The 133,928-nt window shown below is 55.2% G+C and overlaps 10 protein-coding genes across 19 annotated transcripts; 3 read left to right on the plus strand and 7 right to left on the minus strand.

Moving 5' to 3' along the window:
* Positions 1–272: 272 nt before the first annotated feature.
* On the minus strand, positions 273–6,401 carry TRAPPC3 (trafficking protein particle complex 3). The gene is made up of 5 exons (XM_030964444.1): positions 6,286–6,401; positions 3,615–3,712; positions 2,755–2,854; positions 2,313–2,495; positions 273–1,848 (listed from the first exon to the last, which is right to left on the minus strand). The coding sequence occupies exons 1-5, from the start codon at positions 6,325–6,327 to the stop codon at positions 1,729–1,731; spliced, it is 543 nt and encodes a 180-aa protein (XP_030820304.1). The 5' UTR covers positions 6,328–6,401; the 3' UTR covers positions 273–1,728.
* A 2,285-nt stretch (positions 6,402–8,686) lies between these two features.
* LOC115912725 (probable beta-D-xylosidase 2) lies at positions 8,687–12,913 on the plus strand. 2 transcript variants are annotated; one of them, XM_030964404.1, is made up of 15 exons: positions 8,688–8,839; positions 8,906–9,132; positions 9,200–9,360; positions 9,457–9,616; positions 9,759–9,929; positions 10,009–10,100; positions 10,192–10,349; positions 10,434–10,537; positions 10,632–10,856; positions 10,965–11,050; positions 11,238–11,374; positions 11,536–11,625; positions 11,739–11,947; positions 12,067–12,273; positions 12,381–12,913. In XM_030964404.1, exons 1-15 carry the CDS (start codon positions 8,782–8,784, stop codon positions 12,666–12,668), a joined length of 2,373 nt encoding a protein of 790 aa, XP_030820264.1. In that variant the 5' UTR covers positions 8,688–8,781; the 3' UTR covers positions 12,669–12,913. The 2 variants fall into 2 exon arrangements, with proteins under 2 accessions (XP_030820263.1, XP_030820264.1); XM_030964403.1 differs by having other exon boundaries at positions 8,687–9,132.
* A 3,036-nt stretch (positions 12,914–15,949) lies between these two features.
* Positions 15,950–30,481, plus strand: MAP7D1 (MAP7 domain containing 1). 2 transcript variants are annotated; one of them, XM_030964397.1, is made up of 18 exons: positions 15,950–16,047; positions 21,735–22,394; positions 22,499–22,567; positions 23,324–23,487; positions 23,831–23,945; positions 25,672–25,782; positions 27,162–27,284; positions 27,410–27,552; positions 27,664–27,797; positions 27,893–28,242; positions 28,319–28,493; positions 28,559–28,718; positions 28,977–29,081; positions 29,205–29,258; positions 29,360–29,417; positions 29,499–29,616; positions 29,696–29,886; positions 29,960–30,481. In XM_030964397.1, exons 1-18 carry the CDS (start codon positions 15,990–15,992, stop codon positions 29,968–29,970), a joined length of 2,799 nt encoding a protein of 932 aa, XP_030820257.1. In that variant the 5' UTR covers positions 15,950–15,989; the 3' UTR covers positions 29,971–30,481. The 2 variants fall into 2 exon arrangements, with proteins under 2 accessions (XP_030820257.1, XP_030820258.1); XM_030964398.1 differs by lacking the exon at positions 25,672–25,782.
* A 567-nt stretch (positions 30,482–31,048) lies between these two features.
* THRAP3 (thyroid hormone receptor associated protein 3) lies at positions 31,049–57,620 on the plus strand. 2 transcript variants are annotated; one of them, XM_030964394.1, is made up of 13 exons: positions 31,049–31,121; positions 36,104–36,162; positions 40,178–40,260; positions 43,754–43,914; positions 47,207–48,112; positions 49,512–50,252; positions 50,796–50,968; positions 51,415–51,526; positions 51,772–51,856; positions 54,144–54,328; positions 54,923–55,115; positions 55,722–55,871; positions 56,139–57,620. In XM_030964394.1, the coding sequence occupies exons 4-13, from the start codon at positions 43,778–43,780 to the stop codon at positions 56,358–56,360; spliced, it is 2,904 nt and encodes a 967-aa protein (XP_030820254.1). In that variant the 5' UTR covers positions 31,049–31,121; positions 36,104–36,162; positions 40,178–40,260; positions 43,754–43,777; the 3' UTR covers positions 56,361–57,620. The 2 variants fall into 2 exon arrangements, with proteins under 2 accessions (XP_030820254.1, XP_030820255.1); XM_030964395.1 differs by having other exon boundaries at positions 55,725–55,871; positions 56,139–56,360.
* Positions 57,621–60,996: 3,376 nt separating this feature from the next.
* On the minus strand, positions 60,997–63,956 carry EVA1B (eva-1 homolog B). 2 transcript variants are annotated; one of them, XR_004061347.1, is made up of 4 exons: positions 63,822–63,956; positions 62,491–62,607; positions 61,218–62,408; positions 60,998–61,181 (listed from the first exon to the last, which is right to left on the minus strand). XR_004061347.1 is itself a non-coding variant. In XM_030964445.1 (3 exons), the coding sequence occupies exons 2-3, from the start codon at positions 62,555–62,557 to the stop codon at positions 61,996–61,998; spliced, it is 480 nt and encodes a 159-aa protein (XP_030820305.1). In that variant the 5' UTR covers positions 62,558–62,607; positions 63,822–63,956; the 3' UTR covers positions 60,997–61,995. The 2 variants fall into 2 exon arrangements, 1 of the variants encoding a protein (XP_030820305.1); XM_030964445.1 differs by having other exon boundaries at positions 60,997–62,408.
* Positions 63,957–64,538: 582 nt separating this feature from the next.
* STK40 (serine/threonine kinase 40) lies at positions 64,539–85,992 on the minus strand. 2 transcript variants are annotated; one of them, XM_030964420.1, is made up of 12 exons: positions 85,920–85,992; positions 79,834–79,946; positions 77,810–77,929; positions 76,768–76,853; positions 76,157–76,300; positions 75,209–75,436; positions 74,351–74,403; positions 71,395–71,510; positions 68,161–68,305; positions 67,751–67,870; positions 67,394–67,478; positions 64,539–66,732 (listed from the first exon to the last, which is right to left on the minus strand). In XM_030964420.1, exons 3-12 carry the CDS (start codon positions 77,919–77,921, stop codon positions 66,559–66,561), a joined length of 1,263 nt encoding a protein of 420 aa, XP_030820280.1. In that variant the 5' UTR covers positions 77,922–77,929; positions 79,834–79,946; positions 85,920–85,992; the 3' UTR covers positions 64,539–66,558. The 2 variants fall into 2 exon arrangements, with proteins under 2 accessions (XP_030820280.1, XP_030820281.1); XM_030964421.1 differs by having other exon boundaries at positions 79,822–79,946.
* A 1,000-nt stretch (positions 85,993–86,992) lies between these two features.
* Positions 86,993–88,401, minus strand: LSM10 (LSM10, U7 small nuclear RNA associated). Of its 3 annotated transcripts, none has more exons than XM_030964443.1 (2): positions 88,354–88,401; positions 86,993–87,564 (listed from the first exon to the last, which is right to left on the minus strand). In XM_030964443.1, the coding sequence occupies exon 2, from the start codon at positions 87,557–87,559 to the stop codon at positions 87,188–87,190; it is 372 nt and encodes a 123-aa protein (XP_030820303.1). In that variant the 5' UTR covers positions 87,560–87,564; positions 88,354–88,401; the 3' UTR covers positions 86,993–87,187. The 3 variants fall into 3 exon arrangements, with proteins under 3 accessions (XP_030820303.1, XP_030820301.1, XP_030820302.1); XM_030964441.1 differs by having other exon boundaries at positions 86,993–87,651; positions 88,354–88,395; XM_030964442.1 differs by having other exon boundaries at positions 86,993–87,639; positions 88,354–88,386.
* Positions 88,402–88,468: 67 nt separating this feature from the next.
* Positions 88,469–100,335, minus strand: OSCP1 (organic solute carrier partner 1). The gene is made up of 10 exons (XM_030964422.1): positions 100,170–100,335; positions 94,062–94,216; positions 93,209–93,376; positions 92,766–92,846; positions 92,108–92,211; positions 91,107–91,235; positions 90,546–90,615; positions 89,850–89,989; positions 89,229–89,292; positions 88,469–88,952 (listed from the first exon to the last, which is right to left on the minus strand). Exons 1-10 carry the CDS (start codon positions 100,279–100,281, stop codon positions 88,836–88,838), a joined length of 1,140 nt encoding a protein of 379 aa, XP_030820282.1. The 5' UTR covers positions 100,282–100,335; the 3' UTR covers positions 88,469–88,835.
* Positions 100,336–101,322: 987 nt separating this feature from the next.
* Positions 101,323–107,334, minus strand: MRPS15 (mitochondrial ribosomal protein S15). The gene is made up of 8 exons (XM_030964439.1): positions 107,193–107,334; positions 106,268–106,330; positions 105,612–105,687; positions 104,842–104,890; positions 104,253–104,337; positions 102,999–103,057; positions 101,875–102,066; positions 101,323–101,521 (listed from the first exon to the last, which is right to left on the minus strand). The coding sequence occupies exons 1-8, from the start codon at positions 107,266–107,268 to the stop codon at positions 101,381–101,383; spliced, it is 741 nt and encodes a 246-aa protein (XP_030820299.1). The 5' UTR covers positions 107,269–107,334; the 3' UTR covers positions 101,323–101,380.
* A 446-nt stretch (positions 107,335–107,780) lies between these two features.
* CSF3R (colony stimulating factor 3 receptor) lies at positions 107,781–114,481 on the minus strand. 3 transcript variants are annotated; one of them, XM_030964405.1, is made up of 16 exons: positions 114,323–114,481; positions 113,435–113,530; positions 112,869–113,168; positions 112,670–112,793; positions 112,426–112,595; positions 111,589–111,743; positions 111,252–111,411; positions 111,001–111,077; positions 110,685–110,898; positions 110,325–110,513; positions 110,028–110,129; positions 109,613–109,759; positions 109,303–109,443; positions 109,091–109,181; positions 108,876–108,957; positions 107,781–108,334 (listed from the first exon to the last, which is right to left on the minus strand). In XM_030964405.1, the coding sequence occupies exons 2-16, from the start codon at positions 113,502–113,504 to the stop codon at positions 107,945–107,947; spliced, it is 2,412 nt and encodes an 803-aa protein (XP_030820265.1). In that variant the 5' UTR covers positions 113,505–113,530; positions 114,323–114,481; the 3' UTR covers positions 107,781–107,944. The 3 variants fall into 3 exon arrangements, with proteins under 3 accessions (XP_030820265.1, XP_030820266.1, XP_030820267.1); XM_030964406.1 differs by having other exon boundaries at positions 113,435–113,622; XM_030964407.1 differs by lacking the exon at positions 107,781–108,334 and having other exon boundaries at positions 108,903–108,995.
* Positions 114,482–133,928: the final 19,447 nt, after the last annotated feature.

A 133,928-nucleotide genomic window follows, 5' to 3' on the forward strand; every position in this document is an offset into this window, starting at 1 on the left:
CTGCAGCAGCTGCCTCAGGCTGGTGGCAGTCCCAGGCACTGAGCACACAGTGGATTCACAGACCCCAAACCAGCCACACTGAGTGTCTGCCCCCAGTCCCTCCGTGTGTGCAATGCTGGGCAGGTTCCTTTAGGCAGCAGCTTCCAGGCCCACCAGCAGCCAGGAATTCTTGGGGCTGTGCTGCTGTCACCCTGCCAGCCCTGGGCACCCTGTCACCACTGTCACCCTGCCAGCACCCACCACCAGAACACAGGCAAGAGGAGACCAAAGAATTGACACCGCCATTCTTTTAATGCAATTGCTCCTAAAATGCAGCTTTAAAGTGACTTGGAATGGTCAACAATGAGAAATAAGGGATGGTTTGGAGCTCTGCAATGTGACCATGTGGCACCTCTGCCACCAACACCCACCTGGCACCACTGGGCCACTGCCATGCCTCTGACTGCTCTTACAGCCACTCACTGTTCCTTCACAGGGCACACGTCACACAGGGCATCCAAAGGAACTCTTTGAGGCCAAAAAAGGGACAGGGCCAGCCATCCAGTGCCAGATGACCCTACATTCCCCCAGAAAAGCCAAAAAAGAGCAGCACAAGCAGTGGGTTGTTCCCTTTCACCTCACATTCAGGCATCAACCAACACAAATTCTGGAACTCACAAAGACCTCGAGGGGCTGTGCCTTCATGCTATGTAAAGTGATTTGGGAACCCAATGCTTGACTGTGTTCTCTAGCTCGGGGTGGCAGAGGAAGCTGATGTTCCAATCTCATGCTTTTTGTTATCTAATACTTCTTTATGTATTCATTTCTGAGAGCAGCAAGTGCCACAGGTCAAGTAATTGGGAAATTCTACTGAACACAAGTGAGAGAGAACAAACCCTGGCACTGCCTTCACACCTTGCAGCCTTTACATCCTCCAACATCAGAACAGAGCCTGAAATGTTTTTAACACCTCCCAGGCCCCAGCCTGAGTTTGGTCCTCACTCCATGACTCCCCATGCAGTCCCAGGCTGTGCCCACTGTGGAGCAGCCATACCATTTTAGCCACTCTTTCTCCATGTAAAATAGTTCCTACTGCTCCACTGGAGTTTGACCTCCTCCCCTCCCAAGGTGAGGCTTCTGGAGGAGGGACAATGGAAAGGCCATGGGACTCAGATTTCTGAGGTGCCACAGCCCCCTGAGCAGAGCAGCCCCTGCCCTGGTGCCAGCAGCTCTCCCCAGCCACCCCTTTGGACCAAGCTTGCAAGAATCAAGTGCAAGAAGCCAGTTTGATCTACAGAAACACTACACACATCTCCAAATGGATTTTAAACACCTCATTTAAGGAAGGACAGGGTTTAGCAGGGAATCAGTGGGCTCTTGTAGCTTGGGGTCCAATTCTGGCCCTCCAACACCGATGCAGATGCGAAGAGACCGGAGCTCTCCTGGAGTCTGAGCAGTTGTTCTCACACAGCCCAGGTCACAACTGGAAACTGAGCTTAGGAAGCCCCCAGGGGGAGGGAAAAGGACATCACCTGATGAAAAAGCTTCAGAATGAACCTGGGAAATAAACAGCAACCAGACAATCATCTTCTACAGAGGATGGAAGTGAGAGTAGAAGAAAACAATATCTGAGACAGTCAGTGAGTCAGTCTGAGTGTGCAGGGGCAGGAGATCCCTATGGATCTGTGAGGAAAGCTAATGGCCAAACCCAGCTGGTCCCTCCAGTCCCCAGGGAGATGGGGCTGTGGTTCACTCTTCCCCAGCTGGAAGGTTGTCTTCAATCCTCCTGATAAATTTCATCCTTATTTCTGTGACACTGTCGCCCTTCAGGGTGTCCTGGACAAACTTCACATCGACAGCCATCTGCACCTAAGAGAGGGAAGAGCAGAGAGGAGCTGGTAACTCCCTGTTCACAGCAGCTTCTCCAGGGACTGAATGATCCTGGAGCACCAGCTTAAGGGCTCTAAGGGCATGACATGACATACAGGGCTCTACAAAGTTCTAAATTTGAGACACAGCTGCTCTCCTGTCCCAACCAATTCCCAGCTAGGGCTCACAGCAGTTGCAGAGTGAGGATTTTGGAGCTTCATACAAACTCAGGGAGATACAAGTGCTTGAAGTTGGGTTGTGTGCTGAAAGGGCTCAGGCATCACCTCTGGGCCTCAGCTGCCACACATAACATCAGCCAAGTGCTCCTGCAGCTCTGCCCTTCTCCTGGGAATGCGTTCCAAACCCAAAGCAAACCCAGAAATCACAAACAGACCAGAACTCAAGTATCTGCTGACACCTGGCTCTCCATACACTCATCCCAAGGGAAGGGAGATGTGGCTCACCATTTCCAGGGCACCTCGCAGCACCCCACAGAGCAGGTTGGAGTAGATGAGGGTTGAGTGGTTGTCAGGGAGCTCCACAAAGTCCACCAAGGGGTTGTTTTCCAAGATCAGGGAGAACTCGTCCCCCCCAGGACTCCAGTTGGTGATGCTCGGAGTGATGCCCAGGTACATTTTAAATGCAATCTGTTGTGGCAAGCAGGAAGAACAAGAACAGGTGAGGCAACAGCACTGCTTTGATCTCTAAAATTACTGAAAGGGTTTGCAAACATCTCTCCTTTCCTCCAGTTCCCACCAGCCAGCAGTACTTGGGCTAAAGCTTTTTTTTTCCCCTCTCCAAAATCTTCATTAAACTCTCGGAACAGTCCTGTGAGAAGCAAATATTCCATCCTCACACTCAAAACCCAAAAAAAAAAACCTGACAAAGCAGTGCTTGGACATTTACCTTTGCTATAACATCTGCAGTTTCACGGAAATCGTGGCACCTCCCAACATTGGAGCGGGCCAGGAAATCCTCGATGAGCCGGACACCGATGTTGTAACCCCTGTGAAGGGACCAGAGCAACGGCTTCAGAAAGACAACAAATATTTATAAAAGAGGAGAGTGAAGAAGCAAAGTCTAATCTGAGAAATGTCGGTGTTAAATAACTTCAGCCTGCCAGGGTTTTGCTCCTGGAGCAGCACACAGGGATGTGGCTGTGATCCTGATGCCTGGTGAAGGCTGAGCTAGAACAGAGGCTGGACAGAGTTAAAGAATAAAGCAGGGATTTATTAAAAGGCCTCAGTGGATCCACCTTGGGCAGCACAAGAGCCCAGCCAGGGCTACACCCAAGATGAACCAAAATGGTCACAAAAAAATGGACGACTGGTCACAAGGTCTCTCACTTTTATAATTTCTGGTCCATTTGCATCTTGGAGTTAATTGTCCAATTACAGCTTTAGCCCATGAAGTCCCATCCTGCTTGTTTTTCTCTCTTCAGTCCATGCTGTTTATGCTCTTGGGCCTGCAATTTGGATTATCTGTCCTTGGTCCCCAGCTAGAGGAGGAATTGTTTTGTCTCCCTCCTCTGTGGAGAGGGTGTACTATTCCCTAATATGAAGCTCAGAATTACACAGCAGAATACAGCACAGAATCTGAAAATACAGAATTACACAGCCGAAAAGCAGCACAGAATCTGAAAAATATAAAAGCTAAAACCTGAGGCACCAATCCCTGCTGTGATCCCTGCTGTGATCCCAGCTGTGATCCCAGCTCCCACACAGCTCCAGCAGGGCAGATCCACTCCCACCTGTGCATGCACTCACATTTTGTCCAGCTGCTTGTTGACATCATCATCATTCTCGTAGTCCTTGCAGAGCTGGGTCACCAGGGCACCGTAGGTCAGCGTGAACAGCTCCGAGTTCTGTGCACAGGAAAAGAAAATTCACCCAACAGAACCCGCCCGGGCTCCGCTGCCTCCGAGTCCAGCGCCGCCACCTCGGCACGGAGAGGGGAACAGGGACCTGCTGTCTCAAAGGAACCTGTGCTTAACAAGGAGAGATCCCAGCTCCAGTTTCACAAGGAGAGATCCCAGCTCCAGTTTAATAAGGAGAGATCCCAGCTCTAGTTTAATAAAGAGAGATCCCAGCTCCAGTTTAAGAAAGAGAGATCCCAGCTCCAGTTTAATAAGAGATCCCAGCTCCAGTTCTGGAAACAACTTCATTCTCCTTGGAATGAAGCTTGGAGGAACCTGGTCTACTAGAAGGTGCCCCTGCCCTTGGAAGGGGATTGGAACTGGTTGAGTTTTAAGATCCCTTTCAACCCAAACCACTCTGGGATTTTGGGAAAGACACCAAAACCTCCTGGATAGCTGGAGGAGCCATGCCAGGGCCCTGAATTTACCTCAAGCACTGGCCTAGAGCTGAGATCTGACTCAAATTCTTCCCTCTGTTTCATGAACATGTTACAAGTGGACAGTGCCTATTAGGCTCCAGCTCTGGTCCTTTCAACAGGCCCAAAATGCTCCTCCACTCAAGGATTTATGAAATTCTGTACCAAGAAAAAGGACTCATCTGGCCCTAGAAAGTTGTCCAGACACAGAATTTGCTTCACAGATCCAGAACAGGCTCAGGGAGGCCAAGCCCAGGCCAGCTCAGCTCTCAGGTGCTGTGCACATCCTGGGACTGGCCAGGACCAAAGCCACTCATGTTTTCTTTGCACAATTGTCAGACTTGCAGAAAAAATGCAAAAAAAGGGGGAAATTCTCCTCTCCCAGCCACCACCTTCAATCCTCACCCTCAAATGATGTCAAAGAGCATTTTTTGGGAGCCAGTGATTAACGAGGTCATTAGAGGCTTCAGAGCAAAACTCTGCAAAAGGAAGTGTTTTGGGGAACAAACAAACCCCCAGCACTGGTTTCTGCTGTCAGTTTTGGCATGCAGAGGGATCACAGGGGCTGACCTGGGATCTGTCACCTACCATGAGCTGCAGAGAGGCAGAAGGTGAAATGAATGGCAAATACCAATACTAGAGAATGAAAGCAGCAGCAGGCAGGGAGGGAAAAGAGACAAGATCAGAGTTAAGTGACAACACAGATCACCATAAGTTCACACAAAGCCACAACAAACACACAGAGGAAACACCCCCAAACAAACAGAAATTGGGTTTGTAGAGGACACAAGGGAATTCCACCTTGTCTTGTTCCTGGATTAGGAAAAAATTCCTCTCTGGCAGGGTGGGCAGGCCCTGGCACAGGGTGCCCAGAGAAGCTGTGGCTGCCCCTGGATCCCTGGAAATGTCCAAGGCCAGGCTGGATGGGGCTTGGAGCACCCTGGGACAGTGGAAGGTGTCCCTGCCCATGGCAGGGGTGGAATGGGATGAATTTTAAGGCCCCTTCCAACCGAAACCAGTCTGGGATTCTGGGATTGCCATTCCCAAGGACAAAAGGCTTCAGGTATGAAAACAACCAGAGGGGCTGCTTGGAGCTGTTGCCCCACTTTGGATCTAAAGAACTGACATGTTCTTTGGGGGTTTTGCTTAAAAATTTTGCTTTCCTCTCAGAAAACATAAGGTTGGGCAGTTCACATCACTGGAAGGACAAGGGGGAAGTTCCTTTGGCTCAGCTGGAATCAGAGACTTGGCAGAGAATTTAACAGACATGCACAACATGTAGTGCTGGTTTTAAGGGTTTCAGTTGTTTTAGTAAAGACAGAGGTGGAGAGGGGATGGGGATGGATGGAGGGAATCCAGCTGTCCCCAGCCTGAGGTGCTGCCACCATGTGAGGCCATGGCGGTGTCACCTGCCACCAGCAGCCCCAGCACTCCCAGAGCCGATCTCACTTATTGCTGAGATGCTGTTATTACAGGCAACTTCAGCTGTTACAATACGACAGATGTGGACAACAATTTTTTCGTTTTCAGCCCATTGGATGAAATTGAAGGGCCCAAAGCTTTCCCAATTATTTTTATTATTTGACACTCTCCACACAATGCATCTGTTCTATGGCTACGGAAGTGTCAGAACTCCAGTGAATTAACACAATTTTTTACATAATCGTTGTATTTAAGGAGCTGAATCTCTAGAAAAGAATCCCCTGGGGTGTGGAGAGGCAGGAGGGGGCAGCTAAGCCCCTCCACCCAGCCAAAGAGGGAGAAGACCCCAGGTTTTATTTTTTTATTACTTATTTTGCATTAAAAATTAATGAATTCGACCTGGTTTGACCCAGAATCGGAGCTCAGCTCTGGAGCTTTGGGCTCCATCTCTCAGTTCCTGACTCAGCCGGGCTGATAACGCGGAATGAGCTGGAGAGGGGAAGCGAGACACGCCAGGGAAGGGTTTTGGGTGCGAACTTCCCATAAACGGGAGCGCCCGGTGCCGCTGCTGGCTGCCCGGCCCCGCCGCACCGGGCGCTGCGGCCCGGGCCCGGTCGCCCCCGCCGCGGGCCGGTTCCCCGGGTGCCCCACGCCATGCGCTCGCCACGCCGGCCCCGCCGTTACCATTTTCTTGCTCTCGGTGCCGCGCCCGCCCTGCCGCGACATCGTGTCCGCCCGGCCCGGCCCGGCCCGGCCCGGCCGCTCCGTCCGCCGCGGGCACCAAGGGATCCCCAGGCCACCGCGGGGCACCACGGGACACGCAGTCCCCGCCGCGCCGCCGTCCGCGCCCCGCCCGCCCGGCTGGACTACAAATCCCAGAGTGCATCGCGCGCCAACACGACAGTGAGGCACCGCCCAATCCCGGCGGGAGGTGACGGCCGCGGTCGCCGCCAGGGGGCGCTACCGCCCGCCTCAACTGTGGTGCCGCCGCCATGGGGGCCGTGCTGGGCCCGGCCCGGCCCCGCCGCCCCCGCTGTCCCCAAGCGCCAGTCTGCGGCCCTGCCCGGCCAGTGACGCAATGGTGGCCCCGGTGCTGCTCCCTCCGTGCTCCCTGCAGGCCTCCCCGCGGCCCCCCAGCCCCATGGGAAAGGGGCCTCGGCTGCGCCTCTGCTCCCACCTTAGTCCCACGCTGCCACCTTGGAATCGGAGTAGAATCGTGGAATATCCCCAGCTGGGAGGGACCCACAAGGATCGAGGCCAACTCCTGGCCCTGCACAGGACACCCCAACAATCCCACCGTGCTCCTGAGAGCATTGTGTGAACGTTCCTTGAGCTCTGCCAGGGCCAGGCCCTGTTCCTGTGCCTTCCTTGCCCGGCTCCAGGGGCTCGGCAGGGGCTGATTCCTGGGGAAAGGGCAGCTGGGTCAAGCAAGCCCTGTGCTGGCAGGATTGGGCAAGCTGGGATCCTTAGGCTGCAGCTCAATGTGGAACACAAGCAGGTTTCCGCCCTGTGAGGCCCACAAATGGCCCCGCAAGAGCAGGGCAAAGGACAGAGTGTCACAGGAACCAGCCTGGCTTGGGGCTGCAGGAACTGCAGGGAATATTCCCTGAACAACCCAGCTTCCCCTGACCCTCCCCAAGCCAGCACAGCCCTCGGTGCACCAGGTTCTGCTCCCAGACAGAGTGTGCCTGGCGTTGTTTACTTATTTCTTTAATCTCCTGTTGTTTATTTATTTATTTACCCCATTATGTTCCCGTCCCAGACCTGTCACTGAGTGAGTGCTGGGGTGGTGTGCTGGGGGAAGGATATGCTCTGGGCACAGGGGGACCGCCCTACTCCTGCTGGCTGCTCAGGAATCCAGCAGCTGGGAGCTGGCTCGCTGTCACCGCCAAGCAGGAGCGTGGGGACCGGCCAGGCTGCGGTGACCTGCTGGCATTGCCTTACATGGCTGCATCCCCAGGACACGGCCAGCTGCGGGGCACCGGGTTGGCACTGGGATGTGCTGTGGTTGTCCCGGGCTGGGGGGCGGCCAGCAGCACCTCCATTGTGCCAGGGAGCTGATGGCATGGCTGTGCTCCCTGTGTCCAGCTCTGCAGTGCCGGGTCCCCTCCTGCTCCCAGTCCCAAATGCCACCTTGTGCTCTCCCACCACTGTGCTGGTGGCTGATGGAGATCGTTGAATCCTAAAAAACTGAGTTGGAACAAACCCACCAGGACTATGGAATCCAGTTCCTGGCCCTACCCAGACACCCCAGCAATCCCATCCTGTGCCTGGGGGCATTATCCAAACGCTCCCGGAGCTCTGGCAGCCTTGGGGCCGTGCCCATTCCCCGGGGAAACTGGGCAGTGCCCAGCACCCTCTGGGGGAAGAACATTTTCCTAATATCCAGCGTTAGAAGGCACCGTGTCCCTGATCACCGTAGAGGTCGCTGGCAGTGTCCCTCCGTGCTGAGCTGGGGGGCATGAGGGGCACACACCCCTTGCTGAGCTGGGGGGCATGGGGGGCACACACCCCTTGCTGGGGGCATGAGGGGCACACACCCCTTGCTGAGCTGGGGGGCATGGGGGGCACACACCCCTTGCTGAGCTGGGCGCATGAGGGGCACACACCCCTTGCTGAGCTGGGGGGCATGGGGGGCACACACCCCTTGCTGAGCTGGGGGGCATGGGGGGCACACAGGGCATCTCAGTCCGTGTCGTGCCCCAACGCCCAGCGAGCACAGGAGATCCCTCCCAGGCGGAGCCGTTACTGCTCCCCGGCCCCGGGCAGGGGCCGAGCCAGCCCCGCTGCAGCCGAGGGCACCGAGAGCCGGTCTGACGGCGCCGGGCGGCTCTGCCGGTTCCCGCCTGCACACGGGAGATGCTCCGGGACACGGGCGGAACCGAAACGCCGCCACTTGTCCCCGCGGCGGGGCCGGGCTGTGCTGGGCTCGGGGCTCGCCGCCCCTCGCAGACAAACCCCGCTGCACGGGGTGAATCTCGCACACCGGCCCGGGGGGCAGCCGGGACCTGGCAAAGCCTCGGGACCCCCTGACCAACCCCGTCCGACCGCGCTCCGCCCCGTCCGGTGGGCGCAGGACCGCCCGCAGCGCGCTCCGCCCCGCCGCGCCCATCGCGGGGGCTTGGTGCACCGGGGCCGGGCCGAACCGTGCCGTGCAAATCCCGGGAGCCAGGCCGAGCCATGCCGTGCAAATCCCGGGAACCGAGCCGGGCCATGCCGTGCAGATCCCGGGAGCCAGGCCGAGCCATGCCGTGCAAATCCCGGGAACCGAGCCGGGCCATGCCGTGCAGATCCCGGGAGCCAGGCCGTGGCGTGCCGTGCGGATCGCGGGGCCCGAGCCGTGCCGTGCCGTGCGGGGCTCTCCCAGCAGCGGCGCTGGGGCTGCGGGTGCTGGTGCTGAGCGCGGCGCTGGGCGCGGGGCCGGTCCGGGCTCAGCCGCCCCCCTTCCCTTTCTGGGACCCCTCGCTGTCCTGGCAGCGCCGCCTCGACGACCTGCTGGGCCGGCTGAGCCCCGCCGAGCTGGTGCTGCAGGTGAGGGGGCGGCGGGACCCCCCCGGGGCCCCCGCGGGACTCCCTGCTCAGCGGCGCTGCCCCGCAGGTGGCGAGGGGGGGAGCGATGGGGAACGGCCCCGCGCCCCCCATCCCGCGGCTGGGCATCGGGCCCTACAACTGGAACACCGAGTGTCTGCGGGGCGACGGCGAGGCACCTGGATGGGCCACGGCTTTCCCGCAGGCGTTGGGGCTTGCTGCCGCCTTCAGGTACCCGCACCGGGGACCAGGGGTGTGGGATGGGACCTGGTGAGACAGGTCGCCCCTTGCCTACGTCACCCTGACACCCCTGTGCTGTCCCCCCAGCCCAGAACTCATCTACCGTGTGGCCAACGCCACGGCCACCGAGGTGAGAGCCAAACACAACAGCTTTGCTGCTGCTGGACGCTACACTGACCACACTGGGCTCAGCTGCTTCAGCCCTGTCCTGAACATCATGAGGCACCCACTGTGGGGGAGGAACCAGGTGCCAGCTTGGGCGGGTGATCCCTGGCTGGGATCAGACCACAAGGGACTGTGGCTGACCAGCTGGATGTGGCCATGGCTTGCCAGGCTGTGGGGATATGGGAATGGGGCTCCCAGAGGTGACACACCTGTGCCTCGGACAGGAGACCTATGGGGAGGACCCGTTCCTGAGTGGGGAGCTGGCCCGCAGCTTTGTGCAGGGGCTGCAGGGCCAGCACCCCCGTTACGTTAAGGCCAGCGCTGGCTGCAAACACTTCAGCGTGCACGGAGGCCCTGAGAACATCCCTGTCTCCAGGCTAAGCTTCGATGCCAAGGTGAGCACAGCGGGGCAGGGGTATTAATAGGGCAGGAGACACTCCAGGTGCTGACCCCACTCTGCCATGGTACTTGCAGGTGCTGGAGCGGGACTGGCGCATGACCTTCCTGCCCCAGTTCCAGGCATGTGTGCAGGCTGGCTCCTACAGCTTCATGTGCAGCTACAACAGGTGTGGAGCGTGGCAGGGGCCATATGGGCTGGGCTGCCCTTGGCATGGCTTGTGCCCCACTCTCCTGGCTGCCCCATCCCCTCTCCAACAGGATCAATGGTGTCCCCGCTTGTGCCAACAAGAAGCTGCTGACGGACATCCTGCGTGGCGAGTGGGGCTTTGATGGCTACGTGGTGAGCGACGAGGGGGCTGTGGAGCTCATCATGCTAGGGCACCACTACACACAGAGCTTCCTGGAGACAGCAGTTGGTGAGCTCAGGGGCTGGGCATGGGGTCAGTCCTCAGGCATGACACAGCCATGATGGGAGTTCTCCCTTCTCCCTGGCATGGCAGCCTCAGTGAATGCTGGCTGCAACTTGGAGCTCTCCTATGGCATGAGGAACAACGTCTTCATGCGCATCCCTCAGGCTCTGGCCATGGGCAACATCACACTGCAGGTGAGCCAACGGGAGCAGGACCAGGGCTGTGGGCAGAGAGCCTGGGCTGTCCTTGCCAAGCACAACTGAGCTGTTGGGGTTGGGCTCTCCACAGATGCTGCGTGACCGAGTCCGGCCCCTCTTCTACACACGGATGCGGCTGGGGGAGTTTGACCCCCCAGCCATGAACCCCTACAGCTCCCTAGACCTGAGTGTGGTGCAGAGCCCCGAGCACCGCAACCTTTCGCTGGAAGCTGCTATCAAGAGCTTTGTGCTGCTGAAGAATGTGAGGGGAACACTGCCCCTGCGGGCCCAGGACCTGTCCAGCCAGCACTTCGCGGTGAGCCCCTGCAAGGGGGTGGGCAGGGGGACATGCTGGGTCCACACCCAGGCCACACAGGTGTCACAGGGCTGCTGGTGCCCACCCTCACCCCTCTGCCCTCTGCAGGTTGTGGGTCCCTTTGCTGACAATCCCCGGGTACTGTTTGGGGACTATGCACCAGTGCCAGAGCCTCAGTACATCTACACTCCCCGGTGAGACAGCGTGGTCCCACCTCATGTCCCCCTCTCCTGGTCACTATTCCCCTCTTCTGGGCACTGTCCAGGGCTACTGCTGGAGCTGCTTGGCCCTTGGCTGGTGGCCAGGCAAGGGGGCTGTCCCCATTGTGCCCTGACCCTGGGGCACAGCTGCCCCTGTGTCCTCTGCTCTTCCCTGGTGCAGGAGGGGGCTGGAGATGCTGGGGGCCAATGTCAGCTTCGCAGCGGGCTGCAGCGAGCCATGGTGCAAGTGGTACTCACGGGCAGAGCTGGTGAGGGTGGTGGGGGCAGCTGACGTGGTGCTGGTCTGCCTGGGCACAGGTAGGTGGGAGTGGAAGGGTACTGGGTGGGCACTGCCAGAGGCAGGGGAGTGCTCTGGGAGAGAGGGGCTGCCCATGAGCCACCTCTGAGGTGTTCGGTGTCCCTCTGCCCTGTGTGCCCACAGGGGTGTAAGGGGCTCTCTCTTGGCTGTCCCCACCCAGGGGTAGATGTGGAGACGGAGGCGAAAGACCGGAGTGACCTGTCCCTGCCGGGGCACCAGCTGGAGCTGCTGCAGGATGCTGTGCAGGCAGGTAGGGGCTCTGTGGGACCTCAACCCACACAGGTGTTCCCCATCCATGGCACACCCTGGGGCCATCCCAGCAGTGCCACTACCGGCCTCTCAGTGACAGCCACCTCCCTGCAGCCGCTGGGCGCCCCGTCATTCTGCTGCTGTTCAACGCGGGACCCCTGGATGTGAGCTGGGCTCAGGCACATGACGGCGTGGGGGCCATCCTGGCCTGCTTCTTCCCTGCCCAGGCCACGGGTTTGGCCATTGCCAGGGTCCTGCTGGGCGAGGCAGGGGCCAGCCCAGCTGGTCGGCTGCCGGCCACTTGGCCTGCAGGCATGCACCAGGTAAGGCCAGGGCTGCGGGTGGCACCCTTAGCCTTTCCCTGCCTTGGTGGCTGGAGCAGCTGCAGGATGCAGGGCTGTGGTTCTTGCTTGTGCCCACCCAGCCCTGCCCTGTCCCACAGGTGCCACCGATGGAGAACTACACCATGGAGGGGCGGACATACCGCTACTATGGGCAGGAGGCCCCGCTCTACCCTTTTGGGTACGGGCTGTCCTACACCACCTTCCGCTATCGGGACCTGGTGCTGAGCCCCCCAGTGCTGCCCGTCTGTGCCAACCTCTCTGTGTCTGTGGTGCTGGAGAACACAGGACTGCGGGACAGTGAGGAGGTGGGCACAGCTGCTCTGCACTGATCTGGCTGTGCAGGGCACAGATGTGCCCAAGCTCCCCCTGCAAGGGGGAGTCCCACTGTGCTGAGCCCCATCCCTCCGTGCAGGTGGTGCAGCTGTACCTGCGCTGGGAGCAGTCATCCGTGCCGGTGCCCCGCTGGCAGCTGGTGGCTTTCCGCCGTGTGGCCGTGCTGGCCGGCCGGGAGGTGAAGCTGTTCTTCCAGGTGCTGGCCGAGCAGCGCGCTGTCTGGGCACAGGACTGGCGCCTGGAGCCCGGCACCTTCACCCTGTTCGCTGGAGGGCAGCAGCCGGGCCAGAAGACACGGGCGCCCTCGGAGGTGCTGAGCGCACGGTTCAGTGTCACCGGCACGGCACGGCCCTTACGCACGTGTTAGCGGCGGGGGTGGGCACAGGGTGCTGGCCGAGGAAGGGATGGAAGGTACCCGGTGTGCCGCGGGCACTGTGGTGCTTCTCTGCCCTGCAATAAAGTGCTGGTGCTCCGTGGCAGCTGTGTGCGGCTTCCCCTCCATCCTTCCCGGCGCAGCGCTGGCATCTCCCTGGAGCAAGACCGCACTGTCCTGCTCGGTGCTTTCACCCTCCTGCCGTGGCTGTCCCACCCCGAGGCGCTGCTGCAGCCCCACACCCTGCCTGTGCCCCACACCGGACCCGTGTGTGCTGCGGCCACACGCGCCTGCTCCTCCCGCTCTATTTATAACCGCAGGGCTGCTCCAGCGCATTCCCTGCGCCGAGGGAGCGGTGACTGGCAGCCCTGCGAGGCTCGGGAGGGCAGGGGCTGGCCCTTCTCCTTCCCAGGCCAGGATGCTGCAGAGAAGGGGGCAGTGTCTGGAGGGACCGAGCCCTGCGCTGGCCCGAGGGACAGATCCAGCCCTGCAGCAGCTCGGGGGCTGTTGAACAGCGCTGGGATGTGATTCCGGCAGCAATGCTGGCGGGGAGCCGGAGCTGGGCAGGAACTCCTCCGGATGGTGTTGGAAGACTGTGATCTCCTCCAGCCCCAAGGCCGGAGGCCAAGGTGGGGGCGGCGGGGAGCGCGTGGGGCTGCCCAGGCCTGACCCCATGACATCAGGACACTAATTACAGATGCGGCTTGGGATAATTACAGAGCAGGCGCGAGCTGCGGCAGGGCAGGGCAGGGCGCAGCCCGCTGTGGCTCAGCCCATTGCTGGCCCATTTGTCACTGGCAGCCACAGGGGATTGTCCTGCAGCAGCTGAGATTTGCCATGGGCCGTGGTGTAGCCCCACGGCAGCATGCTGGGCGTCTGGTTGTTGCCCTACATGCTGCTGGAGATGGGTTCCTATTGCATCCATCCACCCCAGGACAGGACACAGGGACAGACACTCGTTCCCAGGGTCCTGTTGGGTCGCTGCCCTATGGCTAGAGGGAATCAGCTGGAGTGCTTTGGGGACAGGGATTCAGAGCAACCCTTGTGGGCACCGTGTCAGAGCAGCGGGGTGGGAGAGCCTGGGGCCAGGGCAAAGTCCTGGGGCTGAGGAGAGAGGTGGGAGCAGAGGGATAGGGAGCAGGTGGAAATGGGTGGGATGGGATATCCCACACAGTACTTTGCTCAGAGGTGCTGGCGGGGTTTGTTTGCCATCCTTATCCCTGTTTGCTCCCAGACTTGCACAGTGTCAGCTCCTGCTGGCAGGGCCGAGCTGCGGCTGGAGTTATCCTTTGACTTTGGGGTGCTGCTCCCTTTGGGTCCCTACAGTCGGTGTCAGGGCCAGGTGTTGGGCCTGAGGGTGCAGCCCCCTGCCCAGACTGGCCCGACAGAGCCATGGCAGTGTTGCACCCCACGCTGCAGGGCTGAGGAGCACAGGGAGTGCTGGGGCATGCTGCAGCCAGGGCTGGGCGCTGTGCTCATCATGAGCTCATCGGATTTTCCATCAGCTTGGGGGGGGCAGCTGTTCCCAGCACCACAGGAACGGCGGGGCAGGACCCAGGAACCCCAACACAGCAGGGCTGTGCCTGCAGCAGAGTCATTGATCAATCCCTGCTTGTATAAGCCCATCGACTTGGGCTGGCCTGGCATTCACAGGCCCTCTCATGTTGCAGTGTTGGAGCACAGCCACAGGCCCTGTACACCCATGGTTGCCCCTTCCTCACCTCAGTCAGCTCCAGACTGACCCCACTGTGGGGAGAAGGACCATAGACATGGCTGGATCCAGTGCCAGGCTGTCCCAGAGCCCTGAGATGCTCATCTGCTCCAGTAGATGCTGTGGGACCCAAGGCAAAGAGGCACCCTTGGAGCATGTCATGGAGCGGCTCCAGTCCCCTTCTGCCAGATGCCTTGTGTGCCATGGAAATACAGAGCTGTGGGGCTGCTGCAGCCCCTTGGAGGCTCAGCCCTGCAACAATGTGAGTGGGGCTGTTCCCCTTTCCTGTCCCAGGGCATATCCTGTCTTTGTGAGTTTGTTGGGACATTGCTCTCCCTGCCATCCTCCTGGGGTGCCCAGTCCCAGAGCTGAGGTTTGACCATGCAGCATTCCCTGCTGGGGAGTCAGCTGGCAGGCGAGGCTCTGGGACTTTCAGGAAGCCTCTGCTCTGTCTGAGCCAGGTGAGAGGGTGCAGGGCTACAGGCTGTAGGCGGGTGATGACTTTAGGGTGATTCGGGGTGTAGGGCTACCCCTGCAGCATCACAGAGTGGGGCCACCCCGTCTGCTGAGGAGCTCCTCATCCCTGACTCAGGGGAATGCACTTCCAAGGAAAAGGGCTGGGATTTCGGTAAACCTGTTTGCCTGGTAGGTGAGGGAGGATGAGTGGCAGGGGATCTCCTGGCCTGCGGTGACATCATCCCCAAAACAGGCATCTCTGATGGGTGCTGCCCGCAGAAAGCTAACTTTGCTCATCCACACACCCAGAGCCGGGCACTCTGCGGGATGCCTGGAGCAGGCTGGCCACGAGGTGGACAAGGACGCGTCCCTGCCTCCTGGTGCCCCTGTAGCGCCTGGAGCAGTGCTCCATCCACTGCTGGTGCTGCCCACTCGTCCCTACCCGGGCCGTGCTGCTGCATTCCTGTCCAAGCAGGGCCCAAAGGGGTTTCAGCGCTGAGCGGGGGCCGCTGCTCCGGGCCGGGCAGCAGGAGAGGCCTCTGTTGTCTGCCGGTTACCGGGGCAGGGTGGGATGCGGGCGGGGGGAAGCCCCGCCAGCGGAGGCGGTTGCTGGCGGTGACTAAGGCTCACGTGTGACGGGGAGCGGGGGAGCAGCAGCTCCAAGGCCTCTCCAACAGCTGAGGTGGGGCTCGGAAACGGGAAATCGGTGTCTTTTTGGGGTGCCTGAGGCTGGGGCAGCCGGTCCGGGCGGTGCTGGCTGTGCATCGCGGTGCTGCTCGGGGCGGGGCGTGTTTGCTGCGGGGTCAGCGCTTCGCGCGTGGCCGGAGCATCGTAAAATGTGTATGCGAGCCCCAAAATCTGAGAGAGCAGGGGCTGGAGGCGGGCGAGTGGGCGAGCGAAGCTGGGGGATGCTGAGCGCTGCGGGGACAGGCCCGAGGCGGGAGTGACGGGTGCGGGGTCCCAGCCGCGGCTGCGGGAGGAGCGGCGCCGGCTCGGGGCTGCGGGGCCGCGTCTGGAGCCGGGGCGAGGCGGAGCATCCCCCGGCCGCTCCCCCCGGCCGGGGCCGCGGGGCCGGGGCGGGGAGCGCCGAGCGTCCTCCCCGCGGGCCGGGGGAGCGGGGCTGGGCCAGCCCCTGCGCCTGCCGCGCCATGGAGCGGAGCTGCGCCGGGCGGGAGCCGCAGCCCCGGCCCCAGCCCCAGCCCCTCGGTAAGGATCCGCGGCGGCAGCGGCGCCGGTACCGGCTCCGGGGGTGCCCGGGGCCCCCTCCCGCACCGCGGGGCGGCAGGGAGTGGGGGTGCGGGATGCGGCCCGAGGCTGCGGGATGCGGCCCAGGGCTGCGGGGTCTGCCGGGGGTGCGGGATGCGGCCCGCCGTCCCTGCGGAGATGCGGCGGCCGGGGCCGCGGAATGCGGCGGAGCGGGAGGGCCGGCGGCCCGGGGAGGCGGTGGAGGAGCCGAGGGGGGCGGGGGGGGACGCACTGCCGGGGCCGGGGCGGCTTCCCGGGAGGGACAAAGCCCGGGCACGGCCCTTCCATCTTGGGGAGGGCCGGAGCGGCCCCGGCCCCGCCGCCGGGGGGGTGCAGCGGGGCTGCCCTTGGGAAGCCCCGGGGGTGGCGGCGCCGGCGCCGCCCCGGCTCGTACCCGCCGGCCGGTGGGCGATGCCCCCGATGGGAGGCACCCGCTGCCCCCCGCCCGCCGGGGCCACCCCTCCCCGCCGCGTGGGCTCGCGGCTGGTCCCGGCAGGGCCGGTCCCGCTGCCCCGGGATGAACCGGGGAGGGCGGCGGCGGCGGCGGGGCCGCGCTCGGGGCCGGGGTTGGCGCTGCCTCTCGGGGCTCCGGCTCAGCGCTCGCTGTGACTAAGCAGAGCTCCGCGGAGCCGCTTCCCACCGCGGGAGGAAGAGGAGAGGCGGCTCCCCTCCCCCTCGGCCCCTGCGCTCCATCGCCCGGGCCCGCGGACAGGGAGGGATGGCTGCGGCTCCCGGCGATGCTGAAAACCGGCGGCTGCCGCACCAGCCGGCCGCGGGTCCTGCCATCGCTGCCCGAAGGACGCGTCCTGCGCCGGACATGTTGTCTGAGTCCCGCTGTCGCCCCCGCTGCCTTCCCGCCCGCCGTGGCCTGCCCGCTCGATGCTGTCGCGGCCCGGGGACCAGGCTGCTCCCGGGCACCCTGTGTGTCACTGGCTGCTCTCCTGTGAGCACAGAATGGTGCTGAAGGAGCACGAGCGGTTTTGCACCATGTCCTCCTTCGGGGACCATCCCTGCCCTGTCCCGTGTGGGTGACCTGCATGACTGGGCAGCCCGGGCTGCTTCCTGTCCTGCTGCCTAGAGCGGCTCGGAGCCACCAGCAGGGATGGGATTTTCACTCAAGGGGTCGAGACCCACCATGTGTGGGGCAACCAGTGGCACTGGAGGCCAGAAACACCTGAAGGGCAGCCAGGGCGGGGTGTGACCTGCGGAGCTGCCCAGGTGGGCAGAGAGGGATGCGGTGTACAGAGGGACGAGGACCAAGGCAGGGAGCAGGCAGAGGTTTGTCCTTATCCAGGTTTCCCCCAGCTTCTCCAGCCCTTCTCCCTTGGCACAGAGGAGAGGGAGGGCGAGCTGGTTGCCCACCAGTGCCTGTGTTTGGGAGCAGCAGCTCGGGAGTTCTCCCAGCGCGGGAGCCGCTGCTGCGAAACCGTCAGAGCAACGTGATGCGACGTGCAGAGTGGTGATGTGACAGTCCCGTGGTGCCATGTCCAAAATAGTTAGCACAGCTCTCGCTCCTTGGAGGGCTCAGAGCAGGGTCGGGCAGCCCCACAGGCAGCCTGCTGGGAACAGAGCTGGATCCTGCACGGCCCCAGCCCTGGTAGGTGCCACATCCGTGTTGTGAGGCACAGGACCTGTTTTTTGGGGGTACTGACCTGCTCCCCAAGGGGCTGGATGCTGGCAGGCTCGGAGCCCCATGCCCTGCCTTCCAGCCAGGTTTCTGTTTCCCAGCATGATGCTAGTAGACAGGTTTTCGGGAGCGCGCCTGGGCTGGCTGCCCTGGGCACTGGTGGCGCCGCACGGGTCGCCCCAAGGACGAGGGCACCTCCTGTCACCACTGCCAGCGTGCCAGATGGATGGTGGGCAGGTGTTCCTGCCCCTGCCCTCAGGCTGGTTGGGCTTGCACTGTGACCACAGCCATGGTTTGCTGTGGGGGTGCTGGGGCAGCAGCAGCAGCTCCAGCTCTTTCCTTCGTGTGTGTTTTAAACCCTGGAAACCCCCTGGCTCTGGCCTTGCTCTCACCACGAGATCCCAAGTTCCCCTTGCTGCTCTCCAGCTCGTCATGTCACTGCTGGCTCCAGGAGCTCAGTGACCCCTGCCCTGGCCCAGGGGCTGGTGCAGTTCCCCCATGGCTGCCCCCATACCCCTATCCCAGAGCCTTGGCAGCACACGAGCCCTGGGAAGGGAGGCTGGATATGCCTCTTTTTCCTGCCTGGCACCTGGTTGTGCCCTGGCAGGGGCCCTGCTGCCTGTCCCCTCCTGCCCTGCTCCAGCCTGTCCCCCAGAGCGGGGCTCTGGGCAGTGGTGGGGCACTGTGGCTGAAGCCCAGCCAGCTGCCAGCTGTGTCTCACTGGCTCCAAGGTGGCGGGGAGAGGAGCCAGCCCTGGGTGACAGTGCCCATGTGCCTGGGGACAGGCTGCAGGTGGCTGTCCCCGTTGAGGACAGGGTGTCATTGCTGATGGTGGCTGCCAGGGTGGCACTGGCCGCCCCTAAGGCGGGGGCTGCTGGCTTTGCCCATATCTCCCTGCCCAGGCATGTGAGGGTGCGTGTCAGTGCTGTGCCTGCAGGCAGGACATAGTGGGGACGTGTTGGGAATGTGCTGTGGACGTTCCAGGGATGTGTCAGGAGCACTTGCTCACTGTCCCTGTCATCCAGGTGTGAGGGTTGCTGCAGCACACGGGAATCACAGGAGCTGGGTGGGACAAGGCAGGGCTCAGCCCCAAGGCACGTCTGAGTGTGGAGCTGAGGGTGGGAACAGGGGCAGCACTGGGGTTTGGAGCACCCCCAGGGCTTGGAGCATCCTGGTGCATGCCACGGTGCTCTGGTGGCCTCAGACAGAGTGGATACCACCACCCACAGAGCCATCCCTGCTCTGTGGCCACGGCTGCCTTCCTGCTCTGCACCAGGACCTGCTGGCAAGGAGAGACCCAGGGACTCATCCCCATGGGGCTGCTATCAAGGCAGGGGAGGCAGCTGGGAACAGCTGCACTAGAGAGGGCCTGAGGGTGTATTGCACACATGGATGTCCCCAGGGCTGTGGGGAGCAGCCCTGCAGGGCCAGCAGTGGCTCTTTGAGCTGGCCCCAGGGTCTTGTCCTTGGCACAGCAGGCACTGCTGCAATGGTCAGGCTGGCTGGGCACTGTGACACCAGCACCTCTGGGTGGCTTTCCACTGCTCAGCAATGACCTCCAGTGCACCATCAGCCCTGCTGATGCCCCCTGCCCCGCTGGGCACGTGGAGCTGCCTGTGGCTGCCCTGGCTGTGCTTCAGAGCGGGAACACAAGGATACGGAGCTGAGGGGAGCTGAGGTGACATCGGGCGGGTGCCCCCCCGTCCTTTTGGGCAGTGCCCTGCAGGGACAGTTAACGAGGGCTGCTGGTCCGAGCAGCGCCCGCGGGCCTCGATGTGCTCTCGCTTCACGGCACCGGGATCTGCCTGCGCCTGGCTGAGCATCCCTGGCCATGTGCCGGCCAAGGAACCGCGCTGCACCGGGCACTGCCGGGCTGGAGGTGCCGCTGGCGCTCGGTGGCACGGGCACCAGTGCCGAAGGAACCCATGGGAGCAGCAGGACGGGCTGGGTGTGCGGCATCGAGGGCAGCACCCAACCCTGTGCTGGGCATGGCGCCGTCCCGGTGGCAGCACCATGGGGCTGGGTGCTGCAGGGCAGCCGTGCCTGCGTGTCTGGGGGGACGGGAGCTAATCCGTGTGGAATGCCCCGGCCGGGGGAGAGGGGACGCCCGCGCCGCCTGGGCGCAGGCAGCGTTGGGTTTCAGGGCAGCTGCCGTGCTGGAGCAGCGACAGGGACAGATGGCGGCAGGGCCGGCCCTGCCCCACCTTGGGGGGCTTGGCTGGGCCTGGAGGTCTTGGCCGTGCCCACAGCCCTGCCCTGGCCACAGGTGCTGTTGTCTCTCTGGCCATGGGGCAGGGCAGATCCTGCTCAGGGCTCTGTGCCTGGCTGTGTGGAGTGGCAGGAGGCACCCACTGTCCCCTGCCAGTGCTCCCCACATGCCCAGGGCTCTCTGAGGTATTTCCATCTGCTCAGGGGATCAGCCTGGCCTTGATGCTTTCACACCCTGTGGGCAGCACTTGGCTGTGCCGCCACAGTGGTCACCCCTCCCAGCTGGTTCACACGCAGTGACACTGCAGGTGCCATGCCGGGATCTGGCACCTGGGGGCTGCCAAGCCCTGCTGCTTGGGGTTGCCTATCTGGGGCAGCCATGGGGGGACAGAGCAGGGCACCCCCCAGTCCCAGCCCCTCATCAGACCGATGGCTGCCTCGCAGGGCGCAGCTCTGGGGACGTGGGATGTGCAGGATCGGGGCCAGGGGATGGGCTGGCTTCCTGCAGCACAAAATACCCGGAAAGTCTGCGGGGGGGCCGGGGCTGCCTGTGTCCCCACGGAGTCCAGGGTGGGGGAACCCTGTTGGCACAGCCCTGGCCTGGGGGGCTGCAGCAGCACCCCCAGCCCTTCTCTGGGGACCAGGGGACCTGGGGCGTGCCCATGCTGTCAGTGCAGGAGGCTGGCAGTGCCCAGTGCCTGTTTGGGCAGCCTGGGCTGACCCTGGCTTGGAGCACTCCAGCATGGGGTGGGTGAGGAGCTGTAGGGTGGGTGAGGAGCCGTGGGGTGGGTGAGGAGCGGCGCCGGCTGTGTTTGCAGAGCCCACACTTTGCCCCTCGCTGAGGGCTGTGGAGAGCTCTGCAAACACGGCTGAGCTGTGTGTGACATCAGCTGGTGGTGGCTGCTGGTCACCGAGGTTCTGCCATCCCCCCCTGGAGCCAGGGGCTCACAGCAGTGGTGTCCATGGGGCTGGAACTGTGTGTCCTGGGGTGGGTCTGGCATCATTCTGGCCACAAGTGACAGTGCTGCCACTGCATAGGGGTTGGAGTTGGGATCCTGGCAAATACTGAAGGGTTTGTTTGCAGAGGGCTGATAATGGGGGCCGGGGGAGTCACCACCACTGTTGTCCCTGTGGACACTTCCAACACCATTTCTACAGAAAGCACATGGCATGGCATTGCCAGACGCTGGCACCGCTTTGGGCTGTGCTCAGGGTGCCCAGGGGTCACCCAGAATGGGGGACATCCCCCAGGCTGCCCCAGGGCTGGCCCCACGCGGGGAGGGGGCTCTGTCTGGCAGCCTGGTGTGCATTCCTGGGCCATGAGTTCATGGCTGCGGGTCCGTGGGGGCCACGGGCTGTCACGGTGACGTCAGGCCAGGCCCGCGCCCATCCTGCCTCCGGCTGCGCCGCGGAAGTGCTCGACGTCCTCGTCCCCTGGGGACAGTGGCAGGGGAGTGTGTGGGTCCCTGTGCCCCTGGGGGTCTCTGGCCCTGTGTCCCCCCATGGCAGGGCCGAGTGGCAGCTGCCAGGGCATGAAGGGCAGCTTTGTGGTGGCAGTGCCTGGTGGAGCCCGGCTGTCCCTCTGTGCATTGTGTGCACCAGCGCCTGGCACCCGCTGCGGGTGCCCCCCAGGACTGGGGCAGCAGCAGCAGCAGCAGGGCTGAGGTGGGGTCCCACTGCCCTCCTTGGGGTCCTGAGGGTTGTGTTTGAGGGGACAGGGCTGTGTCCCCTGAGGGCTGTGTTTGGAGAAGATGGGTCTTCCACAGGCTTCCCCAGCTGAGTGACCTTGTGTTCTGCTCTGTGCCTCTTGCAGGGAAGCCACCATCGCCGATGGGAGACAGCGTCCCCCCGCCCTCCGTGCCACCCCCTACGCCTGGGGGTGCCCTGCAGGGAGAGCGCAGCTTCCCCCAGCATGACCGACCCGGCCCCCCGCATGTCATCCCCTCGGAGAAGACTGTCCCACCCGTCCCTGCAGCCATCAGCCCCTCTGAGAAGATCGTCTCGCCCATCCCTGCAGCCGTGCCCCCCTCCCATCAGCCCGTGTGCCCCCCAGCCGTGCTGCCCCCCTCTGAGAGCAGCCCCCCGCAGCGTGACCGACCCGGCCCTGCAGCCGTAGCACTGCCAGGACAGCCCGTGTCCCCCAGCCCTGCCACTGTGGTCCCCTCAGCACAGAGTGTTCCCCCCCGGGGTGACCAGTCCACCCCTGGACCCCCCAAGCTGCCTGGGATGGAGCACCCCAAAGAAGAGGCCCTGTCCCACCCCCCTGGCCAGCCTGTCCCCGTCCACGCTGCCGCCCCGTGCTCCGTGGAGACGCTGCCCCACGGGAGCCAGCCCCCAGCCCCAGCTGCCACCGAGGGGGCCCCTCCTGATGCCAAGAGCTCCCTGGGTGCCACAGCCGGGCCCTCAAAGGACGTGAGCCCCCGGAGCAGCCGCCCCTCACCATCTCCTGCTGCCAGCCCCCGGCCCAAGCAAGGTGGGTGCCCGGAGGTTGTGGTGCTTCAGTGATGCTGCACCCCGTGGGCACAATCGATGCCCGGTGGGGCTGGGCACTACCCTGGTGCTGTTTCCCCTCTGCAGATGCCCAGAAAGCCCAGGCAAGGCACAAGCAGGCAAAGGAGCGGCGCGAGGAACGAGCCAAGTACCTGGGTATGGAGCTGGGAGGGAAAGTGGATGGGAGGGAGGCAGGGGCTAAGGAGCTTTGCTGGGTCATGGGCAATCCCATTAGCCGTGGTGAGCTGAGCCTGGGTGCGAACTGCAGTGCTGGCAGCTCTGCCCACCAGGCACATCACTGATCCCCTGGCACACTGCTGATCCCCAGGCACACCGCTGACCCCCAGGCACATTGCTGACCCCCAGACATGCTGCTGAGCCCCAGGCACATGGCTGATCCCCGGGCACACCACTGACCCCCAGGCACATTGCTGACCCCCAGACATGCTGCTGACCCCTAGGCACACTGCTGACCCCCAGGCACACGGCTGACCCTCAGGCATGCTGCTGACCCCCCAGCACACACTGTTGCTCCCTGCTCTGGGTACTCCCCGTGCCACCAGCCCTCGTACCCAGCTCTGCCATGTGCAGGCAGCCCCAGCAGCCCCACAGTGGCTCGGGGCAGCAGGCGAGCAGGGCCCCTGCGCTGAGCATGGGGCCTCCTTGTCCCCGCGCTCTTTCCACCCTCATTCCCCCATTGTTCACCGCGCGGCTCGGCGGGCTCCCGGCGGGCTCCCGGCCTTCCTTTTGTCCTGGCCCAAACCCCTCCCTCGCCGGCCGGCCCTGATGCTGCCTGCCCTGCCTGCCCCGGCCGCAGCCGGCCCGTGGCCCCACGCCACCGGCATGGGCACGCGGTCCCAGCACGGCGCTGCCCCAGGCTGTGCCTCCGGTGCCACCCCGCTGCCCCCACAGCTGCCAAGCGGGTGCTGTGGCTGGAGAAGGAGGAGAAGGCGCGGCTGCTGCGGGAGAAGCAGCTGGAGGAGCGGCGCAAGCGGCTGGAGGAGCAGCGGCTGCGGGCGGAGAAGCGCCGGGCGGTCCTGGAGGAGCGGCAGAGGCAGAAGCTGGAGAAGAATAAGGTGGGCATGGGGATGGGTATCGTGGGTGCAGTGGGCAGGGGGACTGGGGTGGCACGTGGGATGCAATCCCTGAGGGGTTCTCGTGGCTCCAGCACTCTTCAGGAGATGCTTCATGAACCCTTGAGGAGATGCCCACTGTATGCATCCTCTGCTGCCCCTCCTTCCTGGTGCAGAGCCTGCGCTGTGCTGCTCAGCACGTGTGCCCTGGCCAGGGCAGGCATCACTGTCCTGTCCCTCTCTAAGCACCCCAATCTCTGCCATGGCCTCATGCTGGGAGGCTCTGGCTGGCCCCAGCCCTGCTCCCCCAGCTGCTGGGCTCAGCCTGTCCCTCTCCCTCGGGCAGGAGCGCTATGAGGCAGCAATCCAGCGGTCGGTCAAGAAGACTTGGGCAGAGATCCGGCAGCAGCGGTGGTCCTGGGCTGGGGCCCTGCACCACGGCTCCCCTGCACACAAGGATGGTGAGTGCTGGGCTGGGCACAGGCACCTGGGCACCCTGTGGCTCTGACAGCTGTGGGGGCAGCTGGGCATCTCTCTGCCAGCCCTCAAACCCAGCTCAGCCCCACTTGGTGGGGCATGCTGCCATCACTCTGGGCTCTGCTGGGGACTGATGGGGTCCCGTGGCTGTTCCCTGCTCCTGTGGGGCTGGGTGTAAGCTGGAGGCTGTGTGTCACAGTCCCTGTTCCACGCAGAGACCTGCCTGGGGGCAGCCCTGGCTGCCTCAGCATGCCATGGCCACGCTGCCAGGTGTCCAGCAGCTGTGAAGAGCCCCTGGCCCCAGGGGCTGTGGGGCTGCACGAGGCCTCTGCAGGCTCTGGCTGGGGTCTGTGCTGCGGCGTGTCCCCTTGTCCCCCAGCTGGGTGGGGGCAGTGCTTGGCCCCTCCAGGTCCAGTATGGAGGTGACCATGGCTGTATGTGTGGCTGCAGAAGCTGGTCCTGCTCCGTGGGAGCTTCTTGGGGACACCCTGCACAATTCAGCACTTGGACAAGTGGAGGTGTCCACTGTCCCCTGATGGCTGTGCTGTGCTGGCAGGTGCCAGCACTGTCTGGCATGGATGGTGCCATAGAGGAGAGCGCTGAGAGGAACTGTCTGGCCTTCATGTGCCATGGGGCATCTGTGGTGGCCCTGGCTGTACCTGGCCAGACTGTGTACAGGTGTTGTGTTCCTGGCTGTACCTGGCCGGGCTGTGTACAGGTGTTGTGTGCCAGGCTGTGTGTACTGGCACCATGTGCCCAGTGCTGTGTGTTCAGGTGTTGCGTGCCCAGCTGTACCTGGCTGGGCTGTGTGTACAGGCTCCACGTTCTGGGCACGCCTGTCTTGGTGGCATGGGTGCCACTGTGGCTCGTGGCACACTCGGGGTGTCTGTGGTGCAGCACCTGGCAGGGTCAGGCAAGGGGACACCTTCCCCTGCCACCTCCCATCGGGATGAGCTGCTGGAGCTGCTGCCAGCTGTCACTCACCAATCTCCCGCCTCCACCAGCCCTGAGCTTCCCTGGCTGTTTGTCCAGAGGAGCCAGGCAGGGTGGGGAGATCCCAGCTACCTGTGGAGGTGCTGCCAGCCACCAGCACTGTCCTGGCAGTGCCATAGTGACCCAGCACCGGTGTGATGTTGTCTCGTGTCTGTCTGGACCTGCTGCCCTCACCCTGCTCCCCCAGGGTGGATGCTCGCCTGGTGCTGCCGAGGTCCCCGGTCACCCGCTCCTGATTCCCAGGACTGTGTTTGGGAAAATTGTTGTAGTGGGGCCTGGGAGCCTCCCTGGCTCTCTGAGGATGAGATTCCTGCATGATCCCAGCATGACCCTGCAGGGTTCAGACACTGCCATACTGAATGCCAGTGCTGTGTGTCGTGTCCCCAGACACCAGTGTCTCCTCTGGCCCCACTCTGTGCCGTGTCACTGGATTCCAGCATCTCCTGTCCCACTCTGTGCCGTGTCCCCAGACTCCAGCACCTCCTGTCACATTCTGTGTTGTGTCCCTGGATTCCAGCATCTCCTGCCCCACTCTGTACCTTGTCCCTGGATTCCAGCATCTCCTGCCCCATTCTGTGCTGTGTCCCTGGACTCCAGCATCTCCCCTGGTCGTTCCACTTCTGCCCCAGTGCCCTGGCACGTCCGTGCATGCTGCATGTGGGGGGCCTGGCCCCGGCCCCGGGACCTTAATGCCCTTGTGTCTTTTCCCTCCTCCAGGTGCGAGCCGGTGCTCGGTGTCCGCTGTAAACCTCCCCAAACACGTCGACTCTATAATCAACAAGCGGCTCTCCAAATCCTCCGCCACCCTCTGGAACTCTCCCAGTAGAAGTAAGAGCCCTTTGCGTTTGCCCCAGCGCAGGGGGCACAGCCAGGCCCCTGCCCAGTGCTGGGGACCCCTGATGCCAGGGTCCCCCATCCCCAGGTGCCCGCGGAGAGAGGAGAAGCCGTTTGCTGTTTGGGGGAGGAGGCTGGAACCGGCCGGTGGCTCCTTGAGGCTGTGTGGGCTGGGAGGAGAAGGAAAAGGAGGAGGAGGAATGGCTATGTGGTGGCAGCCCCATGGGGCGCCAGGATGAGGATGGGAGCTTGGCTCCCTGCCCCAGGGCATCTCTGGTGGGTTCTGGAGCAGCCACAGAGGGGCTGCCTGTCACCTGCCCTCCTGGGGCTGGGCACGGTGCCAGTGCCCCCACAGGCTCCTGAGTGCCACAGAGCTCTGTGGCCATGGTGGTGCTGCAAGGTCATCCTGGCCCTGGGAGCGCTGCCCAGTGCTGCAGCCATGCCAGAGGGATGTGTCCAACAGAGGGATGTGTCCAGTGCTGTTGTGTTTCGGGGTTGCCTGGCGATGGGCGCCTTCCCGGATGGGTATAAATAGCCAGAGCAGCTGACGCCGGTGGCTGTGGTGACGCAGGCAGCTCCCACCGCCCTGTGCTGAGGCTCAGCCCAGGGACAGGCACCTGGGGGCTGTCAGCACTGCCCCAATGGGAGCAGCATCTCCCTGGGCCCGTGCCAGACCTGCCACCCTGTCCCCCTGCAGCATCCATGGCTCTGTGCTCTCCCCTCCCAGCAGCTGGTGCTGCCCCTGGCCTGATGCCCAGTGGAGAGGGGCAGAGGGGCCCTGTCTCCATGGGTGGTTCCCATGCGCCGCAGGGTGTTTGGTGACATGTGCTGCAGGGCAGCCAGTGGCAGCTTGGTGCCCAGCTGAGCCAGCTGTGTGGCCAGGCATCGCCGTTCCGTGGGTGCTGTAATCCTGGCCTGGTGATTTAGCACAGCTCCCGTGGGATGAGGGCACACTGTGGTGTCCCCCGGGCAGCTGGTATGTGCCAGGGCCTCGCTCACACAGGGCAGGGGCACAGAAGGGTGCCATTGCTGGGCACAAGGAGAAGGCAGAGCAGGGGGGCTGCTGTCACCAGGGTGAGACCCAGCACCACTGGTACATGGTGACTGCAGTGTCCAGAGGACACAAGGGCACCACTGTCGTCATGCCACAGCGCCGTCCACAGGCACCCACACCCACCCACGGGCACAGCCCTTCATCCTGCTCAGCTCTGTGGGGCCGTGGGGACCCCTCCCCAAGCTCTGGACATCCTGGAACTGTGCATGCGCCGTGGTATTGCTGCAGACACGCGGCTGCTCCCTCCCAGCGGCGGCTGTGAGAGCAGGACTGGAGTCTGGAGCTTTGTGGTGCACTAATGGCCCCTCTCCCTCCCCAGACCGGAGCTTGCAGCTGAGCCCATGGGAGAGCAGCATCGTGGACCGGCTGATGACGCCCACCCTGTCCTTCCTAGCCCGCAGCCGGAGCGCCGTGACGCTGGCGGGGAATGGCAAGGAGCAGGGTGAGCCCCCAGGGGACAGGGACACGCGGCTCCTGGCACAGCCAACCGGGATAAGAGAGCCTGGAGTCAGTGGGCAGCTGACATTAGTGCCAGCTCCATCCTGACCCTGCTCACTCCTCCCCCAGTGCCCGTGTGCCCCCGCTCAGCCTCCGCCAGCCCCCTCAGCCCCTGCCACAACCACCGCCTGCCCCACCGCTGCTGGGAGCGCCGGAAGGCGGCCGCCGCCAGCCCTGACGTGACGCCGCGCCGCAGGACCGAGCCCTCACCCGTGAGTGCCACCTCCCAGGGGTGCCAGGGCAGCTGTGGGGCATGGCGTGGCTCCCAGCCAAGCCCAGCACCCAGCGCTGACGCCATCTCTGTCTGTCCTTGGCCGGAGCAGAAGAAGAAGGAGAAGAAGGAGAAGGATCGGGAGAATGCCAAGGAGCGCAGCGCCCTGTCCCGCGAGCGCAGCCTCAGGAAGCGGCAGTCACTGCCGGCGGCACAGCCCCGGCTCCTGCCTGCGGCTGACAGCAGGTTGGGACCCCCACCCACCCTGGGGCTTCCCAGCCCCTGACCCCACCCGAGGGCTGCCCCAGCCCCACTAACACTGTCTCTTGCTCTGTTTGCAGCCCCGGCCCCAAGAACCGTCCCTCATCCCCTGCTGCCCCCAAGAACCGTCCTTCATCCCCTGCCACCCCCAAGAACCGTCCCTCATCCCCTGCCACTCCCAAGAACCGTCCCTCGTCCCCTGCCACCCCCAAGGCCCGCCCGGCGTCCCCCAGCCCGGCCCTCAGCTCTCCCCACAAGCCACCCTTGCCTCGAAGCGTCCATTCCTCCCCCAAGGTGCGGGCCAGGGCTCGGGAGGAGCGGGGGGAGCAGGAGGGCCAGGCAAAGACACGGGAGAAGAAGGAGGAGGAGCGGGGTCCGGCACCCCCAGCCCTTCCTGAGCCCCCCAAAGTGCCCGCAGAACCGACAGCAGGTGGGTACAGTGTCACTGGGGAAGCTGCAGGGCTGGGAGAAGCCAGAGCAGCCCTGACACTGCCTGCTTCCCCCAGGCCCCCCAGTCCCTGCAGCCCCCGGCCCTGTGGCAGCCAGCCCCCCAGCCAGACCCCCTGCCGGCACCACGGACCGGGAGGAGGCTGCCCGGCTGTTGGCGGAGAAACGACGCCAGGCCCGGGAGCAGCGGGAGCGGGAGGAGCGGGAGCGCCGGGAGCAGGAGGAGCAGGAGAGGTGGGTGTTGTCCCCTTGGCCCCCAGCCCCGGGCTCCTGCCGTGCTCAGGGCTCCGTCCCCGCAGGCGGGCGCAGGAGGAGCGGGCACAGCGGGCGGCCGAGGAGCAGAGCCGGAGGGAGGCCCTGGCACGGCAGCGGGAGGAGGAGCGGCGGCTGCAGGAGGAACGAGAGGCCCAGGAGAGAGCCCGGGCTGAGCGAGAGGAAGTGGAGCGGCTGCAGAGACAGGTGGGGGTGACAGAGTGTGGGGGAAAGGGGCTGCAGGAGGTGGGGGGCAAAGGCAGGGATGGAGGAGGAAGGCGGGGATGTTCTCCTGTGATTCACTCTCCATGGGGTTGAAGGGGTGAAGTCCCTCAAGACCCAGAGTTGCAGGAGGGAACTGGAGCAGGGCTGTGCTGAGCTGTCCAGGCAGCACATCCCCACAGTCCCTGCCCCATCCCTTTCCCCCTATCACAAGTAATCCCTTCCTGCCCTGCTGTGGCACAGAAGGAAGAGGCCGAGGTGCGGGCGCGCGAAGAGGCTGAGCGGCAGCGCCTGGAGCGGGAGAAGCACTTCCAGCGTGAGGAGCAGGAGCGGCTGGAGAGGAAGAAGGTGAGGCTGGGGGGCATCTCCAGGCATGCGGCACGGCAGGTTTTTCCCTGGAAGGGATCCTGCCTGGCACCAGGGGCAGGTCTGGGTGGTCAGGGCTGTGTGTGAGTCCCTGTGTGACTGCAGCGCCTGGAGGAGATCATGAAGAGGACACGCAAGTCGGACGCAGCAGACACCAAGGTGGGAGCCTGTCCTCTGTCCTGGGGCACTGGGGACTTGGGCACTCGACAGAGCCCTCCTGCCCCTGCCTGCAGCCCCTCACAGCTCTCCTGTCCCTGCAGAAGAAGGACGACAAGAAGGTGGTGAACGGGAAAGCAGCCGAGCAAGAAGATGTCCCAGGTGTGTGGGCACCCCGGGCTGCTCCCCCCAGCCCTGCTCTGGCCCAGGCCACGGCTGAGCCAGGTTCTGCCATGTCCTCAGGCCGCGAGAAGCACCTGGGGCCAATCCCCAAGGCAGAGGAGCTCCCGGAGACAGAGACCCCAAGCGCAGGGACGCCAGGGGGAACGAAGGGCTTGGTGGGCGAGGGGCTGCAGCCAAGGTGAGACACCGCGGGGACACCGGGGGGGGAGCCAGGGGGCGGCAGGGCCGGGGCTGAGCCCAGCCCTCCCATCCCACAGCTCCAAGGAGGCGGCAGCCCTGGTGAACGGCGTGCAGCCCGGCAAGCACGAGAACGGCTTCTCGGGCAGCGAGGGCTCCAAGGAGCTGCGGGATCTCTCCCACCATGGTGGCAGCCCCGGCAGCATCATCCCCTTCGGCGACAAGGAGCCCTTCCTCAAGCAGGCTGTGGTGAAGCCGCCGCAGGTGACAGGTGAGAAGCAGGAGGGCTGTGGGGGGACGCTGCTGTGAGCATCCCAAGCTCACACCGCTCTCCCCACCCACAGAGGTGCTGTGAGGGCCTGGCTGATGTCCCCAGGGCCAGTGCCTGCGCCCTGACCCCGGTGGCCCACGCAGACCTGTAGCAGTCGTCACAACACGACCCTCGCTGCTCCTCCCGGGTGCCTGGGGGCTGCAGGGCCCCGGCGAGGACGCCTGGCTCCTCTCTTTGTTCTCGTTTTTATTTCGTTTTGTTGGGTTTTTTTTATTTTAAATATGCACCTTATCAGACTGACAGCCCACCCTCGCAGCCCGCCGGAGCCGCCCCAGACGTGTGGTGTAATGATGTAGTTATTTAACTCGCTGGGTACAACGTCTGTGAATACTGTAAATAGAGCCGGCCGGGCGTGGGGATGCTCTGGGGGGCTCGGGGCGGGGGGAAGCCGTGTCACAGCTCCCGGTGCCCACGTTCCCCCGCATGTCCGTGTGTCCAGTGTCCCCGGGCCCGGCCGGCACCACGCTGCTCTGTGCCCTTGTGACAGTGTTATGCATCCAGACAACCTTTGACAACAATTAAAAGTGGACAATGCCCTCGGCGTGCCTCTCTGTGTCCGGGAAGGGGACTGGGCAGGGCAGGGCTGGGCTGGGCAGGGCGCTCTCCCGGCCGCCACAGCAGCGGGGCAAGTTTGCCTCCGTGCCCGGGCTTGCCCCCAGCGCTGCCGCTCCATCGCTTCTCTCCCGGCAACGGGTCTCATCGCGGCGGCCCCACCCGCAAGCAGGGCCCTGTCCCATGGCTGCCTCTTCCCTCCCGGGCTCTCAGGAGCCGCACGTGGGACAGACCGGGAGAGTTACAATAGAGCTGGACGGAAGAGGGCCCGCAAGGTCCCTTTGGCGAGGGCCGCGCCCCGCCCTGGCCGCCCGCACAGCGGAGGAGGCCGCGCCCCGTCACCGCCCTCGCCGCCATTTCCCGCCCGCGGTGCCGCTCCCCGCCGGAAGGGCTGCGCGCACTGCCGCGCCACGGGCGGAGGAGGAAGTGGCGGAATGGCGCGCGCGACGCCCGCCGGGAGCTGTAGTGCGGCGTAGCCGCCGGGTTGGGGGCGCGCTGTGCAGGCCGGACTACGGCTCCCGGCGGTCCCCGCGGGCGGGCAGAGCGCGCGCGCGGGCCGGAAGTGCGTGAGGCGGAGGCGGAGGGGGCGCCTGGTGCGGAGGGGCCGCGGCGAAGCGGCGCCGGTGAGTGCAGGGGCACCAGGGGTCCGCGGGGTTCGGCTCCGCCCCGCCCGCCGCCACCGGGAGCTCCCCTTACTCCTCCCTTCTCCCCGCGCCCTCCGCAGCCGCCTCGCCCCGGCTCTGCCCACTCCCCCCTCCTGCCCCTGCTGGGCCTCACCGCGGCGCTGCTCCCCCCCATTCCCGGTGTCCTGGCCCCGCATGTCCCCGGGCGAGGCTCGTTCGCGGCTCTCGGGACCGCTCTGGCCCGGCCTCAGCGGCGCCTCGTGGTAGGCCTGGGCCCGGGCAGGCCTTGGCGCCTCCTCGCGGCCCCGGGGCTGGTTGGGCCTGCTCGGCCCTTTCCCGGAGCCGCTCGTGGTCCGCTGTGGTTTTCGCAGCCTGTTCCGCTGTCCCATTCCCGGAGATCCCCGTCCTCCGCCCGCGCCTCTGGGCCGCGCCCTTGAGGTTCCCCCCTCCCTCGGTCTGTCCCGGAGGTCCCATCCCGGTGTCCGGGGCTCCGCGGGCTGCCGCGGCGCGGGAGGCGCTGCCGGGGCCCGGCACCTGGAGGGAGCCGCGGCCACCGCCCCGCGTGCCAACCCCCGCGGGTTTGCGGCTCCCGCCGCGGCGCTCGGCACCGCCCGGTTCCCGGTGCGGCGGGAAGATCAGGATCGGCGCTCTCTCGCTGCCTGCTTTGCGTCCTGCTTGCTCGGGAAGTTTGGCTGAACTTCAGGCGATGTGGCAGAAGAGGCGTTGCAGTGGCTCAGACACACGTGTTGAAGCCCGAGTCTTCGTTTTCCGTGCACTGATAAAGGGTTTTTCTGCTAGTTTGTGTTGTTTTGGGGAAATGAATGTGGCTGAGGTTTCTAAAAATGCATTTCAAAGCCTGGCCAAGGGGATTGTCACTGTATTTTTCTCCTGGACGGGGTTCAGGGTTTTTGTGTGGAAAGTGACATGGCAAGTCTGGAGTCAGCAGTGCTCCATAGAATCACCAAATCATGGCGTGGTTTGGGTTGGAATGGGCCATAAAGCTCATCCCATCCCACCCCCTGCCATGTGCAGGGACACCTTCCCCTATCCCAGCCTGGACACTTCCAGGGATCCTGGGTGACCTGTGCCAGAGCCTCACCACGCTCACAGGGAGGAATTTCTCTCTACTCTTCAATCCAAACCCACTTTCAGTGTGAAGCCATTCCCTGTGCCCTGCCTTGGGAGGAGCAGGTGAACTCGTGTGTGTGTGGTGTATGTAACACCATCCTCTCAAACCTGTCAGAGGTGGGGGACTCCTTGATTTTTGTGTGTACAGTGATGTGCTAGGTGCTGTGGCACAAGAACAGATTTGCTGCTTGAAATGAACAGTGTGAAACCATTTGGAAGGTGGTCTGGGTTGTCTTGTAGCTGGTGGTGGAAGAGAAGAGCCTTTATTGCTGCAGCAACAGGGTCACATCAGCAAATGGACGTTTTCAGGCTGCTTTTCCTGACAGCACAATTAAATCATCCAGTTCTTCTCTGGAAGGACTCCTGGGAATTCCCTCTCATGGGGAGTGAGGGCAGATGCTGTGTCAGTGCTGATGGTGTGTGACATTCTGGGTGGGCTTTCCTGTGCCCTTGGTGGGTGCTGGGCTGGGAGAGCAGCTCGCAGGGATTGGGTGTCACAGCCTTGGCTCTGCTCATTCAAAAGGTGTTTCAAAGCTTTTCCTCCTAGGTTCCTGAAAGAGTCAGTGTAGGCACAGGAAAGCAAGTGCTAGGATACAGCAGTGTCTTCTCCTGGAGTTTTCTGTGGTTGCTCTGTGTCCTGCTCTGGAAGTTCAGCGGGGAGTGAGGAAATGGCTGGCTTTGTGACCTTTCTGATGGGTTGCACAATCTCACAGCAGATGAAAGGACAAAACAGGACAGTTAGTGTAGAGAGCTTTTGCAAATGTACATTTTTGTGTCATAGGATCCCCTGGAGGGTCTAGGGCCTTGTGATTTTTGTCTAACATTTCTTTGGGTGCTGCTACATATTTTTGAATTGCATCCTTCCTTCTAGGAATTATTGTCCCTACTTCAGCAGGAACAGGGAGGGCAAGTAAGAACTTGATTTGAACCCTTTCCTCCAATGTCCTTAGGCAGCTGAAAGCTGGGAATGCTGCTCCTGAGGCAGTGCTCCAGTGGATGGGCCTTGGTGTCTGCTCCACATGAGTGATTTGGAAATGATGCTGTCTGGTCACAGGGGGTTACAGAGTTCTGGGGTTTGAACCCTTCCCCTCCCCATGGGGTCCTGTCTGTGGGATGAGGGAGGTGCAGGGCAGCCGAGGCCTTGCTGCCCCTTACCTCATTTTCACATCCTTTTTGTCCAGAGATCCAGAAAGGAAATCTTTTACCTATCAGGTTACTGCAAAGGGTGGTCAGGCATTGGGAGGGAGGGGCTGCCCAGGGATGTTTGGATTCCCCATCCCTGAAAGTGTCCATGGAAACCTGGATGTGGCGCTCAGTGCTCTGGGCTGGGTGACAAGTCACAGGCTGGACTTGATGATCTTGGAGGTCTTTGCCAACTAAAATGAATTTGTGAAGAGATGACCTGGCCCTGGGAAGGAGGTGCCTTCCCAAGGTGCTGTAAGGAGCAGTGGTGCTCTGGCTGCAGCCATGTGTTCACCCAGACTTGTTGGCAGCAGCAGGTGGAGCAGCCATGGATCCCTGCCCCTGTTCTTTGTCTGCCCGTGTCTCTGCTGAGTTATACCCTGCTGACTTCCTGCTGTTTTCCATCCTTCCTAATTCCCTGCCTCTCTGTGAGTTGTGTGTCTCTGGAAGACAGTTCTGCTGTCAGTGCCTCAACAATGCTGTCTGGGAAGAGGCTTCCCTGGACACTGGGGCTTGGACCAGCCATGTGCCCTGACCTTCACTTCCATTTCTTTTTCATGGAAGTAAAGCTTTGTCGTGTGTATTGTAAATAAAATGGATATTCTGCTGATGGGGTTATGATAATATAATTTAGCTGTCTGCTGCTTTCTCCAGCTCATTTAAGTCAGGAAGTGTGTAAAGTATTAAAGAAAATAGTTATTTGGGGCAGGCCAGGCATGTGGGCTCACAGTGAGGTGCAGGAAAGCTGGTGAACACTTTCTGGCATTGCTATTAGAAGACAAAAATGTTATGGTTATAAAACACCAACACATAGAGTAAGTAACAATCCATGCACATCAGCAGGTCTAAATTTAGTTTACCTGTTCCCACTTTCTCTGTTGTCAAAGAAATGCTCCTTTGGGAGGCCTAGGGAGTGCTGAGCTGGGCTGGATAAGCCTGAGGATGCTTTTCATTGTAAGGCCATGATGTTCCCTAGTTGTATCCCTGGAGGAATGGAGCGGTTTTGCAGAAGTTTGAGTATTTTTCAGCTCACTTGGCTTTGTCTTTGTGAAAGGACAGTGTGTCGTGTTGGAACTCCTTAATTGTTTGAGCAGCCACAGAGCCCTTGAACTTTTTCTCCATTTCTGGAAAAGTTTACAGTATCCTGAGCTGTGTTTAATGGCTGCACGTGCCAGGGCAGGGATGTGGGGTTTGGGTTGTGTGGTTTCCTCAGAATTATGACGGTACAGGGAGTTCTTTGGTGAGGCAGGAGTTTCAGGATATTTTAGCCACATAGTTCAGGCCATGGACATTGGAAGAGAAAGGAGTGGTGGTGGCAGTTACAGAAGCTGTTCTGGCTCCCTGGGGAGCTTGATGGTGCCAGGCTGTGTGACAGCTGGGCTGTGCCAGTGCCCCTTGAGCTGCCCCTGTTCCTGGACACAGTGGTGCCCATACTGGACAGGCCTGGGAACAAGGCTGAAACTGCTCTGTGGGATTCTATAGTGAGTCCCAAGATGAGGAAGTTGTTAAATTTGGCCCCAGCAGCTCATCAGGTCTTTGTTCCTGCTGGTGCCAGGACAGATCGTGCCTGGGAAGGAGCTGGTGCCATTTTGTTTCCAGATGACAAGCTGGGTGTGTGGGTCTGGAGTCTCCTACCCTAAAGGAAACATCCTTCCCCTCCTCACAGAGAAACTGTGTTAGGAGAGCCTGAGCATTGAGGGAGTCACTGCTGGGAGCTTGGAGAAGTGAAGAGTTCCTGCTTAATTTAGCTTTATCATGTCAGAGCTATGAATAGTGAAATCACGGGATCACATTTCATGCCAGCTGGGAATGGTGTTTGCGCTGCCTCACTCCATGGTAACCGGAAGCTGCCGGGCCTTAAAAAAAAAAAGTGAAGCTAATGGCACACAGAGATGGCAGCTGGCTGCTCTGGGGGTTGTTTCCCACCCAAGGAGGGGTTTTCTGTCCGTGCCCTTGCTCTGGTCATGCCTGAGCACAGCTTGTGCCTCTCTGGTGTGCGAGAGTGTGGCCTGTGCACAGCCCTGCTCACAGCTCCAGTGATCCCAGAGCAAGTGCCCTGCTCACAATTTCACCTCCACAGTCGTCACCCGGCCATTTTTAGCCTGCCATGATTTACAGGGTAAGGTGGGTGTGCAAACCCCAGAGAGCCCCTGCTGGGACCGCAGGGTGAGGAAGCTGGCTGGGCTGGGCACTGCTCCTGCTGCTGCCTGGGGTCACTCCTGCCTTTGGCTGAGTGAAAGCAGCAGAGGAAAGCGGGGCAAGGAGCCCCCCAGGAGTGGCTGCTCTGGGAGCACTGAAGGTGATGGGGCTGTGGGGTGTCAGGCTGGAATTCAGTCCTCCAGGGACTGAGGCTCATCATTAATGATGTTAACTAACCTGTGCCTTAACACGGGGCTGGACATGTGATACCAGGTGGCATGGTGTACATTGTAATTTACACCTGAAATAATTACAGTAATTGGTCCTGTGGGGCTGTGGGTGAGGTTGGTTTCCCGAGTTAAGACCTGTGTATGCACTGTCTGATCAGATGAGGTTATTTTGGTGGCCTTTTTTTACTGGGAAACGATGCTGGGATGAATGGCTGCAATCAGAATCCTTTCCTGTGCTGCTAAAATAAAAGGATTTGCCAGTGTCTGGTTTGGCTTAAATTTGATTTTCCTTTTTTTACTCAGGTCAATCGCTTCTAAAGAAGCAGTGTTTAGAAGCAGATTTGATGGGAGACTTATACAAGGTACGTGAACACAGCATGGAAAATTGTTCAAATAAGTATTCACATCATTGTTCAAATAAATTTATTCCTTATGTACAGGATTCCTGTGGACAGGCATTTCTCTCTGTTTTGAAGTCTGTCAGAGTGTAGGGATGGCCTGGTCTGGTGCATTGTCCTTACAATAATGCCACAATTAAAAAAAAATAAATAAAGAACTTTAAATGTTATACCAGGTCATGGAAATCCCTGAGGTGGTGGGATTCCCATTAAGGTAGAGATAAATGAAGTGCTGGCTTGAGAATATATGAGTAGTTTTGCTCTTTTCAGCTTATAAATGACATTTTCTGGAGTTTGTATTTTCATAGGTTAAATGTGTGGAGAGTTGTAACTCCTCAGGAGATTTTTTGGCTGTAACTATACTGTGTGTTGCAGAAGAAATTCCAAAGAGCCCCCAATCAAACAGTTTTGCTGTTACTTGCTGTTTATTTGGAAGCAGAACTTCCACGTTTTTAAGCGTGCGTGGCGCCTGCTGGGCTCCAGCTGGCAGACACCTGAGAGGATGGAAATGTCCTGGAGGGTGCAGTTCATCCTCCTTTTGATGAGAACTCACACACGAGTTTGAATTCTTTCAGTTAACTAATTTGTGAATAGTTTTCTTAAGGGGAGTAAATTGAATCATTTCTTGCTTCTTGTGAGGGTTGCAGAACTCCAGACATGGATTTCCAGTCCCCCAGCATCCAAGGCTGCTCAGAACAGCAGGGCTGTGCTGTGAGGAAGCCATCAATTTGGGGAAAGACTTGATCTTTCTGCTCTTCCCAAGCTGTGTAAATTTGGAGGGAAAAAGCTGGTGAAATAGGTTTTTCCCTTTTTTAAAAAATTATGGATGTTTTCTTCTGTGCTTAACAGAAATTCCAGCCGCCCAACTTCTGTAACAAAAGCACTCAGATTTCTAATCAGCTTTTTCTTGGATTGTTTCCTTGAGCTCCCTGTCACTAAACTGTCTGAATAACAACACATGACTTTTTAAGCTCAAACATTTGTAAAATAGTGTCTCTCAAATAGCCAGTTTCAGAAAGTCACTGATCGGGGTTTGTAGCTGGTCAAATTAATTGGAAAGGGATTGTTCAGCACTACAGTCTGCAGAATCAGTTCTTTCCACAAGAACCTGTAAATACTCTTCCAACCATTCCATAGAAACTGCTTCTAATTATCTGAACCCAGGGCTGGAGCTCAGGGTTAAACTTCTTTAGGGATTTGTTTAATGGTGTGAAAACCCAAATGTGCTTGAAGGAAGATCTCAATTTTGAAAGCACATAGACTAGAGAGAAATTGAAACTGCTGCTGACAAATTTGTGTTTCTCTTGCTGTGGCAGAATAATTTTGGATGTTTAGCTCATGTTAGAGTAGAACACTGTTTTGTGGTTAGGTTTTTGGTAAATTTTTTTTAGCAGTGTTGTCTGGGACATTTTTTTGCTGAGGAGGTTGGTAGATGTAGTTGTAGCTTTGGTTAATGTGTGTCATAAATCTTCTGAAAACATACTGGTATTGGATCTGGGAAGAGAAATCATTCTGCTTTTTGTTCCCTCAATGAAATTTGATTAGAATTAACATTTTAATTTGCTCCTCCCTGGCTGGCTGTAGGAACTGTGCAGGTGGTTCTATCCTTCCCCTCAAGGTTTCCATTGATATCAAGAACATACTTAAGGCATCTTGCACCAAAAATTAGCTTGAAAAGGAAGAATCCAGTAGAAAGTGAGGTCTTAAGAGTTGGGTTCTGAGCTAACAAAGATGAGCCTGCTCTCTGCACTTGCTGCTGCACTTCAGGGACATGGAGAGAGCTGCAACTCTTTATAAGCTTATTTTTGCAGTGATTGTTGTTGCCTCATTATACAGAGCGCACTTTGTAAGGTATTTTGTGGGATTATTAGTTTTTTCAGAATGAACTAATCTTGTTTGGGTTTTGGGGCTTGGGATTAGGAATTGTAGAGCTGGCAGAAGGAGAATTACTTTTTTTTTTCTTTCCTGATAATGAGGGGTGTTGAGCAAATGAAGGAGCAGTTCAGCTGTTCCTCCTGAGCTGAATGTCTGTGCTGGTGACACCAAATGGATGCCAAGAGGCTCGGGCAGAAATGTGCTCTCTAATGAGGTGCCACCTCATTTGCTTTGGGCCTCACAGCAAAATAAATCACAACAGCTTCACTCAAATGCTGGCCAGTAAAAAGCAAATTTTTGTTTTCCTACAGCACTTCCAGAGAGCTTGTTGCAAATGCTTTTACAAAACATTTAATATTTATGAGCTGAGTGTTTGCAAACACCGTGTGATAAACGGAAACCACTGTAATGAATTTCACCACACTGTGCTTGTGTCTGAGGCATGTGCACGAGCCATGTCACTTGTTTCCAGGTGTTTTGGGGTTTATGCTCAGATATGAACACAAACAGCTGCCTTGGCCGGGAGGTGCATGCTGCATTTCCCTCTCCAAGCTGGCCAGCTGTGGTGCAGCATCCTTGCTGACACCTGGGGATGGAGTGGGCTCAGCTGGAATGTGCCAGCTGACTGCTCTGGGCAGGGCTGCTCTGCAGCAGCTGGGGAAGGGCTGAAATCCCAACTCCTGCTGCCTGAAAGACCTCGAACAAAGGAGTGGAGGATGGAAAGAGTCACAAAGTAACGCAGGCCAGTTGGAAGCAGGGAACAGATTCCTGGAAAAAGGCTTTTTGACAACCAGCAATGTTTTTAATTTGACCCATGACTTGGCACATGGAAATGTTCTTTACAGTGTTCTGGAATAAGAAACTCCTGGACTATGATTTCCACTTCAGCAGAGAGCGTTGAGCACGTTTCTCAATTTCCTTTCACTATCTGGAAGAAAGGTTTGCTACTCCTGCCTGTTGTGTCTTGACTTGGTCACTTTTTCTGTAGTAGTGTTCTAAACACAAGAATAGTATTTTTCTCCAAAGGAGAATCCAGGTTTTGCTCTGGATGACACCTCTGTATGTGGGATTGTGGTGGTAACAGTGATGTTTGGGAAATAGGCAAAAAACCCCCAGAGCCCAAGGGTCACAAAGCAAGAAATAATGAGTATGGCAAACTCTTTCTGCCACTGAGAAAGGCTGGAAGTCAAAGATGTTTGTATGATATAAGCTGGGATTTCTTTTTGTGGACATTTAGACTAATGGACAAGACAACAGTAAAAATAATAAAAAGGTCTCTGGTGTGTTGTTCTTTGTGGTTTTTTCCCAAGATTGGTAAGCAGGATTTAAAACTCACTAAACTTTGTAACACCTCCTTTCCTCTTGGGTGAGAACAGGACTTAATCACCAGTTCAGAGAAAGGTTTCAAGGCTACTTGAAAACTGTGCTTTTTCAGTGAAGTAAGGACAAGAAATTAATACCTTTAAACAAGTCTATTTTATGGCTGAACACAAAGTGACATTCTTGCTGTTAGCTCAGAGGTTTAATAACATGGAGTAATTTCTGAGGTTGTGTTTACTGTTGTTTTCTCTTCTAAAACCTCCACCCCTCCAGCAGTGCATGGAAGGATTCTGAAATGTAACTGTAGACCTGTCAGAAAAGCTCCCAGTGGACTGGTGGCTCCCTTGGATGACGACGATATGCTGATGGATGAATTGTCAGGAAAAGAATTGGTTCTGTTGGCTTGTGGATTCCTTTAACAATATGGGAAAATCCTTAGTCCTGAGCCCAGTAAGACCATTCAAATGGGCTGAGAGAAATGACTCCAGCACGGCTGTACAGGTGCACTGACAGATGTGTGTCACAGCAGGTGGGATGGGACAGGGGAGGTGGAGCAAGGAAGGAAGAAGACTTAAAATTTTGAAAGCATGAACGATCATTTTGAAACCTACATTTTCCATAAAAGTCCATGAAAAAATTCCTGGTCAGCTGTGGTGTGTGTGTTCCCTGAAACACTGGGGATCTGATGGACCTTTTGGGTGCAGCAGGAGCTTAGGGCAGCCAGTTCACCTCTGGTGGCAGCACAGCAATGCATGTACAAAGGTGTACTTTCTTCTCATTTCAGGTTTTCTTCCTGATTTCATAATTGACAAAGCTGAGACGGTGAAATCTGACAGAAGGGTGCAAGGTGTGAGCCTGCTCAAGCAGGTAGGCACAGCAAATAAAAATTTTCACAAGAGGTAAAACTGCCTGTCTTGGGATTTGTAATAGACTTCTTATATCTCTTCTCTTCTGGGCATGCTACAATTTAGACTGATGGTAAAATTCTGCTTTCATTGTTGTTGTGCAAAAAATATGGAGCAGGTTTAGAAGAAAAAAATCAGCCTTGTGTCTTGGAATGTTTGGACTTGTCTTCCCAAGCAACTGCAAAATATAAGGGTAAAGTAGAACAATTTGGTGAAAACATCCTGGATGTCCTGGAAGAAGTAGTACCTATTTTTGGTTTTTTAATGCTATATTGATTCATCTTTGGATTTACACCCTGGTGATTTTTGGGAGAAGAGCACCGCTTCCCCCATATACCATAACTGGCCAGATTATTAAATGTCCCACTGATCTAAGTGTTTAATCCCATATTGTGCCATGTGCCCTCCTCCAGCTTTGTTCTTTGCTTGAGCATTGCAGTGATTTCAGTCAGTGGCCTTAAAAGTTTTCCTTAACTATTGTGAACATTTAAATTCCAAAGCTGTGGAAGCTCATGGAAGAGCCCAGCTGTGAGAGACTCTCAGTGGTGATCTTTTTTCATTGCTGGAGAGTGGAGCAGAGTTGTGCCTCTCTTTTGGGCTCTGTCAGGAGGTAAAACATTAACTTTCCTGCCACTGTTTCCTGACAATAGTTTGCCTTCTGGGCAAAGTCCATCGTGGTGCTTTAGTGGGAGCATTTGCTCCTCTATTGTTTCCATCAATGGTCTGCTGGATTGCCCTGAGGGTTTGGGAATGGAGAAAGCAAAGTTTGCTCTGTGCAGTGTGGTTTTATGACAGATGAACAAGCTGTCAGGTTCTGTTTCCCAGGGGGTGGTGCCTTACCACGGCTGCTAAACTCAGCACACAGATGACATCCAAAACCAGGATGTTTTTGGATGGGAGACTACACTCCTTGGGAGGATCTGCTGGACAGCTTAGAACTGGGCCTGCAGAGGAAACAAACCAAAAGCTGAAAATCCCTGGCAGTGCTTCCAGCAGGACATGCCTTCCAGATGAGTGTAGCCACGCTTGCCTGCTGGGAGAGGAGATCTGCAGCAGGCAGCAGCATCAGCCTTGTCCCTTCCCAGGTGCAGGGGGAGCTGCTGTTGGGGGGTTCTGTAGCTGTAGGAAGGAGGTGGGACTCTGGCAGGGCAGATTAAGGATGAGTCCCCATAGCACTGTGCAAATGCTTTTGCTTGCAGTCCCTGCTCAGGGCCAGACACAGCATCTCCAGGAGCTCTGTGGGCAGGGGAAAAATAGGAATGGGAGGTCAGCAGCCACTGCTGTTCTCAGAGTTTGTCTTTGCTTCACTTACAGGCACCTCTTTATTTAAAAAATATAAAATCTTTTTTATAAGAACAGATGCTTTCAGAGCAGGGTATTTTGCTGAACATATTTTATCTGAGTCAGTCATTCTTAAAACGAAATGTGTATCACAGTAAGTTTACAACTGTAGTTAGCTCAGGGGAGCTGAGTGACTCTTTGTTTAACCTTTTAAGTGCTGATGGAGCATAGCAACTCTGTTTCTATCCTAGTAGAAGTTACTTCATATGTTAGGAATGAATCAACTTTAAAATGTTGGCAGAGATAAAGAATCCAGGACGTGAGCGTTTGGCACACGTTGCACACACCAGGGTGGTTTGGCTGGGAAGTGCTGTAGATCATAGTGGAAGGCAAAAACTATTAAGCAGATCAAAGTGGTAACTTAAAAATCTATTTTGGGGTCTTCTTGGGATTTCCTGAGAGTTGGTGCCACATCTTCTGTATCTTGCAGTAGTTCCTGTTACCATTTCTTTCTTCTCTTCCATGTTTTGGTTTCCAATGCTCAGCGTTGGAATGTTGTGAGCAACAGAGTAGGAAGTGTTGCAGGAAGTGGTTCAACAGACATATTCAGTGAATTAAAAGGAAATACTTAGCATGTGTGAAAGGATAATTTTTTTCTCTGAAAAATCACCAAGCACAAGAACAAACTCTGGTTCTCAGTGGCAGTATCTTTTGATTTTCATCCCTGGGGCAACAAGGAATAAAACAACATCTATTGTTTCCTAACAGAACAGGAACATCAATTTTATGATTTTTCCTGCATGCTTTCTGATGTGGCATATATTCAGATACTTCAGTTAAATTGATCTAACGTCTTTAGTATAGTTAAAGGGAAGAACAGGAGCTTGTAACATGATTTTTTAAAATAAAAGCCAACTTCCCATTTCTAGAAAGTCCCAGCTCTGGTGATGAACCACCATCCACTCTCCCAGCAGCTGCTCCTGTCCCAGGCATGGTGTTTTTTCTAGAAGTGCCCTGGCAGAAGTTGAAGCCTTTAGTAACCATATATGTAATTTTGGATAGCCTCTGGAAGTGGAGGCATTGCAAGTCAGTCCTCTGGAATTTCCTTAAAATGGGTATAACAGCAGCAGCCACACTTGATCAGTTGTGTTTATGTACCTGAATGTCTCTATTTTTAAACAGTGGGTAAAAAAAAAGATGAAGTTTGTGCTAACATAGGTCCTTTTTATTTCTGGCTCTTTTTCATTAGTCATTTTAGGTGGAAAGTTTGTTGATAACTTATTGAATATGCAATCAATGCAAATTTTGCTCGTTGGTAAAGGAGAACAGATCAGGGAGGGTGTAACTGAAAGATTTGTGTGGTCAGACTATTCCCTGAATCATCTTCTAAGGGACTTTCTAACCTTTACCTGGATGCATGCCTGAAAATAGCCCAGGTGATTCATAATTCCAGCTATTTTGAGTCATTTAGTGCTACAGTGTAATCTCTTCTGTCTCTGAATATTTGGAAGGACATCTGATTTATTTTGGCTGCAGCAGAACTCCTGGCTGGGTGATCCACACTGGTGACTGATCACAGCAACTGCAGGAACTGCACAAGCAGAGAGGACAGGACTGAGCCTGAGCAGAGCTGTGCAAATAGGGTCACATTCCTGTGTCTTGGAGTATCAACTCTTTTTTGATTGCCTCTGAAAGTTTAGATAAAAGTTTACGGGGTGGGTTTTTTGATGGTAAGCTTTTTATTTCTTCCCTGTCCTTTAAAGCAGTGGCAGCTGGCTGCACAGACAGGGATGTGGCTGCAATTACATGGAATTTTCACTTCCATGGGCTAGTTTGCCTCTAGAGGTGTCCTTACCTCAGCCAGCACCGTGGCCCTTCCTCTTCCCAGGTTTGCATTAACTTGGTGCTTTCAACTATCACACTCTCATTTGTGATTACTCTGGGTTTAGAGCCTTTTATTCTTTTTGCAGTTTTCCTCTTTAGACTGAAATAAACCTTCTATTCTGAGCCCAGCACCATTCATCTGTTCCTAGCAGGCACTTCAAACATTCCTATTTCCAGCCTTATCAAGCTCCACGTCCCTGGAGTCTGTCAGCCTGCCAGGTGCTGCCTGTCCTCTCCTATCAACCACATGCTTCATTTCTCAAATACTTGTATGTCCCTGTTTCCCTCAGGTGCACTGACAGGTGCCTGCAGAGATGTCTAAAACGAACAAATCCAAGTCTGGCTCGCGTTCCTCCCGCTCGAGGTCTGGCTCGAGGTCGCTCTCCCGTTCCTTCTCCAAATCCCGCTCCCGGTCCCGCTCCATCTCACGCTCCAGGAAACGCAGACTGAGGTGAGTGTGCAGCCAGAGGGTGGGACAGGGCTTTTCCTCCCTTGCAAGTGGTTTGTCACTTAGCTCCTTTCCAGAGAAAGACTTTGATTAGATCCCAGGACAGATAATGTCCCGTGTGTTAGGCTGCTTCCTGCCAACTTGTGCTGTTTGGGTGTTTCAGTCACTTAGGAGAATAAATTGTGAATAAATAAATAAATTAGGAGAGTAAGATGCTCGTCAGCACTGTCAAGATCTTTCTTTTGAGACTTTAGTTTTTTTCAGGAGGCTTTAATGTAACCCCAGACTTGAGGGGTTTTTGTAGATGTCATTGTGTGCTTTTCCCCTCCTGAGAAGGGAATTAAAGCAATTTTAGTATCCATTTTAGACACTGCTGTGAAAGATGGGGACAATTCTTGATATATTCCTGATAATATTCTTCCTCTTCCTTCCAATTCTTCCCTTGCTCCTCCCCTTAGCATGCAGGAGCCAGGTAACTGGGAAGATCCTCCTGGAGGGATAAAGTGAATAAAAAATAATTTTTGCTGCATTTAATTTTAAGAAATGATTAATATGTGTAATAGTTGTTCCTGTCTCCCTGAATTGCTTCTGAGCAGGCCAGTTACAGCCTTGTGTCTTCCCTGGATGTTGTTTTTTTCCTTTTCTTTTGGCTAAGCATTCTGCATCTGGCAAAGCCATTCCAGTTGGAGGGGGTGTAATGGTGTTCTCCTGCCTTTTCACTCATATGAATAACACGTATTCTGAAAATCCTCTGGGCTGTGAACACATGCAAGTGTTACCAGTTAGAGATTTTAAAAGTACAGAAGCTCTGATGAATGTACAGTTGGAGAAAGAAGGACATGACAAAACTAAATTAGAGGCGGAGACTGGAGTCTAACCGAGCCCTTTGCAGAAGGAAGCTGGAATGCTGGAAGATCCTTGCTCATTTGGGAATATCTCCTAGCTGTGAAGGAGCTTTGGCAGTTGAGAAAAAGGCACCCTGTGCAGGCATGATTGTTTCCTCTGTGCTGCTGCTGAAGCTACTTCTGCTTTATAAATAATTCCTTTTTTAAAAAAAAAAAAAAAGGAGTCTGAATGGAGGGGGTCAGCCCAGCCCAGCCCCTCTGCCTGGCCTTGGGATGTGCTCCAAGGTAGGTCTGGTGGGATCTCAGCATAAAAGGCCATTGCTGTGTACTTGAGGATGCACCACAAATTGTTTTATTCTTCTTTTGGTAGGTTTACTGTTTCTCCTAAGTTACACTGCTGGGTTGGAGTCTGCCTAATATCTTCTGCTTTCTTTATGACTTTATTTCTCACTTCTTGTAAATGCTGGGGTTTTAGCCCTGGAGCAGTGCAGTGCCTACAGTTCTGGGTGCTGGCAGAGTTGGGGGAATTATCACTTCTGGTGTTTCTTTACTGCATAACTTTTACTGTATTTTTCCAAAAAGATTTCTGGTAAATAGTCTGCAACTTTTGGAGTGAAATCTTCCTGCTGCAGCCTCTCTAAATCACTAGAGCAGATTTTGGAAGCGTCGTGCGACAGGTCCTTGTTGATAATTGATCACAGATGCAGCAGTTGTCTGAAAATTGAGCGTCTCTGTTCCTCATGCCTTGGACTAGAGCTTCTTATAACTGGTCCTTGCCTCCTGCCTCTGCTTTTCCTTCTGGCTTCTGTTGTTTGAATGAAGAAGTGCCTCAGATAAGTTTTTTGCTTGTTTGAAGGATGGAAAAATCTGTCCAAATGGTCATTAAGCTGTTTGTTAGCAGTGATTGGAGTATGAATAAGAGTTTCCTGCTAAACTGTGACCTGTTTGGTAGGAGGAAGAAATGAAAATAGAACTAAAGTTCATCTCTGACTGCACACGTATGCTAACTGTGTAGGAATTCCAACAGCAGGTTTTTCTCCCTTGGTTCTGGGGGTTTGGGATGTGAGAGGTGAGGAGCAGCCCTGAGATCTGTGTGAGGAAGTTCATGTCCATTGGAGTATGACCAACATGTCTGTCAGAGCCAGAACGGGCTGTGGAGTGCAAGAAAGGGCTGTGGAAACTGTTCCAATGAATGTTATTTACTAAAATTCCATTTGGAAAAAATCTTTTTTCTATTTCAACTTCCTAGTTTGGCCAGTCCTTCCTGTAGCTCTGGCATCTGAGCTACAACGGGACCTTTAAACAGTTACACAACCACAGCAATTTAATGGGAGAAGCTGCTGGGACAGTTAGTCACTGGAATCTGCATTTTTCCAGGATTCGGGTTCTGTGGATGCAGGCAGGGACGTCCACAGCGGCACCTGGTGGCGCCTGGCAGAGGTGTCCCAGAGCTGTCCCTGCCCAGGAACTCCATGAGATGGAGCCACGGGATTGAGCCATGGGATGGGGCCATGGGATGGAGCCATGGTGCCATGGGATGGTGCTATGGGATGGAACCACAGGATGGTGCCATGGGATGGTGCCATGGTATGGAACCACAGGATGTTGCCATGGGATTGTGCCATGGTGCCATGGGATGGTGCCACGGGATGGAGCCATGGTGCCATGGGATGGTGCCATAGTATGGAACCACAGGATGGTGCCACGGGATGGTGCCATGCTGCCATGGGATGCTGCCATGGTGCCATAGTATGGAACCACAGGATGGTGCCATGGGATGGTGCCACGCTGCCATGGGATGGAGCAGTGGAGTCACAGGATGGTGCAGTAGGATGCACCTTTGGGAGCTTAAACCTACAGGGCAGCGTGCCCTTTGCCCCACTGCTGCCCCGCTGCTGTTGGGGTGTAGCCATTTATTGAATTTGCCTGAAAAAGAAGTGAGGTTTCATCTGGATTATCAAAATTTTAAAGTGTGTCTGAAGCTGGGACAAGAGAGGGAGATTTGGGGTCTGTTGCAATAACAGTAGCATGATTTGTGTAAAATATACTTCTTTGTGGGTGAGGTATAACCATGACCTTGAGCTGTTAAGGGCTGGATGCTTGAGATCTGTCACTTTTTTTGAAGCTGGATAGCAGCCGTTTTCATCCCAGCAAAATAGAGAGCAAAGTGTGCTTATCATGGTGTCTGCAATGATCCTGAGATCAAATACTTGACAGTATCACAGGTACAAGTTATTTCCACTGCAATTTGTTCACGGCAAAGTGTAATACCTCAATCTGATAAGGGTAAACCAAAGGATTTTCTTTTAAAAGCTTAGAAATGAGTTTTTCAAAGTCTTTTAAAAATATGTCTTCAAATAAAAAGTTGTGGCAGGAGAATAAACTCCAAAAATAAATTATGAAAAGAAACTATAACATAAAAATATTTGTGTAATTCTTTTTTTTATCAGTTCTAGGTCTCGTTCAAGATCCTATTCTCCATCTCACAACAGAGAAAGGAACCACCCACGAGTGTATCAGAACCGTGATTTCAGAGGCCATAACAGAGGATACCGGAGACCGTATTATTTCCGTGGCCGAAACCGAGGGTTTTATCCCTGGGGCCAGTACAACCGAGGAGGATACGGGAATTACAGATCCAACTGGCAAAACTACCGCCAGGCCTACAGCCCTCGCAGGGGGAGGTCGCGCTCCCGCTCGCCCAAGAGGAGATCTCCTTCCCCAAGGTCCAGGAGCCATTCCAGGAATTCTGATAAATCATCTTCCGACCGCTCAAGGAGGTCTTCCTCTTCCCGCTCGTCCTCGAATCATAGTCGGGTTGAGTCTTCCAAGCGTAAATCTGGAAAGGAGAAGAAATCATCCTCCAAGGATGCCCGGGCATCCCAGGCTGCGGGAGATAACCAAGGAGACGAGTCTAAGGAGCAGCAGTTTTCAGGAGCTGGGGCTCAAGATGCCAAGGCATCCGAGGGATCAAAAGCGTGGCAAGATGTCAGCAGCTATGGCACGGGCTCCACGTCCAGAGGGTCGGTGTCGGAGCTGAGCCCCCGGGAGCGCAGCCCTGCCCTCAAGAGCCCGCTGCAGTCGGTCGTGGTGCGGCGGCGCTCACCCCGGCCCAGCCCCGTGCAGAAGCCGAGCCCGCCGCGCTCCAGCCCGTCCCCGATGGGCTCTGCCGCCCAGAGCGGCTCCACCTCCTTCCAGGGGGCCTCCCACCAGAGCCCCTTCGAGCACGGCTCGGCAGGAATGAGCCCCACCAGAAAGAGCCCGGTGTGCAAAAGCCCCACACCTGTCAGTTCGCTGTATGGTGCCGCTCCAAAGGAGGAGGGCACGGCTCCCGGAGGAGGAGCCTTCTCCAAGAGGCAAGTGATGTGTTTTGTGGTGCTGGGTTATTTTTTTGGGTTGCTTTTGAGGAGCCAGCTGCACATGTGGATGTCCATGAGCAGGGCAGGGGGCTGGGACAGGCTCCAGCTACAAGCTATGCCAGCATAATGCCAGCTCTGGGCCTGGTCCTTTCTGAATTATGGAAAAAAACCAGACAGCCTAGAGTTGTAGGAAGTTGGAATTGGTTTTCCAACTTGAATAGTTCTGAAGATTGTATATATTCCCTGCAAAAATGTTCATAGCCCTTGAACATTTGAAGTGGAGATTGCCCAAGGAGGTTTCTTGGCAGCTGGAAGCTCACATTTCCCGGTTACATATGTGTTGGTTACAGACATTTTTAGTGTTGCCTTCTGGAATTGTTAGGTACTGTAAATTAGAAGAAATTAATTAAATCCTACTGCATATCCTGCTGCAAGCAGCCTGGGGCAGGTGCAGCTGCAGTGCTCGTGCCTGTGTCTGTGGGTAGGATGAGAAACTAAAGCACCAAATACATCTCTAAAATGAAGACAGCCTTCCATGCAGAAGGCATCTGCTTCCATCATTCTCTAGATTAATCCACTGCAGATTGTGCCCAAAGGTGTCGCTTTGTTTTAAAAAATACAGCACCATTCACAAGTGCTTTCAAGTCTTTATTACAGTTTTTAAAGATGGTTTGATCTGATTCTATATTAAGGATATCTGAAATTTAAAAAGGGAAAAAACTCCTGTGACTCTTTATTTGGGCTTTCCAAAGCATGGAGCTGGTGTTTTTGAGCTTTCTTGCTGTCCCACAGAGCCAGGGTTTTGATTTGTGAATGCTTTAAAACTGTTCAGATGCTATAAACCAGCTGAATTGTTCTCAACAGAAGTGTTTTATCTCTCCCAGCAGCATATTCTCCTCTGTTAACCTGTTTGCTTTTATTTGTGTTTGCAGTCTGTCATGAAATATTTAGCTTACCTATGAAACTTGCATCCCAAATTTGAAGTAGCTTTTGAGGCTTTTATTTCCAGTGTGTTGTTAAAAGCAGAACAGTCCAATTTGAAAGGTTTGATGTGTTGTTCTCCTGAACCAGGTTTGTAAGTAAATAAACAGAGTGGGTAAGATGTTCCTCTTTTCCTTCCAATGCATCTGTGGGTCAGCTGGGTTTGATTTGTCCTTGAGCCTCATTCCATCAGTTCTGCATATCCATCTCCTTGTACATTTGCTGAATTTAGTGAGAACAAAAGTCTGAATTCAGGCTGAGTAATCTGCTTGACATTTTAATTATTTTAGGGCCTAGAGGCAGCTTTCAGTACATGCATAGCTTGGTGTTCTCTGAAGTTTTGACTCTTTGAACTCAAGAATTGACCTTACTGAGCTCTAATAAGAAACCTCCTGTAATATCTCTTTATGATCAGGTATCTGGAAGAGCAGAAGACTGAGAACGGGAAAGACAAAGACCAGAAAGTAACAAATGCTGAGAAAGAAAAAAGTAAAGAAAAAGGGAATTTCTCTGAGTTGGGATCAACAGATGGAAAGGCAAAATCTGACTCGTATGGATCGAAAGCTGACTCGGAGAAGGGATACCGCGGTAGCCAATCACCCAAGCGCTACAAGTTCAGGGATGACTTTGACAAGCTCAAGGTCCCAGAGTTCCACAAGGAAGGTCATTATGGGAAAGATGAAACAGATGAGCAGGACAAGAAAGACAAGGCAAAGGGCCGGAAAGATTCGGAATTTGATGATGAGCCCAAATTTATGTCTAAAGTCGTAGCGACTTCAAGTAAAAGTCAAGAAGAAGATAGGTCAGGAAAATGGGAAGGTGTGGTGTTCCTGCCACCTGGAAAAGAGAAGCAAAGGAAGCCTGATGAAATGGAGGAGGAAAGCTATTCTGAAAGATCCAAAAAAGAGGAGAGATCAGGATCCAAGAGAAATGAACCTGGTCACAGAGGTTTTGTACCTGAAAAGAATTTTAGAGTGACCACTTACAAGTCAAGCCAGGAAAAAAGCTCTTCCCCTCCACCAAGGAAGGCTTCTGAGGTGAAGGAGAAACCAGGCACCAAAGTAGAGGGGCTAACTCCTGGCAAATCCTCCTTTTCCATTACTCGTGAGGCCCAGGTCAATATTCGAATGGATTCCTTCGATGAGGATCTTGCACGGTAAGGATCTGCCAGCTTTTGAGCAGTCTCAGTAGTGATGTTTTTTCCTGTTTTTCATCCTGAGATCCCCATGTGCTTGCCAAGTGTGAGGAAGGCTAAGCAATATTGCATCACAATTTGTGGCTTTGGGAGCTAGAGATTAACTTTTTCCTAACCTTTGCTGTGTAAGATTAGTTTAGGATGCACCAGGCTCTGGGAAGAGCCCCAGATGGAGTCAGGTACTCAGTGGCTTCTGGCTGAGGGAAGCTGAGTTGTACAGGGGAGCTACTGTGCTGCTTAAATCCATTTGATTCTCTGCCATGTGTTTTACTACTCTTATTCTCCATGCAGCATTAGAATAGTGACCTGAATTATCACAGTAACCTGGAGCAGTGTGTTTGGGGATGTTTAAAGGAGCTCCTTGCTCACACTTTTGAGTACTCGTGGGTGCCTCCCTAATAACAACATAAACCATCAGTGAGCTCCCAGCTCCTGCAGAATTAAACACCTTAAATTGCTCTCCTTCACCCCATTCTTCTGTTTCATGGGCTTTTCTTTTTCCAGTCCCAGTGGCATATTGGCTCAGGAGAGGAAGCTGTGCCGGGATCTCGTGCACAGCAACAAGAAAGAGCAGGAATTCCGCTCCATTTTCCATCATATCCAGTCGGCTCAGTCGCAGCGCAGCCCTTCTGAACTGTTTGCTCAGCACATAGTGACTATAGTCCATCATGTAAGAGGTGGGTCAGGAGTCCATGTGTCCTCGGGGGAGGTTCAGTCCTGCCTTGCTCAGATCAGTGGGATTTGTGCACTCAAAATGCCTGGAGTTGTTTTCCAGCAGATATTCCAGAGATGAGAGCAGCAGCATGATCACAATCATCTTTATTTACATAAATACTCCTCTGCACAGGCAGAAGCTGTTCTTGTTATTACCTGAGAAATATTCAGAGTCTGAGACTTAGAATTTTGTGTTCTGATGAGTTTGTGACTCGCTTGAAGAAAATTGTGTTCATTTCACTGAAACACCAAAAATTGAAAGTGCAGTTTGTCAGCAGCACTAGAGCTCATCCCCATGGTGCTTCACTGACCTGCACCTGGGTTTTAACGGGCTGTGGGATGGGTGGGCTTTGTTCTTTTACAAAACTGGCACTAATATTTTGGGTATTTTTTTTCAAACCCCTGACAGAGCATCACTTTGGGTCTTCAGCTATGACGCTGAACGAACGCTTTACCAAATATCTAAAGAAAGGAATGGAACAAGATGCAGCTAAAAACAAAAAGAGCCCTGAAATCCACAGGTTGGTGCCATTAGACACTGTCTTAACATTGCAGAAGTATTCCAGATTTCATTTCTTAAACCCTGGAATAATTCCAGAATAATTAAAGTGTATAACTAGCTTCACCCAAAAAAACACAAAAAGGAAAAATATGGGGAGTTTTAAATACCATTGGAAATACTGGTCTGCTTTAAAGAACATTTGATATAAAATCTTCAGGTTCTTCTTATGAGCAAGGTTATATCTATGTATTTTTTTTCCTTTAGGAGGATAGATATATCTCCCAGTACTTTTAGAAAACATGGATTCTCTCAAGAGGAATCGAAAAGCTCCAGAGATCCTGGCTTCAAGGTGAACTGTTACTCTGATTAGTTTAATTCAACAAAATGAGTGCATTGGGCATGAACTTAACAGTGATGTTTTTGTTTAAATTACTCTCTACTTAAGTTTGTGTTTTTCTTTTAAGGATGGGCATAATTCTAAAAATGAACTACAAAGGGTTAATTTTTATTAAAAATGTATCAACAACCTTTGTGAAGTGGTTAGACTATGGTAAATGACCCCAAAGTCAATTGAGGTGAGCTTGAGAAAAAAGAGAGGATTTTTGGAACAAGTGCCCATGATGAGAGAAGAGACTTTTTGTGATATTTTTCTGCTTGTAAGTATGATTAACTCCATTGTTACGTGCAATTTTGCCAACCATGTTTTCAAAGACATGCATGTCAAAAAGAGGAAAGTAAAACTAAATGCTGAGCTAAAGCAGATACACTATTAAGCAGTTGATAAATTTTGTTCTAACAACTGACTGTGCCATTTCTGTTGATTGCTGTTACTTTAACATTCAGCACTTGTCTTAGATCCAGAGCATTTAGGATTGAGTGTTTTAGCTTTGCTGAGTAGATGAATGTTAAGCCATTGCACTCACTGTAAACAATCATAAAAAAGGCTTAACGTAAAATGTTTGAGATTTTAACCTTTGTTTATTCACCTTCATACATATTTACATTGAAGAGATTTTAACCAGTCCTGCTGAAACCTTACTTGTTTCATATTTGTTTTCGATTTTTTCCAAACACACTTGTGGCTTGACATGGACGATGGTGAGATGGATTTGATGGGCCTGAACTCTGAGCATCAGCTTGGCAGAGTGTGTTATAAACGTGGTTTCCAAACAGCTCGCCAGCCTTCCGTGAAACAGACGTGCCCTCCCAAACCCAAATAGGTGTTTGCTGTGCCACATAAGGGAGCTGCTGCTGATTTTGTCACTTATCTGTCATCCATCGTGTTGGGAGCAGTTTTATTCTCAGAGTAGAAATTAAAGCTCTTTGCCTGGGGAAAGTAGAAGAGCAAAATACCAAAACAAAATGCCTGCTTTCACTCCTGCGTTATTTGACATATTTATTTAAACAAAAAAGTGGTTAGAAACTCATGTAAGTAAAAATTTAACAGCTAGAGAATTACTAATCCTTTTGTATTTAATTGAAGGCGATTAATTTGATGTATGTTGCATATCAAGTTGTACAGTTCCCAGGATGAGTGTTGTGTAAATGCAGTAGCAATGGCTGAGGCTGGGTGTTGATACCAACATGGTGTAAGGCTTCCTGCTGCCCAGTTACCTGTTTGTCAAACCACAGCCACTGTCACTTAGGGCAGGCAGCAGAATCTCACCCAGGTGCCACAGGGCTCAAAGGAGGAGCAGGGACAACAACTGCTCCTTTCCCAAAGAAACTCCTAATCCCTTCTTGAAGTACCAATTTAAATACAGCTCAAAGCAAGCATTGCCAGGTGTCTTTTATGTTTGTTTTGAATTAGCAATGTAAATTTAGTTTTAATTTTTCATGCAGCTGGTGGGTTTTTGCTCTGAGAGACACCAGCTTGCTTTAGCAGACTTGGCAGGACTGTGGGAAACACACACAGTGTGTCTGTGGGGCTTTGTGGCACCTGTCACACGGTGCCCTCCAGCCCAGGGGAAGGAGCTGTAGGTGGCATCTGCACCCAGTAAATCTTCCTGACAGACATAGTAATGCCTCCCTATCCATGGGATGTTGGCCTTCTCCCAGACCCCTTGGATGCTGCCTTTCACTGGCTTCCTCCTGCCCCTTGGATCACTAATCTTGGGTAGCTCCAAGCAGCAACGAGCTTTTGCTTCTCCCAGAGTGTCACTTTTAGACCTGGGATTAAAATCCCTCTGGCCCCTGCCCAGGTGACACTGTCAGCAGGACCTCAGGTGCACCCATGGGCCATCAGAGAGCGCTGCCACACTGTCCTTGTGGTCCATAAACAGCTGGATGGGATCCCCAGGTTGTTCACATCCTTGCTGGCTGTGGTGTACAATAAATGTCAGCTTCCATGTCTCCCTCCCCTCTACCAGACTGTTTATTTTAATACTGCTTAAAGAGGAGATTAAAAGTTTAAAAATCAGTGATTTTAAGTGTAGGAAAATTGAATTCTGACAAAGGCAGACTTACTGAAATATAGTGCATTATTTGACATCTTAAAGTGGAATATTCATTAGTGGTCAGTTAAACTCCAGTTCTCCAGAAGTCTGTGCAGTCAGTAAAGCAAAGTAAATGGTGCTGAGCTGGGGCACTGCAGACCTTGTGTTCAACTCTGCCCTCCCTCTCCTCTGCATTTGTAGGCTGAAGGGAAATATAAGGACGACCCTGTTGATCTGCGCCTTGATATTGAACGCCGTAAAAAACATAAGGAAAGAGATCTTAAACGCGATAAATCCAGGGAGTCGGTGGACTCGAGAGATTCAAGTCACTCAAGGGAAAGATCAACTGAGAAAACGGAGAAAAGTCACAAAGGCTCAAAGAAAAAGTATGTAGGAAACCCAGTAGCCATTTCCTTGTGCCTCTCGTGTCTCTGCTGCTCAGGTTGGAGACGACACCGTGCACAACAGTTGTGCGCACAGTTGTGCACCTGTGACATAACTCCTCCAGTGGCCTGAGCTACCCCTCTGCGTGTCGTCTCGCTATCATTGTATCTCTCAGAAACACTAAATAATTGTAAAAGGTAGATGGGAAAGCTCCATGTGTCAGGATGGGTGAGTCACTTTTCCTTCTTGTTCCTGTTGTGTCAAGAGAGAAACAGCCATGTTAAAATGACTTGGCTTTGATGTTCATTTAATCCTTTTCTATGAGCTTCATTTTCCATTTGACTAAAACTCCATGGATGCATGCTAAGCTGAGAGCAGATGGTGTAAACACCTTAGGAAGGAGCAACAAGTTCCTTCAGGAGAGGTCTTGGGCCCTGTGTTAAAGCTCTTGCTATGGCTTTTCCTCTTGTAGTAGGAAAAGGAGAGCATGGCATTGATAAGACGGTGATAAAAAAGTGGTTTTGTATCTGATGGGTCACAGCTGAGTGCCTAATGCTGTTGTGTCCCACTCCCCTCCGTTCCCACCACTGGAACAGGAAACACCGACGGGTGCGTGAGAGGTCCAGGTCCAGCTCCTCATCGTCGTGGTCCTCTCACTCAGTCAAAGCAGAGGAGTATCCCGAGGAGACTGAGGAGAGGGAGGAGAGCTCCACAGGCTTTGACAAGTCCCGCCTTGGGACTAAGGAATTCTCTGGTCCAAATGAGAGAGGAAGAGCGAGAGGAACCTTTGTAAGTGTTCTCCATCCCTGCTCCAAGTGTTCTCCACCTGTGCCCTGAGGGTTGGTTCCCAAAGTGGGCAGGAAGTGGCTGTTGTGTGTTGCTTTGTCAGTTAAAGCTGCCCTGGAGGAGAAGCCCTCAGGGTGGTGAATCCCAGTGGAATCATTCAAGGTTTAGAGCATCAGCCAGGCTGCTGGGCTGTGCTGTGGGCAGCAAACTCCAGCAGAACAAAGCCTGGAAGCTTCTGTGCATTAGTGATGCTGAGCAGCCCAATGGGCACACGCTGTGCTTCCACTGGGGTTTGGCCATGCTTATGTGTGCAGTCCATGTACAGAGGGGTCTCACCTGCTTGGGGTTGCCCTGGAAATGCCTCTGCGTGATTTTCATCAGCTTTACAGGGGCTGTGATGTGCTGTGTGATCCGGTGAACTAAAAATCCAAAACCATGAGTGCAGGAGGTGGTGTGGCCACACTAAAGCTGTCCTCTTACTTTAGTGATAGGTTTTAGAGGTGTTTTGGATGGGATGTTGGGTATCTTGGGAGCCCTGGAAGCTGGCTGGGGTGGGAGGATTCTGCCTCTGCAGCTGCTCTATTTTTCTCCTCTGTGTTGCTTTTGCAGCAGTTCAGAGCTCGAGGGAGAGGATGGGGCAGAGGCAACTTTTCAGGCAACAACAACAGCAACAGTGGCGGCAACAACGACTTCCAGAAGCGCAGCAGAGAGGAGGAGTGGGACCCTGAGTACACACCTAAGAGCAAGAAATACTACTTGGTACGTACCTGGGTGCTGAGACACCCGTGTGCTCCAGGTGTGTCTGGTCTCAGGTGCTTTAGAGGCGAAAGCACCCGCTGTCACTGACACACCAGGTAAGGCTTTGGGTGACACTTCCCGGGCGGCTGCTGGCTCCTGCCTAAAGAGAGCTTGTTCCTGCTCCCTGTAGAGTGGTTCCCACTAAGTGGATCCCCAAGGGCGGTCGCAGAGGCGCGGTGCAGGGCGGTGCCAGCCTGTCTCACCTGCTGTCCTTGGCTTCCCGTGCAGCACGACGACCGCGAGGGCGAGGGCACGGACAAGTGGGTGAACAGGGGCCGCGGCCGTGGCGCCTTCCCCCGGGGAAGAGGCCGCTTCATGTTCCGCAAGTCCAGCACCAGCCCCAAGTGGGCTCATGACAAGTTCAGTGGGGAAGAGGGAGAAATCGAAGACGACGAAAGCGGAACGGAAAACCGGGAGGAAAAGGACGCCCTGCAGACGACGGCCGAGTAGCCGCGGGGTCCGCGCGGTGCTGGGAGCCCTGGCAGGAGGGGAGGGGTCAGGCTGGTGCTGGGGTGTCAGGGTGATCCCCACGTGCTGAGCAGAGCCCTGGAGAGCAGCTCGGAAACCATCCCAACGTTGTTTAACTGCATTTCCAGAGTTCAGCCTCCCCAAGCACGAACTGGGACTGATCCATCATTTACGCTCGGATCCACTCCTGGAGTTTCTCTTCCCAAAGACTTCTCTTCCCTTCTGGACTGGATATGGTCAAGCACTGGGTGAGACCCCAGATTTTCCCTTCTCTGTGACCTTATGGATGGTCGGTTATTTTTTGGTAACAGGCTTTGAGGACAATGTGGTTTTAGTTTGTGCCCACCTGACCTCACCTGTCCTGACATTTTGTTTCTCTTTTATAATTTGACCCAGTGATAGTCGGGGTTCACTCGCCCGCTCAAATTTTCCTCCCCTATTGTGTATTCAATTTTCTAAATTCTGCTTATTTTAGGCCTTTACATACGTAGTAGCATCAATTCAGAGATAATTTTGGAAACTATTTTTGGTTCTTATAAATAAGAAAATAATGAAGCATGTGAGTAAACATCTAAATGTTCATTTGTTGGGACCAAACTGCTATGACCTTTTTTTTTTTTTTTAACTTTTTTTTAATGTAACAGTTGAGTTTAGGGCCTTTTAAAAATTATGTTTTCCTTTTATGTTGGAAGTTAACAAAATTAGCATGGTTTAAAAGAGAAAAAAAATTACACCCTACTTCTGGCCACTGTTTGTGTTCACTATTAGGCCTGGTGTGTGCTGGACCCCAAACTGCTTGTAGCATTTGTGTCTCCTCCCTGCAGCTGGTTGTGACCCGAGTGCCCTTTCCAAGGTGACACAGTTTTCTAAGGAACTTCCGAATTCTTCTTGGGGAAAAATATAAATGGGAGATGAGAATTTTTCAATATTTTTTATTAATCTTTTTATAAAACCAAAAAGCAGATTCCTCCTGAGCTGGTTGAGGACGGCCCTTAGGATGCATTTCTTTTTATCTTCTACTTTATTCTGGAGCAGTTTGTGAGGGTTCCCGGCCAGGTCTGCGCCTGGGCGGGGAGGCACAGCCGTGCCCATGCTCCCCCTGTCCCTCTCCCCAGGATTGCTGTGCTGTTCCCCACACACCAGCTAGAGTTTGGTTTGTTTTGACTTGAACAGTTCCTGTTTAGCAAAGCCCCGAAGTTTGTTTATGCAAATAAAATACAATAAAATAAGTCGTAGGTGTAACTCTGCTTGGTTTGTGTCCTGAGTTGCTGGGTGGGAGCCTGAAAGGACCAAGGAGCAACAGGGGAGCAACTCCCTGTTGAGTTTTATGCACTAATAGATAATTCAGCCTCTCTTTTGGCAGTAATTGCCTGGGGACAGTGGTGACACAGCCACAGGCCCTGCCTGCTGCCAGCAGGGATTGTACCCATGCACAGGAGCAGCTCCATCCTTCCCACCAGGAGCGCACAGGGGCTGGTCCTGGTGCTGGGCAGCTGCAGCCCCGTGTGCTGCCCTGCCTGGAGCCCAGCAGCAGCTGCTTCTCCATCGCTGCCATCCCAAGGGAGGCTGGCAGGGGGGCTGCTGGCTGTGCAGCCTCTGCAGGAGTTCAGCTTTCCCGGCTGCTGTGGGTAACAGCGTTGGCCAAGAGCTGTTGGGGCAGCGCTGGGTTAACGGCTTGTGCTTCCCTTCTCACTCAGCCTTGAGCCAGCCTGAGGAAATGGGTGCCCAGTGTTCCCAGCTCCTTGGCCTGAGTGGCCACACCTGGGGAGTGCAATGGAACCTCTGTTCTGCCATCCTTCTCTGCCCTATGGTTGATTCCCAGCCCCCTCCCTGCCCCCATCTCGCTATTGCTGGGCTGGATGCGTTTGGCCAAAAGGAATATCCAGGCTGTCTCCTGGAGCAGGCAGTGGCCATGACCAGCCAGGATCCCTGGTGTCACACTGACCCTTCAGGCCCTGCGGAGGGACGGCTGCAGTGTGACCACCCCCTGCACTCACACGCTGTGGGTTTCGGCCCCTCTGCGGTTTGGGTTTCACTTCCCCTCCAGCCGAGGGTGTCAGAACCGCTGTGAGACCCGGCTGCGTGTGAGCCGGCACCCCGGGCCGGCTGCGGTCCTGGCTCCCCCCGCAGCCATGGCTCCGTCACACAGGGAAGGAGCCCCAGTGCCAGCACCGAGCCCCCGGCGGTGGCACAGATGGCCCAGCCCTGCCCGGGGCCGGAGAATGTGCGTGGGGGCTCCAGGCTGGGGGTGCCCAGGGGAGACACGGCTCTGGGGGGCTCTGCTGTGCCAGCACCCAGCGCCCTCCAGTCCCACCCTCATCCAAAGCCTCCCCCACAGCCCAAACCCAGCACAGAGAGTCCCCTGAGCCTGGCCCTGGTGGCCATCCAGCCCTGGTGTCCCGTCGGGATGGCCGGGTAGCCCCGAAAGGGCATGAGGTGGGTTCGGGGAGCCGTAGTCTCCCGTGGGGCACAGGGACACGGCGTGGACCAGCACTGAGGTGCGCCCTGCTCAACTTCCTTCCCAGCGTGGAGCTGATTTCCTCCAGCATCACGTGCACGGTGTGGGGCTGGGGCAGCCTGGCACGGCTCGGCTCGTCTCGGGGCAGCCCCGCAGCGCCAGGTAGGAGGGAGCAGCCGGGGGTCCCACACACGGGGATCATGCCAAGGGAAGCGCCCGTGTGTGATCGCGCTGCTCCAGGGCTGGGCTGGGCTCTGGGGCAGCTGCTGGAGAGGGGCGGGCAGGATGCCGGGCACTTCTGGGAACTTCTGGGCACCATCACCCTGTGCCACCAGAGCCAAGGAGCACCGGGGCCTTGCATAGGGGTGTCCTCATCCTGCAACCCTTGGTGCTTCAGCCGTATCTTTGGCTGGGTAATCCCAGCACCATTTCTGGTGTCCGCAAGGCCTCTGTGACAAGGGCTGTGCTGGTGGCAGCAGCAGGGACCAGGTAGCAATCGGGGCTGCTGGCCCACCATGGGGTCAATGGCCCACCACAGGGACATGGTGGCCCACCACAGGGACAGCCTGGCCAGCTGTGGTGACAGGGGGGCCTGCCATGGGGACAGGGCGGTCCATCATGGCCTGATGTCCTGTATCCCACCACGCCAGTGGGTTTGTCCTGGTGTGACCCCAGGGTTCAGCAGTTCAGGGATGCTGCTGTGCCGTGGATGGTGGGGATGACACCCTGCCCATGCTGCAGCGCTCACGGCAGCTCTGCAGCTGCCTGCTCTGCCTCACACAGAGGAAGCGCCGACCACAGCAGGGCTGGTGCGGGGCTGGGAGAGGCTGGAACAAGGAGGGTCCTTCCCCAGCACCTGACGAGCCCCTTTGCTCCCCAGCAGCTGCAACCAGAGAGAAGAACAAGGAGGGAGAGGACAGGGAGCCCCCCGGGTGAGTCCTGGGCTGGAGGAGAGGGAAGGACAGAGATGTGCCTGAGCCAGGGCATGTCACGAGCAGGAAGCACTTCCTGCCCCTCTCTTGTCACTGCTGGTCCCAGCCCCAGCCTTGCTTCTGCTTCCTCTACCCAGAGCTCCCAGCGCCAGCAAGGATGGAGCCGACCAAGCTCCCACTCACCAAGAGGATGGCTCCTGCTCCCCCCATTCCTGCCAAGACCAAACCAGCCCCCGTGCTGGCCACCAAGTAAGAAACGTGGCTGTGCTGGGGTGTCCGGGGCCACTGCGATGTCCCAGTGCCAGCACCATGCTCAGAGCTGGCCTTGGCATGGGGCTGGCACATCCCAGGCTGTGCCACTCACACCTCTGCTGTCCCCAGGCCCAGTGACCCCCAGCCCAGCACCTCAGCTGACATGGAGTGGGGCAGAGCTGGTGACCCAGGTAGGATGCAGGGGCCATGCAGGGGCCTGCAGGGGTGGCCGGGCCCTGCCCAGCACCAGGGGCTGATTCCTGTTCTTTCTTTGGCAGATGCCAATAGCTTCAACGTGGTGTCAGTGACCACAGCCAGGCTGAGCCACCCCACAGCCACACGGCCACGAGTCCCCGGCCAGCGGCCCCCCAGCATGGTCCTGGGGAGCACGGGGGGTCCCCATGGGGGGGAGCAGCCCCAGGGGCTGCCCTGTGCTGCCCTCTGTGCCCCTGTCCCCAGCACGGGGCAGGCGTCTGTCCCACCATGGAGCACAGAGGGGCTGGAGGTGCTGGAGGGGAGGCCACTGGCCCTGGAGGATCTGAAGGCTGAGGTCCGGACCCTGCACATCGTCGTGGACCTGATGCGAGTCCAGCACCTGTGAGTGGGGATGGGGGTGTCAGGGGGTCCCCAGTGGCTCCTGGCTGCCTGTCCTGGCCCCAGCTGAGCCACCCTGGCGTGTTGCAGGCGGGACCTGCAGGAGCTGCGGCAGGAGCTGTGCCAGGAGCGGGCTCAGCGCCAGGCGCTGCAGGTGAGTCCCTGCCAGGAGTTGCTTTATCCTGGGGTCCCCTGTGCCCCCCAACAATCACAGCCTCTCCCCACAGGCGGAGATCGAGCGGGTGAGGAAGGGGCTGCCCTGTTAGCATGGGGGGGCAGGTGGATAGCACATGGTTCCCTGTGCCCACCCAGCCCCCCAGCCTGGTTCTGCACCCATCGGATACCAAAGCCCACCCCACACCCAGGCACTGCTCCCTGAAGCATAACAGCCCCATGAACTATAGAAATCGTTTAAAATAAACTATTTTGGGTACAAAGTGCTTGCTGTGTGGGGGTTGCTCATGGCTGCCATGCCCCTGAAGGGTTGGGCTGGTCCTGTCAGGTACAAACGGTCCCACCATGGCCCAAGGGGTCCCTCCAGGGCCCATGGCAGGGTTGGGGCAGGGCCTCCTCCCCTTCCACCTCCCCCTCCTCCTCCTTCACCCCCGCACAGTTTCCCAGGCCAGCTCCAGTCCCAGCCCCAGCACATCCTGGCCTCCAGCCACTGGAGAACATCTGGAAAACATCTGGATCCTGCTGGCGCTGGCGGCAGGGGGGAACCAGCCTGGGAAGGAGCTATTTTTATAAATCTGCCGGGGAGGGGACAGCGGGGCCCGGCACCCCGCGGGGCTGGGCTGGGATGGGACAGGATGCGGCCGAGCCCGGCGGGAGCTGCCGCATCCCTGGGGAGCAGCGGCCGGCCCAGAGTCCAGCGGGAACATCCGCCTTGCTCCGGCCGCAGGGCGCGGGGTCACGGCGGGCGGCGCCGGAAAAGACCCGGCTAATTTTAGTGGGGCTGGGAAGGGAATTGGCTCGGGGAGGGGTCCAGGGCCCCCAGAACGCCGGACCCGCCACGCCGGGCTCTAGTTCGTGTACAACAGCACCATGTTTGTGGGGCAGGAGCCCACGGCTCACACGGGTGAAACCCCCGCCAGATCTCGGCTGTCCTTGTCCCTGTCCCCGCGTGTCCCGGGGCTGCTCGGCTGGTGCCAGCCGTCGTACCAATGGCTCAAAGTGCATCGTGTCCCGCAGTGGCAGGGGCGAGTCCAGCCCCAGGAGCGCCCGTGACACCAGGGTCTGGCTCTCCGTGGTGCAGGGACAGTCCAAGGCAGCTGCGCCAGCTCAGGGGCAGCGAGCAGCTCCCCTGTCCGCCTGGTCCCTCCTGGCACGGTGTGGGATCAGCCGTGGGGGAACAGGCACCGTGCCAGGGCAGCTGCCGGGCTCAGTAGTAGTGGACGCGGCCCAGGGTGCCGATGGTGCCGGATCCCAGGATGTCGGGCTGCCCGTTGCGCCAGATCTCGCGGATGATGCGCTCCCGCTCCTCCAGCCGCTGCGCCCGCTCCAGCTCCTCGGCCGACGCGAACACGTTCACGGCCAGCGCTCCGTCCCCGGGGCCGTGGCTCTCCAGCGGGATCTCGGTCACCGGCAGCAGCGACTCAGACGCCGCGCGGTCGACGGTGTCCTCTTCGTCCTCGTCCTCGTCGTCGTCCTCGTCGTCCTCGCTGATGTCGCCGGGGCGCGCCGGGGGCCGCGGGGAGGGCCGGCAGGACAAGCGCAGCACCAGCAGGCACAGCGTGAGCACCAGCCCGAAGCAGACGCCCAGCACGAAGTAGAGCCCGAAGCTCTCGGGGTTGGCTGCGGGGGGAACGGAGGGGGTGAGGGACCGGCCCGCGCCCGCCGGGGGCCCGCGGTGCCTCCCAGCCCCGTCCTGGCTCACCTCGGATGTGCGCGTACGCGGCCATGCTGTTGCTGAGCAGCTCCATGTCCCTCCGGCGACTCTCCATCCTGTGCCTGGCGGTTCTCAGCGGCTCCAGGGGCGGCACATGCTGGGCACCTGCGGGACACGGGCTGAGCAACGCTCTGCAGGGGCTGGGATCCCCACCAAGTGCCCCGTCCCTGTGCCCAGAGGCTCCTTGATGAGCTCCAGCTGAGCAGGGCTTCCTGCCTGGGCTGGGCTGCCCCATCCAGGGCTGGGACGCCAGAGATGCCGAGCTGGAGCCGTCCCACTCCCGCCGCCCTCCGTCCTTCCTGAGGGAGCGGGACGGATGCGGCTCCTCCTGGCCACGGCATCAGGCGGGTCTGTGGCACCGGGCCAGGGCTTGCATCCCATGCCCGGCCATGGGATGGGTCACGGGGCAGAGCAGGGCCCCAGCACCAGGCTGCCGGTGCTCATGGGCACACACGAGTGCTCCACACACTCCTGGGGCAGCGTCCCTGTCCCTGTCCCCCACACTGCTCCGGCCCAGCTCCAGCCTTGGTCCTTTGCCGTGGGACCCTGCAGGGCAGGGACAAGGCCAGGCACAGTGCAAAGGCCACCAGGCCAGGACAGCGGGAAGGATGGGCAGCAGGGCAGTGGGAAGGATGGGAGGCAGGACAGGGGGCAGGGCAGGGCAGGGCAGGAGAAAATTTGGCCCTGGCAGGGGACGAGCTCATTCTCAGAAACAGCTCCAGAGAGGGAGGAATGAGGAAAGAAATGCAGAAAATGTGACACATCAGCAAAACCATCCCGGACGTCCAGAGCTGAGGGGCCGCAGCACATTCTGGGGCTGGGCAGCCCCTCTAGTGGGCCACCCCAAAACAAGGCCACCAGGATCCCTAGGAGGGCAGGGTTCCCTTCCCTTGGAGCAGCTGCACGGCCAGCCCTGCTCGGCAAGGGGCTGCGGTGGGCTGGAGGGGCACAGCCCCCCATGGAACCCCTGCCGGTGGTGGGACATTGATGGGGCCGGGCTGGCTGTAGGGCCCGTGGGTCCCCAAGAGCCGGTCCCCGAGCTGCTCGGTGCTGCGTCCCCGAGCATTACACCGTGTCCCCAAGCCGCCTGCTCCGCATCTTCCACCGCTACGTGCCCGCAGCCCGAGCTGTGTCACCGAGCCCTCAGCCCCCGTGTCCCCGCACTGCGCCCGCGTCCACCAGCCCCGCGTTCCCCAACGCCAGAGCACCTGAGCGGGGACGGGACCGAGCCTCGACGCCCGCCGGGGCCGAGCTGAGGTGCTGCGGTGCCCCAGGGTGCCCGGTGCGAGCCCCACGCGGTGCCCGGGGCTGGTACTCACCGGGGCGGGAAGGCGGCGGGCGGCAGAGCCGCTGCACTTTGGCTGGAGCGAGGGAAGAGAGAGCAAGGTCTGTTTAGCATTAACGCTGCAGCAACAGGAAATAGTTCGGAGGCGGCTGGCGGTCAGCGCTCCCGCCGGAGCCAATGGCAGCCCCGGCCGGTGCTGAGCGGGGCGCGGGGCCGGGGCTCGTCCCGCTCCCCCGGGACGCCACGCTCGGCCCTGCACTGGAACCGCCCCGGAGCGGGGCCACGGGCGGCTCCAGGCCCCGTCCCAGCCTTGTCCAGCGCCCATCCGGCCAGGCCGGGCTTGGCCTTGCCCAGCCTAGGCTGGGCTGGCAGTGCCGGAGCCAAGGCGAGCGCTCCGGGGCTCAGCCCCAGCGTGGGTTTGAGAGAGCTGCCGGGGCCGCTGCCAGCCCCACGGAGGGTGGTCCTGGCTCAGCCCCACCGGCCGAGGTGTGGGACACACCACACCTCGGGGACACGAGGCTCCGCATCCCAGCGCTGTCCCCAGCAGCCGCTCCAGGCTGGCCCGGGAGGGACAGGCCCAGCGGGACTCAGGGCACTGGGCCTTGGGGCAGGGCAGGGCTGGGGTCCCATGGGGCACTCAGGGCCGCTGATCTGTGAGCCTGCCCCCCTCCCAGAGCACATCAGTACCCCAAAATCCCCCATACCACACATCCCTCCCACCCCTTCCCTGTGGGGTCACCAGGCTGTCGTATGAAGTTTTATTGCCGACATGCAGGAGTAGTTCCGATGTAGTACAAAAATAACGTCTTTATACAAATTTTTTTCCTTTTTTTTTTTTTTTTTTTTTTTTTCCTTACAACAGGCTCTGTCCCACCGTGGCCCTGTGGCCCCCATGCCCCCTGCACCACCCCCTTCCAGTTTGCCTTAGCACAAGTGAATTGACCGGTGCTGCCACTGCAGGATCCTGGTGTGATACAGCCTCAGGGAGTCCCAGAATATTGCTTTTTGCTTTAACATTGGGGAAAAACAGTAAAAATAAACAGGGAATGAGGCAGGAGAGAACCAGAAGGAGAGAGCAGGGCCCTGCTGGGGTGCTCAGGGGATCCCTGCCCTGCTGCTGGTGGCACAGGGGGGTGATGAGCCCACGGGACAGACCCATCATTTAAAAATAAAATAAATAAGGCGAAAGAGTTGGGGCTACTGGCTCAGCTGGGGTGGTGCAGGGAGCTGGTCTGTGTTAGTGTTCACGAGGCCCTGCCTGGCCACAGGGCCTTGGCGAGGCGCAGGCAGGACGTAATGCCCAACACGGCCAGGGAGGTTCAGGTCCAGCCCCTGTCCCCACAAAGCCACTGCTGGCGTGGCCCAGCTTAGACCCCGTCCCCTTCCCCAGCCCGGGGCAAGAAAAGGCAATAACACGCTACAAACATCTGCAACTCGCTCCCTGCCCACACTAAGAGAGCAGTGCAGCCCCAAAAAGCAAGGCAGCCCCCTCAGCTCCAAGCCTCCCTGCTCACAGGGTTGGCAGGAGGGTGATGCCAGGGCTGGGAGCAGCCAGGGAAGGAGGCAGCTGAAGAAGGTGCTGCTTTGAGCAGGAGCCCTGGGCAGGGCACTGGGAGCCCTGGGAGCTCTGTGTGAGAACAGTTCATCTGGCAAGACAGGCATCCAGTTCATAAATGAGGCTCAGAAACAATCGTTCCTGCTCTCAGCACAGGCCAAAGCTCTTCCAGTGGCACCAGGTGACAAACCAGGATGTCCTTCCCCTGCTTTGGCATGAGGGCAGAGGCAGCCCCAGGTTTGGGCTGGGATGGCAAGAAAAGCTGGGAACAAATACAGTAGAGACTTCAGCCAGCCCCTCCTATCTCTAGGCGAATTATTCTGGGAAGCTTTTCACATTATAACTCATATATTACATCTGTACCACAACTGAGGGGGAAAACGCTAAATCAGAATTAATGCAACTGTAACTGCACCTGGGATATGCTACTGAAAAATAAGATTAAATCATAGATCCTTAGAAACTAAAGGATTCAGTGAGAGGTGGGAGAGGGGGCAGGGGCCCTGGCAGGCCAAGTCCTGCAAAACCTTTGAAGTGGGGACAGGATCTGATCCCTGCCCGGACGACTCCTCAACTCCTGCCTGAGGCGGTGGCCGGGCTCTCCGGTCACAGCAGTGGCCACGCAGGACTGGCCGGCATGGCCAGACCAGGTGGCACGTAAGGACAAAAACAGATTTGATGCAGATGAAGGGAAGTGGGAGGTTTCAAGAAATTCTGCCTTTCGAGAAACCCTGATAAATCCAAGCTTATTCAAACCACACGGAGCGGGTGCCACGGGCCGGCCCCGCGCTGCACGGCCACGGCTCTGTGCCAGCAGCTTCACCCTTGGAAGTCTCCTCCTCCTTTCCCACGGGCTTTGCTCGATCCAGAGAACAGCATGGTTAAAAAGACAAGAGAGGTAGATTACAGTCATGATCAAAAGCAGATTAGTCATCTAGGCTTCGATTTTAAAAAAACAGATTCCAGAAGATGCCAAGAGGTTGCTGCTTCCAAAACTAGCTTTTCCAAAAGTCTTCTCCGTCCGGGGCGGGTGTGAGTGCGTGTCCCTGGACAGAACTTGGGATTGCTACATTATTCCCCGTCGTGGGACACCGGTATTGCTGTAGGCTGGAGCAGGCGAGGTGAGGGCAGACTGCAGGGTGGTGCTCGTGCTCTTGGGGCATGGGGAGCTACTTCCGGAGGTACCTCTGGGCCAGGATGGCCGCGTCCAAAGGGTTCATGGGCTGCGCGTCGTGGCCCAGGCGCCGCAGACGGGCGGGATGTTCCCGAACTGCCGCTTCTGCAGGAAGCTCTTGGCCTCATGCAAGGTGTTCTTCTCCTCAGCCAAGAGCAGCTGCTGTCTCATGTAGTTCTCGAACTCGTACTGGGAGCACTCCTCTGTCACCTTCACCTGCAGAGATCGACCTGTCAGAGACCTGGCAGCCCCACGGCTTCTCTGATGGGCCTGAGCTACCACGGGATACCTGGGATCCTAATGCAGGAAAGGGACCTGCTGCTGGGGATGCAGGCAGGACTCCTCATGAGCTAGAAGTGCCACCAGGACACAGCATCTCTGTCCTTACATGGCTCATCCCAGCCCTGGCAGCACTGAGGCTGCAGCTGCCTGACCCCTGTCCCTGCAGCACCATCACAGATCCTGCATGGCTGTCCCTGGGCAGCCAGGCTGTGGCCAACACTTCTAGCATGAAACAAACCGGCAGGAAAACAGGATGTTTGCTCCCATGGCAGAGCTCACTGGGAGCCAGAGCCAACACTGACTGCTGCCTCCTCCCAGCATTCCCAGCTGTGTGAGAGGGAGTGAGCGCTGCTGGGAGCGGAGTGAGCTGCTCTCATCAGCTCCGGGGCCGAGCTCACTTCCTGGCAGCTCAGCCAGCTGGATGTGCCTCCTGCTCCCAGCAGCATTGGCCTTTCCTTCCGCTGCACAACGTGAGGGACTCAGCTCTGTCCTCCCCACCCTCCCCTTCCCAGCTGAGGGACACAATGGGCGCCATCACAGGTGGACTGGCGCAGCAGCACAGAAAAGCAGTTCTGGGGAAAGCAGGGAAACCTACCTCCTGGGGGTTTTCAGGATTAGCCACTTGGTCATCTATGTCCGGCACCACTTGCAAAGGGCCACTCAGCGAGGACATGGACTGCCTGGAGGAGAGCACAGCATTGGGATCCAGAGCATGGCACTGGCTCAGCCACCCTCACCCAGCTCCAGGGAGATCCCACTGGGATGGCCATGGCTACCATAAGCATTTGCACAGGCCTCTCCAGCTGTATCCATCAGCACACAGTGGTGGACATGTGGGATTTAAAGGCTTACTGCAGTTCTCAGACTCTCCTCTGGTGAGGTGAGCCAGCCACAGCTGGAACAACACAGCCTGTGGCCAGAGACAGCATGTCCTGTCTCCCCTTGCACATACCAGGACGCTATGATGGAGCTGAGGGAATCCAGCACTTCAGAAGCCGTCAGCCGCTGCTGCGGGTCCAGGACGAGCAGTTTCCGGATCAAGCACACAGTGTTTTCTGAGACCCGGCCATCCCTGGGACAGACAACACAGGGTGAGCCTGGGCTGGGCACAGTGTGGCAGGATGGATGTGCTGGGAGCACAGGCCAGGAGCTACAGGAGCCAGGAGCTACAGGAGCCAGGAGCTACAGGAGCCACCACTGCTCTGCTCCTCCCCACAAGCTGTCCCAGCCCTGCTCCTGCTTCCTGCACCCAGCCTGTTGTCGGTACTGCTGTGACCCTTGGGGTGCTGAGGGGAGCCCCTCCAGCTGCAGCTGGCCCAGTCAGCCCCCCGTGGGCAGGCAGGAATGGCAGGCTGTACTCACTCGGGGATGGTGTACTCGGCAGCCTTGATTTTGCGGAAGAGCTCCTGAGGTATGCTGTCGTAGAAGGGGAACTGGCCGTAGAGCATGGTGAACAGCACCACCCCCAGCGCCCACATGTCACTGGGCTTCCCACGGTATGGCCGGCCTGCAGGGAGAGGGCACACACAGCCTGGAAATCCTGGAAAGCACAGCCTTGGCAACCCCCTCACCTCCCACAGCAGAGGTGCTGAGTAACCCTCACATGGGACCCTTTTTCTAAGCATTAACCAAAACACTTAAGGCTTCCCATAACATCACACCAAAACTCTTTCCAAGGCATCCTCTGTGAATGAGCAAATTGTCCATCTCCACACAAGTGTCCTCCTGTTCCCCATGGAGCAGAAATATCCCTGTTGTGAACTAAGGGTATCAGGTAGTTGGAACTGCTGTGCTGGAGTTCCCAGGTCAGTGTCCCTAACACAGAACCACCCAGCTTGCAAGGTGGAGGGAATTCAAGGACCAGGGAGCACAGGGTAGGAGGATGCAGGAAAGAAGACCAGGCAGGATAAAGCTGAGCCCATGGGGAAGGGACTCTGACTGTGGGATGAATCTAGCACACAGCCACTGAAGCCAGATGTAAAGGCACAGAGTGTGCAGGAAGGTGCTTTCCTGCACAAAGACATTTAGACAAAGACACTAGACAAACCCTAACCCAAGGCTGCTGCAGCCCCAGGATTCACCTGATGGAAATGCTGCTTCTAAACCCCTTTGGTCACAACAATCAGCACACAGCAGCATGGACAGGGTCACAGAATGAAAACCCAGTGCTACAGCAGAGTACAGGACTCAGGGAGAGACTTCCTCTGACTCACACAGTGAGTCACTGCTGCAGCATTTGGTATTTGTACTAATTATTCTTTGCTTTATATGCTCAGAAAAAGGCACCTCTCCCTCCTCCTCCAACTTTTCCTGCTGTGACATTTCAGCAGCCATCCCTCAGCAGAGACAGCTTCTCCTGGAGACCCACAACAATGATTAATTCCTCAGGCGCTCCAGCTTCCCCCTGCCCAGGAGCACCGGCAATACAGAGGGAGGGATGTGCCAAACCTGAAGGTGGAATGTCCTCAAGTAACTTCCCCCTTGATACTTGGAGGGGAGCTGCAGACTGAGCAGTTTTGGGAGAGCATTTTAGAGAGCACAGGATGGGCCCCATGGGAAGGGCTGTTGGCACACACTGGAGCTGGGGTGCAGCACAATGGCAGTGAGAGCCAGGCTGGGCAGAGCAGGTGAGTCCTGAGCTAAGACTGCACCTTGCAGGGTCTCAAGCAGCCTCAACTGTCAGAGATCAGCCAAGACAGCCTGTTCAGTGCCCTGTGGCCAGTTACACCACAAGAGTGCCCTGAGAAGAAACATGAGAAGGTAGCTGGAGGCCTGAACAGATCAGCACCCTGGAGCAGAAGGAGCAGCTCCTCGTAGCCTCCTTCAGTCACTCGAGCCACAACTGCTCCAAGCTCCTGCAGAGCAGTTGGCTTCTATCATCCATCTGGTCACAAGGGCCTCAGGATATCCTGCAGAACAGGAAAGGCTTGCAAAAGCCCCAGGATCCACCTCCTTGCTTGCCTTTGCTCCCTTCCTTGCCGGGAGGGAAGCGCCTCAAACCTGCCTGGCAGATCAAGATGGAGGAGGTCGGCTACATTTACTGCTGCTGCCTGCAAACCTGACAAAAACCTCCTGAGGGGAGTCCACGGGGGCTGGATCCTCCAGGACTGGCTCCCTCTGAGGGCATTTCTGCAATACAGTTGCTTGGGATACCAGGAACAAGTAACTCATGTGTTAATGCCTGATATCTGGATCTACAAGAGGGAGAGGCTTTGTGTGCACAGTCCCACCTGTATGTGCAGCCTTCAATACTGATCTGCCTCACCTGCATGAGAGGAAAAAACCCCAAAATGATGCCTGGGTCACTACAACGACAACCAGGACCACTCCTGCCTGCTCAAAGGCTGGTACAGGAGCACAGAATCACAGAGTTACGGGGTTGGAAGAGACCTTCAAGACTGAGTCTAACCCAGCCCCAACACCTCAATTAAACCCTGGCACCCAGTGCCAAATCCAGGCTTGTTTTAAACACCCCCAGGGATGTTGACTGCACCACCTCCCCAGGCAGATCATTCCAGAACTTTATCATCCTTTCAGTAAAAACTTTTTCCTAATATCCAACCTGGTCATAAAAGGAGATCAGGTTGGTCAAACACAACCTACCCCTCCTAAACCCCTGCTGGCTGGGTCTGACACCCTGGCCATCCTGTAAATGCTGTGTGATGAAATCAATATCAACTGTTCCATTATCTTATCAGGTACTGAGGTCAGGCTAACTGACCTATAATTACCAGGATGCTCCTTCCCACCCTTTCTGTGAATGGGTGTCACACTGGCCAGCTTCCAGTCATCTGGAACTCCCCCAGTGAGCCAGGACTGCTGGTAAATGATGGAGACAGGCTTTGCAAGCTCATTTGCCAGCTCCCTCATCACTCTGGGGTGGATCCCAGCTGGTCCCAAAGATTTATGAACAGAGCAGAGATGAGAGTTCATGGAGAGAAACTGGACAGAAAGCACAGCTGTTCCTGATGGTTCCATGCACTGGGAACAGTTAAAGGCAGGAGGACCCCAGGGAAAGCTGCTCTGTGCTGGAGCCAGACTCTGCTCAGAGCCTCTGCTGGAGACAAGGCACAGGCCAGGCTGCTGGAGCGGGGGATCCAGCCCAGACTGCTTTGGCCTGCTGTCATCATTCCTTTAATTGTAAGTAACTCCTCTCAGTTGGTCCAGAAGCTGCCCAGAGGGTCACTGGAAGTGAGCAGCAGCTGGAGGAACTGGTGCTCTTAGTGCACAGCTGGAATGCACTGACATCCTGGTGGGATCTGGACTGGCTGCCCCTTGGGCCCAGGGTTTTACCTGCAGCTTAAGGAAAGCCTCAGGATCTGAATTCTGACACTGGAAATAGAACATGTTGTCTGCAGTCAGACTCATTTGGGAACAGCCAGATTTGAAGCAGCTTTGAAGTTCAGACAAGCCTTAAGAAAAAAGTCAGGCTCAGTCCTCCCCTCCAACTTTCCCAGCTGGAAAACCAGACCAAGTCTCCTAACTGGACCTTAATTAAGAGGCTCTCATGAAGGTGCATATGGGAACACAACAGGTGGTTTTATTTATTGTCAGGAGGCACAAATGAGTGAAATGAGTGTTGAGGGGAATTCCTACCACTGAGCACGTCTGGGCTGATGTAGGCAGGGCTGCCACGCTGGTCCTTCAGCAGGTCATCCTCGCTCACCAGGTGCTTCCCCAGGCAGAAGTTGGTGATGGTGATCCGGTGAGTCCTGGGGAGAAGCACAGGGAAGGGGGTCAGGGAACACAGGCAATCCTGCACAGACAGCAAGGTGACTCCAGAACAGGGACTGTGCATGTGGGGCTTTCTAGGAGGCTTGAAGTGCTGGGAGAAGACACACAGAGGTGTAAAATTAACTCTGTCCCAAAGGGGAGGAATTCCATGCCTAGCAGCAAGGCTTGCAAGGCACTCACAGGGGTAGTAAAAGGCTCTGTGACAATGTCTGGGTGGCCTGTGTCAGCGTGGCTGTAAGCACAGCCTGTACCTGGCTCATCTTGCAGCCTTGGCTGATCTCCTAGGAACATCCCAGCCTGCAGCACCAGAGCTGCAGGATCTGCCCCAGGTGCTGCCTGAGCACTGGAGAGCATGAGTGTGAACAAAGCTGAGGTTTATTTCAGCTGCTGATTGTGCCCTGCACTTCCCAGCTGCCATCTTCTCCACACTGCATCTTCTGGGAGCTAAGGGAAAACACCCTGTGGAAGCTGCCCGTGCCTGGCCCCTGAGCACTGGGTGTTTACAGTCACCAGAGGAGCTGCAGGAGCTGTGATCAGACTCAGCACAACCCCGCCTGTGTCACTCAAGAGTCCCACACAGGAGCCTGGTGGCAGCTCCATCTGATCCACAGGACTGCTCTCCACACACAGGTGTGCACAACACAAAGCCTGATCAACACCCAAAAACCTCACACAGAAAAGGGAAAGCTGCAGGTACACAGAATTTCTTTATTGGTTCACCCCTACTTCTCTATGGTACTGCCAGCTCCCATAAACAAATTTTTCCAGTGCAAGTGAGCTAATTACAAAACTATTGTTCCATTAATCCTCCCTGTCATTCAGATAATTTGGATTTTAACTTACAATGTAAAGGTGTGAACACAAAAACATTGTCTGGAAGATTTCTTGAAAAGTATTTCACAGCTAGAACCTGAGAGAATGGATTAAATCAGTCACAATAATAACAAAGAAACATTTCCAGCCAGTCTCACAGACAAATGAAATAGAACCAAGTGTGGGTTGGCCATGGAGAGCTGGTTATTAAAACAGACAGACTTGTGTTTAAGAAGTGTTAGCTTCAACTGTCAGGAGACTTCTCTGGCTGAATAACAAGCTGCAGGATTTGTTAAGGATTTAAAAGACTAAGTGCTCTATAGGACACTAAAATGCTCAGGGTTGCTTGATTCTATTTAGTCTCTGAAATTTGATCTAATCTGTAATCTCTCAACTCCTCCTGCACTGGTTTATGAGGAAATCTGAGAGGCTTTAATGTCTGTGGGGAAGGAAGTCTGAGGGAGCCCCAGGTGGGATGTGCCTGCAGGACCTTGCAGTGCCACGTTGTTACCTTCCTTCCCTGCCCTGAGAAAGGCCCTGGCTCTTTGTGAGCAGGGCTGGAGCAGAACAAAGGGTTCTGCTCAGCCCCACGGGCTGCTCCTCTCCATGGAGATGGCTCTTACGCCTCTCCCACCCTTCCCTGTGACTCACTGCTGCACAGGCTGCAGCTCTCCCTCACCAACGCTGAGAAAAAAGCAAAAGCAGAGATGTAACACAAAGAGTGACTCTGGCAAGTCTGTTCAAAGCTTCAAACACCTCCCCCTGCTAGTGAGGCCCTGGGTGTAGCTCCATTGGTGGGGTGCTCTCCTGTACTCAGTGCCCAGAAAAGAAGGGAAGTTCTGCATGCATCCTTTAAAGCACCAACCTTTGTCTGCCTCTTCCAGCAAGGAGGAGAATCAAAGCAGCAAGCACAAGAGTTTTATCTTAAAGCAGCTCTACAGAAACAACTTTAAACAACTTAGAGGTGGCCCTGAGAAGCAGCAGCAGCTGTGTGTGTGGGGGGGAACCAAGAAGTTCAAGTTCTGTAGATAAAACCTGTTTCCTCTCAGTGTTAGGGAGGAGAAAGCAGCAAGCTGTGAGCCCAGCAAACCTGCAAGCTTTGTAGACTCAAAGCCTGCAGAACTCCATCCTTCCCTCTTTTTATTCATTCCACAGAAACCCAGACAGTGTGAAAAGGATGAATTCCACTCGTTCTTGAAGTAAGTGCAAAATATTTAGTCAGTAATGTAATCCTGGAGGAGAGAGCAGAGGATCTGAGCTGAACTAGGCTGCTGGTAAAGAACACAGACCCCAAGGCACTGAGCAGCTCCACAGAGCCACCAAACAGGGCCAGGCCACCCCCCCCTGCCCTGAGGTCCTGCTGAGCTCCTGCCCCTCTCTGGGCTGGTCCCTCTGGGTCTGCACCAGCATCCAGCACCTGCCAGGCTCCAGAGGCTCCTGTGAAACCAGCAAGGGAACAAGGGAGCCATTTCATATACAAATACACACTGGACAGAAGTGCTTTTGTTTAGATAAGTCAATATTTCACTGCTAGCAAAAACACAGCAGGGCAGCAGTCAGATCTAACACTGCTGTGATTGTAGAACAGCCAGCAAGGCTGGGAATGCCTTTAGCATGATGGAGGGTGAATTATGGGCACAGAACCAATCACCATAGTTTTTTTGGTTCTTTTTAATATATATAAAATCAATGCTTCTCTTGCAGGTTACTAAATTGTTATAAAATTGAGTTTTAAGCAGTTAGAATCCAAAAAGAAGTCCTGACAAGGGGCCACTAAGCTGGGTGGGAAAAATGATCTACCTAGGTGGGGCTAAATTCAGTTTTGGAGATTAATTAATATAACTTTGAGCTGGATATGTGGTTTTGCACAGCCTGCTTCCCTTTTCCTCACTCTCCTGCACAGGAGCACTCAACAAGTGCTGCCTTTGGCTGTGTTTGCATTAGAAATCTGCTTCAAGGAAGAAACAAGACTGCTGCCAGGCCAGCAGCTCTCCAGCACACTTACCTTTTGTTTAGCACCATGTTTCCTAATTTCAAGTCTCTGTGCACAATATTTTTCTGTAAAAAATATAGGAGTATTACAAGCTTATTTGTTGTAGAAGTATAGATTTCATACTTGCACAAGAGCACTAAAAAGAAATCATGGCATCTGCACACACTGAAATAACCCAGGTCAAGGTTTCAGGTCAGGTTTCACCCTGAGTACTTTGTGCCCTTCACTTTTGATTGTGATCAGGACAGAACAAGCAAATTTGCTACTCTGAACACAAAGACAGACTTAGTGTATCTGAGAGACCTGGAACTGAGGTGTCCAGGCTTGGTTAGAGCAGTCTGATGAGCATTCCTTTACCAGACCCAGCTGCATTGCCCTGTGTCACAGGGGAACGAGTCAAACACCAGCAGAATCCATTTTTATTACAATAGTTTCTGGTTCATTGATCTCAAAACTTGCAGCTTGAGGCTCTGATCTCCAATCAATTCTTACACTCTGATTTATTTTGCTTCTCAAGGAAACAGTTTCTGTTTCCTGTGTTTGACCAGGCTCTGCTCTCCTCTTTGAGTGCCCCTGTCTGAGCTTACCACACTGTGGTTCACCTGACCTGCCCTCAGCCCAGCTGGCCCCTCTCCACAGCCCACAAACACCACATTATCATCCAGAAACGTGAGGAGCAGAGAGGGAAGGGAATGCAAACGTGAGGAGCACGGTTAGAAGGGCTTGGGGCATGAGGTCTTATGCTGCTAACATCCCTGCCTTGTAACCTGGCCACTGCCTGCCCCAGGAAGTTTTGAAGCATCTGCTATTCTAACATGGGAAAATTTTGCCTCTCAGCACTGGAAGGGAGCTCTCTTTCCAAGCTCTCACCTTGTGTAATGCTTCTACCACTCGTACCACGTCATAAAATATCACCACGGTCTCCCGCTCGCTGAGTCTCTTCTCTTTAATGACATAATGCTGCAGATTGATCAGATCTGCTGTTTTGTCACTGAAATCATGAGCACAGAGACAGTCCAACACCAGGCAAATGCGCTTCTTCATCTTCCTGACCATCCTGTTGGCTTCCAGATCTTCTATGATTTCACAAGCTCGGTCCTGGGGGAGGCAAACACAGCAGCAACCCCTCAGGGAAGCTCCAGGGCACATGCACAGAGCCTGGCAGAGTAAATAACTCAATAACTGGGGGGTGATCTCAAAATAAGCAAATGCAATCACAGTGCTTCATCTCTGTCCTGAAGTAGGATTTCAAACAAGATGCAGCTGAGCTGGACATTTGGCTTATTTAAGATTTAGTACGGATGGTCTCAAGTGAAAAGTGTGTTGGCAAAATGTAACCAGCAAGTCAGGCAATGCCAACACCCAAAGCAGTAATTGCTATCAGCCCCTCACATCAGTGAACAGCCCTAAAGGCACCAACCCCAACACAATCCACTCACACAAAAACTGATCAGCACAGTGACTGGTTTGACTTGCTGAAATAGTTTCTTGGCTATTTGTCCCCTCTGACAAGTTATAAACAGTACAGAGACCAAAAACCCAAATTTAATTCTAAAAGGTGCTAATTAATTTGCCAATGAAATAGGCAAACTGTTGTTCTGTCTGAAGGGGGGGTGCTGAGTGCCTGTAAATGCTCTCACATTTCCCAAAAGCCTACTGTACTCTCCAGAGCTCCTGTCTGAAGCAGCTCTGAGGTGGTTAACCTCAGAGTGCTGCAATACAAGAGCAGGGTCAGCACGAACTGTACATTAAACAAAAGCAGCTCAATCCATCAGCAGTCCCTGGCACTGCCCCAGCCTGGATGGTGACCAAGTGTACCTGGAAGAGCCCGTGATGATGGACCACTCCTTCCTGGTTGTGGAGCAGGGAAAGAAGAGAATACTCCGTGTGCAGCAGCATCTTGCCCTGTCGCTCCTCCTGGGTTTCTATTCCTTTGTCACCTCTCTCTTCTAAGGTGAGAATCTTCAGGAAAAGGGAAAATGCCTTTTACAGCTCCCAGAGGCACACAAACGCCCCCAGCCCTCTCTCATTTTTGGCATTCCCATGTGTTTACAGCTGGTGGAAGTGCTCTGATGGTTGTGTCCTTGCCACAGGCCTGTCTGAACTCAGCACCATCTGTGCAGAATGCACAGCAACAGCTTCATTAAGGTAGAACCATGGAAAGGTGGCTGTTTGCAAATATCCCAGGTGCTTTTACCCTCCTGGAGCTGCCCCATTCAGGTACAGATCCAAGGGCTCTGGGAGAGCAGCACAGCAGCAGAGGTCTCATCTCAGGGCTGATCTGGACGTGGATCTGGCCCTGCCAAGGGGGAGCTGCAGCAGCCATGTCCCACTGCACTGGTTCAGCCCACACCACTCACTCACTGCCCAAGTGCTTCTGCACAGGAGCTGGAGAGTCCTGAAGGTCTGGGAGCCTGCAGTTTGCTTACCTTCAGCTGATAAAAGTCATCCGTCCCGTCCTTTCTTGCCAAACACTGAACAATACTTGGCACAGGGGAGTTACCTAAACGTGGACCTACAGCACAAAGCAGAAACAGACTTGTTTTCCCTCCAGCAGCAGTGACTAACCCGGGTTACATCAGCTGTCACTAGTTATGTTTGCTTGCACCAAGTTCCCTTTTTTGCAGGAGGCTTGAGTGCATTTTCACAAATCTAAAGCCAAAAAAAAAAAGGTCTTGAACTCTGAAACCTTTTGGGATAATGTTTCATTTGTTCTCTGGAGCAACATTTATCAAAGCCCGCACATGGCCCGGCTGTTTGCAGAAATCCTAATTTCTGCATGCCTGAACCACACAGCTCTTACATTCACAGCAACACCCATGGCAACTGTTACTGCCACACCTGGGAACACAGCTGCCACCTCTGCAAGGATGGCTCAGGGGTGTCCAAATTAGCCCAGATTTCAAGTAAACATACAGTCTCCACTCCTCACTTTAAATCAGTCAGCTCCAACTGATTTCCCATTGGTTTCCAACGTGAAGTCTAAGATTTTTGACAGTTCTGAACCAACAACTATTCTAGCAACTGTCCAGAGCTGGCAGAGTGGCCTTGCCTTGGTACATACCACTTTGAGTACCACTAGTGAATTGTTAAGTTGCCCCCATGCTGATGTGACAACACATTCCAGGTCAGCAGGGTTGAACACAATCAAAAAACCCCCCAATGAATTTGGTATTTAACAAAGTCTAAGAACAGAGTTCAACGAAACAAAACAAATCCAAAAAAAACCCCAAAGGGGGTAAAATCAAGATCTATTTCTCTCCCAAGCCTTGCTGCCTTGCTGATCCCACATCTCCTGAGCTTGGCCAGCTGCAGGAGCTCCCAGGCTGCTGCTCTGCACATCTGGTGACCTGTGCTCTCAGGTAAGATGCTGAGTTACACACCTGCTTCCCCACACTCCACAGTGCCTTTTGTTTTCAGTTTTGCCACCAGCAGCCACCCTGGCCAGTGCAGAGCCCCCTCCCTGCTTACCCAGGATGAAAGGACCTGCTCTCTTGGCGTTATTCCCGGAGATCCCCGCACACAGAGCCTTTGCCTTAGCGGATGTTTCCCCAGCTCCTCTGTCCGATGCTCGCCGCTTCATCCTTGGCTCTTGAGAGAGAACAGAGATCACATCTCTGAGTTATTTTCTCCTGTTATCCCTGATTTCTACTGGAAGGCTCTCACCTACAGATGCACTGGTGGCTCTGCCTACTTGTGTGTCTACACACAGCCCTGGCTCCCTGCTGACAGACCAGGGGTGGGCTGCAGGCTCAGAGCAGCTCTAAAGGCATAAATCAGCCTCGTTATTCAGGGCAACATTTCCTACAACAGTTGTTTGAGAGACATAGTGGGAACAAGTCAAGATAATTAAAGCTTGTTTTACAGCAAAAACAAGTTTGCAAATTAACATATTCTAAAAGCTCTGAAAGAAGATGCCCAAGTTAGCCCTGTGTATGGGTGTCTGCTGCTGCTGCAGCCTTTTGGGGGTTTCTTCACAGAGGATCCACATGAGGCATCACAGCCACCCACTGAGTCCCTCAGAGGCTTGAGTCTGTTCCTCAAACAGCCAAGAATGCACAAAACTGACCACAAAAATTAGTGTCTTTCACCTTCCCCAACAAGGGCATAGAAAACAAGCACAACAGTTATTCTGACATTCAGTTCAGTTCACAATGTTTTTTCAAAAATGTATTTTTAGCCTTGAAAAAAGTCCCCTCTCTCTGTACCTCATTAGACTCTGACCTTATTACATCTCCATCTACCTACATCCAGTGCAGCTGGAATTTGGACTCCAGCACATAAACCCTGTCACCTCAGCCTCCACGTGCAGGAATCAACGCTGTGTTTAGAATTAACACACTATTAAATGCTCCAATGGACATTCCAGTGGAAGGCAACACTGGTGACAACATGTGTGTTTTCCTGCACAACCGCTATTTGCAAAACCCCATTTGATCTATTAGATGTGAATCTTACGGTTTGCATCTAGGAATTTATTCAAGGTCCACACATCACCACCATTCAGCACCAACAACTAAAAACTCAACTACCTCTCCTTATTCAGGCAGTGCAGAAAGTCTCATTTCCAACATCCATTTTCTGCTGCTCAGAAATCTGAAAAGAATTTGCATAGCCAAGATCTAAAGGGCCAAATAAATTCAAGGCTTATGACTAAAACTAAAGAAAAGTCTTGTTTCAGTTTAGCTGGCAAAGCATCTCTCAGGTGAGCTGCTGGGTGTGGTGTGAGCTCGCCACATCCATCAGCTCCAGCCAATGGAAGTTCTGCTCCCAGTACAGCTCCTCTTCATCTCCAGATTTTAGAAAACGGCTTCAAAGACTTTTGCAAACATTTACACATTCAGTGTCTGTGCTCTCACTTTTTAAAGATACTTTGGGGGGTAGATGAGAAGAGGAACCAAGCACAGCTCCATTTCCTTACTCAAGCCCAATCCCAGGAGTTCTTCCATAAGAGGTTACTACAACAGGCAGGGGAAAATATTTTCTGGGTTGTACATATTTGTTTGAGAAGAGCCCAGGTGTTTCACCATGTAAGAGATTGATAAATCACCTCCCTGTGAGTGAAGTTCACCCTCTGGCAGTCCCGCCCTTTCTGTGGACACAGGCTGATCTCACTGCATTGATTCATCCAGCAGCACCTGTCCAGGACCAGCAACAGCCAGGAGATAAAGGGAGGAGCCTTGCAGCAGACTTTGCATCTCTGCACTCCTGACTCCAGCACCTTCACACCTCCACAGAGCAGTGTCACCAACCCAATGAGCTGAACAGGACACAGTTCTGACCCCCTTGTGCTCCTTGCTCTGCCCATTCTGCATCCCTGACCCAACATCCTGATGAACTCCTCCTCTCCTTGCACATCACTGTCTCAGCTGGAAACGTGAGTAACACTTCTACTGGAGAAACCCCCTGCACAGGACCTCTGAGATAATCCATTGTGCAATTTGGCTTGCTGGTGCAAATGGTGCTACTGTAATCAAAACAACCTGAGGACTCACGTAGTTCAGCATCAACTGTATCGTTACTCTTCTTCCAAACTAGGTTTTCCAACGTCTCAGGAGGCAGGAGTTGTCACCTTGGAGAAGGCTGGATGGGCAAAAGGTCGAGGAATCTGTAATGTGAAATGAGATACACTTGATGCTGTGGTTCTGGATTATTCTGATTATGATAACACAGGATGCACTGAACCTTTATTTGGGCTGTTTATTTAGGCTTGGAAAAGGATTGAAGCTCCTGGTGAGAGAATAAAAGGATCTGGAAGTTCAATCCCTGCACTACTGGACACATTCCCATGTCACCCATCTGCCAAGTGATGCAGGGCAGGCCTTTGGAGCAGGTACAAACACAGGCTCCACTTGAACCCCTGCCATGCAGCACCTGCCTGGGCTTAACAGCATCTCAAACACACCTGACTGAGCACCAAGAGACTCCTTGCCACCACCAGCAGCTTTCTATGACACTAGGAGTTAGCAGAGTTTGGGTCAGATCAGTATCTGATACCACTGTCCCTGGGATGGAGTGTTTTAAACATGGGCTTGTCCTGGTTCCTTGCAGCAATGTAAGAGGCTCTCTCTCAAGACTGATCCTGCTGATGTTAAAATGATTTTTTTCTTTTCAGTCTTAAGAACTGGGAAGTCCCACCTGTTTGTGGACAGATGCATCCCTTCTCCCCAAATCCAAGCTGAATCAAACCACCCTCCTCCCTTGTCCTGCTGTTGGAACAGAAATGGTCCCTCACACAGACAAAGTTACAAGTCCAGCATAGAAATTTATACTTAATTTTGATGTGACACATGGGATGTATCAAACATCTCACTGGAGAAACCAGTCCAAAGCCTCTCAGTGTGCTAACTAGGGCTTTAATAATAGAATTATGAATCAATTAATTTGGGGACCTAAATGTAATGCCTTTTAATTATGTAGCTTAAGGGAATTGTTTAATTCCTGAATTACTGCATGTCCCAGTGCCTGGTGTAACAACAATGGAAAACATGAGATGAGGAAAGCCCTTTTCATCCCAGAATGAGGAACAAGCAGGTCCTGCAGTCCAGCAGCCACAGCTCAGAGCTGGAGCTGGAAAAGGTACCTTTGGGGCATGAGCAGGATTACTCAGCAGCACAGGAACCACTCATGGCTCCAGAGCAGTTGATCCAGCCCACACTGCACTTTTGGGGGGCTTGTCTTGCCCCAAGGGCACAGCATGAGCTCAGTGGTGGTCACACTTCTTATGTGAGGACTGGGAACCCCAAAGTGCTTGACCCCACTGCTGTGATGAGCTGATTGTGGTGAATAAGGCAGTGGATGGGCTGGGAACCAGCAGCAGGTGACAGAGCCCAAGAGCACCCGCTGGAAGTTCAGGACTGCTGGGAAGTTCCTTCAAGGAGCTCCCACCATTCCAGGGATCTGCCACTAGAGCCCACAGATGGAGATATTCCATCACCCACTGCAGCAGCATTCCTGCCCAGCATTCCCTCCTGAAGCCAAAAGCTGGAACATTTGGGATGAAGCTGCAGAGCTGCTCCACAGCTTTTTGTCCCTCTCTGTGCAGCCTTCATGCTTGCAAAAACAAACCTAAAAAAACAGAATCACATGAGCAGCATCAGGCTGCACCTTTTCCCAGCCAAATACCACAGTGGGCAGTATTTATCAGTGATGGTTAATCCAAGGTCACATTTAAGTCTGGCTCATGGGAAGCTGTGTTGAACATGACCTAAAAAGCTCCATGAACAAAACATTAAATGGGAAAAAGCTGGAGCACGGCCCAGCTTCCCACATGGAACACCAGCAGGTCGGTGTCACTGCAAGGAGCAACGATCCCAGTATTGCCTCACTCCTTCCCGGGCAAACCCGGCCAGAACAGCTCAGACCCGAGTCATCAGCACGCCCAGGGCCAGAGCTCGGCTCTCATTGGAAAAGCTTCCCTGAGAACAGGCGGAGCTTGGATCGGGCAGGCCTGCGGAGGAGTCACTGGCTGGGGGATTAAAGGGAATGTTTGCGGGGCAGATCCCAAGGAAGGCAGGCTGTTGCATTAAGTGTATGAAGTTTGCTCAGAAACACACCCCATGTGTCCCAGCTGGTCCTCAGAGACCAGGAGCACATCCAGAGACCTCGAAGACCAAGAAGACATCATCCCACCCTGGGAACAGGGAAAGGAGAGTCTCTCCTGACCGAACCACGGCCCGGTCCTGGTTCTCCTGCTCTCTCCCGCCCCTCACTCACCAAGTGTATCCAAGAGTTTTTTAGCTTTTCTTCCTCCTCAAAAGGTGAAATTTCTGCTCCCCTCATCCACAGCCCACCCTTATCCTCTTCCTCCTGCACTACACACAGCATGATCTAGGGGGGGGAATTGAGAGAGAGTCATGTGTGGTAGCATGTACTTCATTAAGCTGATGTGCATTTTAATATTTAAATGACTCTTAGTCAGGCAAAAGTTACTTTCTGGACATAGTGTCCTTCAAAGTTTCAGTCACAGGACTTTTGTGTTGTTCTTCAGTGCCAAACCAGGCCCATCCTGTCTGTCCCTCCTCCGGCAGCCAGCTCAGCCTTCCCGACATCAGCCAGGAACAATTTCATCCCTAAAGATAACATGGAATGCACAGGGGAAGCCTCAGCCCTTCCCTGGCTCCTTGCTCATCATCTCACATGGGAGGAGGAGTGGGGGCATCAGGGTGAGCTCCACTCTCCCTCTGCACAGCATGGGGGAGATTCCCTGTGCAGGAATGTTAACTGTTAGTTACTGAAGGCTCTGGGAGCTGAACGGTTCTCCAGGAGAAGCAATAATATATATATATATATATATATATATATATATATATATATATATATATATATATATATATATATATATAAAAGCCCATTGGATGACTCAGTGCAGCCTGTGTTCCGCTGCGCTGCCCTTCCGGGAAGGGAAGCCTGCTCCCGAAACAGAGCCCTGACTCACAGGGTTCTTGGAACCCAGAGGAGACTCATTCAACTTCTTCCCTAAGCGAGAAGTTCGCTCAAAACCAGGCACAGAGTTTCTCCGTCCACAGGAGTAGGAGGAATGCTGGGGCACTGGCGCAGCATGAGGGGCTGGGACAGCCCTGTGCTGTTGGAAGGCACCCAGGGGAGTCTGGACTCGCTGAGCTCCACAATCTGGGAGACAGGAACACCTCTGAACTGCCCCACTGGAGATCCTCCTGCCTCAGCCCAACCTGTGGATCAGCTGAACCCCAGGCACATGAACAAGGCTCAGCCAGCACCTGGGAGTCCCTACAGGAGCCCAGCACACCTTACCTCCACCCACATCCAGCTGTGGTCAGTCTCCAGCTCTTCAGGGACAAAAAAGGCTTCCACAGGCCAAGTCACACAGCAGGGAAAGCAAATTCCATCCTGGCTGCCCCCCCTGGCAGCCAGGGAAACTCTGAAGCACAGGGTTCCAGTGCGTAACTACGGCGCAAGCAACAAGCCAGGCTTTCTTCAAGCCCTTCTGATGCATCAACACATGAGATAGCCAAGGACTCATCTCTGGGAGTTCCCTCTTTGGTTACATAAACACCAACCTCAGCTTAACCCTTTCGTGCTGCAGCACAGGCCACATCCACCAGGAAAAATCCCCACTCCAGCCCAACATCCTGACAGCAGGAGCCTGGAAATGCAGCTGCAGCACTTGAGGCTGCACTGCTGCCCCAGCACGAGTCCCTGACTTTGTCTGTGCCTGCAATCAAGCTGTGCTCACCTTCCAAACCCCACCAGGGGTGCGGGGTGGGTTGTATGACAAGGTTTTATTTCTCATTTATTGCTTCTGACACTATCAATATGCCACAAGCCCCTGCAGCAGGACCTCTGTGTGCACAGAGTGTGACCCACACACGTGCTGACACTTCCCAGCCAGGTGTGGCTGCAGTTTCTTTCAGCAGTGACTCACCTGGCCCTACCTGGAGACAAACGTGTTGAAGTTACCTGCACACGCTGCCAGGCCTACGCTACTGGGGTTTGCAGTGTGACAACACACTGACAGGAACTGCACGCTTGCAAAAAAATATTAACCAAAACAGCCTGTTTCACACAGAAAATGGCCACAGAAAATGGCCAGACAGAACCTACTCTGTCCAGCTGGAGCTCCCAGGCACAGAGGAGACACACACTGCATCTGCCTGGAGCACCTGGAGCCCCCGCACAGGTAAAACCTCCTGAGCTCAGTGGGCAGCTCAGGCACAATCCCAGGGCTGTCCCTGTTCATAGTCACAGAATAGTTTGGGTTGGGAGGGACCTTAAAGACCCTTCCACCCTCCTGCCATGGGCAAAGAGACTTTTCACTACCCCAGGTTGCTCCAAGCCCTGTCCAACTTGGCCTGGAACATTTCCAGGGATGAGACAACCACAGCTTCTCTGGGTAACCTGTGCCAGGGCCTCCCCACCCTCACAGGGAAGAATTTCTCCCTAAAATCCCATCCAACCCTGCCCTCTGTCAGTGTGAAGCCATTCCCCCTTGTCCCCTTGAGGCTCTTGTAAATAGTCTCTGTCCATCTTTCTTGTAGCCCATTCAGGTACTGGGAGGGGCAGTTCTGTCACCCTGAAGGCTCTCTTCTCCCAGCTGAACAACCCCAATTCTCTCACAGCAGAAGTGCTCCAGCCCTCTGATCAGCTTGGTGCCTCCCCTGGATTAATTCCAAGAGGTCCATGTCCTTTCTGTGCTGAATCACAGCCCAGCTCAGTGCCCGTGAGGATTCCCTTGCCTGTCCCAAGCTCTGAAACATCCTGAGGGTCACAGCCCAGCTGAACTTTGCTTTTAAGGAACACAATTACGGGATCAAACCCTCAGCATGGATACCACAGAGAAACAATCAATGGATGCAGCACGAGCCCTCCAGCAATGGGGAAATATGTCCTGAATCCTGAGTGCTGCCAGCCCAGGGCTCCATGCCAGCAGGTGAGTGCTGCCCTGCTGCCCCTTGGGCCACGCCTCACCTGGGTGCCAGGCACCTCACCTGCTGCCTCAGAGGAGCCAGCTGTCCCACAGCACATGGCAGAGGGGTGGTGGCTCAGCCTCTGTTCTGACTTCTCCAGCTCCCTCTGGACACAGGATTGCAGCCCCACACCCCCAGCACATCTGTTCATACCAGCAGATGTTAAGCCCATATATTAAGGCTCTAAATTAGCAAAGAACTGAACCCCCAGCTCTGGTGCAGCCCATTTCAGCACAGCCTGGGCAGGAGGGAGCACAACCCCAAAGCCCTTGTGCAAGCAGTGGAGATGATGTCCCACGAGATCCCCCCAGCAGTGAGACCTTTCACACGCTCAGTACTGCACAGAGAGCAGGGCTCGCAAAGGCCACGACCAGACAGGGACAGCACCCGGCTCTGGGGGTGGGAGGTCCCCCAGCCCCCGGGGTGAGCTGCAGGGAGTGCAGGGCAGGGTCCGTCCCTGCTCTGACACCTGCTGCTGTTACTCACCCTCACTCAGAGGCACAGCCCTCACCTACTCACTGCTGAGGCACACGAGGCTCCTCCCGGGCACAGAGGTGCCCAAAGTCTAAATTCAAACGTTCCTGGCCAGAGTGGAGGCAAAGCCAGCCCCAGTCACGGGCTGTGCCTCCTTCAGCCCCCCGAGCTGCTGCGGGGCTCAAACCGAGCCCCCAGCCTGGAGAGCACCGGCACACCGAGCCGAACCGGGCGGCCAGGGCATCTGGGGGGCTCCCAGGACGATCGGTACCACCGGCGGGTCTGCCCGCAGCGCCCGGCCCGGCCCAACGCGCGGTGGGACCGGGATGGGGACGGGTCCCGGGCCATGTCCCCCACACTCTACCCTGGTCCCTGCTTCGCCTCATCCACCGACAGCCCCAGCTCCCTCATCTCTCACCCACAGCCATGGCCCAGTCCCGGTTCCCTCCGCTCTCCCTCATCCTCCTCACTCAGTCACGGCTCTGTCCCGGTTCCGGTTCCCCCGGTCTCTCGCACCCCTCACTCACCTATGTCCCGGCCCGGTTCCCCCGCTCTCTCCCGCCCCTCACTCACCCATGGCCCCGGTTCCCCCGCTCTCTCCCGCCCCTCACTCACCCATGGCCCGGTCCCAGTTCTCCCGTTCTCTCCCGCCCCTCACTCACCCATGGCCCCGGGCCCGGCCCGGCCCGGCCTCGCTCCGCTCCGGCGGCCGCCTGGCACCGGAAGTGACGCTCCGCCACCGCCCCCCGCTGCCAGCCCGCCCCCTGCCGGCCGCCGCCGGAATGGGGAAACGGCGGCGCTGATTGGGCGATGGCGACAGCGCGGGCGGTGATTGGAGGAGAGCCCAGGGGCAGGACCGGCTTTTGCGACGCGCTCTGATTGGTTGGGACGTGCAGCGGAGAGGGAAGCAAGCAGCGGACACTGATTGGCTGTGGTGCGATGAATCCGGCGCTGATTGGCTCAGGCCGGGGCCAGGACCCCGCAGGGTTGGTGAGCACGCGGGAGATTCGAACGCGCCGTGATTGGCCAAGGGGCGGGGCATATCGAGATGGCCACGCCCACGGAGCAATGGGCCACGCCCACAGAGCGCCGCCCGGCGCCACCGGGACCCCCGGACTGGGGCACTCTGGGTTGTGTCCCCCCGACTGGGACACCCCGAACTGGGACACCCTGGACTGGGACCACAGAACCCCCGTGCTCTGAGCCCCAGGCTGGGATCGGCAGGGTTGGAACCCCCCGGGCTGGGCCCCCCAGTCTGCCCTGCACTGCTGCCCAGCCCCAGGCCTGTGCAACAAGCACCCCCAGGGCACAGCCCCGGCTCCGTGTCCCGCGGGGTCCCTGTGGGAACAGGCTATGGTAGCACTGCAGAGTTTGGTGATGGAGGGGCAGGAAGCAGAGGAGCCGGCAGTGCCAGCATTCTGTGTCCTGGGTGAAGCACGTTCCTGCTTTTTGAGGCAGACGGTGCTGCCCCTTCCCCTGCATGTTCCCTCCCCTTCATCTCGCTGAACACTTCCAGAATGGTGTCTCAGCAGGATGATGAGCACAGACCAGAACGAGCCTCTGCCCTGCTCAGCACCAGCAGCTCCAGGGTGGCCATGCTGGTGACAGCAAGCCCTTTGCTCAGTGGGCATGGAAAGGCTGAGCCAGGGGCAGTGGGATGTCAAGAGTTCTTTGGCCACTGGAGGAGGGACATGAGTAGCTGCCAATGGAAGATGAAATGAGCAGAGAGACCACAGAGCCTTTAAGTGGTGTTATTCACTACAAAAAACAGTCCTGCTCCTCTGCAGGTGGGGGGGAACAGCAGAGCCCCAAGTCCTTGGGGGAAAACGTCCCTTGGGAGACGTCACTGGGTGGAACAGAGAGCTGGCAGTCCCTCAAAGGGGCACATCCACCCAGGTCCATCCTGGCTGCCGTGGGCAGCGCCAGGCCCTCACTTGTGCTTGGCAGGGAGGAACTCCCTGCGTCCCTTGTCACGGGCCCCGAGGTAGCGCACCCTGTGGATGGCCTGCAGCTGCTCCTCGATGGTGGCCCGGATGTCCACCTCGTCGGGGATGTGCACGTAGCGGATGTTCCTGCCGGTCACAAAGAGCTCGTCCAGGCGGGACACGGCGCCCTGCCTGTCCGTGAAGGTCACCTCGGCCAGGCGCACGTTCATGAAGGCGTCCACGCTGGTGACGCGCCCCGCGGCCGCGCTCTCGTCGCGCAGCTCCACGGTGGTGACGTGGCCACGCAGGCCCTGCAGCAGGATCACCAGGCTGTTCTCGGCGATGGTGCGCTCCTTCACCGAGTGGCTCACCTCCATGGCGGCTGCGGCGGGACAGGGGCTGGGGACACCTGCTTGCTGTGCCTCACAGGGAGCAGTCCCTTCCCATGGGCCAAGCCCTGCACACACACCTGAATATGGACCAAATCCTGCACACTGACCTGAACATGGATCTGCCTCTGCACACACACCTGCACATGGACCAACCCCTGCACATGGACCCATTCCTGCACACACACCTGCCCATAGACCAGCCCTTGCACACACACCTGAACATGGACCTGAACATGGACCTGAACATGGACCAACCCCTGTATGTCCACCTGCACACACACCTGTAAATGGATTAACTCCTGCTCACGGACCAACCCCTGAATACACACCTGAACATGAACTAAATCCTGCATATGGACCAACCCCCTCACACACACCTCAACACGGACCAGCCCCTGCACACACACCTGCCCAAGGACCAAATCCTGCTCACAGACCAACCCCTGCACACACACCTGTACAGGGACTAACTCCTGAACACACACCTGCCCACTGTACCAGCCCTCAATCGCTCACCTGCACGCACACACATCGCCCCTCGCACTCTCACCTGCATACGCATCACCGCTCACTCTCACCTGCTCTCACACCGCCCCTCGCCCCAGTCACTCCCATTCTCCTCGCCCACCCCCCTGGCACACGTTCCTCCCCCCTCCCCGCCCGCCGGGGTGCACCGTGTCCCTCTCGCCCTGTCCCTGCCCTCACCCCCCCTCCACCCCAGCTGTCCCCGTCCCTGTCCCCGTCCCCCCTCCCGCACACCGGGCCCCCCCCGCACTCACGCGCCGCCGCCTTCCCGCGCGCTCGCCCGCGCCGCCCCACCCCTCGCGCACGCGCGGCCCCGCCCCTCGCCCCGCCCCCGGCTGGAAGGGGCGGGGCCGGGCGGTCACGCGCCGCGTCCGTGTGTCCCAATGTCCCCAAGTCCCGCTGTCCGTGAGTCCCGGTGTCCGCGTGTCCCGGTGTCCCTAGGTCCTGTTGTCTCCATGTCCCGGTGTCCGCATGTTCCATTGTCCGCGTGCCTTAATGTCCTCAAGACCCACTCCCCGCTTGTCCCGGTGTCCGCTTGTCCCAATGTCCGCTTGTCCCGGTGTCCGCGTGTCCCAATGTCCGCTTGTCCCAATGTCCGCTTGTCCCGGTGTCCGCGTGTCCCGCTGTCCCCGTGTCCCGGTGTCCGCGTGTCCCACTCCCCGCTTGTCCCGGTGTCCGCGTGTCCCAATGTCCGCTTGTCCCAATGTCCACGTGTCCCGCTGTCCCCGTGTCCCGCTCAGAGCCCGTCCATCAGTGCCAGCAGGTCCTCGCCCTTCTCGGCGCTGCCCGGGCGCGGCTCGGCCACGTCCAGCTCGCCCAGGATGCGGGACAGCTCCGCCCGCCGCGCCGGCTCCTGCGGGACAGACACCGCGCTCAGCCCCCGCCGGTCACCCCGCAGCCCCTTCTACACCCGAGTCGGCTAAAAACTTGCTCTGGTGTTTGTCAGGATTCAAGTTTTCTTAGTAAATATTCACCAGTTCCACTGTCTCGGGAGAAAATTGGCAATTACTTAGTTACGAGCTTAAGTGAAATGGGCAAAAATGTATTTTTAAGCCCCTACTCTGGGTGAAACATGGTCCTTAGCGAGGCAGCGATGGTGAGAACCAGTGATATGATATATGTTACATACCTGTGTGGCTTCAATGTTGATAACCTTGTAGGACAATTCCTCTGGTCTGGTCTGTGCAGCATGTCTTGATTGAAAACATGAAACGAGTGGTTAATCCCATGAAGATGTATAAGGAAATTATAAAAATCAGGCTTCATCAGGCTCCTGTAGGCACAAATGATGCTCAGAGGATGCTCACAGGGACAGACTTGAAGCAGCCTGGTTTACTGGAAGGTGTCCCTTCCCATGGCAGAGTAGAATTAGAGGTCCCTTAAGGTCCTTTCCAAACCAAACCACTCTGGAATTCCATGAAGTTTGGCAATGCCTCTGTTCCTACTTGCCAAATTAATGTATTCACCCCAGTTTGGAGGCTTCTCCCTGTCCTAGCCATTTTTATAAAGTGCAGAACAGCAGGAATATTTCTGCAGCAGAAACAAGCAGATAAAAACATTCTGCTAAAATGGCTGGGGGGAAATTCCTGTCCAGTGGCACTGGGAGAAAAGCTGCATCACAGGAGACATCTGGAGCAAGATAACAACACATTACTCTGACCCTAGAGCTCTCTAGGGCCAGTTTTTCTCTCTAGGGCTCCCCACAGGGCACCCCAAACCCAAACCCAGACCCAAAAGGATTCCAGCATACTCTTCCTCCTCGTCGGTGGTGAACAAGTTCAGCCGAAATCCCGACTCGCCACCAGCAGGTTTCTGGATGTCCAAACCTCCCAGCAGCCTGGCCAAAAAGTTCAGCTCTTCTTTAGCAAGAGGGTTGGGGGCTATGTTCTCCTGCAGGAAACAGCAATGGGCTCATTGGGCAATTACCTGGGAGATTTGGGCTGCAAAAAGCTTTAATATTCCATATATGTCCTTCATATATTCCTGATATTCCATACATGTCCTTCATATATTCCTGATATTCCATATATGTCCTTCATATATTCCTATATTCCATGCATGTCCTTCAGAGGGATATAAACACATTTATTTCCCTGTTTTTCCTAGGACAGATTGTGCAGATAACCACAGTAATCACCAGCTCCATGCTGGAAATGGTTGCTTGAATTTATAGACTCAGCACAAGATACTTTTCCAGCTAAACTGGACAGATGAGAAATCTGTAAAGCCAACTTTGTTTTCTGAGGAGATTAAAATGGAAGCAAGAATATCCTTACAGAAGTGTGTGGATTCTTTGGGAAAATGTGCTCTTCCCCTGGCTTCAAAGGACTGGGGAGGATTGGCTGAGGCTCTGAGAACACCAGAAAAGCTTCCCTGACCTTATCCCATATCTATAGACTCAGAATTTGGCCAGTTTAAGCAGGGACAGGAGGAGGACAGCACTGACCTTTGCCTGGGATGCCAGGTCTTTGGATGATCCTGACATGTGTGTCTCCACTGGCCGGGTCACGCTGTACCTGCAGGGAAAACATTCATCAAGAACAGCTTGTTCTGGGACCAGGAACAGAACCAGAGGGAGCAGCACAGCATGCAGAATTTCAGGATACTTCCCTGAAGACTGAACAATTGCAATGAGAAGTTGCAGCTCGGTGTGGTGCAGTGAGGTGTGTGAGGGACAAAGCTGTGAGAAGGAACACACATCTCTTTGGATGGAAAATGTGCATTAAGACAAACATGGAGAACGGAGAGGATTTCTTGATTATGGTTACATTGAATCACATTTCACATGAGATGCAGCACCAGGTGAGAACACTCTTTCCTCATAAATCAAAGTTTTGCCTGTCTTTTGCAGCTCTTTATACACTGTCCACACAGGACAGCACCTTGTAACAAAGTCAATCTGATAATTAAAGCAAAAGAGGCCAAAAGCACACCAGGCTGCAGATGTGCTTCTGACCAATCCATCAGCATTTGGTTCAGGTTTCTACACAGAACAAAAATTACTTACATGTTTGTTCCAAGTTTGAGGACTCTGTCTCCATAAAGCTCAAAAGATCCTTCCCTTTGTGGAGTAACATAATTCCCAGCAGTGGTGAACTCAGCCCTTTTAACTTCCACTCCTTTGTGATTGAATATCCTTAAAAAAGAGGCATTATTGAAACATTTAGTAGCTTCAGTCCTGATTTCAGTACAATAATAATAATAATAATAATAATAATAATAATAATAATAATAATAATAATAATAATAATAATAACAACAACAACTATTATTATTATTCTGTATAATAATAACATTATACTATGTATAGTAATAATAATCTGTGTAATAATAATTCTGTACATTGCTAAATGCCTCTGTTATGGGATAAATTAGTAATAGCTAATTTATTGGGATAGAAAACTCCCAAAAGCCGCTCAGCATTTCATTGCTGGGTGACTTAGTCCCAAATTGTGCCCTTTAAATAGTATTAAATAGTAATTGTAATAGTAATAATAACAACAACAACAACATTATATTATGTATAATAATAATCTGTGTAATAATAATAATTTTGTATATTGCTAAATGCCTCTGTTATGGGATAAATTAATAACAGCTAATTTATTATGATGGAAAACTCCCAAAAGTAGCTCAGCATTTCATTGCTGGGTGACTTAGTCCCAAATAGTGCCCTTTAAATAGTATTAAATAGTAATAATAATAGTAATAATAGAATAATAATAACAGATAAATAATAGTCAAATAATAGTTAAATAATAGATAAATAATAATAGATAAAGAATAGATTAATAATAATAATAACAGAACAATAATAACAGATAAATGATAGATAAATAATAGATTAATGATAGATTAATAATAATAATAATAACAATAAAGGCCTCTTAAATAGTATTTACTGGAGTTTCAGCTATCCATGCAACAGGATTGGCAGTTTGATCTGTATTTCTGAGCCCTCTGGCATGGGATGCTCCTCCCTGTGCCCCACACATGGCACCAGCTCACCTGATGAGCCCTGGCACCTCTGTGCCCCAGGGGACAGGCCCTGAGGTTGGCAGCACGAAGCGGCCGTTGGAGTTTTGCACTTTATCCTTCAGGAAGATGGAGACCTGCAAAGGGACATCACAAACATCACAGCCTGGGGAAATCCCCTACAGACCTTCCCATCCAAATTCCCTGAAATCTGAGCCTGAGCCTCGCTGCCTGGGCTGGGGAAGGTTTCCCAGAGCTCTTGATCTGTGGGGAGGGATGTATTTACACAGCCAGTGATGTGGAACTGTGGTGCAGAGGATGGGCACACTGATCTAACATTAAAAAACTATTAAAAAACTACATCCTGTTCATGCACATGAGTGTGACCAATTTGTTTAGACAACACCAAGACTTCATGCTCAGGCTATCAAGTTTCTTCTAAAAGGAAAAACGGATTTACCCATCCAAATCACACTAGTAGAGATTCCTTTTTTTCATAATATTGTAGAATTCAGCATTATTGCAGTATATGTGCTCAATTTATGAAATTTGAGTGCAATTACAAGCACATCAAGATGATTGAAAAGCACAAGCAACAAACCCAAACCTGCAGTGTTTATAAGCAGATCCCTTTATATTCCAGTCCCAAACTCCCTGTCATTCTCCCTGCCTAGTTGGATTGGACTCTTACCCTGATGTGCATGTCCTGGAAGAAAATGAGAAGTGTTTGCCTGATGAGCTGGAATTCACCATCAGAGAGAGGGTTGTAGGTCTGGAAAAGGAAAATCATCATGCAAGGGTTTGCAGGTGTGCCATGTCCCACCCAGGGAAAGAGGGAACAAACAAGTACAGCTGAACATTCTGATCCACTTGCAGGGGGAGCAGGATGCTCTAAGGGGGCTGCTGGTTATTATCAACAATTATTGTCTGCCACTAAAAGTCTGATTTAATTTCTGCTGAAATCAGTGGAGACTTAAATCAGGCTGAATAAGCAATACATTGATTTAAACTGGGCCAGTAGAAAAATACCACTTGACTCACAACCCTCTCCAATGTAGTAATTCATCTCTAAGAGGTAAAAAACCCATAAAACCAAACCACAGTGTGTCCCACCCTTTTTCTGAGGATTCTTACCTCGATCAGCCGCCGGAAGGTCTCATCCACCTGGTTCAGAATGCCAGGGGAGTTGGAGATGAAATCCTTGATGGCATCCAGGTGGTTGAAGGTGACCAGCAGAATGTCCCTGGGCCGAGGGCACAGCAGCACTTGGTATTTGAAGGCCATGGTCATGAGGTCGTAGAGCTGCAAAGGAACACAGGAATGTTGGTCCTGTCACAGAGGAAACCTCCTGGGCATGGAGAGGGGGATTCAGTCAGGCCAGCACCTGCCTGTGGCACAAGGAACCATTTTAACTTCATTTCTTAAAAAACAAGAGCTCTGCAGTCCCATCCCCAGCCTTCCTGCTGGGTCTCCAATGCCACTATTGTATTTGTGAGGTGCCCTGATGAATGATGAACCTGACTCCATGTTCTCAGAAGGCTATTTTATTATTTTATGATACTATATTATATTAAAGAAGACTATACTAAAGAATACAGAAAGGATACTTAGAGGTTAAAAAGATAATAATGAAAACTCATGACTCTTTCCAGAGTCTCGACACAGCTTGGCAGTAATTGGCCAAAGAGTGAAAACAACTCACAGCAGAATCCAATGAAACAATCACCTGTGGGTAAACAATCTCCAAACACATTCCACATGAGCACAACACAGGAGGAGCAAATGAGATAAGAATTGTTTTCCTTTTTCTCTGAGGTTTCTCAGCCTCCCAGGAGAAAAATCCTGGGTGAAGGAATTTTTCAGAAAATATGAATGTGACAGAGAACCATTTTCACAAGGAAAGCTGCTCCAAAATGGTAAAGCTACGGGTTAAATATTGCAACAGAACCTGGTGAAGGGCAGCTGGGGAGGGCAGCAGGAGTGTTACCTTGTCCATGCTGGCCTGGTTGAGTCTCATGATGGAGGCATGGGCCAGGCGGTCGTACACGGTGCGCAGCGCTTTCTTGGAGTACAGATCCTGGGGCTTGAACAGCTCCTCCATGAATTTCCTGTTGAACATGGTGCTGATGATGTCGTTCATCACTGCAAAGACAAAGTTAGGCTCTGTGGTTTGCTCCAGAACAGCCTGTTCCTGCTCCATGCCAGGGGCACACCGGGGACAGAGCACAACGGGAGAGGGGGAGCAGCATCTCTGCATCCAGCTCTGCCTCACCTGAGCAGCACCTCTGCATCCAGCTCTGCATCCAGCTCTGCCTCAGCCCCACCTGAGCAGCATCTCTGCATCCAGCTCTGCCTCACCTGAGCAGCACCTCTGCATCCAGCTCTGCATCCACCTCTGCCTCAGCCCCACCTGAGCAGCACCTCTGCATCCAGCTCTGCATCCAGCTCTGCCTCAGCCCCACCTGAGCAGCATCTCTGCATCCAGCTCTGCATCCACCTCTGCCTCAGCCCCACCTGAGCAGCATCTCTGCATCCAGCTCTGCATCCAGCTCTGCCTCAGCCCCACCTGGCCTCAGCCACCTGCTGCCCCTCAAGGCACAAATGCCACCTGAGCTGAAGGCAGCAGGCCCTGTTTGCCAGTGGGAATAAGGCTGCCTTTGCTGCCCTGGTTTTAGAGCTATGGTTGGCACTTTTCATTTTTAAATAATGTTGTTTGTAGGCTGCTCTGATATGTTATTATCTGCTGTAGATAATTAAAAATAATAAGAATAATATTAAAAGCTGCAGTTCTGCTTCCTAAGGAGAGTTTTGCACTGTGGTAGATCTTTGCTGTGCCTGTTCCTCCACACTCTCTGACACCATCAGTCTATTTTTTAACTTCTCAACAGAAGCTCCTGCGGGGCTCTCTGTAATCTTTATTCCAATCAGATTAACACTGGCAGGCATTTAATAAAGCATTTATATCCCTGGGATCTATATCAACCCACTCAGGGCTCTCACAGCTGAAACATCTGCAGGCCCTGGAGTTTCAAATGCAGAAGTCCAAACTTCCTTACTCGTGGTTAATTTTTAATGTGTAAGTTTAGCCATGGAACTGTTTTATTACTGAGGAGTTCTTAGAGCTCAGGAGTGCTGAGTGTGAGGGCTGTGCTCTGGTTATTGAGCTTCTAATGCAAACAAGATGGAAAACATTGTGCAGTGCTTCAAGCAGATACAGCACCTGAGCTTTTGTGCTGGTTCTGCCACTTTTATTATCTGCCTGATACACTCTAAAGAGTTATCATCAGTAAACATTTGTTTCTTTATATAAAAAAAAGGTAAATGAATACATCAGGTCACAGATTACTGTACAAGTGTGGATTTTCCTAAGCAGATGACTGTTACAAAGCTCATAATGCCAGACAATTCTTGTGGATTAGAAAAATCTCAGAGTAAATAATTAAAAAAAAAGAAAATAAGAAAAAGTGAACATACAGAGAGTGGTAGTGACCCATGGTTTGAGTTATTGCCCTAATGATTCCCTGGGGGGTGTCAGACACCTGGCTTTTCACACCTGTCCTACCCCAACAGACAAAACAAAGGTAATTTCCTAATTTCCCTGTCACTTCATCTCTTCCCAGAGGATAAACTCGCTGGGGACTGCTGGGAGCCTGGGCAGGGAGAGCTGTGTTCCCAAGGGCAGAGGCCTCCTGAAATGGTTCTCTCTCCTCCCCAAACCTGCTGGTTCCTCATACACAGCTCAGCAGCCCCTGTGCTGAACCTGACAGGGCTCCTTAGTCCTGGTTTAAACACCCAAAACCACAGACAGATCTCAGCTCCTGAGCAGTCTGGATTAAGAATACACCTAATTACAAATGGGAAAAAAGTCCCTCCTTCCTTCCTTTCAAATCAACTGGCCATAAGCAATCCTACTTTGCAATCTCAGGCAGAAATCTCCTATTTTTCATGGAGAAAATATAATATATTAGTACTAGTAGATATTAGTATCTAGTTAATTTTACAGGGAATCAATTATGACAAAAATAAAACTTCTGCTTTATACTGCTATAAAAGAAAATATTTTAAAGTTGCTTTTTTGTGCTGCCCATAGAAAGATTTCTCCTGTCTTTGGAGAGCCACAAACAATCCAAACCAGCAGGAGACAGACACCTCCCAGGACACTGATTTTTCAACAGAAAAACCACAGACATAAATTATCTTCTGAAATTAAAACCTCTTGTGTGGGCTATAAAAAGAACTGAGAACGACATAAAAAAAAATCAATCATGGTAAAGGGCAAATTGATAATAAATCTCTCACATGTTTGATAATGACACAGCAAAGGTCTCAGGGGGGCCCTGGAGTGGCCATGGCAGGTGACACAGGAGCATTGGCCCAGGGACATGGCACAAGCAACACAGAGAAAGCAACTCAGCACAGAGGAGAGGTCATAGCTGGGATGAGAGGAGGGAAACCAGTGTAGGCAGAGTGATGGACAGGACTGAAGCTGGGGGTGACGGTGGCTTTGGCCTCCTCACACCAAGTCTCTGGTGACAGACTGGTGTCACTGGCATGGCTGGGATGCATGACATGAGGCTGGAGCCAGGCCTGGGTGATGCTGGGGCTCCCTGGTGTTTTGCGGAGATAATCAAAACTCTACAACTTTTGGGAAAGTCGTAAAGCCGGTATGTTTATTGCAGCGCTGGACGCATGTGGGAATCGTTCTTCTAAAATGCCATGTGTACTTCTGGGAACTTCAGGTCTCTTTTTAGCTCTTTCTCAAATACATATGCATATAATTTCACAATAGGTTCATACGTGTTCATTTTTACGAATTTCGCCTGACATTTGTCGCTAGTTCTTCTTTATCAGAAAGAATTCTTAGGTCAGGTTGACCTGCTCTCACAGCAGTCTCTCTGTCTCTCTGTGTCACCCTCTGTGTCCCCTCCCTTATCTCTGTCCTTCACTGAAGCAGTTTCTCTGAGCTTAGGCCTTGCAATCAGGCTGAATAGCAACGTTTTCTAACCACAGACTCAACTCAAAAATGTACATTTCACCTAAATCAAAATGGATTTCTACCCTGGAAAATTTCTACTCTACATCTGGAGGATGTTTGGGACAGCAGAAGGAACATTCTGGGTTCTGGACAGTCACCCTGAGTGCCACAGGCTCCTCAGGGACCTTGTCACTGCTCCATCAGTGACAGCCCCAGGGGGTGACACCAGAACCCCCCTGAGATCTCCTGGAGCACTGAGCACAGCGCTCTCTCTCACGGGAGAAGGGAAGGGTCAGCCTGGGACCTGCCCCTGAGCCAGCCCTGTCTCCCTGCCTCACAGCTCTGGGCAGCTCCTGCTTGTCTGGGATGGGATGGAATCTGTCCCTGGACTTCTGAGTTAAAGGGTGTGCTTAGAAACAGGATGTAATGGTAAGAAAAGAGCTGGGGCAGACTGCAGGACATCAGCATTTACCTTCAGTAGATATTCAAACCTACCAAAATGATGCTTATTTTGCAAAACTCCAATCACAACCTTGATCATCACAACCTTGATCCCTCTTTAGAAAGGGCTGCTCAGAAGGACTCTGTAAGTTCTGCTCATGCTCACTGAACAAAATCCTGAGATTCAAGAGATTCATCTCCTCATTCCTTAGCACAGCCCCTGCTGCAGGCTCCTGTTCCAGGGCAGATTCCAGAGGGAAACAGCCGAGGGCTCAATCCCACCCTCAGGATCCTCCAGTCAGGATGAGCTGAGGGCCCTGCTCCTTTGGGATGGCTCTGCCAGGTGTGACCACCAGCACAGGTGGGTAAAGCAGCTGGGATGGGAATGCCTTCAATCATCCCTGGAGTTCACCTGTCCAAACCCTGAGCAATGCATGAGATAAAACCTTAAAAAAATGGAATATACCCAATATTCCTGCATTTGAGCAGAAAAACGACCTGCACAATGCTCACACAATTACATGCTTGCATAAAAACAGTGGTAAAGAAACACAAATACCATTTTTGCAGGCAAGACCAGCAGGATAAAAAGCTTTGATCCATTTATATTCTTGGTTAAATTAACAGCTGATTTTTGAGGCCATATGATTTTAAGATATGGTCTGTTTTTTTTTTTTCCACTGATTTACAGTAATTTAAGGAGCAGGTGAGCATTACTGTTCATTTGTGACACTGACTGAAGGCTGCAGAACAGCCTCAGGTGTTCAGGCACGATGAGCCCCAGGTGTGCACGTGGGGTTGGACTGGTGCATGCACACAGCAGTTACTGTACCTCGTTTCCTGTCCACATCTGTCCATTCATCTACACGAAGCATACAAAACAAAACAGCAGTTCAAGATGTAAGAACAAGAGTTGCAAGGAGAAGAAAAGAAAATAAGAAAGAAATAAACATAAAAAAAGAAAAAGAAGCTAACTAATGGATTTTGTCTCTTCTCATCAGCATTCAGCACTGAATGACAACCTCACCCTCCCCTTGGATAAAATCCTGCTGCTTCAGTGCACATAAAATTTTACCCTTTGCATGAGCTTGGGTAGTTTTCAGCTGCATCTTGCACTTAGAAGTAACCAACATTTGAGCTAACAGCTTTAAGCATCAACAAACCTCAGTGTGGATGAACCACATCTCAGTGAAATTAACACACAATTTTTTGGAAGAAAAAAAATTCCATGTGTGGACAAACTAAAACAATCCAATTCTCCAGATACTCCCCCAAGATTTAATTTAGCTAAAATCCTAACCTTGTCCCTGAATGAACAGCAGTAAACTTGTGTCACATCATTCACCCATCAGGACACACATGAATAATTACAAATTTCCCCCTCACAAACAACACAACAATTACACAGTGAACCCTTTGTTGTTTAGCACTTCATAAAGGACAGGCAGAAGGGATAACAATACCAAGCTCATACCAAGTTGATTTTTTTTATTAAAACATCACAGAGCTTCCCGAGGCACTATTCCCCATGCCCTGACAGAGAGGTGCAAACACTTGTAAAGCAAAGCTTTAAAAGGAAGTGGTAAATGCAGAGATGCTTGGCTGGGAGCTGGAGTTTCATGGCCCACGTGAAGACATGAGGCTCTGTTTGTACAAGGATTTTGGCCAAATGAGATTGTGTAAAAGCCAGGATTTCAGGAGCTGTACTGGTATTTGAATTTCACACAATTGCACGTGCTGTCTCTGCATGAGATTTATAATTTTATTCCTGGAAACTCCTTCCCATTGCAAAGCACCCTGCTCTACCCCAAACAGTCCAGGAGCTGGGCTGACATAACCAAATCCTGGGTTATTTTGAGTCCAAAAGTGCATTTCTGAAGCTTTAACCCCCGAATTGCGCACAGAAACACCAACACGGACTCCACTTTCTCCTTCTGGGTGAGAACCTCCCAAACTAACCTCAGCAACACCCTCGGGCTGGGAAGGGACTTGAGGAACTTCACCGAGCTCAACCCAACGGGCTGTGCTGCCCAGTGGAGAGCACAAAACACTGAGGGCTGATTTCTGTGTTAATTACTGGGGTAATTACTGAAATCGGGGCAGGGAAACTGACGCCGTCAGCCCGCAGCATCCTCTGGTGACAGCACAGCGTGTCCCTGTGTCACAGCTGACAGAGGGACACAGCCTTAAGCTGCGCCAAGGGAAGTTTAAGTCAGATGTTAGAAAGAAATTATTCGCTGAAAAAGTGACTGGGAAATGGAATTATCTGCCCAGGGAGGGGTGGAATCACCATCGCTGGAGGAGTTTAAAAACAGATGGAGGTGGCACTCAGTGCCAGGGTTTAGCTGATGGGGAGGTGTTAGGGCATGGGCTGGGCTGGGTAATATTAAAGGTCTTTTCCAGCCGAGTTCGTTTTGTGATTCTGTGGCATCCCGGGAAGCGGCACCGCCGGGCGGAGCAGCCCGAGCCGCTCTGGGGGAGGCGGGAGCGGGGACAGAGCCGTGCCCGGGGACACCGGCAGCGGCACCGCCACACCGGGACACCGGGAGCGGGGGCAGAGCGCCGGGGACACCGGCAGCGGCACCGCCACACCGGGACACCGGGAGCGGGGGCAGAGCCCCGGGGACACCGGCAGCGGCACCGCCACACCGGGAGCGGAGGGAGCCGCGCACCGCTCACCTTTGCGCGCCTTCTCTCCGGGGATGCTCTGGGCGCGCAGCCGCTGGTCCAGGATGTAGAGCATCTCCCCGCCCAGGTTCAGGAACAGCAGCGGCAGCGTCCGCGCCGACATGGCCCCGGCACAGCCCCGGCACGGCCCGGCCCCGCTCCCCGCACCGCCGCCGCCGTTGCCCGGCAGCCGCGGGGCCAATCGGGGAGCGCCGTCTTGGCCGGCCGGGCCGCGCCTGCGCATCGTCCCGGTGTGAGTGAGCATCGTTCCGGTCTGAGTGTGCATCATCCCGATCTGAGTGTGCATCCTCCCGGTGTGAGTGCGCATCATCCCGGTGTGAGTGCGCATCCTCGTGATCCGTGTGCACATTGTCCCTGTCTGAGTGTGCATGGTCCCGGTGTGAGTGCGCACATCATCGTGATCCATGTGTGCATCGTCCCGATCCGTGTGTGCATCATCCTGATCTGAGTGTGTGCATCATCCCAATCTATGTATGCATCATCCTGATCTGAGTGTGTGCATCATCCCAATCTATGTGTGCACCATCCCGATCCGTGTGTGCATCGTCCCACTGTGAGTGTGTGCATTGTCACAACCCGTGTGTGCATCATCCCCAGTCTGTGTATGCATTGTCCCTGTCTCTGTGCCATCATCCCAGTCCCTGGGTGGATCATCCCAGCGCACTGAAGAATGGTTTAGGTTGGAAAGGACCTTAAAGCCCATCCAGTGCCAGCCCCTGCCATGGGCAGGGACACCTTCCACTATCCCAGGTTGCTCCAAGCCCCGTCCAACCTGGCCTTGGACAGTTCTAGGGATTCAGGGGCAGCCACAGCTTCTCTAGGCAACCTGTGCCAGGGTCTCCCCACCCTCACAGGGAAGGATTTATTCATAATGTCCAATTTAAATGTCTTAAGTTTCAGTTTATAAATATCTAAGAAGATGTGGCAGTGCAAACCTCTGGACTGGCTGTGCTGATAGGGCACAGGCAGCCCTTGAGCTGTTCCCACTGACAGACCTGCAGGGTAATGCTGGAGCCCCAGGTCCTCTCACAGACTGACCTGACCAGCACTCGGCCTGAAATTAAACTTCTAAACCACTCAAGCCACCAGCTGCCCTTCCCAGGTGCTCAGAATGACGCAGAACACATCACACGAGCAAAGAGGCTTCAGGTCTTTGGGCAGGAGTTTATTGCCAGCCTGGCTGTGCCAGCCTGGCTGTGCCACTACACAGGTGTCCCCGCCTGTGCCTGTTTCTCCTGCACCTGCTTCTCCTGCTGTTCCCGTGCAGCTCTTGCTCTCGCCTGCCACTCTCTCCTCTTCTTCAGTCTCTCAGCTGCTTGCAGCTTCTGCTTCTCCTGGAACACCTGTGGAAGCAGAAGGGAGAGAGATAAAGCTGCCTGCAGAGCTGCTGCCCAGGCTGCCTGCTGCAGGCAAAGTGGTTCCAGCAGGAGCCAGATCAAATCCTCCTTCTGTGCCTTCCTTGCTCCAGGAAACCATCTGAGATTATTCTGTTACAGCCACCCAGTCAATCACTGAGTCTTTCAGGTTGGAAAAGACTTCTGAGACCACACTTTCACAGAGGAGTTTTTCCCTGTGCAACCTTCTCCATACCTTGATGCACAAAGCCTTCTTGACCAAAGGGATTTCTCCAGAAAATGTGAATGCCACAAAAGCCATTTCCCACACTTTCACAGAGGGGGTTTTCCCTGATCCATACCTTGATGCACAAAGCCTTCTTGACCATCCAGCGCTTGGTGAGGCGGCGGGTGTAGGGCTGGAGGGGGCTGTACTGGATGCCCAGCTCCTTGCAGGTGTTCTCAAAGGTGCTGTAGTTGACCCGGCGCAGGTAGCCCAGCATCTTCCTCCTCCTGTCCAGACCCATCAGCATGAACCTGCGGTTCCTTTTGTCCTGAAAAGCACCCAAAGTTCACTCCACTGCAGGCAGATTATTGTATTTGCATCCCTCCAGATGGAGGAAGGAATAGTGTGTTACTGTCATATTTGCTGAAAAATCCCTTCGCCAAGATTTTTTCTCCTGGGAAGCTGAGAAGCTTCAGAGAAAAAGAAAAACAATATTATCTCATTTGCTTCCTCCTGTTTTGCTGCTTGGGAATGTGTTTGGAGATTGTTTATCAACAGGTGCTTGTTTGATTAGTTTCATGTGAATTGGTTTTACTTAATAACCAATCACCATCCAGCTGTGTTGGGACTCTGGAAGGAGTCATGAGTTTTCATTATCATTCTTGTTAAGTCATCTGTCTGTATCCTTTCTCTTTTGTACCTTTCAGGTTTTCATGAGTAACAATTATGCACTTCTTTCAAATGCAGTTATCAATCCATTTCCCACCTTTTGCCCTGCATAAAGAATCTTTAATATCTATTTTATGAACATAAATTCATGCAAGTTGTCTCAAATTTGGGCCTGAACCCAGGTAGCTGCAGGCAGGGGAGTGGGATATTCACACAGTGCTGTCCACCAAACATTTCCATGAGCAGAACAAGCACAGATTTTGCTCTTTGTTTATTACTGCAGCTGCAATCATTAATTAGTCAAAACTAAGGGGTGAAGCCACATCTGCAGTGAGGACAAATGGAGCTCAGGTCTGCCCAAAGGAATCTGCTCAGCTGTCTCCTCCACTACAGTAACAAACCAGAACACAGAGCAGAGTGGGCGAGAATCCAGCTGTGCCTGAGCCAGCAGCTCCCCACACTGGCACCAGGGAGCAGCTGTAACTATTTCATAAACCTCCTTAGGAAAGCCATAATCCCCAGGATTAAACTCCTTTCATTATAAACTGAGAAAACCACCTGAGCAGCTGTGGGCTGAGATCCCTGAGTTACCTTGGGGTGCTTCTGGAGGTGCTCCTCGAGCGTGCGGATCTTGGCAGTCAAAATAGCAACTGCAAAGGACAGAGAGAGAAGCTGTGTGAGAGCAGCAGCTTTCCCAGGTGATTCAGGATCATCTGCCTTGCCTCAAGCTGCCAGCTGAGCACTGCTGCCCCTGCAGGGACCCACAGCAGCACAGCAGGGGCTGCCCATGGCAAAACAGTGCTCAAAATAAAACAGTGCCCACAGCAAAACAGTGCCCAAAATAAAACAGTGCCCATGGCAAAACACTGCTCACAGCAGCACAACAAACACTGCCCACAGAAAAACACTGTCCACAACAAAACACTGCCCACAAAAAGCACTGCCCACCAGCAGTGTCCACAGCAAACACTGCCCACAGCAGCACAAAAATCACTGTCCTCAACAAAACACTGCCCACAACAAAACACTGTCCACAACAAGCACTGCCCAAACAAGCACTGCCCACAGCAGCTCCTGCCGACAGCAAACACTGCCCAAATCAGTCCCTGCCCACAGCCCACAGCCCAACAAACAAGAACACACAACCTGCAGGACTGTGATTGTTATGAGGCTGCTTAATTAGAAGGTAAGGTTTTAGCAACACATCATATAAATTTATCTGTGAATTTATTCCTCTTGCACTCATTCAGTTCCCAGTGATTTGACATTTGTTTCACCTCATGGGATTTAAGCTCTGGGGAAGCAGACAGCAATAAAGGTTTTTTTTTTTTTTCCAAGGGCAGCAGCCAGCTCTTTGGGATTTCAAGCTCTGGAGGGAGGGGCTGGTGGCATCCTGAGGCACTGAAGGGCTCTGCTGATGACAAAGGAGTTGTCAGTGTTGGTCAGTGCAGCATGACCTTTGTCCCTGCACTGTCCCCACTGTGCCTCAGCCACAGCTCTGATGCAGAGCAAAATTTGGGTTCTGTGGCTGAATTTGGTTCATTTTGGTAACAGATGCAGCTCAGTGCTTCATGTCACAGAAGCACTCCAAGCAGAATAAAGCACACACTGCCTTTGGAGGGTGAACGTGGAGCAGGAATTTGGAAGGACCCCAACAGCCTCTGCAACACTTGCAGACCTGGAGCAGCCCTGCAGGGCATCCTGCAGGCTACCTGCCCCTCAGCAGCTCTCCTGGAGGAGATTCTCCTGAATTCTACAGCAAACTGGAAGTGCTGGGGTGGGAACAGCTGAACAGAAGCAGAGATGTTTCATCTGCCAACAATGCCCTTCCCCTTTTTAACTTGCCTTGCACCTCAAAGGAGCCATTGTCATGGGGAGACCTCCTGACCTTCTCCACCAGCTGCTGTGTCTTTACCTTCAACTTCTCCCTCTGTGGGGCACAGAAAAGAGGCTGTCACTGTCCCAGAACACTCAGCTCTCTTCCCAAACACCCAGATAAAGGCTTTGCAATTCAGACCTTTACTCATCCTTTTAAGCTGAAGTGGCAAGCACAGAGGAATGGCATGGAGATCTTTGTGCCACTTTCCTACGTGTTTGTTTTCTGGGCATATGGAAAGTAAAAATAACTTGAAGGACATCTGCTGTCCAGTGCAATGGTTTCTAGAACACAGGGGGTCAGCCATGAGCAGCAGCAGAACAGCTCACTGCCCTGTCACCCCTGAATACTTTCTTCTCTTGATTTAATATGCAATTGTTACCACTTCAGTGTGATAAATTCTAAGAGCAAACCAGATTTATCACTGTATTTCATCACCCCATGTTTACAGTCACTTACAAATACAGTAAGGGAAAGATATTTAACAACATAGACAAGTCTCACATGAAGGTGTTCATTAAATCTGTTTTATTTTCAAGCAAGCAGAATGACACTGACCTGACTTGCCATTTCCAGGGACAGCAGGCGTTTCACCACATCATCCACGCTGCAAGGGATGGCAAATTAGCTTATAAACCAGAAACAGTTCTATTTAACAACAGAAATTAACTCAGGTTCTCAGAACATACTCCCTTTTCTCAGCTTTAATTAACTCTACAAATTTACAGGGACTCTCCTCCCCTCCCAAATCTGGCAGCCATAAACTGGTGCTCACTTTCCTAAGCAAAACCATGGCTCAGATTACAGGAGCATAAAGCAGTTTTGCTGCAAAAATATTTAATTTTAAGGCTTGTTCCTTCAGAGAGCAGTGAAAGTCACAGCTGGGCCACTGGGGGCCCTCCCTGCACCACACATGAGCAGCTCTGCATCAGAGCACAACAGTGCTGAGCCCCAGAACGCAAATCTGGCAGCAGCTGAATTCATGTGGAGTTGTTTAATGACACTCTCCATCGCCTGAGTTCAGGACAGGTGCAGAATATTTGCAAAATGACTGTTTCTAGTATTTCAAGATTATTTTCTTTGGGTTTTTTTTTTTTATGGGCTACAAAGCCCACAGAGGATGTTGGCAACCAGCACTCGATCTCACATGGAGGGAACAATCACTGACCACTGTCTGTGTCTGTAAATTTGATTTCAAACTGACTTTGCCATTTTTGTGCCCACAGAGCATTAATAACTAATTAGTGAGCAGGTCACAGCTCCCACACATCTTATTTTTAAGGTACAAACCCCTGGAGAGAGCAGCCACTCCCTCTCCCTCTCCATACCTGTTCATGATTGGGAGATTGGCATAATCCTTCTTCAGCAAGGTGGGAGGAAGGTCATCCAGATGGCTGGGGATGTCTACAGAGAGAGGAACATTGGAGGAAGAGCAGGACAAAGTCAGAGCTCTGACATGCTCTGAAGGAAACTGGCTGTGTGCTCCAGACAAGAAGAACTGAGCAGATCCAGCCAAGAGGGCAGAACTGAGTGACAAAAATAGGTTCAGTCTCTTCCCTTCAGCACTCTGGATTCACAACATGGTGTTCATGTATTTACAACAATCCACTGAGCTCAGAGATCACAGAGTATCAAAAGAGTTTGTGCTGGAAGGGACCTTAAAGCCCATCTGATTCCACTCTCTGCCATGGCAGGGACACTGCACTGTCCCAGGTGCTCCAAGCCCTGTCCAGCCTGGCCTTGGGCACTTCCATGGATCCAGGGGCAGCCACAGCTGCTCTGGGCACCCTTTGCCAGGGCCTGCCCACCCTCACAGATCTCCTGCTATTGACAATTGTTCATTTCCCCACCCTCAGGAGGAGAGGAATCGTCTGAGTAACTCGTGAGCTTGTAAGGAACTATTTCTGGAATGATTTCTGTGCCATGAGGGCACAGCTCTGAGCATGCCAACAGCAAAACATTGCTCCTGTGGACGCTGACATACCTTTCCTCTTCTTGGTCACAGGTCTGGCATAGCCCCTGGCTGCCTGGAGCACGGGACTGCAGCCTGGGTGGGAGAGACAGAAAGGATTCAGACAGGAGTGCACTTCTCCAGTCAAATACTCTGTACAGTCAATGCTCTGTACTGTGTGCTTCTCTGTACAGTCAAACACTGCTGGGTGTGTGGGGTCAGAGCACTGAGACTCAGATCAGTGCCCAGGCAGATCTTTAGTCCCAGAGGTGTTTGGGGTGGCTCAGGGTGGCTCTCACACTGTGCCAACACAAACCAAGCTCTGCTGCCTGAGAGTGGGCAAATGCCAGGGCTGGAGCAGCAGGGCTGACTGCACATACTGAGCGGTGTGAGAGCTCCCCCGGCCAGACGTGTTCATTTAGCGAGCTTAAACTGCTGAATTAACTGATGAATTAATCTCATTAGCGACGTGGACGGGCTGCTCTGGGCCCCCGCAGTGTCAGAGCTCAGGGGCAGTGACACCTGGGGACAACCTTTGCCTGACACAGACGCGAATATTCATCACCAGCCGGGACTTCGTCATTCTTTGACCTTTCAAGAACAAACTCCTCCAGCTGCTCGTTCAGGGCCCTGCTGCTGGGATCAGGACCCGCTCCAGGCCGCTCGCCCGTGCCCGCCTCGGCCATCCCTCCTCGCCCCCGCTGTTCCGAGGGACCCCCGGCACCTTGCCCGCCCCCCGGGTACCCCCAAGGCCACTCGATGCCCCGTCTCGTTTCACAGGGACAGACCACGAGCCCGGTCTGCGACCCCCTGAGGGCCCCGGCCACTCTCGAGACCGCCCTTTCCCCGCACCCTCAGCTCCCACCGCGGCCCCGCCCGCTCCCAATTCCTCCAGCGGGGTTCGCTTCCCTTTCCACCCTCCCTCCCAGCGGCCTCCCGAGCCCCCCGTGCCCCTCACCGGGCTGTGCCCTGCCCAGCACGGCGGCCCCGGCGCGGGCGGGCCCGACCAGGCCGCGGCCCAGCAGCGCCAGCATGGCCCGCGCTCACCGACACGCCGCCATGGGCGCCGCCATCTTGCCCAGGCGCGCCTGCCGAGCACCGAGACAGGGCGGAGGGAGCGAACGCCGAGCACGTCGATGGCCGTCCGGGATCCTGGTCCCCTCCCCTGCCCCGGTCCCGGACCCCTCCCGGTCCCCTAACTGTCCCATTCTCATCCCAGTCCCCGTGCTCATCCAGGTCCCGTCCCCGTTTGGGTTTCGTCCATCTCCGTCCGCGTTTCGGTTTCGTCCCCTACCCGTCCTCGTCCTTGTCCTTGTCCTCGTCCCGGTCCCGTCCCCATCCCCATCCCCATCCCCATCCCCGTCTCGGTCCCGTCCCCTTCCTGGTCCGGTCGCGGTCCCGGTCCTGGTTCCCATCCTGTCTCCGTCCCCGTTCCCTTCCCGCAGAGACGCCCGGGTTGTTCTCAGCACGACCCCGTTTATTTCGGAGGGAGACGTTTGGGAGGGGACACGGACACCGAGCGGGCTGGAGCCGGGCAGCGCCCCGGGGTGCGGCTGGAGCCCCGCGGGTGGACCCGGTGTCACTGCCCGGCTCCATCCCACTGGCGGACCCGGTGTCGCTGCCCGGCTCCATCCCACTGGCGGACCCGGTGTCGCTGCCCGGCTCCATCCCACTGGCGGACCCGGTGTCGCTGCCCGGCTCCATCCCGCGCTAGTCCGCCCGGCACTCGTGCAGCTCCTCGGCGCCGCCGATGCGGAGCCCCTGCAGCAGCGGGAAGGTGGCGGGGGGCTCCTCCAGGAACGCCCAGTCCCCGCTGCCGCCGCCGCCGCCGTCGCCGCGGCCCCGCAGGTTCTCGTAGAAGCGGGGAGCGGGCTCGGGGAGCAGCCGCTGCCCCCGGTACCCCGCGCCGCCCACCCGCGCGTACTGCACCGGCTCCCCGGGACCCTCCTGCCGCACGTAGGGCCGCGGCAGCGCCGGGGGGGCGGCGGCCAGGCACGGGTGCTCCTTCCCCGGCTGCTTGCCCGCTTCCCCTTCCAGCACGGTGACCGTGGAGATGGCGGCCGGGCCGGGCTCCCTCGCGGCGAGGCTCTGGAGCGGCTCCTGGGGAGCAGCGGGGGTACGGCGGTATTCCCTGCTCCCCGGGAGTGCTAGGTGGCACCGGGGAGGTCACAGGCAGTCCACCTTCCCTGCTGTCCCCTCCTGTGCCATGTGCTGGGTGACACCGGGGAGGTCCGGCAGTGCCACCTGTCCCTGCTGTCTTCCTGTCCATGTGCTGGGTGGGCACGGGGAGGTCCGGGCAGTGCCACCTCCTGCTGTCTCCTGGTGCCATGTGCTGGGTGGGCACCGGGGAGGTCCGGCGGTGCCACCTGTCCCTGCTGTCCCTTCCTGGTGCCATGTGCTGGGTGGGCACCGGGGGAGGTCACGGGCAGTGCCACCTGTCCCTGCTGTCCCTTCCTGGTGCCATGTGCTAGGTGGGCACCGGGGGAGGTCACGGGCAGTGCCACCTGTCCCTGCTGTCCCTTCCTGGTGCCATGTGCTGGGTGAGCACCGGGGGAGGTCACGGGCGGTGCCACCTGTCCCTGCTGTCCCCTCCCGGGCCATGCGCTGGGTGGGCACCAGGGGAGCAGCTGAACGCTCTCACCTGCGGCAGCGCTGCCGGCACCCACTTGCCCAGGCTGCTGTTGGCGGGGTCGGGGACGCTGGGCCAGAGCTGCTCCTTCATCCTGGGGACCACGGGGGTGAGGGGGCTCAGCAAGGCGGGCTGGAATGGGTGGCCTCAGTGCTGGACTGGCTCCCGGAGGGATGCCAGCTCTCCAAGGCCACCCTGTCCCACCGGGGCAGGGCTCTGCCACTCACCGCTCGTTCTTCTGGAAGCAGATGAGCAACACCATGAGCCCGACAAAGACCAGCCCCAGGCTCAGGAAGAGGAACTGGATCTCGGTGTCATCTGGGGAGAGGGACAGGGTCACAGGAGCTGCAGTGGGCACTGCCAGCTGTGCTGTGCCACGAGGCTGGGCAGGACCAGGCCCCCTCCCATGTTCCCCTGGTGGGGTGGCCGCAGCCCTCACCCAGCACTGTGGTCACCAGGGTCAGGCTGGTGCCGTTGGTGCTGCCAGCAGCCGTGGATGCCATGATGTGCACCTTGTACAGGGTGGATGGCTTCAGCCCCCGGATGGCGAAGGAGTTGAGGGAAGGATTCACGGTGGCACCTGGGGACACACGGGGCTGTTGGTGTCCAGAATGCCCCCACCTGCACAGCAGGGAGCCACAAAACTCCCTGACCCTCTCTGAGAAGGACACAGGGGCTCCTGGTATCTCCACCCAGCACGTTGAGGTGGGACAGAGGGCCAGGTCAGTGGTGCTGCAGGCAGGACTCACTGGCCGTGCTGGTGATGCTGCTGGCCCAGAAGATGGTGTAGCTGGTGATGAAGCCGTTCTGCACCTCCACTGGCAGTGGCTCCCAGCACAGCTCGGCCTCTGACTTGCTGATCCTCTTCAGGTGAAGCTTGGGGGCATGGGATGGTGCTGGAAAGAGCAGGACAAGGGGGGACCAAGTGCTGAGCAGAGCCACTGCCTCGGGTGGGAACTGATGAGGGGGTCCCACTCCCAAGGTGTGGGCATCAGGACCTGCCCATGCTGTGTTGGGGCTGAGAGCTCGCTCAGAGATGACACAAATCCAGCCCCTCAGGCTGAGCTCTTTGGTACAGCCCCTGGATTTGGGATACAAGGGGGAAAGGCGGTTCCTCCTTTTGGGAGGGCAAAGTCCTGGTGGCGGGGCTCCCTTCCCACGTACCCTTCTGCTGGGAGTACGCTGTGGTGTGGATGGGCACCCCGACAGTGCCCTCGTAGAGGGGGTACAGTGAGATGCTGTAGCGCTGGAAAGGCTCGATGCCATCTGCAATGGAGAGCAGAAGGGGCACTGCTGAGACCCCCCAGCACCACGGCACCACCCCACCCACCCTGGGGTGGATACACAGGGAGGGTGGGGAGTGTGCTGGAGGCAGGGCTGGGTCCTGGTTTGGTCAGGATGGGTGCCAGCCCCCTGGCACAGTTGACCCGGGGGTCAGGGCCCCCTGGCAGCCCCCCTTACCCTGGATAAGGGCTGTGGTGGCTGCCCCGTCATGTTCCATCTGCCAGCACACGCTGCAGTGCCCAGGCTCTGCTGCCACCCGCTGCCACTCCAGGACATAGGCGGTCACTGGGGCCAGCGGTGCCTCCCAGTGCACCCAGAGGCTGCGCTCACCCCCGGGCACAGCCCGGAGCCCAGCCAGGGGCTGACCTGCGTGGGACAAACAGCCGGGATGGTGGGAGAGGAGAGGAGAGCACCTCTCCCACATCTCCCCCTGTGCGCCCGGGTTTGGAGTCTGCCCTCTCCTTGCGCTGGCTGTGCAGCCTGCTGGGGCGAGCAGAGCCCCGGGGCACACGCGGAGGTTTCGGGCACTGCCCTCACCTGTCCTCTCCAGCAGGATCACCTCGGTCGGTGCCGACTCGCCGGCGGCGTTGTAGGCTGACAGATAGACCCTCCTGGTGGCCGCGGGCACCGAGAAGTTGCACTGGGTGCGGGTGGTGTTGCAGATGATGGGGGGGTCCCTGCCCCTCCTCCGGGGGCTCAGGGTCACACAGTAGCCCAGCACTCGCCCGTTGGCCTCCCGCTGCCGTGGGGCCTGGGTGTGGGCAGGGCGGGTGGGTGGCAGTCCGTGCGGGGACCTCAGGCAATGCCCCTCAGGCAATGCCCCCCAGGCAATGTCCCCTGTCCCCCCACTCACCTTCCAGCGCAGCTGCACCTCCAGCCGCCCCCCAGCCAGCTGAGCCCCCCACCACGCATCCAGCTTCCCTGTGGGGGCTGTAATGGGAGTGGGGGGGGGGAGAAGCTGAGAGGGGCCCATGTGGCTGTGTCCCCAGGACAGTGCCCTGTGTCCCCAGCGCTGTGCCTTTTGTCCCCAGCACTGTCCCATGTGTCCCCAGGGCTGTGCCGCCTGCTCAGGCAGAGGGGACCCCCCGGGTGACCCACACTCACCTTTCTCGTGGGTGGTGTAGTTCCTGACCGGGCTCCACTCGCTCCAGGAGCCCAGTGCCGAGGCTGAGCTGCGCCGGCAGCGCATCTGGAAGCTGTACTGCGTGCCGAACAGGAAACCACAGCGCTGCGCCGTGCCCGCCTGGCCGATGATGCCGCTGACCTGGGAGCAGCCAAACCAGGGCTGTGCTGCCTCCTGCCTCGGGCAGGGACTGGTCCCTGCTGTAGGCTCAGGGGACACCTTGCTGTCCCACTCACATCGGGGACCCCCGCTCCCACTGCTTGGAGCACAGGGAGGGTCCCGGCTCCTGCCTGGTCCCCCTGCCCCAGCAGCACTCACCAGGGCCCAGGCAGGGTCCTCGGGTGCCCGGTAGCGCAGCTCACACTGCAGCTCCATGTGCTTTGTGCCCCACGCCAAGTCCCAGGCCAGGGCAATGCAGTCGGTCTGGAAGGGGATGGACTGGATGCTCTGCAGGGTTGGGGGGTCCAGCTTGGCTGTAGGAAGGGCAGGGGAGAGTTGGAGAGGTGTGTGGGGGGTAGTGCTCAGAGCCATGACCTCACATGAGCCTGTTGTTAGTGCCAGGAGCTGCAGCCAGGGTGCTGCAGCAAGAAATGGGGGAAACCACCCCAAAATATTTAGGAGAAGGGCTGGTGGCAAGGGACAGGAGCTGGTGTGTGCCCCTGCTTGGGATGGGGTAATGCAACACTGGAACAACTCTGCATTAATGCCTGTGCAGAGAAAACAGATCCCATAGGGTCTGGTGCCTGGAACAACCCACATTTGGGTCTGCTTGGGGGTGAGAGTGGTACACAGCCAGGGGAGAGCTCAGCTGGTTCCCGGGCAGCCCTTCCCCAGCCCCAGATCAGGGTGGATAAATCTCTCCATCTGGGAAGGCTCCTTTTATAAATAGTTTATAGGCACAGGATCTATTATTAATAGAGCTGCTGAATAAATGGGTAATCAATTGCTGCAGGAGCTGTGGAGTGCAGCAGGTCAACTGGCAGCTCATAACCCGCCGTGCGTGCTGCTCGCTCTGCAGCGCAGCGCTGGCACCGATTCATCCTGCCAGGACATTCATCACGGAACCTGCCCGTAAAACGGGCCCCACGTGCTTTAATGTCACTTTAATACCCCTGACGAGCTTCCCTGGCCCCTGACCTGCGCGCTGTCACTCACCCACGTCCATGGGGTCGATGTGGAGGTGCTCGGACTCGGCCGTGCCCAGGGCGTTGGTGGCAGACACCCAGATCTCCATTTGCCGGTACAGCTGCAGCAGCTGGCGTGGCACCGTGCAGTGGCTGTGCCCTCCTCGTGGGGTGCAGCCCGTCACTGCCTGGGCTCTGCTCCTGCAGCAGACAGGGCAGTGGGCTCGGGGTCCTTGCTGTGGGGTTTGGCAGGGGATAATAGTCCCGAGACTTACCCCATGCATTTCAGCACGAAGCTGGTGGGGAGGTGGCTGTTGGTTCCCTGCTGCCATTGGCACGTCAGCCCGTAGTCATCGAGGTTCAGGACACAGCTGAGGTTGAGGGGCTTCGCAGGAGGGTCTGGGGGAGAAAGAACCTGAGCAAGTGGCCGTCCCTGCTGGGAAGGAGGGTGACCCGTAGTGGCAGCAGACTTACAGCCTGCCCTGATCTCGGCCATGCCAATGCGCTGCTTGGTCCCATTCCACTCCACACAGCAGAACAGCCTGGCCTGGGTGTGGTTGAAGCGGGGCAGGGTGAGGTTGGACACCTCTGTGCCCCCCGGGCCCTGGCGCTGGCTCCCAGCCACGGGCTTGTTGTCCAGCATCCAGCTGATCCTGACCCTCCCCTGCTCCAAGCCTTGGCAGAGCTCTCTCTGGACGGTGCAGGATGCCGTGACAGCCGAGCCCAGGGGCACGATGGGGGGGCTCACAGTCACCGAGGCACAGCCCAATGTCCCTGCGGGCAGGAAAAGCATGTCACATCCCGGGCACAGCTGTGCCAAAGCCATCTCAGCTCCTCAGCGCCCAGGCAGGACATAGGGACGAGCCTCTTCCCTTAGATGGGCCCCCTGCTCTGGAGAGGAAGAGCCGAGCGTTGGGCAAGGCACGGGCACGTGCCAGGCCCCATCCTGCCCGTGCCTGCCTTTCCTGCCTGCCCCGGGGGGCACCGGCTGCTGGGGATGCTGTGCCTGTGGGACGGGACAGGATGGACCCCGCACTCACCGCCCAGGTGGAGCAGCAGGAGCAGGGAGAGCTGCGGCAGGAAGGGTGTCCCAGCACCGCGCCTGGCCATGGTCTCCTCCGTGGCTTTGGCATCACCTGGAGCGGAGAAAGCGGCTCGTCCTGGGGGTCGGCAAGGGCTGGGGACGAGGTGGGCTGAAGCAGCCGGGCTCCATTGTCACCGGCTCTTCCTGGAGCAGAATGTCCTTTCGCTATCAGCGTCAGCCCTTCCCGCAGCCCTTCTGACACCTCCGCCCCCGGCTCGCCGCCCGCGCCGCCACAGCCGCTGGAGGGGGAAGAGCAGCGGAGAGAGCCCGGAACGCGAGTCCGTCCCTCCGCACCCCGACACCGGCCCGGCTCCGCACCCCATCCCGGGCACAGCGCCCTGTGCCCGGCCGCAGGCACGGGCTGATTTTATCTCCGTTATCTCCAGCCCCTGCCGGGCAGAGATTTGCGGTTTGAGGGCGGCTGAGGGCGGCGGAGGGCGATAAGCTGGGAGAGGGAAGCGAATGACCGACAGCAGCAGAGCGGGACTGGCCGGGGCTGCGGGGTCTTGCCCAAGCCCCTCCCGGCTGTCCCCTGCCTGCCGCTGGGAATGGCCCTGGGAGCGGTGGCTGCCTCTGCCCCTGCCCGGATGGGTTCCAGACACGTTCGTGGCCCAGGAGGGGCTGCCCACACTGTGCCCAGCTCCGGGTGCTCACAGCTCCTCACCCCCCAAGCCAACATCGAGATGGAGGCGAAGCACTCGAGTGTGGGAGTGGGACAGCGGCCACCCCCGGGCACTCGGCACGTGTGGCTGTCCCAAGCAGGGGACTGGCAGAGCAGCCACAGACCAGATGCTGCTCAGTGCGACCTGAGTGGCACCCACCCCTACCCCACCTCCATCCCTACCTCGCCTCCATCCCTGCCTGTCCTGTGTGTCCGGCGTGCCCGGGAGCCGCTCACGGCCCGCTCCGAGCGCGGGGCTCCGGCAGCCGGCGGCTGGCCGTGCTCGGGGTGTTTGCTAACATGCTGCTTTCCCCGATAGTTCCTCAAAACCAGGGCAGTTAGTTGCTGTGACGCTCTGAAGAAGGTGATTGCAAAACACTTCCCTGAAGTCTGCGACCCCCTCCTCGCTCGCCGCAGGCAGGAAAGCCCAAGGGGCGCGGGCACCCCGAGCAGCGCCCGGCCTCCACCCTGCCCGCTCCAGGGCTGGGCTTGGCACAGCCGGGATGGGGCACAGACAGTTCCTCACTGCAACTGCCCTGGGGCCACCCTGCTGGGCAGGGGGACACAGCAGAGGGACGCTGGGGGAAGTGGCAGGACGCCATGGGTGTGGGAATGAGCATCTCAAGGGGCAGGAGGCAAACCCAGCTTGTGATGCACCCTGGGAGCAGCTCACATCCCCAAGCCCGTGTCCGTGTCCGTGTCCATGTCCACATAGTCCAGCTTGCTCCAGGGCGAGCAGCCCACAAGGGCAACCCGTGATATGATGTTCCCACCAGGATCTCCCAGTTCTGACCCTTAACCCGTGTTATTTCACACTTGTCTGGGGCCACGCCGAGCTGCTGTGCCCACCCGTGCCAGGCTGGAGCACAGCCCTGGAGGGGAATCCCATGTCTGGTGGGATGGGGCTGGCATGGGGGTAAACAGAGGTTTGCTCAACCCTCCCACACTCAGAGCCTTCGCAACCACGGCGGCTGTTGTGCAAAGAGCTGTTTACTCTGGCTTGGGGCGGTATTTCATTTTCACGCTACAGGGCTCACATAGCCCAGCACTGCCAAAATCTGGGGGTCCAGAGCTGCGCCCTGGGAGCAGAGTGTGTTGGTGTGGTGGGAGACCAGCCCGGGCAGATCTGGCTTTGCTTCCTGCAGAGCCGGAGGGGATGGCTTGGGGCTCTCACCACCGACCTCACAAGCCCGACAGTTCAAGCAAAGGCACTTTCCCCAAATCTGCCCTGCTTGTATAACGGGTCAGGCTGCTGGCGGGGGTGAGGTGAGGGCTCAGCAGCCAGGGTTGGGGCACGGGGCTGATGCTCGCTGCCTGCCCGGCCCGGCAGAGCTGCCCTCGCAACATTTCCCTGGCGTGTAGCAACCCCCGGCACTTCGGGACGGAAGCCGGGGCCGTGCGGGCTGTTTACCAGCCGAGCAGGAATATCCGTGGGTAGCCATGGCGACCTGGGCATCTCCGTGGGAACCGAGGGCGCAGCGCTGCAAACACCCAGCTGGACACCGGCAAGCGCCCGCCGCCGCTGGGGCCCCGCCGCAGGCTGGGATCCAGGGCTGGGGAGGGCACTTCGCATCCCTCACCAGCTCACGCCTGTCCTCGGGCTCGCCTCGCTCTGCTCTGCCGGGAAAGGCTCGTCCCAGCAGGCTCCGAGCGTGCCAATGTGCCGGAGAGCCGCCCGGGAGCGGGGATGGAGCAGACGTGCCCCCTGTCAGCGCTCTCGGTTCCCCTTCGGCTCTGAGTCACGCTCACAAGCTCCCAGACCCCGTCTCTGCCGTGGGACAGGAATGGGACGGTGTTCACAGGGGTCTGAGGATGAGGGAAGAGACCAGGATTTGACTCCGTGTTTCAGAAGGCTTGATTTATTATTTCATGATATATATTACATTAAAACTATACTAAAAGAATAGAAGAAAGGATTTCATCAGAAGGCTAGCTAAGAATAGAATCAGAAAGAATGATAACAAAGGCTTGTGGCTCGGACTCTCTGTCCGAGCCTGCTGGGCTGTGATTGGCCATTAGCCAGAAACATTCAACATGGACCAATCACAGATGCACCTGTTGCATCCCACAGCAGCAGATAATCATTGTTTACATTTTGTTCCTGAGGCCTCTCAGGAGGAAAAATCCTAAGGAAAGGATTTTTCATAAAAGATGTCTGTGACACAAGAATACCAGGCAGGGTGCAGGGTCCTGCAGGGATCCTGAGCCGTGTGTCCCAGCCTGGCAGAGGGGCTGGGGCAGGGGAATGTGTGGGGAGGGGGCTGTCGGGGTGTGAGAGCCAGCTGGGTGCCAGAGGCTCCCATGTGCAGGTGACACAGGCCATGGGGCGAGGGGAGCACAGTTTGCAGGGAGGGTGGATGCTCACGAAGCAGTTTTGGGGTGAGTGGTGGGGCAGTGGCTCCCAGTTCGTGACAAAAGAGCCTCCCAAGGCTGAGGCCAACAGACAAGGGGGAAGGTGGAAAGGGGAAGCAGCTGCGGGGTTTCTCCTGGTTGCAGTGTGTGAGATGGGGACAGAAGGCACTGGACAGCAGCCCCTGGGCACGTCCAGTCCTTGTGGGTGGCTCTGATTGCAGTCCACAGGCAGCAGCCCCACATTCGGTGCTCAGGAGCTCTCAGCCGTCTCTCTGTTCCCAGTGCCTCTGATTCCATCCCTGCTGGGTGGATCACTGCTCTTAAACAGAATAAAGTACATTCCTGGTGTGTAGCAGCTCCGCAGGCAGCAAAGCCCAGCTCCCCTAAAGGGATTTTCCCTTTCTTCTTTTCATTCCCTAAAAAAATAGAATATTGCCAGTCATGTAAGATGCAAGATCCAAGTGCAAAACCTTCTGCAGTGTCTAATGGGTGAGGAGAGCGGTTTAATTGATGCCCAATGCAATTAGTTCAGACTACCCCCTTGCTCAGCCATCAGCAATGAGGAGGGAGCAGAGGGTTCCCCATCAGGTGGGGAGAGGTGGTCAGGAGAGGACTCTTGGCTCTGGATGGCATCACCAGGGGACAGGGGGACATGGGCAGCTTGGAGTCACTCCTGGGACACCCATGCAGGACCCTCCTGTGTCTGCAGGCTCTGGTCACCCCAACACCAGAGATGTCCCCAGTGCCTGTGCCTGCTGTGCCACTGCCAGCTCCTCCCCAGCGAGGCAGCTGCAATTTGGAGAGGATTGATGGCGGGGGTCCTCCAGGCTGACCTTGAACAGCTCCCGACACATTCCTGCAATTAATGAGGCAGGAGGATTAATTTCTGCGTGGCAGATCCGGGGAGGCCCTGATGGGCATGGGGAGGGGAGGAGGGGTGGGATGTGCTGCCATTATTCATCTCTGCTCTGCGAGATGCCAAAGTGGTGCCAAGGGGCTGCAGCTCCAGCTCGGCAGTGTGGTTTGACAGGGTGGTTGGGCAAGAGGGAGAGATCCTCCATGGCACCACCTAGAACTTGCCTGTCCCTAAATTCCTGCCTATGTTGCACAGGTGTCTGTGGCAGAGGAACCTCCCCATGAGCTTTGGCCTCTCACCCCTCATATTCCTGGAAATTCCTGCTCTTTTCTGCTGAGTCGCTCCAGAGCCCAGACTTGTGAAGCATCTCCTCCTCCTGCCATTGCTGAAAAGAAATTTCCCTTTGATGCTGCCTCCCATCAAACCACCTGGGCAGGGGCTTCTGACCCCCCAAGCACAGCCCCTCACCTGGCTGTGCCCCTGGTGCCAGGCAGCAGCTCTGACTCTGATCCCAGCTCTCGGGGCTGCCTGGCCACTGCCGTCACTTCCCAGCAATCAGGCTGCAAGCAAAGCACTATTATTTTTCTGCTCTAATAAACACCTCTGAGAATAATAGAAAAAACCCCAGCTTTTATCAGGAGAAAAGGATACCTGGGGATTATTTACTCAGAGTCAATAGTTGCAGGTAGGGGCCGCCAGCCCAGCAGGCACCGACAGCTGCTCGTGGCTGGAGCATTGCATGGAAAAGGGGCAAAGCTCTCCCAAGTGCTCCCCCCTTCCTGCTGCTGTATGAACCCCCAGTCTGGGCTGTGGAGACCCCCTTCATTCCCCATCCATGTCACTCTGGGACACTCTGCCAGTGCCAGGGCCCTGGAAGGCACAGGGGGGCTCTGGGTGCTCGAGCTGTGGGGCAGGAATGTGACTTGGAGCTGGCACTGCTCCACTTCCAGGGGCTGAGATCTGGGAGAGCAAAAATCCATGGTCAATTGAGCTAATCACAAAGGCAATGAAATGTCCTCGTGAGGTTATAAACATCCCTGCTTGAACCCAGTGACACAGGGAAATAGGAATCCAACCAAGCAGCCTCCAGAAGTGCTTTATTCCCCATTATTTTCATTAGCTGCCTTGTAATTTGATTTGTCCCTCTCCTGCTGCTGGCTTTTTCTATGGCCAAGAGGAGTGAGAGATGAAACATCCCCAAATGAGCCTGACAGTGTCCAGGGGGATCAGGAGTGACACAGCTCCCCTGGCTCTGTGTCCAGGGGATGACAAAGCCCCGGCTCGCCTGTCCAGGAGTGACACAGCTCCCCTGGCTCTGTGTCCAGGGGGATCAGGAGTGACAAAGCTCCCCTGGCTCTGTGTCCAGGGGGATCAGGAGTGACACAGCTCCCCTGGCTCTGTGTCCAGGGGGATCAGGAGTGACAAAGCTCCCCTGGCTCTGTGTCTGTGCCCTGCCAGGTGGGACTGAAGGTTGGGGTGCCTGCACCACCCTGATGGCTCTGAAACTGCCCAGATCTCCTGGCCAAGACTCCCTGAGCCTCAGGCTGTGGTTCCCAGTGCCATCACTGCCCTTCCTGGGGGGCACAGGGCGGGGGTCCCAGGGCTGGCGCTGTGTCAGCACCACCACCTGTCTCCGGGTGATCCTGTGCCCCCTGCTCCACGCTGACATCCTGTCCCCATTATCTGCAATTTCCTTGAAAGCTGCCAGGCATGGAAGGGAGCCCCTTTGCAAATGAAGAGAGGAGGAAGCAACCAGGTCTGCATTTATCCCACTAGAAATTAATCCCCCCTTCTTATTTAAAGGTATCAGTGAATGAGGCCAAGTTGTTAAGTGACAAAAGAAAAATGATTCTTGCCTTCCAGGGTTATTAAAATCATGTTCTACAATTTTAGCAGCCACAAGGAAGCCCAGATAATGACAGATGATGATAATCCATCTCCAGCACAGCCTGGTCTATAATGATACTGCCCATATCTCTTGTATTACCACCAATTACTCAGTGTATAATGAAAATGTACATCCATTCTGGGGAGCTGCATTTGCTGCCTCTGAATCCAATTTCTCTCTCTCCTTCCCCCAGTACTCTCCTGCTACAGCTGGACCCCCACCATGCCTGGCTCTGGGATCTGGCTGGGGGGAATCCAGCCTGTCCCTGGCAGGGATTTGTGCCTGTGAGGGCTGTGAGTGCCCCTCACCTTGGCCTGGAGCTCCTGTGGCTGCACAAAGGCTGTCTGGGGACACAGGCAACACAAGAGAGGCTTTGAAATGCAAATTGCAGGAGGAAGCTGCGGAGATACAAAGCAAAGTGAATGCTCTCTGCTGGCCGAGGTGGGCGGGTTGGCCCCTGCCGTGGGCTCCAAAATTGGGCTGAAGTGGCTGTCCAAATGCTGAGGTGGCATAATCCTGCTCAGCACAGCGACATCCCGCTGGGCACAGCACCATCCTGCTCAGTGCAGCATCATCCTGCTCAGTGCAGCATCATCCTGCTGGGCACAGCACCACCCTGCTCAGTGCAGCATCATCCTGCTCAGTGCAGCATCATCCTGCTGGGCACAGCATCATCCTGCTCAGTGCAGCATCATCCCCCTGTGCAGAACAGAATCCTGCTCAGCACAGCATCATCCCCTCATCACAGCATCATTCACAGAATTCACAGAATCACCAGGTTGGAAGAGACCTTCAAGATCATTGAGTTCAACCCAGCCCCAACGCCTCAACTCAAACCCTGGCACCCAGTGCCACATCCAGGCTTTGTTAAACACACCCAGGGTGGTGACTCCACCATCTCCCCGGGCAGAACATTATCACCAGATATGTGAAATCCAGACCTTTATCACCCTTTCTGTAAAAAACTTTTTCCTGATATCTAACCTCTATTTCCCTTGGTGCAGCTTGAGGCTGTGTCCCCACTGGGCAGGACAGAACCCTGCTGGGCACAGCATCATCCTGCAGAGCACAGCACCATTCTGCCCAGCTGGCAGCAGCTGTGTGGCCCAGCCTGGAGCAGAGCTGCCATGACAACCCCACTGTCACCTTCTGATGGCCGGAGGTGACAGGGTCACACCCCTCCCCTGCCATGGACGTTTCTTTGGGAAAAGAATCCTTCTGAGCTTAACCAGCCCCTCCGAGGGGGAAGCTGTGCTCCCTGCACTGGCACCAGCTGCATTTCACAGCAGCATTTAATCCTGTTAAATCAGAGTGGGAATCACTCAGACCCAGGTGGGCACCTGATTGCAACTGGATCTGCTCCTGCTGCAGCACCTGGAAGCAGCACCAGGCTGTGTAAGATTAACGTGGATATATATTTCATCTGGATTCTATTGTCTTTCACTTGATTCAGGTCAAAAAGCAGCAGACCTGCTGCATTTTTAAGATGAAAACATAATCTTTTGGAAAATTGAAAATACAGATCGTGGTTTGGCCAGCAGTCTGTGCGTGTGCTGCCATCAGGGCCTCCAGTGCCACTCCAGAGACCCTCAGCCTGCATGGGGGGTGTGAAAAATGTGTATTTTATGATTGGCTTTTTGCAAATACTAAAATGAATATTATACGTGTTATGTTAGAAAGTGATGCTGTATTAACTCTCTTAGGTAATGTGTTAAATATAGTTTTAGGTCATAACATAATCTTAAAATAGAAACTGTGCTATGTAGGATACTTTTTTAAAAGAAAGGATTCGCACCGTGATAGCAGTCACAGGACACCTGAATCTTTCAGAGAAAGAGAATTTATTGCTCCATTATCAGAAGAAACCAACTTCTTCCCACCTTGCTCAGCCCTGAAGACCTCATCAGGATTCAGAGGAAGAAGCTGACACTGACCAGCCAGAATCCTGTGTTTGAATGGAATTTATGCATCATGGGTGAGGTGTATGAATATACAACAGGCTGTTGCTTTTAAGAGTTAATCCTCTGTTAACGTGGGTCCTTTTTCAGGCTTATTTTGCCCAGAAGGAGGTACCCAGACTGTCTGTAACTCTTTGTTTCTATTGTCTCATATTGACCTAATCCAAATTGTCCAAATTATTATTCCTCTAATTATACTGCTATTTTTATAACCATTTTATTATTATTAAACTTTTAAAATTTTAAAACCAAGTGATTGGCGTTTTTCACAGGGGGCACCTGCACGGGGGTCCCTGGAGCAGAGGAACACCCTGTGCTCATGGAGAAGAGCTGGCAGTGGGAAAGCTCCCAGAAAACATCGTGTGTGTGCTCTGGGGTGGCCCTGCCTGCCCTTCCCAACACCTGCCCTGCTGAGCACTGAATGTCCCACATGAAGAGCGAGCTCACCACAATGGGGCCAGGCCCCTGTAAATGTTTTTCCTTGGAGCAGAGCTCCACAGGCAGTTGCCTCATTAACACGGCTCTCCAGGTAGCAGAACTTGCCTCGTTATTTCTTGAATTGAATGCCTTTTTTTTCATAACTTTGTGCAATAAATCTGTGTGTGTTTAATACATAATTAAGGGCTCCTCCTGCTCTGAGCTGCTCTGAGCAGAACACCCAGTACCGCCTTCCCCAGCACAACTTTACACAAGTTATTAAAGAACAGAGGTGCAATCTATTAATTATTTCATAAATATTAACAAGCCCTTAATGGCTGCAATCCTGGAATAACAAGTTCCCAGGGAGTTCAGTTTTAAAAAGGTTTTAAAGAGTGGTTTTAACCACACTGACCACTGGGAGCCCACAGGAGCCCGTGCTGTGGCAATGGCAGCAGGAGCAGTGCCAGTGCCAGCTGCTGTGCTTGGATCCCTTGGCAAGCCAGCCCTGAACTGAGGACGGAGCTGGGGTCTCCAGAAAGATGGTTTTAAATTGAAGGACAACAGGTTTAGACTAGATATTGGGAAAAAATTCTTTCCTGGAAGGGTGGTGTGGCTATGGAACAGGCTGCCCAGAGAAGCTATGGCTGCCCCATTGTTCAAGGCCAAGCTGGACAGGGCTTGGAGCACCCTGGGGTGGTGGGAGGTGTCCCTGCCCATGGCAGGGGGTGGAATGGGATTGGTTTTAAGGCCCTTTCCATTACAAACCAGTCTGAGGTGCTACAGGCAATGCTTCAGGTGGGTGGCAGCTCCCATGTGAATGAAGCGAGTCCAGGCTCTCTCACCCAGCAAATTGGCACCTTCCAGAGAGCTCAGCTCAGGGCAGCCCCTGCACAGCTCCTTAAACTGCCCTGAGCCTGTTCTCACTCCTTACCACCCCCTGCAGCAGTAGCAGAGTTATGGAATAGCTATCCCAGGCTGGCAGCTGGCAGTGCTGGGGTGTCCCTGCACCTCCCCAGGCCCTGCTCATCCTTTGCTTTCCTTCCTGGCGATGTGGAGATCCTGCTCTTGGGTCCAGAAGAGATTATGGGGGCAAACTAGGAGCCAGGGCTGGCTCTGCACAGGATGAGGCTGCACTCTCAGGGGTGGGAGCTGGCAGGAGGATCCACAGCTGCCTGTTTGGCAGCACTTCTGGAAACACATCCCCAGGCCAGGCTGCCAGCAGGGCTGGTGTGCAGCAGCGATGCCTTGGAAGCCTGGGATGACACTGATTCATTGGGGCAATTAAAGCTCTTTCCGGCCTTTCCTCAGCAGCATTTTGGCATTTGATTCCTCATGAGTTACAGCACCTTCCTTGTGTGGAGACATTTATAGGCATGAATTTTGCAGAGCCCAGTAGGGCATAATTATCTTCTGAGGGGAGGCAGGAGATCCAGGCACGGGCATTCCAGCCAGGAGCCCCTGTGAATTCCCACAGGCTGGGGCTTCTGAAAGCAGGAAACACCGAGCCAAACCCAGGGGGTCTGGCATGCTGTCATTCCAAAATTCATTTCACTCTGAAAATTCTCATTGCCGAGGGAATATCCCATGGACCAAGCAGGAATTCCCTGTGGAGCATCACTCCAGGGCGCTGGTCTGGCCACATCCCTGCCCCTCTTTGGGCTTGGGGATGGAGGGGGGGATGCTCGGGGGATGGAGAGGGGGATGTTTGGGGGATGGAGAGGGGATGGAGAGGGGATGTTTGGGGGATGGAGAGGGGATGGAGAGGGGATGTTTGGGGGATGGAGAGGGGATGTTTGGGGGATGGAGAGGGGATGGAGAGGGGAATATTCGGGGGATGGAGAGGGGGATGTTCAGGGGATGGAGAGGGGGATGTTCAGGGGATGGAGAGCGGGATGCTTGGGGGATGGAGAGGGGGATGGAGAGGGGGATGCTCAGGGGATGGAGCGAGGGACTGCTCGGGCGCTGCCTGGAGGGCAACCACGGCCGGATCTGCTCCTGCATCCCGCGGCTGAGGCTGTTTCGCCTTCCCGGGGCCGTCAGGCAGCGGCAGCCCGGCTCGGGCGCACCCCGAGATGAATATTGATGGGCGGCTGGATGCGGGGAACGCGCTAATTTAATCAGGGTGACAGGAGCGGGGCTCCCCGGAGGCGCCGCGCTGCCGCTTGCTGACATTAATGTTACTTTGTGTCACAAGGCATTTTTTAATGTATCTTGCCAGTAAAATAATCAGCCTTCTCCCGGGTACAGCGGCACTTGTTTCTCATCCATTATGATACAGACGTCGCTCCTCAGCTGTCATTAGCGCACGAGAGGGGAGTCGGGGCAACACGCCTGGTATTTTTAGAAGTATGACATGGATGAGGAACATATTCTTGCCTTTCAAAGGCAATAAACAACCTCTGTAGTGCCGCTTCCCTCAGGGCACACAGGGGTGGTGGTGCTGCAGAGCCCACCCAGCCCCGCGGTCTGTCCCTGGGGAGCCGAGGGTGATCCCAGGCTCAGCCCAGGGGAGGAATGGGATTTGGGGGATCCTGGGGGACCCCTATGTCGCCGGCTGAGGTCTATGTACAAATCAGGAACAGGACTGCTGTGGAACGTGCCTTGAGCTGTTTCATTTTTCAGCATCAGCCTCATTACATGGTGATGACAATGGGAAGATGCCACCAGCTCACATCCCAGGCAGCAGAGCAAGAACTCAATGTCACAACTCACTTTATAAGTTTTTTGACCAATCACACAAAGCAAAAGCACATTGACAGTAGTTCTATCCAACCACTATAAACACAGGTACCTTTGGTTAAACAATGCTTGCTTATTTCAAATACAATACCTGCTTGTGAGCCTTAAAACACAACGCACAGAGCTCCATTATTAAGCTTCAAACTTCCTAATATCTCACTAGATAAACTTTCCTGTAGCTTAGGGAGTTATTCTAGACAAGTGTTAATACACGGATGATCATTGTTCTATTTGTCTTTGCTTTTCTACAGTTTAAATAATTTTTCTGCTGACCAATCTCATGGCTGCTGCTTAGCTCTAATCACAGTTTTGCTGTCTCTGGTGCCTGTCTTTTGCAGCTTTCCCAAAACCCTCTGATTTTGTGGATTCCCACACCCTGTTTCAGTGCCTGGGAGCTGGGTGATCTGTGGGAGGGCACTGGCAAGGACATCTGGGACCAGAGCAACCCCAGGGGCATCTCAGCCACTCACCTGGCAGCTCAGGGCTGACATGAGCCAGGGCACAGGGCTGGGGGGCCAGGCCAAAGCACCCCCAGGCACTGCGAGGCTTGCAGCTGGCTGCCTGTGCTCTCCTGACCACAGATCTGAGGCAGTTTATCAATTTATGTGGGGAGCTTTCAGCTCACCTTCAAAGCCCCTGACTCCTCCGTGAGCAGCCCTGCTCGTTCTGCTCATGCATCTTTAATCCTGAGTGAAAAACGAGGGTTTTTTTTCCCTTTTCTTTGCACTGCTTGGCTTCAGAGACTGGGATAACAACATCAAATCTCCTCCTCAAGCAGACCCAGAGGGGCTTTCTGTTCCCCACAAAGCAGAACTTTGCCTGCCAGGACCGTGCCCAGCAGCATGAGTGGGACACAGAGTGACCAAAGCTGGGGGAGCAGGAGCCAGGCAGCTCCTGGGGAGGGGGAATGAGACCCCCTATCACAGCCACTTAGGCACGAAGCACTAAGAGGAGCCAGACAGACACTTGAAGAGCATTAAACCCACTGATGGGTCAAAATGCAACTTGAGCTCTTCCCCCAGCAGGGTCCAGCTGGAGCTCTGGGATCAGCAGGGAGAGCAGCAGCGCCTGGTGGGAGCACAGGGATGTGCTGGCTTGTTTTGAGTTTATTCTATTATCTGTTTTTTTTTTTCTCCAAGAGGAAAAAATCGCTATGGCAACTTCTGCAACAGCGGCGCTCCTGGGAGACTGACTGCGAGTGAGACTTGCCACTCATCATCTGACAATGTTAATCTGCCGGATTTACATAGTAATTAATGTCAAGAGGCAATCTACGACTTGAGCAATCAGAGTTCCTGTGCATTAAGTCAGACTCCGAAGACAGCAATACATAATTGTGTGTGAGAAAGGTGTTTAACCCCTCGTGGGTTTTCCCCAGGGAGCAGGAGGGTTGGGCCGGCTCTCCCCTGTCCTGGCACTGATGTGGTGCTCGGGAGACTTTCAGACCTCCCTGACCCTGCTGAGCTCGGGGGTCTCTGGGCCACTCTGGCTGCAGCTCCCAAATCCCCTTTGCCCTTGAACTTCTCTGAGCAGACAACTCCTGCTCAGGACCAGCCTTCCCTGTGTTTTCCCTGGATGCATCATGACCTGAGCAGCTGCAGGACCCCTCTGTAACCACTGCAATAACCCCCAGCAGCACCAGGGTCACCCCCAGCTTTGGGCTGAGGAGCTGCTCCAGCCCCAAGGCAGCCCCCCTGCATCCCCCTTCCTACATCAGCCATTCCCATCCCCTCTTCCAGGCCCTCTGGGAAAGCCACATGGGGAGCCAGGCAGTTCAGTCCAGTTCAGTTCTGGAACTTGGTCCTGGAGGAGAGAATGAGGGCATTGAGGGAGGGCAGGGCAGCTTTTCTGCCACACAACCTGGTGCTGAGGGGTTGCTCACATCCTCCTCTGCATCCTGGGACAGGGCTCAGTCCCTGCCTCCCAAAACTCCTCCAAATCCCTGCCTCCAGCTGCTCCTGCAACCTCCTCTGTAAAGAATAAAGCTCTGCTGAATCCCAGCATCCTTTCTTCCTCCCTCCTTTCGGCTGGATCCAAAAACTTCAGAGGAGGAATGAAAAAAAAATCTAATTGATTTCTTCCGTATTAACAAGTCAATCATTAGGGTGGGTTTTTTTAATGACTCATAAGCAAGCTTGACGTGTCTGTTAATTAAATAGCCATCCCAGCTCTAATCTGCTGCAAGTTAATCATTTGGGGAATTAAAAGGTGTCAGTGCTGAATTCCTCATTATTGCAAGTGCTCGCCTGCCCTTGCTGCTGGAGGAGCCTGGGTGAGGATGGGACTGAGCCCTCGGCAGGTTCGAGCCCCAAACACCCCAAACCTGCTCTCCTGCCCCCCTCAGCTGCCCTCCTGCCCCAGACCCTCACCCACTGTTTCCCCCTACCAAGCCCACCCAGCTCCCCAACGCCGTTATCCCAAGGTGACTGAGCGATGCTCCTATCATGGGCTGATGGAATGGGACAATTTCAGGGGTGAAAAAATGGTCTGGTTTAATTTGGAGAGCAGGGTTGGTGCCTCTGGTCAGGCTCTTTTTAGTATCATCAAAATTGGTATTGATGGAGGCACCGCAATTGAATTTATTGGCTCAGTGCACAATCTTGTGACCAGCCACGTGCAGGAGCCGGGGGATGGGATGGGATGGGATGGGATGGGATGGGATGGGATGGGATGGGATGGGATGGGATGGGATGAAAATGGGTCCTTCTCAGCCTCATGGGAGAACCTACTGGGGAGAAAACCAGTGGAAAACAATTTAAGAGAAATCCTCCTTCTGTCTTGTCGTGGTTCAAGACCTTTAGGTTCAAAATCCTTCTGCAGGGTGTCAGCAGCCCACAGGCTGCACTGGTCACACAGAGGGGCAGAGGATTTGCAAGCCCATTAGAGGCTCCTGGGTTAAATCTTAATTACAAATTCCTCAAAGCCTCCAGAAGATCCTGGCCCAGCCCTATTGCTCCTTTGCCTTCTCAGCTGCTCATGCAGCAGTAAATACTGATTCCTTGTATTTCCTGCCTTTTCCACTGCTTTATGAAGGTAAACAACGAGAGGGCAAACACGATGACTCTGCTGGTGAGTGAGGGATGCAGCTCCATGTTGCTGTGTGAGCTGTATTAATCACTCGGTGACATGCTGGCTACTGGCCTGATGCGAGATAACGAGAGGTAATTAGTTACTAAAATTAGGAGGTGGGCACGTTGCCAGTTGTTTACAGGTGCCATGGCGATGGGGGCAGCCAGGAGAATTGCATTTTCCAAGGGATCAGAGCTTGTTTTAAAACATTTGGTTCAATTATGGACCAAAGGCTGAGCTCTGAGCAGCAGCAGAACATGAACCAATGTCTGCAGGGTCTCTGCCCCAGCTGCAGAGGCAGTGCTGGAGCATGGATAGGATGTGTAGCCACCAGGGAATTTGGGAACATGTCCTGAGCCCTCCCAGCCCCTCCCAGCTGCTCAGGGCCTGCCTGGAGCATTCCCAGGACACGGAAATCAGGAAGGGGTGCACAGGAGGGAAGATGTGGTGGCACAGTGAGGGCCTCCCACAGCACCCCATGCACCATCCGTCCTCCTGCCCTCTTCCCAAGGGGCAGCCTTGCTCCACCACGTCTCTGGAGGATGATCCCACCTGCAGGAAGCATTTCCTCCCCCCTATCCCCATGCCAGCACACAGCACTCACTGGCACTGCAGCCTCCCCACAGCTGGGGCAGGAGGAGGAGAAGGCAGCAAGAGCAGCTCAGGGGAAACCTTCAACCTCTCAGGGGCAGCATTTCAAGTTTTTTCTTCCCAACAATTCAGGTATTTCACTGGTGTGAGCTGAGAGAGGCTGATGAGTGAGGGCTGGCTTGAAGTGAGCATCCTGCACTCTGCTGTGCCCAGGCTCCCAGTCAGGTCGTGCTGCTTGTCACACCAGCACCAGCACGGCAGCTTGCACTGGCCATTGGCCAGCAAAGTGGTGGCCAAAGGGCCAGGAAAGCTGTGAGGATGAGGAGCTGGGCTTTTCTCCTCTCTGAGATCCCTGGGTGACACCGGTGGAGCAAAGCCCAGCTGGTGATGACACACAGGGTGGCCCTGGGGTGCCCTGTGTGCCAGTGCCAAGATGCCACACGTGCCTGGCCATGTGCACACTGGCACACGTGGTGTCACCAGGGCCAGGAACTCTCCCCTCCCCTTCCCAGGCACTGGAACAAGAGCCACAGGGAGCATTTGATATTTTCCCCTTGTAGATACAAGGGATGTGGGCAGAAAATATCAGCTGCCACTTGGCGAGGGGTGCAGAGGCCAACTCCATTAAAGCTGCTGGAATTGGTACATTTGACACGACACTGGCCATAACTTAAAGCCAGAGTATGAATAATAGAGCTCTGCACTCAGACCTGCAGGAGAAATATATCTGATTGTTGGATCGCCTGCTGCTCAGAAACAATCCCAAATCAATTCCTGCGTGTCTGGAGCGCCGGGCAGAGCAGCCTTCCCTCCCTCCTCCTCCTCCTCCTCCTCCTCCTCCTCAGCTGCTGCCCCCGAACAAAGAGCCACCAGGTCCCCTCACCCATGTGATGAGCCCGGGATTGATCGCTGTGCCCTGAGCCATCATTAAAAGTAATGTCTGTGCTGGGTGTGAGGAGCTGGGGGCAGAGCTGGGGCTCTGAGAGGATGCTGTGCCCCTGCAGGCCGGGGGGATGGAGCAGGGAGAGGCAGAACAGGGATGCTGGAAGCGGTGTGACTGTGCCTGGATCCCTGAGGGAGCCCCCAGGGACATCCCGCTGGGGACCAGGGCCCTCCTGATAGTTTGTAGCAGGAAGGGTTAATTTAGGGAGAGATTTTGGAGACTCCAGGTGTTGGCAGGGGTCCTGCAGAAGCGCTGAGCACAGGTGTCCTGCCCACAGGTGCTGCCCCATCCATCCCTTCCCCACGGGTCTGGGTGAGGGTTGGAAAATGGGGTGCTGCTCATTAACAAGGGCTGGAAACACTCTGTAACTGGAAATTTACACTTTGTGTTCATTTAATGGTTTTTTGCATTCTCTGTTGGGTTTTTTGTTTGTTTGTTGTTGGGTTTTAATTTTTTTGCTTTTTTTGTTTTGTTTTGTTTTGGCTTTCCCTTTACCTTTATTTATTTTGAGTTTATCAGTTTATTTCTTCAACCTTCTTTGCTGAAATCCCAGTTTTTTGGTTTTTTTTTTTTTTTTCCACAGCCCGGGGCTGGAGCACAGCAGAGACCGGAGGAGCATCCCTGCGTGGGAGAGGAGATCAGGAGGGAGATTGAGAGGGCACAGGACAAAAACCTCTCTTCGGTTTCCCTCTAAGGGAAGGCACAGTGAATTAGAGAGACGTCAAGGATCCTGCCAGTTTCAGCCTGGAAACCTGGCTGTTGCAGGTGGTTTGAAACCCATTTTTCAAGCAGTATTAATTCCCACAATATTCATTTCAAGCAATATTAATTGCCACACGGGAGCATCGTTGTGTGGGAGAGGAGGACGGGAGGGAGATCGGGAGTGCGCGGGGACTCCCGCCGGGATTTCTCAGGCTCAGCCATGGCACACGGCCATGGCAGATCCCTGGTTAATCCTCTCATTGCCGAGGTGCTTAAGGAGGGATTACAGCCTGGGTTTGTGGTTCCTGGCAGCGTGGCAGGGGCCAGGGAGTTGTCACAGGGAGGGTTCCCTGCGGTCAGGGGTTCCCGGCGTGCTGCCCTCCATCATTCTCGCTGCTGTGCTGGATTTACAGCAGGAGTCAGGGCTGATCCAGCTTGTAAAACGCCAAATGGGCAGCCTCAGCCCTTTTTAGCCTCTCTGAGCCCCTCGCAGCCCCTGTGCGCTGCCCGCGGGTGCGATGCCGAGCTGCGGAGCCGCGGCAGCTGCAGGGCTCGGTGCGGCAGCCAGGGAGCACAATTGCTGCGTGCTGCTGCTGCTGCTGCTGCTGCTGCTGCTGCTGCTGCTGCTGCTCACGGCCCGGCTCCACCGGGGATGGATCCGGTGTGCCTCATCCAAAGGGAGCACAGAGATTGAGAGGAGCCCGGAGATCGGCCCCGTGTGCCTCATCTGAGGGGAGCACAGAGATCCCGGTGTGCCTCATCCAAAGGGAGCGCAGAGATCGAGAGGAGCCCGGAGATCGGCCCCGTGTGCCTCATCTGGAGGGAGCCCAGAGATCCCGATGTGCCTCATCCGAGGGGAGCACAGAGATCACAGTGTACCTCATCCGAGGGGAGCACAGAGATCACAGTGTACCTCATCTGAGGGGAGCACAGAGATGGACCTGGGGTGCCTCCTCCGAGAGGAGCACTGGGGATCGGTCGGTGCGCCTCATCTGAGGGGAGCACCGGGGATCAGGCCGGTGTGCCTCATCCAAAGGGAGCACAGAGATTGAGAGGAGCCTGGAGATCGCTCTGGCGCGCCTGATTTGAGGGGAGCACAGAGATCGGCCGGTGTGCCTCATCCTGCCCGGCACAGCCCAGGGCCAGCGGGGTCTGTCAGTGCTGGAGTGCCCTGAAAGGAGGAGCCAGGACAGGGGGACACTAACAGGAGCCAGGACAGGGGGACACACAACCAGAGCCAGGACAGGGGGACACTAACAGGAGCCAGGACGGGGTGACATACAATTGGAGCCAGGACAGTGGGACATTCAACAGAAGCCAGGACAGGGGGACATTCAACAGGATCAAAGACAGGGTGACACAACCGGAGCCAGGACAGGGTGACACAACCAGGACAAGGACAGGGTGACACTCAACAGGAGCAAGGTCAGGGTGACATTCAAGGGCACGAGGCACCTCCCGATGTGCCCCCGGCCCCTGCAGCCCTCCCAGCCCCTCCCAGGGAAATTCTGCAGGAGTAATTGCAGAATGCTCTGGTGCATCGCACGCAGCCTGCGATGTTATTAACTCGGCAGCCAGGAGCTGGCAGGAAAGCAATCGGGCTGTTTCCCCAAGACTGAGCCAGGGATAATTGAGTTGAATGGGAAGGAATTGCTGCTCTTTGTTAGATGATCTTCCAGCCCTTCCACACTGATCTCATTTTGGGTTATTCAGACAGACTTTTGAATTAAGAGATGAATTTGTTTCAAAACATTACGAAGCTCTTAGAAAAACTTGGAAATTCTTCCTGTTTATACATAATCTGGGTTTAAGCATCACCTGGTGTGGGGGGGGTCTCAGCAGGTGAAACACAAACTGCCCATCCCATCCTGTCCCTCTGTCCTGCTGCACTGGGGGCAGCCCCATCCCAGGGAGGGGAGCTCAGTGAGGGGTCTGTGGAGCTCGAGTTATCCAAAGTACAGCGAGCTGGCAGAAAATCAATGCTGAAATATGGCCAGCTGTATTCCCTCCCTTAACTAGCTCCTTTAAGACTGTTTTAAGATGCAATTATTTAAGGTCAGCAAGGTCAAGTACACAGCACAATAGTGCTGAAAATTAACTACACCATGTAATACTGCTGAAAGTTAACTACACAGTGTAATACTGCTGAAAACTCCCTGTTTGAGTAGTTTTGCCCCAATAATGGAGACTCCTCCCTGGCATTTGTCTGACCTATGTACTAGCTCATCCTAAATGCAGGAGAATCCAGAGCTTTCCTTCTCTCCAGGCTCTGAGATGTGCAAAAATCCACAAAAATCTGCACCACTTGGAGGAAACCCATGGGAGATGGCAGTGCTGGTGGTGACATTTTGGCCTGTGCTTCATAGGAGAAAAAACATCAGCTGGATAGAAACAATAATCTTATAAAAACACGGGCATTGCTTCATAGCCACATCCAGGTTGAAGTGAAATAGGGCTTTGCAGGAGGAGGAGGAGGAGCCCTCAGCTGAGTGTTTTGATTGATTAAGATGCCAGTCACAGCAGGGTACCAGCTCCTGCCAGTGCAAATGAAACTCCTTCAACAGCAATGTCTGTGAAACACGAAGCTCCCCAAGTGCTCCCTTAGCTCCTCTCCCTCAAAACACCTCCAGCCAGGTGGGACCTTGAGAGGAACTGGGGGGCTCAGGGGCACCATGAGCTGGGGTCAGAGTCAGGCTCAGGGTGCTGATAACAGCAGATATTGGGCTGGAAAACAACCTGGAGACAGCAATTGATTAGAGGAGAATTGATATTGAGGCAGCACAGAAAGGGTTAAATGTGGAGAAGGAAGGACCCACTCGCACCAAACCTGCAGTGGCTCCCTGCTGCCAGCACTGACAGCCCAATGCTGATGGAAACAGAGCATTTATACTGAGTTTATTAATTTTCCTACATAAAGGGATGCTGCCAGAATAACAGGCTCTTCCTCCCACTAATAACAAAATTCATATTCAGGAAGTTTGGAATGAATTTCTGTGCATTCACACCTTAAGCTGTCAGCAAAAATCGGGTTGTAAATGGGAATTGGCTGTGCCAGGAGTGCCCAGGGGGCTGTGGGGGCTGCAAGGGAAATTTGTGCTGAGAGCTGCGAGGGTGAGTGAGGATGGAAGTTATCCCAGTGCTCCCAATGCTCCCAGTGTTCACAGCATTCCCAGTGTTTCCAGTCCTCCCAGTGATCCCAGTGATCCCAGTGCTCCCAGTCCTCCCAGTGCTCCCAGCGCTCCCAGTGCTCCCAGTGCTCCCAATGCCCCCATCCTGCCCAGCCAAGCTCCTCTCCATCCTGCTCCAGCTGCAGAGGGAAACACCCAGTCTGTCAGTGGGATAAATCCCCTGCTCCAGCCCATTTCAGAGGCTGGGTAGTGATACAAACCTTTGGCTGGGTACTGGAAGATGAAATAGTCCCAGGGGCTGTCCCCACCAGGGACCTGTCCTCTGAGTATGGAGCCACCATGACCAACTCCAGGGGCAGGCACTGGAATCTCTAGAGGCAGGAAAAGGTCCTGGCAGGGCAAGGGACAGCTTCCTGCAAGTACTGAGGGAGGCAAGAGCTGCCAAGTGACATAAAACTCCAGCATGCAGTAATTCCTTCTGTTTTTCCAGAGCCTCGGTGCCTGGGTGCCAGCAGGGCTGACAGGGACTGTAATGGGCACCAGCTCAGGGCAGGGTTTAACAGACATGCATGTGGCACTAGGGGACATGTGGATGTGGCACTTGGGGACATGGGGTGTATGGGCAGTGCTGCGGGAATGGTTGGACTGGATTTTAATGACTTTTTCCAAGTGATTCTGGGATTTATCCTGTCAGATGAAAGCTCCATCCAGGAAGGGTTGTGCAGCCTTTTTCCCATCCAGGTAGGTTTCAGTGTTTCCCCCATCCAGGAGGGTTTCAGCCTTTTCCCCATCCAGGTGGGTTTCAGACTTTCCCCCATCCAGGTGAGTTTCAGGAGCTGGTTACCCACGGTGCCAACACGGTCACCTCAGGGGTGAGACAAGGAATCCCTTCTGTGCCTGTGAATATTGTATAGCTGCTTAGAAATTAAAATGAATTTTGAGTTGTGCAGCATTTATCTGCGCTCCTAATTTATGTTTGAACAGGAGAGGAACTATTTTCTGTCTTGAAATCCAAGCTTAATTTTTATCTTTATTATCTTAAGAGCTTAGTGAATAATTAATTCCTTTTCTTGCAAGTATTTTTTTTAGATTTGAAGCAAAATTAATTCAGCCAAGGCCCCAGCTTTGTTGTCATTGATTTTG

The sequence above is a fragment of the Camarhynchus parvulus genome, chromosome 23 (genome assembly GCF_901933205.1).
Source record: "Camarhynchus parvulus chromosome 23, STF_HiC, whole genome shotgun sequence".
NCBI classification, from domain to species: Eukaryota; Metazoa; Chordata; class Aves; order Passeriformes; family Thraupidae; genus Camarhynchus; species Camarhynchus parvulus.

Excerpts from the sequence above, each read along its gene's own strand:
- STK40 (XM_030964420.1), bottom strand. The coding sequence starts at position 77,921 with ATGAAGCGGCGAGCATCGGACAGAGGAGCTGGGGAAACATCCGCTAAG. Across the intron at positions 71,511-74,350 it reads AACATGGTGCTAAACAAAAG|GACTCACCGGATCACCATCA; the intron begins GTAAGTGTGCTG and ends GCTTCTCCCCAG. Across the intron at positions 67,479-67,750 it reads AGCTCCATCATAGCGTCCTG|GCAGTCCATGTCCTCGCTGA; the intron begins GTATGTGCAAGG and ends GCTCTCCTCCAG.
- TRAPPC3 (XM_030964444.1), bottom strand. The coding sequence starts at position 6,327 with ATGTCGCGGCAGGGCGGGCGCGGCACCGAGAGCAAGAAAATG. Across the intron at positions 2,496-2,754 it reads CTGCAGATGTTATAGCAAAG|ATTGCATTTAAAATGTACCT; the intron begins GTAAATGTCCAA and ends TTGCCACAACAG. Across the intron at positions 1,849-2,312 it reads TGCGAGGTGCCCTGGAAATG|GTGCAGATGGCTGTCGATGT; the intron begins GTGAGCCACATC and ends TCCCTCTCTTAG.
- MRPS15 (XM_030964439.1), bottom strand. The coding sequence starts at position 107,268 with ATGCTGGCGCTGCTGGGCCGCGGCCTGGTCGGGCCCGCCCGCGCCGGG. Across the intron at positions 104,891-105,611 it reads AATCTCCCAATCATGAACAG|CGTGGATGATGTGGTGAAAC; the intron begins GTATGGAGAGGG and ends CATCCCTTGCAG. Across the intron at positions 104,338-104,841 it reads CCCTGGAAATGGCAAGTCAG|AGGGAGAAGTTGAAGGTAAA; the intron begins GTCAGTGTCATT and ends TGTGCCCCACAG.
- MAP7D1 (XM_030964397.1), top strand. The coding sequence starts at position 15,990 with ATGGAGCGGAGCTGCGCCGGGCGGGAGCCGCAGCCCCGGCCCCAGCCC. Across the intron at positions 25,783-27,161 it reads CTGGAACTCTCCCAGTAGAA|ACCGGAGCTTGCAGCTGAGC; the intron begins GTAAGAGCCCTT and ends CTCCCTCCCCAG. Across the intron at positions 29,617-29,695 it reads GGCGAGGGGCTGCAGCCAAG|CTCCAAGGAGGCGGCAGCCC; the intron begins GTGAGACACCGC and ends CCCATCCCACAG.
- CSF3R (XM_030964405.1), bottom strand. The coding sequence starts at position 113,504 with ATGGCCAGGCGCGGTGCTGGGACACCCTTCCTGCCGCAGCTCTCCCTG. Across the intron at positions 110,899-111,000 it reads AGGTGCAGCTGCGCTGGAAG|GCCCCACGGCAGCGGGAGGC; the intron begins GTGAGTGGGGGG and ends GCCCACACCCAG. Across the intron at positions 108,958-109,090 it reads TGCTTCCAGAAGAACGAGCG|GATGAAGGAGCAGCTCTGGC; the intron begins GTGAGTGGCAGA and ends CGTGGTCCCCAG.
- EVA1B (XM_030964445.1), bottom strand. The coding sequence starts at position 62,557 with ATGGAGAGTCGCCGGAGGGACATGGAGCTGCTCAGCAACAGCATGGCC. Across the intron at positions 62,409-62,490 it reads CGCGTACGCGCACATCCGAG|CCAACCCCGAGAGCTTCGGG; the intron begins GTGAGCCAGGAC and ends TTCCCCCCGCAG.
- LSM10 (XM_030964443.1), bottom strand. The coding sequence starts at position 87,559 with ATGGAGGTGAGCCACTCGGTGAAGGAGCGCACCATCGCCGAGAACAGC.
- THRAP3 (XM_030964394.1), top strand. The coding sequence starts at position 43,778 with ATGTCTAAAACGAACAAATCCAAGTCTGGCTCGCGTTCCTCCCGCTCG. Across the intron at positions 43,915-47,206 it reads TCCAGGAAACGCAGACTGAG|TTCTAGGTCTCGTTCAAGAT; the intron begins GTGAGTGTGCAG and ends TTTTTTTATCAG. Across the intron at positions 50,253-50,795 it reads TTCGATGAGGATCTTGCACG|TCCCAGTGGCATATTGGCTC; the intron begins GTAAGGATCTGC and ends TTCTTTTTCCAG.
- LOC115912725 (XM_030964403.1), top strand. The coding sequence starts at position 8,782 with ATGCCGTGCAAATCCCGGGAACCGAGCCGGGCCATGCCGTGCAGATCC. Across the intron at positions 10,857-10,964 it reads TGTCCAGCCAGCACTTCGCG|GTTGTGGGTCCCTTTGCTGA; the intron begins GTGAGCCCCTGC and ends TGCCCTCTGCAG. Across the intron at positions 11,051-11,237 it reads CAGTACATCTACACTCCCCG|GAGGGGGCTGGAGATGCTGG; the intron begins GTGAGACAGCGT and ends TCCCTGGTGCAG.
- OSCP1 (XM_030964422.1), bottom strand. The coding sequence starts at position 100,281 with ATGTCGGCGCGGACGCTGCCGCTGCTGTTCCTGAACCTGGGCGGGGAG. Across the intron at positions 93,377-94,061 it reads ACCAGGCCAGCATGGACAAG|CTCTACGACCTCATGACCAT; the intron begins GTAACACTCCTG and ends GTTCCTTTGCAG. Across the intron at positions 88,953-89,228 it reads TCAACATTGAAGCCACACAG|GAGCCGGCGCGGCGGGCGGA; the intron begins GTATGTAACATA and ends TCTGTCCCGCAG.